The sequence below is a fragment of the Vicugna pacos genome, chromosome 9 (assembly GCF_048564905.1).
Source record: "Vicugna pacos chromosome 9, VicPac4, whole genome shotgun sequence".
Taxonomy (NCBI): domain Eukaryota; kingdom Metazoa; phylum Chordata; class Mammalia; order Artiodactyla; family Camelidae; genus Vicugna; species Vicugna pacos.
This window is the reverse complement of record NC_132995.1, coordinates 44,416,570-44,520,733: the sequence shown is the minus strand read 5'-3', so window position 1 is coordinate 44,520,733 and position 104,164 is coordinate 44,416,570. Positions and strand designations below refer to the sequence as shown.

At 37.6% G+C, this 104,164-nt stretch overlaps 2 protein-coding genes and 2 non-coding genes across 11 annotated transcripts; 2 read left to right on the top strand and 2 right to left on the bottom strand.

Annotated features, from left to right (window-relative positions):
* Positions 1–3,387: 3,387 nt before the first annotated feature.
* AP1G1 (adaptor related protein complex 1 subunit gamma 1) lies at positions 3,388–92,798 on the bottom strand. 6 transcript variants are annotated; one of them, XM_072967682.1, is made up of 27 exons: positions 92,517–92,798; positions 87,864–87,928; positions 86,707–86,955; positions 85,898–85,981; positions 57,983–58,186; positions 46,210–46,334; positions 42,102–42,243; positions 40,282–40,378; positions 38,713–38,789; positions 35,469–35,564; positions 34,923–35,003; positions 34,623–34,721; positions 33,789–33,844; positions 32,603–32,716; positions 30,139–30,279; positions 29,371–29,425; positions 27,663–27,716; positions 26,303–26,425; positions 26,044–26,133; positions 25,152–25,279; positions 24,209–24,313; positions 23,395–23,536; positions 23,060–23,186; positions 18,989–19,096; positions 18,712–18,872; positions 8,809–8,907; positions 3,388–7,566 (listed from the first exon to the last, which is right to left on the bottom strand). In XM_072967682.1, the coding sequence occupies exons 5-27, from the start codon at positions 58,181–58,183 to the stop codon at positions 7,465–7,467; spliced, it is 2,523 nt and encodes an 840-aa protein (XP_072823783.1). In that variant the 5' UTR covers positions 58,184–58,186; positions 85,898–85,981; positions 86,707–86,955; positions 87,864–87,928; positions 92,517–92,798; the 3' UTR covers positions 3,388–7,464. The 6 variants fall into 6 exon arrangements, with proteins under 6 accessions (XP_072823783.1, XP_072823782.1, XP_072823784.1 ...); XM_072967681.1 differs by lacking the exon at positions 87,864–87,928; XM_072967683.1 differs by lacking the exon at positions 87,864–87,928 and having other exon boundaries at positions 86,707–86,950.
* On the top strand, positions 25,722–25,794 carry TRNAV-AAC (transfer RNA valine (anticodon AAC)). The gene has a single exon. It is a non-coding gene; the product is annotated as a tRNA-Val (tRNA).
* On the bottom strand, positions 32,230–32,315 carry LOC116281976 (small nucleolar RNA SNORD71). Its single transcript, XR_004191450.1, has one exon. It is a non-coding gene; the product is annotated as a small nucleolar RNA SNORD71 (small nucleolar RNA).
* Positions 92,799–92,871: 73 nt separating the features above from the next.
* ATXN1L (ataxin 1 like) lies at positions 92,872–103,674 on the top strand. 3 transcript variants are annotated; one of them, XM_006199707.4, is made up of 3 exons: positions 92,872–93,005; positions 94,960–95,027; positions 96,244–103,674. In XM_006199707.4, the coding sequence occupies exon 3, from the start codon at positions 96,364–96,366 to the stop codon at positions 98,428–98,430; it is 2,067 nt and encodes a 688-aa protein (XP_006199769.1). In that variant the 5' UTR covers positions 92,872–93,005; positions 94,960–95,027; positions 96,244–96,363; the 3' UTR covers positions 98,431–103,674. The 3 variants fall into 3 exon arrangements, with proteins under 3 accessions (XP_006199769.1, XP_015091005.1, XP_072823766.1); XM_015235519.3 differs by having other exon boundaries at positions 96,241–103,674; XM_072967665.1 differs by lacking the exons at positions 92,872–93,005; positions 94,960–95,027 and adding an exon at positions 95,038–95,237 and having other exon boundaries at positions 96,241–103,674.
* Positions 103,675–104,164: the final 490 nt, after the last annotated feature.

The window sequence follows — 104,164 nt, the reverse complement described above, 5'->3', positions numbered from 1 at the left end:
TGGGTTAGGGGCAAGGGGGGCATCTGCACCTGTTAGTAGTGACTGGAGGACGCTGTCCTCCTCAGAGGGTGGCTCTTGTAACTTACCTCTCCCAGACGTTTCCTCTCTACTTCAAAACTGGCCTGTCACCCTCACTTGCAAAGCCACTGAACGAATTGTTGAGAATACTCAGAGTAGCCAGGTCCTTTCTCTTCCTTATTAGAGATGCTCACGACCTTCTTCAGCAAATTCGACCCCACCTCGTGTACGAAATGTCAACTCGCCTCCAAGCCACGTATTAATTCCCTTTCTCCTCATGTTGTAGAATTATCAGAACTCTGTTCTCTGCTTCAAGCAGTAATGTGGTCTGTGAGCCATTTTATTATCTGCAAGGCTAGTTAAGAAAATCTTTAAAGTTAATTATTTTCTTTGAGTTCCTGCAGTGATAATTTTGTGGCCGACCAATTGACCACATTTGGAGTCAGACAGCCTGATACCAAATTTCAGCTCTACCTCTTATTAGATCTATACCGTTGTGCAAGTTACTTGATCTAAGTAAGCCTTTGGTTCTTAGCTGTGAAATAGAAATTAGTATCTAAGAGTTATTATGAAGATGTTGCGAATACATACAAAGTGCTTACTTAACACATAGTAGTGATTCATAGTAGACATTATAACTCTGAATTTCCAAATTTAAGATACACTCAATTCTTCAGAGTCCTCTTCTTGTTAATTCCACTCTAAATTTTCCGAAGAAACATTCTAGACCTCTGGATTTTTAGGTCTACCCCTCTTACACAGGTGTTGAATCTTCAAGCAACTGGTAAAGAATTAAGTAGAAAAAAAACAAGAATTTCTTGCTCTTTGAATAATTGGTATAAATGGTATCACCTATTATCCATTGCTTCAGCTTGCCTAGTCCAGACCGACTATACATTAAGACTATTTTAACTATAGGTTTAGTGTAAGAGTTTGAGATCTAACAGTGCAGTCTGTGCCTCTCTCTACTATATATATATCCATTTATATACTTTAAATTCCAAGACAAAGTTTGACTCTTACAAAGACTCTGTGTACAAATTATTTCTTCTCTGAAAGTTTGGTCACTGCTTTCTCCCTTCACATGACTTACTTTGTATATACCAAATTCCAATCTCTAGTAATCTTCATTTCTTTGCCTGATTTTAATGAATTAAAAAATGCATTGTCTGTGTGAGTCTGGTGTAAGGTGAAAAAAGCTTTTAGGTTGTCTACCTCCTGGGCTTTCCTTATATCCTGAAATTACTTTCAAGAAAGCTACTCAAAGTACTTGGATTCCCATTTCATTGCTTCCTGGGTAACTTCTCCCAGCGAGAACACTGGTATGTAAGGGATAGGCACCAATATGGAGACAGACGTGGACTAGACCAAGGGCAGACAGGCAGTGGAAAGAATGAAAATATGGTTCAGAATTAAGTGTTCTTAAAAGCCTGTTCCTTGAGGTTTTACATATTACCTGTTCCAGATCTCATGAGCAAAAGCTCTTTATTAATTTATCCCCTGAAGGGGAAGAATCTTGTCCCAGGACCATTATTTGAGTTCATGCTGGGGATTAGCAGAGGTAGTGGATAGGTTTGTTTTTTTGTTTTTTAGTTAATGGTAAAGTGACCTAACGTATCAATTCAGAATATAAGCATATGCTAAAACTTATGTATTTACTACTTGTTCAACAAGAGGACTTGTCCTCTTTTAAAAGGAGAAAAGCTACAAGCCCATGTGTTACAGTGGGTAATTTATGATGCAGCCTCTCTCTTTAGGTCTCCATGGTTTAAGATCCAATTCAGTAAGTGGTGACAACCAGTTGATTCTCAGTTTTCAAATCATGTACTGCCATTAACATTTTATACTGTTTCAAAGGTCACATATTCATGTTTTCCCCCAGTTCAAGGCAGTGTGCATTATGGATGCCAAGGGTTATGTAACCACAATTTCTGGAAATGGTAAACAGCTGAGACTAACCCTAAAAATAAATTCCTCTGGGATTTTTTGTGCAAAAATCCATCTGCCCTCACCGCAGGTTCATCATTACAAAAATCACTGTTTGGATCAAGACAAGAGACAGAGAAGTCATTAGACTCACTACTCTCTGTATTCTTCCTACAAAGCAGCTGTATATACCTCTCCTTCTCCACCTGGAAGGACACACACTGTGGGGGAGGGACATACACACACACACACACACACACACACGTCTGGAGAAGCGCGCGCACACACACACACATCTGGAGAAGCGCGCGCGCGCGCGCGCGCACACGTCTGGAGAAGCAGAGTTCCTGTCTATCAGCTTTTGGTAGAGGAGCCATTACAGTTTACTATGTTGACTTATTTACAGCTAGTTCCCAGTCCTTCAATGATCACCAAGTCACCTTTAGGCCTAAATCCTTTATTGCTACCATAGACTGAGCAGATGGATATTCCTTTTTTTAGTTCCAAATAAACAGGCTGTATTTACCTGGCTTCCAGGTTTGAAGGAATTTTTTTCCTTGAACACTTTTATAGTTTTTGAGTATGAGGAAAATTGAACTAGGGAAGGAAATAGGATGGAAAACACTTAAAAGTGGTAAAAATTAATTTGGTCCTTCTGGATAGAAGTTCAAATTTGAACACTATTCATTGCATTGTTAAGCAAATGTCTGGAGTCTATTACTGGCTAACCTTTTCTATGGTAGCCTTTATATTTTCATCTCATTACATGTAGATGAAGGTGTCAACTAAATTTAATATTAGAAACAAAGATGAATTTTAACTAAGCTGCATATAAAGAAAGATTATAGAAATGTTACTTATCAGATAGCAACAAAGGGCACTTCTGCATAAACCAGATAATTGCCAAGGCCTACACCCCTCTCCTTCTCAATTAGGGGACTATCACACTCTCCCGCTTCTCAATCAAGCGATTGTCAGGGATCATCTGAGTAAAAGAACACATAAAGCTTCCAACTTCCAACCACGCTCACTTCTATGGAAGAGTTCATATAAAATAGATCATAAAATAGAATTTATTTTGGCTGGTCAAGCCTCCCTCTTCCCAGTCACAAATGAACTTCAACAATTCACAAGTAGAAGCTTGTAATAAAGGCCCATGACCACCCCTAATATAAACTTCATCTTGACATGATTTCTTTGCCTTGTTTGAAAATTCACCCACGTGGAGAAGATCAGCATGGAAACAATCACTAGGTAAAATTTCCAATTGCACTTTTAAGTGTCTGTAACTGCAAGTTTTTAAAAAATGTGTTCAAATTCCTCTCCTAGTGAGATTTCTGTGTAAAAGGATTATTAACAGGTCAGGAAGTTTAGCTCAAAGCTCTGGAATAAGAATTCATCCAAGGCTTCTCTAATCCACTTGTAAGAAGTGAGGAAGCAAAATTTAAATCATTAAGTATTGACTTTTTATTATTAGTCACTGTTCATAATTTGTTTCAACCAAAAGACAATACACACAGCAGAATTCTAATGCATCCCATGTAAATGTTTACATCCATTTTATTCTTCACTCGCCTCTAAGACTTATCATTTAATTTTAAATTTTTTTTACATCTCAAAAATATGTCTGCAATAATTAGAACTTCATTAGCTGTCCCACTTGGAAACAGCCTTTTAATATTTTTACAGTAAAGGTGTGATGGGGCTTAATGAAAATGTAACTTACAACATCATGAAAGAAAAGGGACTGTACAGGGACACAGGGAGTTCACAAAGGAAAGAGTTCAGAAGCTCTTTCCCATGAGGCCCCCAAATGGAAAACAAAAACTAAACACACAAAGCACAACAGCAGGTTCCAAAAACAAAAACAAAAAAAAACAAAAACAAAAAAAACCCTCCAACGCTCCATGTTGAAGCCAGAATCAGCCTTGTGGAAGTTCATGAAGCAACTGTGCAAAAGCTGCTTCAGCCTTTTCTTCTGTCTAAGTGTTCCAGGTCCTGAAAACCTGTAGATGGGACCCACTCACTGCTATTGCTTGAAAAAGTTATTCGCTTCCAGTTCTACAAGCAGCCCCACCCTCCTGAGCCACAGCTGGTCAACAAGTGTTCTAAACTTCAGGACTTTCTGAGCAATTCTCTCTTCAGTGATCCTCCCCATTCCCAAACACTTGAGTACACAGACATGTACCGCCTCTGTCTACCAAGCACTAAAGTTCATAAATATCCACTTTTTGCCCTATAGCTCTCTGTTTAGGACAATGTGGATAAAGTACATTCACTAGGAAAAAATATACACAAACTTTCCTTCCCCTAGTTCCCAAGGCCCAAATATTTCCCAATGCAGAAGATAATGAAGTTGAACTTCAACAACAGTTATCCCCTAACTTCCAACTTCTTCTAGAACATGAAAATGGAAAGCATGTTATATAGTAGATGGAAATACTCAAACCTGTTAGTGCTGGACAGTTTTCTTATATGAATGTGACAAACAAGGGGTGCGGACCACAGCTTCAACTCAATGAGAAGGAAGAATCCCCTCCCAAATGTTATACTGAGGAATGTTTCTTTAAGTGAAAAAGACCTTAAAATAAACAGATGATCACTATACACAGCATGAAACATTCCACGACTGTCCAAATCACCTCAAGGTAACAGCACCGGAGCATTGTGGGGGAAGCTTCTCGGGAAGAGCACACTTCCTACAATTTTTTGAGATTACTTAGATGAATTGTCCCTTAGGATTACTGTGGGGGTGGGGAAGGAGTATAGGATACAAACTACTGGAAGGGGGGAAAAATGAGGTAAAACTGCACGTGAAATTGTCAAAGTAAGTGTGCGTAGGCTCACTGCTTATCACCCTGGAGTTATTAAAACAGCCCTGGAAATCATCCTTTCCTCACAATGGCTCTTAAGCTGTAAATCTATCCAAATTTGCTCTCCCTTGAATGGTTATACTAGGGAAAGAAATTAGTGAAATGTGCAAGTATTCATAGAAATTAAGAGAATTCTCCTTTGGCAGCAAGGCCAAGTGAGAGAGAACAAATTGTGATCCTAGAAACTAAGGCACGCTGAAACTTTCAAAGAGCCAATCACTGGAAACAGACTTCACAACCATCAGTAAGTATCGTAGGCAGTTATCTGGCCGCTAGTCCTTGAACATGGTGCTCAGGTTCTCTCTCTGGAATCATTTCATATTCTACACAGCACCCTTTGTGTTAAGGCCATGATTTTTACTCTGTCTAGACAAAGCTGTGGATGATCACATAACTACCTCAAAACACCTTCACCCAAGGAGACGCTTTGTTCCTAGAGTAGACCCTTGCCAGCCCCATTAGCTAGCACTGTCTTATAGCATGGTCTTCAGAATTCTGACATTCAACTCAGTTCAACAAGAAACTTGAGCTGATTAACTATAAATGTAAGGGAGAAAATAAGCCTCAGCCACAAAGAGGAATGTTAGACAAATTCTATTCAAGAAATCCACCAATATTATGTTAACCCTATCATGTTTCACAGCATTAAGTATCCATCCAATGAAATCAGTCTGCAAAGAAATCTTAAAGGCTATTTTTCATTGCACAGGCAGAGCAGTTGTCTGAAACATACACTAGTCCACACTGTCTTTACTGAACACTATGCACAAGATAATATCCTGTTCCTGATTTAGTCAACCATTTACCTGGTAGAGTAAGTTTTAGTAAATCTTGTTCTTACACACCAAAATAAGACCAGAAAGATTCCCCTTTGGAGCCTTTAGTTCAACTCCAGGTTGTAAAACTTTAGGAATAGTCTAGCATCTGATACAGAGCTAGATTTGACAAGACACTGAAGATTTTAAGTCAAGGCTTGGTGAAATAGACGGGGGAAAAAATAGATATCTGAACCCGGGTTTAAGACCAAAGCCAAAGTAGTCCTTATACTGTACTCAATACAGTAATGATTACAAATATTTTAAGCAAGGTGGGCCTGACTTTTCCTTTCTTTAATGTATCAGACAGGCACCTGTGCACCTGAAAGTACACAGTACATTCAACATGTGCCACAGGAGTCACCTTACCTCCTTCCAGCAACTTAGCGTTAAGGTTTGATAATGGTGGGGTCCTTTCTAAAAGTACTGGGCTCTCACTAGTTTAAGAAGCTCCAGACCTCAAGTCTTTATGCAGATATTCATGAGACTGGCTTCTTTCAAGACACCAATTTCTCAGACTTAAGAAAGGATATTCCTACCCTATGGTGTCCATAAGACTTCCTCTGACATGGGGGCAAGGAAGCTACAAGGCTTCATTCCAACACCATAAAGTACAATATAGGAAAGATTTCTTTAACCGTGTGGTCTTTATTTCAGTGCCAGTGTTACAGATACAACACAAATGATCCAGTTAGAAGAAGGAATTCAAACGGAATGCCAAGGTCCAAGCCAGGCTCAGGAAATAAAAAGGGAGGTTTGAAGTAATGGAGAAGATAACTCCAATATGCTCTAGAGTGAGTCTGATACTCTTCCTATAGGCAAAGATGCTTTTGTCAAGGAGTCTGTACTCTAAAATTGGCAAACTCCTCTCTCCACCCATTTATCACAGTTCATCAGGCAAGTTATGGGTTTACGAGAAACTTTAAAATCTGTTGTGGGAACAGGGGCATTAATAACTATTAATATATCTTTTAGAAGTTGTCCACTTTGCACTTTAAGGGGAATCAATTTTGAAAATCACAGAGAGTATTCATGACTACAGCTAAAGAATGGAGAGAAAGGGGAGCTGGAAGAGCCTTGGAAGTTTCTATTACAAATAGAGCACCATATCCTTCATGCCAAATCTCAACAAAAGCTCTTTTTAACTGCATCTGTCCAGTGTTTACAAATAACCTCTCAAGGTCTGACCAGTTCTTGGTAACAAACATACATACACGTGTGTGTCTGTGTGTATACAGCAATGCACAGAAAAGGCTACCAGGAGCCTTATGCCTCTTTCAAACATTGGGGGAACCAGTAGAAAAAGGCAGGGCTCCCTCATGTCCACCATTACATTTCCATTCTGAAGCCAGATGTAAAAAGCGCCTGAAGATGGTAACCCAGCTAGTGAGGAATAAATACCCCACCTTGCCCAGTCCACAGAGAAACACAGTAGAAAGAAGGGGCAACTCTTTGCTGCAGAGACAGAGTGAGTGTTTTCTTGTCATGGATTCCAGTCCTCTCCTCCAGACCAGCTGCTTATTTCTTCAGGGGCCCAGGGAATGTCGATTCTGGCTATAAACGTGGGAGGGGTGGAGAAGTGCGGAAAAAGGAGACGAGGAGGAAGAGTGCAAAGTAGCCTCCAGAAGCAGCCGGCCTCAACAGCGGAGGAGAGGAGATTAGTCTTTAACAATGCTTCAAGGTCGGCAATAACTTTAGGAAAATCCTCCTCAACAGTTCTCTTCAGCTCCTCATGCCCACGGTACAGTTGGGGGGGACTTGCCAGCGATCACAACCTCCTTCCCAGAGTTCCTTTGATTGAGTGGGGTAAGAATGAGAATGGTGCTGGACCCTCACTGCCAGGACTGAGGGGGAAAGTTGTTCACCTCTGCTAGATCTTGCATTGCTGAGCCCTTGTGATTATATGTAAGCTTGATCCGCATTCGCAGCTGTTGCTGTGAAGAGAATAAAACATTCCATACTGAAATAAAACCTCTAGAATCTGTACAGTTCACAAAAAGACTTTTAATCTTAGAGAAAACAAACCATTTTAAAGCAAAACTGTCTCTTAAAAAATGACACACAAACAACAACAAAAACCACCTAGTACTCAAGCTATCAGCCAGCATCATGCAGTCAAGAAGAGAAAACGCATCTTCAGAACACACTGTTGGCTTCAATCCTCCCACCCCATTAATAGGACATAACCACCCCAGAGCATTTTCATAGTAACATTTGCTGAGTGCTTTTCACAAAGATTCAACCCTTGTATCCAATTTCCTAGAAAAATGAGGTTAATATACTCATCTTATGCTCTATATTCAGAGATACTGGTTGCTTTGTCTGTGAAACCTATAGTAAATGTAAGCATTAACTTGTTTGGTTCCCAAGACATTAAAAAAAAAAGTTAACCTATGATAACAGCAGTAATTTTAAGAGAACTTCATTTTAAGTACTTTTTACTTTATGTGGCAGATTTCAAATATTAACGCACTAAAAAAATTTTTACTCTATGTATCAGGCTGTCAAAGGAATTTGTACCTGTGCTATAGATAGATATCCAAAATACAGTGACTAGCAGAGGAGAAGCAAAGTGTTCTAAGAGGAGGAAATCATACTGGTATTTATGAGACACTACTAAAAATCTTTCAAGGTGAAGAAATTCTCTGAACCATTTTCAAAAACTGCTGAAAACTAGTCAATTGATTACTATCAAGTGGAGTCAATTTACTTCTTTGAGAAGATATAATAAAAATATAGCTTAATTTCAGTCGCTAAAAGCTATTATGTCTCCACTTTTGGTATGGACTTCATTAAAAATGTCTCCACTTTAGGTACGGACTTAATAACTCCAGGGGTAAATGTGGGTATTTGGTTCAACAAATGCTCTTAATCCCAGACTTTAACTTGTGTTAAAGATTAAAATATATACGCTTTCTCCCTCCCGCTCCAGAAAAAACTAGACCTTTAGCCCTCTAAATAGAGAAATCTTTAAAGCTGTATTTTAATAAGATGGCACTAAACCATTTAGTGTGTCTGGGCTCCATTTATTATCTACAAAAGAACAAGGAGTTAGACCAGACATTTTTAATAGATTTCTGCTACAAGTCAGGAAAACCTACAGACACAGAACACATTTTATTTCAGGAAATATGCTTATACCTTTCTCAGGTAATGTCTTTAAATGTGCTACTCACCTTCTGTGGGTTCAGAACTTTAATGACTTGTGTGATGGTCCCCGTATTAAATGCTGGGACAATGCTGCTGCTTGGAGACAGAAGCTGCAGCTGGAATGTCTAGTGGGAACAAAGGGTATTCTTCAGAAAAAGTAATACACTTAATGCTATGTCAGAGATGTCAATAAAAAAAGTCAGATACCCAGAGGATTAACAATTAACAGAGTTACCTACTACTAAATTCTGTTTGCTTTCCAGATATCAGCAATTCATGGCAAGTGGGCTATCACTTCATGGTATTTATAAAACCCTACTGTTTCTAGCAATGCACTACTCTCCTTTCTGGCAGAAGGAACTTTAGCCTACCACTTACCTTGGACTGGCAACTACACTTAATAGTAATTGATCAACTATGCAGGTTTAAAAAAAGGGGGGGGGTTGCCTATGGTTAAAAACAAGTAGAAAGAAATGAAAAGCTTTCTAAAAATAGTAAACCAGCATACCAGTCACCAACTACAGGCCTTTATGCTTTTGTGTATTTGGATGGCTGGGATCAAAGGCTTGAATCTTTGTTCTCTAAAGCCTATATAATCTGCAGTATGTCAGGGGTTACTTCTACATGACAGAGGTGAAGGAAAAGCTGGAAAGAACCAGCTTGTTAATATATATGTGGAACACATCAGGGTATCTACTCTGGGGACACAAAGCCCTCACAGAAAAATTATCTGCAGAATTAGCCTGTACAGTAAAAGACCTGGAAAAGCCAAACACCGTAATTTGCTGAAGGCTGGTGGATTTGTTTACAGGAAAGAGAGATAAAAGCGCTATGAGCAAGATAGGTAAGTCACAGTTAGCACAATATAGTATGAATACAGCTACTCTACATAGTAGAATTAAAAAAAGAGTATCTCCTGAAAGTTTAGTCTTCTAAAATATTAAGAGACAGAAAAAGAGAAGGGGATGGAGAGAGAAAAGAGAGAAGAGCAAGGGGGACCGAGGTGGGCAGGGTGAGGAAAGGAGGGAGGGAGGTCTGTTGGTCTACCTAGTTTTCTCTAAGGCCAAAAATCACAAGAGTAGAGATATAATCTCAATGCACAGCCTTATTACATTGGGACTTATTCATAATTCTATTGTCAAAATAAATTATGTAAGCTAAAATATCACTCATTTACATTTATTTCATTAAATGTAAGATGCCATCAACTGTAAATCACACCATTAGTTTATACACCACTGAGAAAGAAAATAGGCTGCCAATTAAACTATGACAAGGGTATCAGTTTTAAAATGCACCTCAAGACTTCCGGGCAAGATGGCGGAGTAGAAGGACGCCTGTAAGCCACCCTCTCCCACAAATACACCAAGACCCACATCTACAGACCCACTCAACCAACCAGAGCACCTGCGGAACTCCAACAGATCATCGCCCTCTTCAAAAGATAAAAACGCCAAAAATCTGGTAAGAGAAAAGGAAACAAGAAAGAACAAAAGGCAAAGCAGCGCGGGACGGGTCCCGCGGGGAGGGAGCGGCAAAGGAGGACTGGCGCTCGCTCGCTGGGTCTCCCCTCTCCAACTGAGAGGCCAGCGGGACGGAGGGGGAGCCTCCGAGGCTCGGATCTGTACAGAGCAGCCCTTGTCTGACAGAACTAAGTTAAACGGGCACAGAGCGTCCCCCCGACACCCAGCCTGAGACGCGGGCCGGCAGCAGCGGGCAGGGCCAGGCTGCATAATCTGGGCGGAGGACGGGGGCGGCTGCACGGAGGAAACTCCGGGGGACTGCAAGGGGCTGGGCGCCGGGGCTGTGGGTGTACAGGACAGAACAACCTGGGCCCTCCATAAAACAGCAAGGTTGATGTACTCTCGGGGGAAGGGTGCATACCCCCATCTCTGAAAACCCGCGGAAACTTCTCAGGGGAAGAGGGGCGGGGCCCAGGCAGAGCCGCCATATTCCCCGGCGCTTAACACCCAGGCGGGGGCAGAGACGAAACCTGCGTCCGCACCGAAGGGCTTAGCAGCCTCAAGGGCCAGACTGAGACGGGCCTACAGCCCTGGGCAGATAGGACCCTTCCATTCTGGTACCCCAGAGAACTTGCTCCACAAAGACAAACAAGCAGCTGGGTCTTGGCTCGGAGCAGGGACGAGGCTGCCCCTGGATCTTCCCCGAGCCCACCCGCGGAGCGCGACCAGGGCGGACCGCCGACCGGGGCGGAGCGCGACCGGGGCGGAGCGCGACCGGGGCGGAGCAGCGGCGCAGAGCGCAGCCGCACAGAGCAGCACAGAGCAGCGGAGCTACCGGCGGCGCAGGCAGGGGGAGAGCGGCCCCCCGCCTGTCGGGCAGGAACACAACCCCTGACCGAGGTGCTGGGAAGGGGCACGACCCGTCCTCCTGCCTGGCCAGTCTGCAACATCTGTCTGCGGCATCCAGAGGGGCAGTGACCCGCCCGCCTGCAGCAGAGGAGAGCTGCATCTGACCCCGTGATAGGAGGAGGCGCGATCTGCTTGCCGACAGGTGCTGGGAGCAGCACAGAAGAGGGCGCCAACGGAGGGCCTATGAAAACAAGCTGAGCTTCCAAAACAGGACGAAGACAGAAGGACATCACATTAAAAGCACACACACTCCAGGAGAACACCGACAACCCCCCCCCTTTTTTTTTTTTTTTGGTTTTTGTTTTGCTTTGTTTTTTTGTTTTCTGTTTTTGTTTCTGTTTTGTTTTGTTTTAATCTGTTTTTACCTGTTCTATTTTCAATTACTCTTTTAATTTTTACTTCTTAATTCATTTCTATTTCTCTTGGGTTTTGATGTCCTGTTATTGATTAGACACAGGCTTCAAACACATATATTCATCTCCCCACCCCCCCTTTTTTTTTAAGGTTTTAAAAGGACTTCTCCACCCGATTAATACTCTGCTTCAACCCACTCTTCTATTATTCATTATACATTGTTTTCAAACCCTCTTTCTCCCTTCTTTTAAAAATCTTTTTCTCTCTCTTATTCTTTTCTCTTTTTTTTCTTTTTCCTTTTTTTTTCCTAAGTTCTATTCCTAAATAGGCATTAGATAGATAAAATCCTTAAGATCCAAAATAGACAACTGATACTTCATAAACCACAGTGCCAGAGAGGTATGAGCAAGATGAAGAAGCAGAGAAACCTTTCCCAATTAAAAGAACAAGAGGAATCCCCTGAAAGAAAGCTCAATGAAATAGACATCGATAGCCTACTAGATCAAGATTTCAAAAAAGGAGTGATCAAATTGCTGAAGGAATTAAAAGAGATAATGCTTAGAGAAATAAAATATGTCAAAAATGAAATTGAAGCTATAAAGAAGAGCCAAGCAAAATGGGAAAACTCAATGACAGAGATGAGGAATGATCTAACAGCTGTGCAAAGCCGACTAGTTAATGCAGAGGAACGAATTAGTGACCTAGAAGACAGGGCAACAGAAAGCACCCATTCAGAAGAACTACAAGATAAGCAAATAAAAAATAATGATAATAGCATAAGGGACCTATGGGATAATATAAAGCGTCCCAATCTTCGCATAATAGGGGTCCCAGAAGGGGAAGAAGGATCAAAGGGGATTGAAAAGGTTTTTGAAGAAATCATGACTGAAAACTTCCCAAACTTAAAGAAGGAATCAGATATCCAAGTACAGGAAGCTCAGAGGGTCCCAAACAGGAAGAACCCAAATAGACCCACACCAAGACATATCATAATCAAGATGGCCAGAGTCAAGGATAAAGAAATGATTCTAAAGGCAGCAAGAGAAAAGCAAAGAGTGAACTACAAGGGAACACCCATAAGGCTCTCAGCTGATTTCTCTACACAAACACTACAGGCCAGAAGGGAGTGGCAAGATATATTCAAAGCCCTGAATGAAAAAAAGATGCAGCCTAGGATACTTTACCCAGCAAGGCTATCCTTTAGGATAGAAGGAGAAATAAAGAGTTTCACAGACAAAAAAAAGCTGCAGGAGTTTAGCAACACTAAACCCATGCTAAAAGAAATATTGAAAGGGCTATTCTAAATAGAAAAGCAGCAGGATGCTACAGAAATGAGAAACGTACAACTGGAAAGGTGATAACTCATGAATTACAAATAAAGAAAACACGAAATTACAAAAGAAGACATACAAATCACTGAGAGTGGGAGAGGGAGGCAGGGAAATATAGAATTTTTTTTCTTTCTTTTTTTAAATTTTTTTAACAGTAGGATGGGTTTGAGATCATGTTATTATCAGTTTATTAAAAACGGGTATAGGTTAATAGATTTACAAAAAAAGGGTAACCACAAGTCAAAAATTTACAAGGGAGTCACAAAAATTAAATTAAATCCATGATAATACAAAGGAAAATTACCAAACCACAAAAGGAAGAAGAAAGGAACAAAGAGGATATACCAATTCAACTGCAAAGATAAGTTCAAAATGGCAATAAACACACATCTATCATTAATTACTGTAAATGTTAATGGACTAAATGCTCCAGTCAAAAGACACAGAGTGGCAGACTGGATAATAAAGCAAGAACCTTCAATATGCTGCATACAAGAGACCCACTTTAGGGAGAAGGACACATATAGATTGAGAGTGAAAGGATGGAAAAGGATATTCCATGCAAATGGAAAAGCCAAAAAAGCAGGTGTTGCAGTACTGATTTCGGACAAAATAGACTTTAAAACAAAGGCCATAAAGAAAGATAAAGAGGGACATTTTATAATGATTAAAGGAATGATACAAGATGAAGACATTACACTCGTTAATATATATGCACCCAATATAGGAGCACCTAAGTACATACAAGAATTACTAACAGAGATAAAGGGGGATATTGATGGGAATACAATCATAGTTGGAGATTTTAACACTGCATTAGCATCACTAGACAGATCTTCCAGACAGAAAATAAACAAGGCAACAGAGAAATTAAATACTACAATAGAAAAACTAGATTTGGTGGATATTTTCAGAGCTTTACACCCCCAAAAAATAGAATATACATTCTTTTCAAGTGCACATGGAACATTTTCCAGGATCGATCATGTACTTGGACACAAAAGAAACCTCAACAAATTTAAGAAGATAGAAATTATCTCAAGCATCTTTACTGACCACAATGCCATGAAACTGGAAATCAACAACAGAGAAACAAAGGAGAAAAAAAAGAAAAGCATGGAGATTAAACAATATGTTATTGAAAAAACAATGGATCAATGAGGAAATCAAAGCTGAAATTAAAAAATACCTTGAGACAAATGATAATGAAAGCACAACCACTCAAAACCTATGGGACACAGCAAAGGCAGTGCTAAGAGGGAAGTTTATTGCGATACAGGCCTTTCTCAAAAAAGAAGAACAATCGCAAATAAACAAGTTAACCCACCACCTAAATCAATTAGAAAAAGAAGAACAAAAAGCCCCAAAAAGCAGCAGAAGGAAGGAAATAATAAAGATCAGAGGGGAATTAAATACAATAGAGATTAACAAGACCATAGAAAAAATCAACCAAACCAAAAGTTGGTTTTTTGAAAAAGTAAATAAAATCGACAAACCTCTGGCCAAACTCACGAAGAAGAAAAAAGAGAGAGCACAAATTAGCAAAATAAGAAAGGAAAATGGAGAAATTACAACAAACAAAATAGAAATACAGAATATCATACGAGAATATTATGAAAAACTCTATGGAACCAAACTGGATAACCTAGAGGAGATGGACAAGTTTCTGGAAACATACTGTCCACCAAAACTGAATCAAGAAGAAACTGAACACTTGAACAACCCGATCACTAGAAAGGAAATAGAAATAGCAATTAAAAACCTCCCTACAAATAAAAGTCCAGGACCGGACGGCTTCACCGGGGAATTCTACCAAACATACAAAGAAGAACTCATACCAGTCCTTCTCAAACTCTTCCAGACAATTGAAAAGGAGGGAATACTCCCAAACTCTTTCTATGAAGCCACCATCACCCTGATACCAAAACCAGGCAAAGACACTACAAAAAAAGAGAATTATAGGCCAATATCACTGATGAACATAGACGCCAAAATCCTCACCAAAATTTTAGCAAATAGAATCCAACAACACATAAAAAAGATTATACATCATGACCAAGTGGGGTTCATCCCAGGGACACAAGGCTGGTTCAACATACGCAAATCAATCAATGTAATCCATCACATCAACAAGAGAAAGGACAAAAACCACATGATCATCTCAATCGATGCAGAAAAAGCATTTGATAAAATTCAACACCCATTTATGATAAAAACTCTCGCCAAAGTGGGTATAGAGGGAACCTATCTCAACATAATAAAAGCTATATATGACAAACCTATAGCCAGCATAGTTCTCAACGGTGAAAAACTCAAAAGCTTCCCACTAAAATCTGGGACAAGACAAGGATGCCCACTATCACCACTCCTATTCAATATAGTCCTGGAAGTCCTAGCCACAGCAATCAGGCAAGAGAAAGAAATAAAAGGGATCCAAATTGGAAAAGAAGAGGTAAAAGTGTCATTATATGCTGACGACATGTTACTATATATAGAAAACCCTAAAAGGTCCACAAAAAAGCTACTAGAGCTGATCGAAGAATTCAGCAAGGTAGCAGGTTACAAAATTAATGTTCAAAAATCAGTTGCCTTTCTTTACACTAACGATAAATCAACAGAAAAAGAAAGTAAAGAAACAATCCCCTTTAAAATAGCACCCAAAGTAATAAAATATCTGGGAATAAATCTAACCAAGGAGGTGAAAGAATTATACACAGAAAACTATAAACCATTGATGAAGGAAATTAAAGAAGACTTTAAAAAATGGAAAGATATTCCATGCTCTTGGATTGGAAGAATCAATATTGTTAAAATGGTCACACTGCCCAAGGCAATCTACAGATTTAATGCAATCCCCATCCAATTACCCAGGACATATTTCACAGAACTAGAACAAATCATAATAAAATTTATATGGAACCATCAAAGACCTAGAATTGCTAAAGCATTACTGAAGAGAAAGAATGAGGCTGGAGGAATAACTCTCCCAGACTTCAGACAATACTATAGAGCTACAGTCATCAAGACAGCATGGTATTGGTACCAAAACAGACATATAGACCAATGGAACAGAATAGAGAGCCCAGAAATGAACCCACAAACTTTTGGTCAACTATCTTTGACAAAGGAGGCAAGAATATACAATGGAATAAAGACAGTCTCTTCAGTAAATGGTGTTGGGAAAACTGGACAGCAGCATGTAAAACAATGAAGCTAGAACACACCCTTACACCATATACAAAAATCAACTCAAAATGGATTAAAGACTTAAACATAAGACAAGATACAATAAACCTCCTAGAGGAAAACATAGGCAAAACATTATCTGACATACATTTAAAAAATGTTCTCCTAGAAGAAATAAAAGCAAGAATAAACAAATGGGACCTAATGAAACTTACAAGCTTCTGCAGAGCAAAGGAAACCAGAGATAAAACAAGAAGAAAACCTACGGAATGGGAGAAAATTTCTGCAAGTGAAACCGACAAAGGCTTGATCTCCAAAATATATAAGCAGCTCATACGACTCAATAAGAAAAAAATAAACAACCCAATCCAAAAATGGGCAGAAGACCTAAACAAGCAATTCGCCAAGGAAGACATACAAATGATCAAAAAACACATGAAAAAATGCTCAATATCACTAATTATCAGAGAAATGCAAATCAAAACTACAATGAGGTATCACCTCACACCAGTCAGAATGGCCGTCATTCAAAAATCCAAAAATGACAAATGCTGGAGAGGCTGTGGAGAAAGGGGAACCTTCCTACACTGCTGGTGGGAATGCAGTTTGGTGCAGCCACTATGGAAAACAGTGTGGAGATTCCTCAAAAGACTAGGAATAGACTTACCATATGACCCAGGAATCCCACTCCTGGGCTTGTACCCAGAAGGAAATCTACTTCAGGATGACACCTGCACCCCAATGTTCATAGCAGCACTATTTACAATAGCCAAAACATGGAAACAACCTAAATGTCCATCAACAGGTGACTGGATAAAGAAGATGTGGTATATTTACACAATGGAATACTACTCAGCCATAAAAACCGACAACATAATGCCATTTGCAGCAACATGGATGCTCCTAGAGAATGTCATTCTAAGTGAAGTAAGCCAGAAAGAGAAAGAAAAATACCATATGAGATCGCTCATATGTGGAATCTAAAAAACAAAAACAAAGCATAAATACAGGACAGAAATAGACTCATGGACAGAGAATACAGACTTGTGGTTACCGGGGGGGGGGGGGGGGGCGGGGTAGAGGGTGGGAAGGGATAGACTGGGATTTCAAAATTGTAGAACAGATAAACAAGATTACACTGTATAGCACAGGGAAATATACACAAAATGTTATGATAAATCACAGAGAAAAAAATGTGACAATGAGTGTGTATATGTCCATGTATGACTGAAAAATTGTACTGAACACTGGAATTTGACACAACACTGTAAAATGATTATGAATCAATAAAAATGTAAAAAAATAAATAAATAAATAAAATGCACCTCAATTTCAGAGATAATAAAAAGTAAAAACAGTAGTAGTAGAATCTATGAAATATGGTATCTTGAAGTTCAAGACACATCATGGTACACAAACAGGCACTGTATAGGACAGCACCAAGAACAAGGCCATGCTTTAAAGCAGGGACAGTACGTTGCTGTAACAGCAGCCTAAAGTAGTAAGTATAAAATCCTAAGTGGTAGCAGCTAACATTTACTAAGCACTGAACACACAGAAAATGCTTAAAACAGTACCTGGCACATAAAACTCATTTACTCCTCAAAGGAACCCTATGAAGTAAATATCATGATGACACCCTTCCTTTGCAAATGAAGAAACTGAGGCATAGAGATTAAGTAACTTGCTTAATGTCATATAACTGGTATTGAAACCATTACGTTCTATTGCTTATAAAACATCTACATTATTTTGACTCCTAAAATATGCAAGTAAAGAAGATTGCAAAGTCAACAGCAACCACAAATAAAAGGTCTTTATGAAATTGTGTTGTCTGAATATTGTATTTCACATGTCACTTCAAAGATTACTTACCTTAACCTATCCCAGGGGTTGACAAAATATGGCCCATGGGCCAAGAATGACTCGACAACTGTTTTTTTGCAAGTGTTCTACTGGAACAGAGCCACACCCTTATCTATACATCGCCCATTGCAGCTTCGGCACTATGATAGGATATAGCCTAAAATACTTACTATCTCGTCTTTTAGAGAAGAATTCTGCCCACTTCTCATTCTAAATTTTTCTTTTTCAAAACCTTTCATCATTCAAAGATAGAAATAAACACTTCTTAAACTAAGATTTAATATAAACAAAACACCAGTTTATAAAAATAAGCTGTCATTGTATCAATAGTAAACTAGATGTTAGTGAAGGAGGAATGTTTCTCTCACTTATATTACCAAGAGACAAAAAGTTTTCATTCTGATCCAATGACTAGAAGAGAATACCAAACACATAAAGTCCTTTATCTAGATTTAACTTTAAGTCCGTGTTAGAATTTGTGTTTTTTTGGTCTTTACTCAACCCCAACCTATCCTCAATGCCCTGAGCATTAATTAACAAACCACCTTGTAGAATTCCGCTCTCATTAACTACTATTAGAATGTCCTCCTTTTATCCTACAATACTAACTGTAAGAATATTTATCAACAAGTAAAAAGTATTCACTAAAAATGATTTGCTTCAATGAACCATGAAAACTGTTACATTATTTGCTCTTTGAGTTAAATCTGCAGATTTAGTTTAATCTCTAAACATTAAAATTTCTCTCTTACTAAGCGCATAAAAAATAATCAGCCAATCTTTAATCAAAGGATAAATGCCAAGAAGACAATTACAGTACCTTTGGTACTGCAGCCTGGAAAACAAAGTCTGTCATGTCCAGCTCTGTGCTGTTGGAGGCCTGTATCGTTATCACTGTGACACTGGGGTTGGTGTTTGATCGTTCAAAGGTGAATTCTATCTTCAAGCCATTCTTACTGTATGCTGTGATGGAGGGGATGCCTGGGAAAGCACAGGAAAATCAGTCTAACTGTAGTCAGCCTAATGCTTGCAAAATGATCACTTCCTTTCTTCAAAACTACCTCATGTTGCTCTAATGATAACACCAGTAAACGTACCTGTAGCGATGTCATTGAAGAGAGGCTGTGATGAAAGCCCATCCAACAAGAAGGGGGGCTGGGATATTTGTGGGACTGAGGCAGGGACAGGAGCAGCAGATGGAGCACCTAAATGAAACATCCCAAACTTCAGTCAACCCTAGCCAGCATGACAAAGCTCACTAAGAAAATACAGGAGAAAATTACCACTATCTCAAATTAAGGGATGGATGCCTTAAACAAGATACAGAAAGCATAAACCATAAAAGGAAAGAACTAAAAACTCAAGTACTTTAAAATGAGTAACTTCTTTTATTTTCTTCTAACTTTTTTTAAAGGCGGGGGAGGTAATTAGGTTTGTTTGTTTGTTTGTTTATTTAATGGAGGTACTGGGAATTGAACCCAGGACCTCATGAATCCTAGGCATACACTCTACCACTGAGCTATACCCTTTACCCTTAAAATGAGTAACTTCTGTTCATTAAAAAAATACAATAAAAAACAGACTAAAGTCAGGAGAAAATGTTTGCTACAAAATAACAGATGGATGAGTATCTAGAACTGTATCTCCTACAAATCAATAAAGAAAAATGATAACCCAATTTAAAAGTGGTAAGAGATGAACAAGCAATTCACAGAAGGAACCTGAATGAAAAAGTAATCTTACAAAGAGATGCTCACTCTTACAAGTAATGACTGGAATTTAAAACCACAGTGAATGGGGGAGGGTATAGCTCAGTGGTAGAGTGCATGCCTAGCAAGCACGAAGTCCTGGGTTCAATCCCCAGTACCTCCATCAAAAGAAAAAAAGTAAATAAATTAAAACCTAAAAAAAAATACTAAAAACCAGTGAGATATGATTTCATATCCCCCACAATGATAAACATTTCAATGTCTGGTAATACCAGCTACTGGTAAGAATATAGAGCAATGAGGACTTCTAATCTCTGCTCCAGGGATGTAAACTGGTACAACCAAACTAGAGAACAATCTGGCAATAATAGAGTTGAGCCACCATAGGATATTTAGCAGCACCACTGGCATCTTCTCCAAATATTTCCCCCAAAATATCTCCAGACACTGCCAAACTTTGGTGGGCAAAATCTCCCCTACTTGAGAATCACTGCCTTTCTTAGGAATGCTTTTGATTAATTCTTGCTTATGTACACAGGGAGATAAGTAAAAAAAGTATGCATAGCAAGATAATTTCTAACAATGAAATTCTAGAAGCAATCAAAATGTCCATCATTAAGATAACAGGTAAGTAAACTGTGGAACACTGACAAAATAAAATACTATACATATGCAACAGTAAAAATGTGAATCCACCAGAAATACATTTTACATAAATTATTCACAAATACAAGATTTAGCAAAAAAGCAAGGTGCAGAAGTACACATTTTGTCAGATACCAGTTCTGAGAAGGTTAAAAAATGGTAAAATATTACTACCCTCTGTGACATTCTAGAAATGCACAAGAGTAGTAAACACCAAAGCTAACACTGCTTTAGGACAGACAGTAGTTACTTCTGGGATCAAGAGGGAGGAGATGGGGGGAAGTATACAGGCAATGTCAACTTTCTTAACAGTATTTGTTTTATAAGCTAAGTAGATCAAGGCATTTATTGAATTCTATTTTATTTGAAAATAAATTTTCAAATTTTATTGAATTCGTTAAATATTTTAATATATTTTTACAAACACACACACCCTGGGAGAGGTAGTAAGGAATGGGGGAAAGAAATCACCAGATTACCATTTTTATTTGATCTTTCCAAATAAGAAAAGTTAAGGGGGGCAAGTGATGAAGTATTGTGAACTGAGAGAAACCAAAATTCTAAGAAGCAGCATAGGAAAATTCAGGAGGAAGATGGAAATGCATTTTATGTTTAAATAGATTTCAAACTACTTATGAAATTAACTGAAATTATACCATTTAAAAAAGCATTAAAGTGAAATAAAGGCTGGATTAGCTTTCAAAAAATACTCAAGTATACTAGAAAAAACTGACATACTAAAAATTAGCAAGGTAGAAATATATATGGCTAAGCAAAGCATAAGGAGTGAAAACAAATGTAAGCACCACAGAATGTGCAGTCAAGCAAATTACCAATGAAGAATACAAAGAAATACTCATAGAGTTATCTTAGTTTATAAATCGAATCTAGTCATTTTCCCACAATTTCTGTTTTCAAAAAAACTTTAGAAATGTGTTTCCATGGAAAATCACAGACTAACTGAGACATATGGGCAACATACGGATCCCTAAGCCCCTCAAATTTTAGCTTTTTCCTCCTAAAGGTACAATAGACAGTTTTGGGAGACAGAAGAAACTCACTGCTCCAGTTCCTCTAAAAGCACACACTAAATTTATTTCCTAATTTATACTGATGTAAATGAGTGTACATTAAGATATAACTGTAATGATGGCTTAAAGAGTCTAGAATTCAATTTTTTTTTTTTTACTTAAAAATGTAAGAAAATGGGAAAGCGTGTTTAAAACACATTATAAGGAAAGGCAAATCTAGGCTTTTTAACATTTTATCATGTCACTTTTTCATGTAACACTAGAAAAACAAGAAAGTCAAGAGCAAAAAACAAAACATTAAGTCCTCATGATACGTAAGTTAAAGGATACAAAAGGAATATGCAAAAAGGAAATCCATGTGTAATGCAAATATGCATAAACATAAAACATTCCCTGTGATTGAAAAAATAGGAATTAACAAAATAATAGAACCTATCTTTCACCTGTTAGGGCTTTTTAACAATGATAATATATACTATTTATGACTATACAGTGAAACTCATGGCCACATACATTGAGGAAAAGATAAGTAACACCAAGTGTTTACTATGTGTCATGCATGCACTGAAGTCACCATCCCTCAAAAATACCCTATGAGAAGTATTTATCATCCTTTTAAAAACAGATTCAAAAAGATTAAGCCTAACTTAACTTAGCCTAAGAATGTAAACCCAAAATAAATTTGGACAAATTTATGTAATAATGATATTTGTTAAGGCATTAGTTATAATGAGAAAAATATGGAAACAAACAAAAAAGCCTAATAGTAAGGAACTGAGTAAATAATGGTGCAAACTTCTTAATGAAATATTAGGCAATTGTGAAGATTATGTACTAACATGGAAATGCTAATATGTCAGTAAGTAGTGCATATCCTCTTCACACTATGTTTTAACTATGAGGTTGTTTTTGCTTTTCCAAATATCCAGGATAGCTCTGGCATCTCAGGATTTGAAATTGATTCTTTGTAAATGACTCTAAGTACATGACAAGTAACGTTTTGAAATTTTGTTAAGACACAAACACAAACCGTAAGTTTTGGGAGGCTGCGATGTTAGGAAAAAAATCATTTAGCCTGTGATCGCCAGTCTACAGGACCATTAAACATCCTTAACCTATGGCTATCTTCTACTTAAGGTCATGCATGCTATCACTCTCTGTTACACTTTAAAAGAAGACACTTAAGATACAATGATACTCCTGGACTCTTCTTCAACTCTTATGTTCACAATATTTCTGAACACATTAATTACAAATGTCTACTACATATAAGTATAGATAAGAAAAGATATTCCCAGATGAAAAATTATGTTTGAATACTGGAATCCTGGAGGATGATTTTCTCCTTCCACTGCTCTAATAAAAGGAAGAGAGAGGGAGAGGGAAGGTGGAAAACAGGTGAACATCTCTCCACTCTCCACAAAAGGCCATAGCTTTTGAAAACTAACCATAAGCAGAAAGAAAACTAGAAAAAGTGATGTCTTAGGACACTAACTAAAAGCAGAAGTGACTTGGGATCTATTTATTTTCTAGCCTGAGACAGTCCTTTCTATCTTATAATGCTATGAGTAATTTATTCTCCCCAAATTAAAAACTGGACTTGAAGGAATCCCTATGAATTATATCTAGAGCATTAGTATGGCAGCTTATGTGAGATTCTTATTTTTCACTTAGCCTCTCCCATCTTCAACTGTTCCATATGCTAGAAAGTCTATGTTCAGTGTAATTTTTCCATAAGGCCTTATCCCTAGTCAAGCACTAAATAACTGTAGTCTGTCCTCACCTGTAAGGTTGATGTCTCCCAGCAAATCAAGAAGTTCTCCACCAGCAGAAGCTGGTTTGCTTGTAGGTGCAGTTGGAATAACAGGTGTTATGTCATTTCCACCCAACAAATCCAATAAGTCATTGGCCTAAACAAGGAAATAGTATCTCAGTTATTAGTCTAATCTATATCTAATGCAAAGCCCTTAGAACACTTAAAAACAAGAAAGAGACAAACAAAAATACAAAGAAGAGAGCCACCAATCAATCCAGCAACACTGAAGAAAATCAGCTAAGAGATAGGTTCTAAGGAACTATATGGTTTTGAGGATCCCCAGTAAGTGAGTAACAAGCTACCTGGCTGGTGGGCTGTGGCCCAGAGGGTGGTGGTTTGGTCTCTAAAGGAGCTGGTTCTGTCTCTCCATTTGTCTGCACAATCTCAGTAGGGCCATTTGTGGTCACTTTTTCCATGACAGGCATTCTCTCAAGCAGGGCAGACCTGGAAGAATCTGAAGTGGTTAAATTCTAGGCAGTTAACCTAGATTCCCTACCCAAAACAATTTCTGTAACTATACTGAAGCCAAAAATGGAGACATCTCTCCCCTCCCCATTTCCCAACACATACACTAAAATAGAAGCTGGATTACAAGAATACATGACCTAAATTCTTGGCGGGATTAAGGGCAGGCAAGAAACCTTGAATGGACAAACTGTCCACCTAAATTCGGAGAGACTGGGACTTTTCAGTGACACAGAAGTTGGAATGAAAGAAAGGTAAATAAGTAGGTATTAGCAGTCTCCAATTAAGAAGATACTACGTAACAGAAGGTAAAAAAAAAGATGACACACCAAAATGTTAATAGTAATTATAGTTGAACGAGTTTCTCTTGAGGAAAAACAACTCCCACTTCTTCAACAAATAAAATGGAAAATGAAGAAAACTTTCCATACCAAAATAAAGAGAAGGAGAAATGAAAGAACACAGTTCACTTATTTCTTTAGAGGTTAGGCAGAATAGAAGATGGACAGAACATGAAGCAGCCAAACAATTAGAACTAAACAGGGTTGTGAAGTCCAGCCAATAAAGCATGAGGAATGACTCTCCTTATGGGTTATTATGACAATTTGGGATGTTAAAAGGCACAGGCATTGCTTAGTTTCTTTTACTTACCTCATATGGTCATATTTCTTAAAAAGTGCATTATATTCTACTGCCCTCTGCTGGAGCTCCACATCAATGCTGCTTCCATAGATGGAAACCACTTTCTTAATTCGGCTTTGGGATAAAATGACAAACAAACTCAAATACCCAAAAGAAAGTTCTCTCTCAAGCAGAGAAAATAATGCTTAAAACAGAGCCTCCTCATTAAAATTTTGAAATGCTCATTGTTTCTTAATGTACATAAGTTTTCAAAAACAAAACACCGTTCCTTTATCTTCGGTCATCAGACATACAGCTCAAGGCCATCAATTACCATTGTACTTATTCTAATTGTAATGCTAGATTTTGTCTGTTAAATATCCCATATATTAAAATTTGTGAGGTAAAAGTACTAATAATTAATCTGCTATAAAAGAATAAATTTACAGCGCTCATTCTCTTAATAATTTTAGTATCATTTTTCATGAGGCCTTACATTAAAGACTAAAGCAGAAAGTCTAAGAGAACTAAGTTTGTCTTAAATGTGCTTGGCTAGGAAACTGCTCCAAGAATTAATTGACTTCCATTCAAAATAGTATTTTAAAAAAAGCAAAATTTAAAGATTTAAACACCAAAACCTTTCTTCCTATTTAGACATTTCAAAATACCATAATAAACCAGAATGCTTATATGAGAAAGTAACTACTTTAAAAAAAAAAGTCATCAAAAATCTAATTCTAAAACACTACCTTTTACCTTCAAAAGTCAATGGTGGGGTAGGAGAATGAGAGGGAGCAAAGTATAGGCAAAATAAGGATTAACCATGAATTGATGATTGTTTCTGTGGAGTAATAGGTATATGTAATTCATTTTACTATTCTCTCTACTTTTGCCTTTGCTTGAAATGTCCCATAATAAGAAGTTTTTAAAATTACAAAACAACATGTTCACCCTACTTTTTCTCCATACTCACTTTACAGTACAGGTGAATCGAGTAGAAAGCTTCATAATGGCAGTGAGGGCATAACCTCGTGTCACAGAGGTGGACATATTAGAGATTAAGACACTTTCCAAAATATCCAACACTTCATCCTCTGTTACCTGGGGAGAAAAAAAAAAGGCAATGTAAGATGAATTTTAACAGTAGATATCTAAATCCAGTATCAAGTCACAGGATGCCATCAGAAAGACAATCCTACCACCATTATCAAAGCTTCCAACACAATCTGTGCTTTGCCAGGGTAACTGTCTTAAGTTAACCCATCAACCACAAGCAGGTAGGAGGGAGATAAAAAAGAGTGGAAAATATCTATTAGGGGCTAAGAGGAATTTTATAACTTCAAGTGGCAGAAGTAGAGGAAGAAAGGAAAATGATACATAAAGTTCAACTGTTATTGCCACAACTTCTCTGAAATCTAGTCCTCTAATGAGCAAATGGAAACATGGATACACCTCTCATTACTTCTTGTCAACAGAGGGTAAGAGAAACAATGTAAGTCAGTCTGAAGGGATGGGGAGTGGTTATTACAGATGGTTCTAGAGGGGAGGGTATAGCTCAGTGGTAGAGTGCATGCCTAACATGCACGGGATCCTGGGTTCAATCCCCAGTACCTCCATTAAAAGAATAAATAAATAAGTAAAACTAATTATGACCCCCTACAGAAAGGAAGGAAGAAAGAAAGAGAGAGAAAGGAGGTTCTAATATCTCACAACAGCCCAAAAAGTTTCAACTCAAAAACTGACAGGTTACTCTATGTAATTCTGGAATTATTTCTTTAAAAGGTTTTTCAAGGAATCAACTTCAACTCATTAAACACCAAAAACACTATTTCCCCCCTTCCTTAACCCAGAGTGACAAAGGCTACCTGAATAGGCTCTTCCTCTTCACACTGACCAGATACAAGAAGATCTCCATATTCACCTATACACCAGGCAGCTACTTGTACCAAAGGTTGCTGTCAAAAGAAAACCACTGTTTGTCAAAGATTTCAATCCCTGAAAGGATGAATGCAACTCACAGGTCATCTAGTCATAAAGGTCAAAACTGGCACATCTAGAGTGACAATAATAAGAGCTTATCAGGAAAATAAAGGACAATTTCCCCACTACAGTAAAAGTACTTACTTGAGAATAATCACCAAGAATTGCTTTGTACAAGCGCTGGACAGTATAGGCATGCATCTCCACACTATTGGTTATTAACTGGATCAAGTTGGGAACTGCATCATCACGAACATAGCTTCCTGCCTAAAAGGAAATGTAGACAGTTACCCCTAGAAACATACAGTAATGATAAGAAACGTTAGCTAGTAACATAGTTGTTCAAAGGAGACTACTACAAAACACCCTCAAAGATAAGGCTGTTTCCAATTCTTATGTTCCTAAGCAGCTCAAACTTCAAAGTCTTACTTATTTAAGTGAATATTTGAAGTTCTTAAATTTCATAAAAAATAAAATAATACTCTTTCTCCAAAGTAAGAATAAAAAAATAAAGGTTTAAAATTTCAAGAAAGGCCTTTTCTACTCAAAACAGGTCAGATCTACCACTGCAAAAATTTAAGAAGTAAATTCACTGGGAACTTAATTACAACAACCTCTCCCTTCTCGCAACACTCCAACATAGGTGTAAATGGTATGTTAGCTCTAGTAGGCACAATATTCTGGAGGATGGAGAAAGGAGTGTACGTGAACAGTTCAAACAGCTTGTCAAATAAGGTAAGATGGAAATAAATAGCAACTTTTTAAAAACCTGAGTTTATTTAAAATATCACACTGTCCTTTAAAAACTAGAGTTTAAAAATATTATAGAACCAACAATTAGTCCCAGGAATGGGAAGTATTTCATATTTTAATTATCCACATTTTTTAAAAACTTGATCTCTTTAATGTCCTTTTGACTAGTGGAATCTGAGATTTATAACCACAGAAACAAAGTAAAGCTATTTAACCTATGAGGAAATTAAATTTTGACCTTGTCAGAGCATTATGATAACCAGGCTGCACAGGACACACAAACAGTGGAACCTGTGCCTCCTATCAGCCCACCTTAGTCAATCTCCCATTACTGGACAGAAGAGTTGATCTGATTTACAAGACTGAGACCAAGACTAACCATATGTACTTTGCAAAGAGCAAAAAAAGGAAAAAAAATCCCATGTGACTGGGATACCCACTCCTGTTAAGAAACACGAAGACAGAGGGAAAAGCTTAGGGAAATAGTCAAAAAGGAAAGGTGAGAAACTAAAAAGCAGGAAAGCAGGTAATTAGTGGTATGACTTGGATATTTATATTCTTACCTAATGGGAAAAAGCATAGTGCTTTAAACAAGATAAAGTATCAACATGATCTAACTGACATTTGTAGACCACTTCATTCAACAACACAACAGACATTCTTTTCAAGCTCACATAGAATACTGCTTGTGTTTGGACACTCCTAGTTGTTTACAGTTTTCCTATGTTGTAAATAAGATTAAGACACGCACCTTTGTATACACACTTTTGTACAACTGTCCTTTTATTTTTTCCAAGAGAAAGTCCTAAAAACAGAACTATAAATTAAAAGGTATAAACTAAGACCTTTGTTTAGTCTGCAAACTATATTCTGGAAAAATAGCTCCATTTAAACCCACATAAAGTAAAAAGTACTGCATGTTTCTCTATTTTGTAATTAGCACTAGGAATTAGATTTAAAAATATGACAAGTGAAAAGTGACACCTCGTTTTCACTTTATTTACTATCTTTTTAATAGTAAGGGTATTCTTCAATGTTAACTAGCCATTTCTTCTTCTTCTGTGAAATGCCTGTTCAAATTTTTCTATTAGAGTGTTTGATTTTCCCTATTAATTGTAAATTATTTATATGTTAGAAGTACTTACATGCTGTCATGTGCTGCAATGTTTTTCCCCTAATTGTCATTTGCCATTTAACTCTGTAGATTTTTTTTTCCTTCTGCTATACATGTTTTGAATTTAATGTGGTCAAATTTGTCAATGTTTTTTGCTTCTGGTGACATAATTAGACATAGATAATTATGTTTTCTTTATATGCCACTCTATCTTCATTTTTATTCTTAAATCTCTAATCCCTGTCTATTAACTGAATGGTAAGTGAAGAAGCTCCAGAACTCTGGAAGGCTACCAAAGAAAGAATATAAAAACAGAATTTAAAAACCAGAATAAATTTAGTCATTCAAAACTTCCCAATGATTTCCTGATCTCTAATTAGAAGAACAATGTTACTTGAAAGTAAAAAACAAAAACAAAAACAAATAAACCTGAAAAATGGAATGTCTAAATTTCAATTTTTGGCCTGTCACCCACAGTGCTATGAATGCATGTAATTATCTTGACGCTTCTGAGCCTCATTCCTCAAAACTTATAGTTAAGAGGGGAAGAGAGTGGGAAGGGATAAATTGGCAGTTCGAGATATACAAATACAAATCACTATATATAAAATACTATATATAAAACAACAAGTTTATACTGTATACACAGGGACCCATATTCAATATCTCGCAGTAACCTAAAATGAAAAAGAATATGAAAAAGGATTTATGTATGTGAAGAGATATATTTATGTATGTACGTATATATGCCTGAAACGTTATGTTGCACACCAAAAATTGACACAACATTGTAAACTGACCATACTTCAACAAAAGAAAAGAAAACTTTCCAATAATACCATATTCAAAATAAAACCCAAACTCCTGTGAGGCCTTATATAACCTAGTCCCTGCATCAAGCCTACCATTTTCTGCCTCTCTCTACTGGCTTCGCTGGCCTTCTTGTTGCTCTCCACGCAGGTCAAGCTTGTTGCTACCTTAGGACTTTGCAACACTTGCTGTTCCCCCTGATCTGAATACTCTTCCCCCATATCTTTGCATGGCTCCTCATTTCACCAAGTTCTCTACTCAAATGTTACCTCCTCGGAGTGACCTGCCCTGACTACTCTAGGATACCTGGCCCATTGCCCCATCTCCTATCCTCCTTTGCCATCATTATAGTCCCTTATGCTGCTTTAGTATTGTTCATAGCATTTTCTCCTGCCTTACAGGATAGTACATATTTCCCCATGACTTTCTTATCAACCCCACTGGAACATAAGCTTCATGAGAACGAGGGCTTTGTCTGCCTCATTAACAGACACATTCAGCAGTTAATACACGATGACTTAAAAAAACTACTTACCGTTGTCAGAACACGCATAATTGTGTCTATATGCCACCGTTTGGAAGGTGCATACCTGAGAAAATAATGGCAGCAGGTGAAAAAACTGGAACCCGTAAACCAAGCTCTGCTCAGAGACTTTCAAAAATCCTGTCCTACAGTCTTTTTCAGGTTTACTGGTTAAGTACTTATATATGGATATATTTCACTTTCAAAACTAGCAGCATCTCATTTCAAAGGGTAATGAAATGGTACATAGTCAAATTCAGATGTTTCACATAATAAATACAATATGAGTTGCTGAGTTGAGAACTGCAAACTCAGAAAAATAACCCATAGTCAGGATAGGAGAGGAGAGAGAAGATAGGGAAATAAAGGGACTGTTCCCAGACCCAGGCAACACCAGGACTAGAAACTTTTTCCCTTAAATTCACAGTAGAAGAAATAATCATACAACCAAAATCTTGAGGTGTTTCTCCCTAAAAGTTTAATAGACCCACAATTCAGATGCTTTAACTTTCTACTCTCTTCATTAAAAAAGTGTCATAGAAGAGAGGTTAAAAACTAGATCAAGAAGGAGATCTTATAAAAGGGAGATTTTTTTTGGTTTTAGCATAATGCTTAACATAAAGACTGACTAGAATGGCCTTCTCAAAGCTCATTTCTAATGGGAAGTATGAAACAAACGTTACATGTTTAAACATATTTATAACATTTTCCCCATGTTTTAAAGATGCTCTCAAAAAAGTTCCAAGCTTTTTAATCAATAAATGTAAAATTTAATCTTACTTTTCAGCAGCAAGGAAGATTCCAGATGCACAGTCTGCTTTAAATTCTGGCTCACATGAATCCAGAAAATAAAGTAATTCCTTCATCATTCCTCGGATATTATTCCCATTTACCAGGGCAAAACTTAATTCCATTGCACGCCTTACAGGACGGGGGAGGGAAAAAAAAGTTATGATATATAGAGTGGGAATGAAGCAAATACCCAGATATGTTGTCTCTGAACACCAAGCACTAGTGGATGTATTGATGTCCTTGCATGATCTTCTAATCCCAATCTTTGCACACAAGATAACCAAAGTTATCAGTTATTTGAATCTTCATTCAATACTTTTCTTCAAAAACCCTCAAGAGATACACTACTAACAACCAAAAATGCAGTTTGGGGTCAACAGTCTATTCTATGAAGCTGCAATTTAGAATACTTAAAAGGCTCAAAAAGAGAGGCAAGAAACTTATTATCCAATGATAATACCTCTCTGCATCATTCCTTTAAAATGTGATATAAAGTCACCATACTCTTCTATATCCACTTCAGTCCAAAGATCATGTAACATAGTTCACATCAAAAGGTATATAGGAAATCAGAATAAAAACAAACATTCAGAGCTAAGTGAAATAAATCAGACAGAGAAAGACAAATACAGTATGGTATTATTCATATGTGGAAGTTAAAAAAGCTAAATGCACAGAAACAGAGACTAGAATGGTGGTAACTAGAGTCTTGGGGTGGGAGAAATGGGAAGATGTGAGTCAAAGAGCACAAACTTCCACCTATAAGATGAATAAGTTCTGGAGATCTAATATACAAGCATGATGACTACACTTGTATTATATACTTTAAGTTGCTAAGAGAGTTGATCTTAAACACTCTCACTACAAAAAAGAAATAATTATGTGGTATGATGCAGGTGTTAACTAATGCTATGGTAACAATCATTCTGCACTATAGATAAGTGTACATCTTAAACTTACACAATTATATTTCAATAAAGGCTGGAAAAAAAACTGAAAGGGAATTAAGGGCCATGAAAAGGAAAAAAGGGTATGTGCTATGAGAAAACAGGAGTTTCTATAGCTGCCTATCAAATTTGGCAAATTTGACACATTTAACATATAAAACTTGTAAGATTACTATATACATCTTTTTATATTTGGTCAATAATGTCAAACGTGCATACAAACTGACTTTCAAAAATACCAACTCAATAAGTAAAAAATACTTTCATCTTAGTTAATCTATAAGGAACAAAAATTCAATCCTTACAGAAATGCAGTAATAGCTAATTCTTATTAGTGCTTAAGTACTTTACATTTCCAGTTAATCCTGCATAACCTTTGAAGTGGGTGCTCTTATAACCATATTTTACACATGGGACAATTTAGGCATAGAAAGGCTAAGTAACCAGACCAAGTTTATTAAGGGCAGGATTTGAAATGAGGCCTTCTGGCTCCAGAGTCTAAGTTTCTACTATGATATAACCTGTCAAAGGTTTTACTTTTGAAATGCAAAGCCCAGCAATGAGCCATGAGAAACAATACAACAGAAGTCAGGAAAAGTCTGATTTCTATTCCCAGGTCTGCCATGTACAAGGGTTAAGGTTTAGCATAAGTCATTTGATTCCTTTGGGACTGTACTGTAACTAATCTGTTATTGATAATAGAAGTAACTGCCTTGTTTCTCTTACTGGCTTGCTCTGAGAACCAACCAAAAGGGTACTTATAAATCCTTGCAAAGCACTATGTGAAAGTTGTTACTGAGTCTAGGTCTTATCTGTAGCTTGCCAAAGCACTTAGCACCTGTTCTCTGTAAATAAAAGGAACTCAATTATCGATAAATGTTTGTTAAGTGAATGGTTTCAGAGATCATTTCAAATTTAACTTTTTCTGGATTTGAACATACAACCAAAAGTTAACTGAGGCCAACTATAATTAAGTTTTACAAACACCTACAGTTATTCTAAAAAGAGAAATGGTAGAGTTACTCTATCTGCTCTTTGAAGGTGCTATGTGCTGCCAGAGTCATTACTAGATGCACTGTTCTAAGAAACACGGCCACCTCCAGTATCTTGGGGCATAAGTACTGTGAGAAAACGTGTGCTGTCAGCAATTTGAGTTTCAGCATTGTGATAAAACACTCAGCCGATGGATCACTCTGTATTTTCATCCTCCAACACACAGAACACAGTACCTCTGTTAAGTAAACATTTGCCAGCTTATCTGTACCTGTTTTATTTATCAAAGAACCAAGGACAGCTTCGGTGTGCACTTAAGCATTCCTTATTGGCCTCCTTCAATGACCTAAACTTCTCCCTGTCAGTCCTTCCTTAAACAGGATTTATTCTGCAGTGTTCATCTGTGAAAATAATGACTAAATACGTAAATGTCAAGATTCTCCCTCTCAAAACTATATAAATTTATCAGACGGAGTGCAGGGGGCATTGCAGAACTTTCAATAATCTTTTACCGTTTTATTGAGACATCCAAATCTTTTAGACAGTCCACAATTGTGCTTCTGTGTCTCTGTACTGCATTATGATCTGTCTGCACAGTCTTCAACAAAGATGTCAAAGCTACATATCTGAATGAAACAAAGTCGAAGAAGAACAGAATTAAAATATAAAATTCAGGATAGTTCTCAGCTTAATGACAAAGAAGATGTCCAATAACTAAGGAAAAGCATATATTTTTAAATATTTAAAAGACAAGACAGAGATAGTGAGTAAAATCAAAACACTTTAAAGGCATAAAAAACAGTATAATCTACAGCAGTGGTGACCAGAAGCCTTGGATTTAGATTTGCATTCATGGTCAAGTCCATTTAAATTTCTAAAAGTGATAAACTCAATTCTTTCAAACCCTTTCAAATAGTACAACAAAATAAGCATACTTTTTTATGTCTTTTCAGGCTGCCTGAGCCCCAAAATGTAAGAGGAAATGATTTCAATTTTACCATTTATATTTTCTCTGCTTTTGTTTGATACCAGTAGCAAAACTGCCCCTAAAAAAATACAAGTTTAAGATCCAAGTATTTTCTTCTGGAGAAGATAATTCAGTGTAACATAATGATTATTTCCACATTTTTTCAAGTTTAACACAATAAGATTAAAAGATAATACTGTTAAGTTCATCTACTTAAAAAAAAAAAAAAACCTAGCTGGAGTTCACACACATGTTCCAGGTTTGCAACTGAAATGCTATCTTTTTCTTTTTAATTTAGAGCAGGTGTCAGCAAACTACAGCCTACCTACAAAACCCAGCTCTCTACTGTCTGGTTATGTAAACTAATCTTTATTGGAATACAGCCACACTCATCATTTACACAGTCTATGGTTGCTTTTACACCAAGAGGCAGAGTTGAGTAGTTGCCAGAAACTCTAAGACCCATGAAGTCTAAAATACTGACCATATGGTCCCTTATAGAAAAAGTTTGCTGACTACTAATGCTAACAATATAAATAGGACTAAAAATTAAGTCATGAGGTAAATCCTCACATTCTTATCAAAACAGTTTTAAGATTAGACTAAAAATAAAAATCCTGAGCTGAAGTTCTAGATATGTCACTCAATACATGTGTGATCTTGAGCAAAATCACTCTTAAAAACAATGAGTTTATAATACCAAGATACAAGATATTTTTCAGTTGACTTACCTAATGTTCTTGTCATTGTTCAATAAGAAACGACCCAGGATATTTATGGCTAGGACCTATAGAGAAATAACATGTTAAAAATTTAGGAAAATTAAATATCTATATTGTTTAAGGATCATTTCCTGGCCTCTGATGGGTAAAAACTATATAGAAGTGGTAGTTGGTACCTCTATAGATTGCTAGTAAAAAAAAAATTTTTTTTCTGAAGGTAAACTCATAACCATATTCTATTTCAACAGTAATTGCTGAAAGGTTGTTTTAAAGTGATTATATATTGTTAGTAGAAAAATAATACTGGTACAGCCTCATTGGAGGAAAATCTGGCAATAATTATAAACACTTAAAATGAAAATATATCCTCTACTTAAACAATTTCACTTCTAGGAATTTAGTTGACAAATATACTTGTATATATGTACAAAAATCTGCTGCAACATTATCTGTAATCACAAATGATAGGAGACATCTAAGTGTCCATTAATAATAGCAAACTTGCTAATTGTACTGAACATATATGATGTCTTGTCTTGTTTGAAGTGATGAGCCCAACTCAAATCATGGTTCTAATAAAAGCTTATTCAGAAATATATCCTTCACTCAACATTATTTATATATCTAACTATACCTAAGATCTTCCAAATTTCATTATAATCAATATGAAGCCTTCAGTGGAGGAAGCAATACTTCAGATACCGAAAATACAGTATATATGTATGTATACATTCTGCATCATTCTTTCTTAAATTTTATTTCCAAATGGAATTCATTTGCAAAATCCAAGTCAATTATTTTAAATAAAATGTTTAGAGAGAAGAAAAGATTAAAATGACTTACTCGCAGTCCACTCTCTGACTTAATATCCATGATAGTCAAAACCGTTTCATAAAGAATAGCATTTCCTACATTTTTACTAGTCTCCGTATTAGTGGCAACCTGAAAAGACACAAAGGGTGTTACATAAATGATAAAACAATGTTCCCTCCAAAATATCTGGAGGTAACAAGAGACATTTTATGATTGATTACAACCACCAATGAGGAAACAAATAAAAACTGCTCCATATAACCACAATCATTCTACTCTCTGCTGTACTAAAATGAACACTTACTATAGTGCAAGCTTTGGTCTACTCACCTGTGCTAATATATCATTCATAGCTTCACTTGAGTCATCATCATTTCGTCCTAAAATTCTTAATAACCGCAAAATTCGTACCTAATGTACAAAATATGACAAATGTCAACAAATTCTGTCTGGCACATAGGAATTTTGCTTGGTATGAAATTCAAATAACTTAAATGAAGTCTTAGATCCCATTAGAAATGGTCAAAATTCAAACAGAAGAATTTTAAACATTATCTTTAGAGAAGTTATATATGGTTCTATGTCTCAATGAAGTTACTAGACAACAACCCACACTTCAATATCCCACAGCCAAAGGATAGCAACACCTCCAGAGCTGTATAATGCTAAAATAAGTTTCTATGCAGTATATGATTCTGACTATTACAACTACAATTTTATCCTATTAATCAAATATAGAATTGCATCACTATACATTTATTAATGCAATTAGTTTAATCAATTAATTACCACAACTCTACCCAATACAAACATAAGAGGAAGGAAACAATTTATTTCAAAATATATCATACATGCAAACTTTTCTTTCATCCTCACCTGCAAAAAGGGGTCACTGATACCAGAAACATCATGTTCTGGTGAATATCCGGACATGATGAGGTTCTTTAGAATACGAACTAATTGGGGCACGAGCTGCAGGGAAGAAAGATGCATCAAAAAACAGTGAACATCAAAGAATTTCTCATGAATAGGCAGGTAATTTGGCTTAGAAAAAGGGTGCAAGGGTCTGAGTCCAAGCAAATTCTACTGACACAATATACTAGTACATTGTTGATGTTTGCTAAATATAACTTAGGAGTATTTTGGCCAAGAACTCAAGAAGGAATATGTATGTTATTTGAATTAAAAGCAAACCAGACATTTTTACTACAGAGTTATATATGCAAAGATACCACAAATAACAGTAGGTAAGAAAGCCTATGAGAACCAAGTAAAACAGATGTCTATGGGGCATTCCTACTTCCACAGAACTTGACATTCTTAGGTGGCAAAACATGTTCAGTTTTTATCCATGTTTTATCCAAAACATGTAGATACAAAATGTTATCACACCCAAAATACTGGTGATTTTATTAAAATTATAGTTTTAAAACAAACTATCTCAAATAGAGAAAAAATTCTCTCCTCTTAAGACATAACTAGTCATATCATTCTCTAACAAACAACAAAGAATACAAAAGCCTCCAACACTGATCAATGGAAAAGACATATGAAAAATTGTATCTTTCACCGTAGGAAGATTGCCAGGCCATTAATAATCTCTTTTCCCTACACTTAATGCATATAACACAATTTTTGGTAAAATTTAATTTCAGCACCTAATTATACAGTTGTTGCTTGTCTTATTTTAACTGAGGAAATTATACACTCCTTATGGTCAGAATTCCCTTCTTCTCCTTCCTTTACTCTCCCGATTAGAGTCACAACACATAGTCGAGGCAATTTTATTAACAAGCAGAACTTAAAGACGCTTTAAATATTGTCATTCATTTCATTCTGCTGATTAATCATTTAATTTTTAAAACTTATTTCAAAATGTTTGCCACAATAGGAACTTCTCCAGTCTCCAACTACAAACTCACTTTAGCTTTATAAACAACTCTAATCACCTAAAATTAAAAAAAGAAGTGTCCAAAGCAAACTGAAACACATCTCCTTTGGAGGCAATCAGAACAGTCCCAACTTTGTTGCAACCCAATTACTTTTTTCTCATCGTACTGGGACTCTGTCCCCTCCCCACTCTCCAGTTCTAAAAGGAGATCAAGACTGAAATAAAAGCCAAGCTGTGCCCAAGGTATGCACTCAAAACATTCACAACATTAAGTCTACTGCCAAATACAAAACAACAGAACCTGTGTGAATTTAAATAAGTTTGGCCACAACACTTCAGAACTAAGGGATTCCTAAGAACTAAGGGATTCCTAAATCACTTAAACAAAAATCTGATTTGGACAACTCCAAGATTAAAACAAATCTAAGTTATAAAGACCTGGAAATTCTAAACAGAATCCTCATTAAATCTGTCAACTGTGGGCAGATTCGTATTAGAGGTCAGAGTAATATAACAGTATAAACTGCATTAAAAATGTAATAAAACCTGGATAATCTAGTTACCAAGCTCTACACAAAAAGTAGCTTGCCTTGTATACTTCCCAATGGTCTACTTTTTTGTACTACATGTATGTATCTTTAATAATTTTTAAAAATCTGGTTTCTTTCTTGGAGAAGTCTTTCTTCAGCTACTAAATTCAGAAATTGTTTTATTTACTGCCAAAAAGACCAGCACACCACATAAGATCACCCTGCGACAAAAAGTACAAATGTCTAAGTGTTCAGCATACAAACTCTTGGAATCCAGTTTTATCTTTCAGACAAAAATGCAAGTTACTACAACTGGTGACAAGACAAACAAAGTAAGATGACAAAGGGAAAGGCTGCAGCCATGAAAATCAGTTGATGCCCGCCCACTCTACCTCAAAAAACTTATAATATTCCAAAACTTCAAGGCAAGATCGAGTGCAAGTTAGGGGCAAATAAAAGCTCTAAGTCTGAATGGAAAGCTCAGAAGTACACATAGCGTTCTTTAAAGGAGGTTACGCACACGTGGCTCTAAAACATCTACTTCAAAAAGAAGCAGTGTTCGGTGTCAAGGCTCCAAACTGATCTGGAATTGCCATCACCAGTGTCACTGGGAAACTGCTCTAAGTTTCTCAAGGAAAGGCAGAGAAGGAGGCTTACAAATCAGGAAAGGCTGCAACTGAAATCCAAGGCTGACTTTGGAGTCAGGAGTTTAAGTGACAAGACAAAAACTGGACTAGGGAGTTAGCCAAAAATGCTAGGACAAATAACTCATAGTATTAAGCACAGCTTCAGCATTAGTATATTTTTTAAAAGCCACATTTGTGGATGGATACACAAAAGCTACTAAAGACCTAATGCCAGCATGCACCATCTAAAAGAGGGTTAATTCTTACCTTTTCATTCTAACATACAGCAGGATTCCAAACAGACAACAGGAACAAAACATACAAAGCAAGCATTAGGGACAGATACGGGCCTCATACTATTTTATAATAATTTAATCAAGACACGAACATCTAAGGGTGGGGGGAGAGCCCCAAAATAGAGCTGCTATTAGAGCTTCATCAGGTCTAAAGTACAAAGTAAGCCCATTTATGGAGCAATCAGCACCCTATAAAAGGAATTAAATGCATGTAATTACCCAAAGAATAGTCTTTCTCTGAGTTCTCCTTACTAGTGCCTTCTAAAAGTAAGTGGAGAAAATTTTTGTTTTAGAATGCTATAAGGGAGGGAGGGACTTAATAAAGCTAGAGACTTCCATCACCAGAGTCACCACAGCCTAAAATGAATAATGGTGGACCCTGGGTTGGGTAAAAGTAATGTCAAATTTCAGTTTGCAGGTTTCACCTTTGAAAAAAGGGAAATTACCTGCCTTAAACACACACACACACACAATTCCTGTTTGTAATCTGACCTCAGGTTACATTTCTTAAGTTCACTGTGAAAACAGCAGACAAAGCACATGAGAGATTGGTATGTCTGCCAGCAATGAGAGAAGACTTCTATCATGAAAGGGAAAACACTGTACTACTGCCAGTCTTATATGACTAACTCTGGCTTCCAGCCCTACCACACAGCAGAGCTGGTTAAGTCCTTTACTCAGCTACATAGCCTCCTTTCAAGAGAAAATTCATAAGTGAATTTTTCAGGAAAATCATTTTCAATCAAAAAAGGCTCAGATGTACAGAATGGCACCTACCTTTCTGAAATGCGCAAGCATGTCTGGGCTTCGCTCACACATTTCTGTGAGGAGGACTACAGATGTGTGAAGGACACCTGAAAGAAAAGAGGCAATGAAAACTAAAAATGAGGCTATATTATTCAAATTCATAGAACAGGGCTTTGAGTTCTGAAGGTCAATTCCAAAAGGGTAACTGCTACTTTTATTTTTTAATCTCTCAAAGAATCTAAGCATTGAGGTGAATACAAAGAAGGTATTAATAGACGCCTACTGATTTAACACTGGTAGTCAGTCAAATCCAAATATTCTAAACAGTTACGTGACCAAAATAACTGTTAAAAAACGGTAACTAATATACGCCTTTGAGAATATCCACAAAGACATGCTCAGAGTCAATATAAACTGGGCATTATCTGCTCCATACTTAATAAGCTCTTAGATGAGTTTTGATAGATATTTCAGGAGGCAAAAATCTTATTAAGATTTTAAATTTCCAGATACAATATATCAAAATATATCAAAAGGTAATTGTGAATGACAAAGTGAATTTGCTTGTTCAAGAGTGAGTGAAGAGGACACTACTGAATTCATCTACAAAACAGAAACAGATTTGCAGATATAGTAAACAATCTTATAGTTAATGGGGGAAAAGGGGTGGGAAGGGATAAATTTGGGAGTTCGACATTTGCAAATGTTAGCCACTATATATAAAAAGGGATTAAAATTTCTTCTGTATAGCACAGGGAACTATATATTCAATATTTTGCAATACCCTTTAATGAAAAAGAAATATGAAAACAAACATATGTATGTATATGCATGATTGGGACATTGTGTTGTACACTGGAAATTGACACATTATAACTGACTATATAATTCAATTTTTTTAAAAAAGTGAGTGAAAAGAATCTCACAGTAGTTTTCACTAAACAATAAATAAGTGCTCTAAACATTCACTTGTTCAACAAGTACATTTTGAGGCTTCTAGGCACAGGACTGCATTAATCAAATTAAATACACATTATCATTTTCTCTCTTAGCATTTAGGACACATGAATTTTCTTCACTCAGAACTTGTTTCACTGACTTTAAAATAAGAATAAAATGTTCATGAAAGAACAGCTACATTCCATTTAATTCCTCTCAAATTTTATATAAATACATCTGAGCACACCTTACAAATTCCTATTACAAGTAACCTAAAAGGAGTTACACAAATCTTACAGTACTGTAGCAGGCAATAAAAACATAACTTTTCCTTCTAATATAAAAAAGGTTTTACACATGAAAATCAAGGCTAGGATCATTTCTAATTACAATGAATATTTACTTAATATAATACTTTTAATGTAGTAAAAGAAGGCCAAAAATGAAAAATAAGTTTCCTGTAAAGGAATCAATCTCTAATTATAAAAGTAGGATATTAGAGTAGAAGAGAGATTCAACCCATTGGCCCTTCCTGGAAAAAGTCCCAAGCACAGTAAAAAGGCAAGTCCACTGCATGAGACAGAAGGTCAACACTGCCTGAAGCCTTTTCTCTCCTCCCTTCTACCTCAGTACTTCATGGATGCATCCAAATCACATTACCATGGTTCTTTTCATTCAATAAATTTTTTGTTGCTGGTAAAAACATCTCCATAAGTTCAGGAACCTTCCTGATGACATGAACAGCACACAGTGCTGCCTATAAAAAACATAAAAAAGACAAGATTTATTTCAATTAAGTGAGGGCAGCCAATCTTAAAAACAACAAAATTTTATCAACTAGTTCATCTACATGAAAAAAGAAAGGAGTTAGACATCAGATTTATTATTTATTATTATCAGATTTATTATTTATTAACTGGTTAGGGCTTTCCAATTTATTGTATTGCATTAATGAGAACTTCTAGTTCACCTGTCTCTTCGGTCATATACTGCCAAATAAGTGGACAAAAACTTTCTAGTCTAGGCCATGGTTAACATGAATTTATCAAATATGTTAAACATAACTTATGTGGAGTTTTGCTAAGTAAAACATTTTCGTCCGTGATTATCATTCTTCTTAATAAGAAGTCCAAAAGGTTTTACAGAAAAATTATGCAACTGAAAGATATATACCACAGATGCTTTAAATCTGCTGTTACTTTTAATAATACCATACTTTCCCCACTTCATTCTCTGACATTAAGAAAATCACCTGAAAGATACTTCGCTAGTATCTTACTTATTTAGCTAGTCTCTAATGAAGAAAAGATGGTCTTAGCTTGTTCACAGAAAAGAAAGGGACATTCAAAGACTGATTTAGGTTACCCGCCCAAAGGAACCATAACTACTATTTGTTGGAGGAATATCATGAAAGTTTAGATACATTAACAAGAAAAGATTTTAGCTAATTCTTCTCATGCTACAGTTGGGGAAAACAGTTTTTCCCCCTAACCTGCAGGGTTATTTTATTTAATGAAATAATTAACTTTCTGAACAAGAGCAGCCCACACACTCTTTAAAAGAAAGAACTGGCTTCAGCCTGTAGCTATCACTAACAGTGTGTGATCCTAGAAAACAGCCTACTAGCCCTTTCAACAGCCCTGTTTCACACCATTAATACAAAGGCACAATAAATGCCAAGTGGACGGTATTATGTATTCACTTCTTAGAGTTCTAAATTTTATACCCTTTGTTTATGAAGGTTTTAGGATTCAAGCACAATAAAATAACAAAATGTTTATATCAACACATAAAAACAGATAAGAGAATAAGATCACTGTCTTCCATTACTATTCAATTTAGATACACCAATTTTAGAAAGTATGTTCTAAATCATTCCCTAATAATTATCTAGGTCCCAACGGAACTGCACTTCCAAGATCCAAAGGCACTAATACAAAGACATGGGCACTAAAAAAAAATTCGGAAAGATCTGTTCATTATCACTTTGTTCAATATTGTTTAGAATCAGGTAATTTAGGAAGTAATTAGGTATGCCATCTAGGACCCAGTAACATTTGTTTATAAATCACATTTCCTTGAAAAATGAGGAATTAAGAGAATTAAAGTGTTCACAATTACTTATAAATTGGAGAGTTAAACAGCAATTTAAAAAATCACCTCCAAAATTAGTATAAAAACAGATTTTGGCAGGAGGGTATAGCTCAGTGGTAGAGTGCATGCTTAGCATGCACGAGGTCCTCGGTTCAATCCCCAGTACCTCTGTTAAATAAATAAACCTAATCACACCTCCCCTCACCAAAAAAAGAGATTTTGATTTATAAACAGTTGGTTCATATATAATCATTTAACATACATTTACTGCACAGAGAAAAGATAAGTTACATTATCATTAGAGATTTCAAAAATGAACAATTTGCCTTCTCATCTCCATAAAGTCCCTAATTCAATCGCAGACATCTGATTTCACTGAAAGTTACCTTTTTTCTTAAGTAAGAGTTGGAGGTTTTTAGGAGTTTCTCTACCTCTCCTGCAAGATCTCTGCACATCTCTGAGGAGCCCATGCAGCCAAGGGTACACAGTGCCAGCCCCTGTACATATTGCGTGCTATGATTTAGATCACTACAAAAGAAAAAAGAAGGTAGACATGAAAACGCCCTGCCCGGTGCTCCCATAAAGAAGCTTCACAATCTAATGAGGTAGCTCTGAATGATTCATGGTCACTTCAATAAGGAAAATAACAGGATTAGTTTTGAAAAAGTGTTTATTCTCACTTTATTACAAATTATAATACAATAAACTGACTGACAGTCTATCCTACATGCTTGCAACTCAATGTTTCCAAATACCAAAGCAACAGAAACTGGACAGCATGCTATTGGTTGGATGTCAAAAGACAACTCTCTTTAGAAAACTCAGTAAACCACTGAAAGTAAAAACTAGCAATGACAGAAATATGAAGCACAACTGTACCTTTAAAAGACCTATAATATGCACTACTACTAACCACCCATTAATCAAAACCTTAAAAAAAATCAGAAAATACAAGCTCTACTGCTAGAGCATTTAAGATGACTTAAACATCTTAACAGAAACACTCAAAAATCTTTGATCTTATGGTATAGTATTAACTTTGATGTTATATTAACTTACGTTTTTATTCATTCAAAAGAAGAAAAACAGTAACTAAAAAACAGCTAATTAAACTAGCTTTAACAAACTAAGCTAAATGTTTACAGTGAGGCTTATTATCTAGGGATACAGATACACAAAATTTATTTCTAACAGGCACTGATTACTCACAAAATTATTTCTAAACCAGCCAGAAAGTACACTTTCAGAAAAGCTGAAATATTAAAAGCTTGAACCAGTAAATTCATCTGTATATTATAATCAACTCTTACTATTCAGAAGCTGAATTATTATTTGAGTTATGTTACTTCTACAAGTTTTAAGAGCATTTTAGACTGCTTTAGTTCAGTGGTTCTCAAACTGTGCTTAATGAATCTCTGGAAGTTCACAACATTGTATTAGGGAGTCCATGAGATACAAACTATTTTCACAGTACTAACTCACTGTTTGTCAGCTTTATCACTATTTGCACTGATGGTACAAAGGCAGTGATGGAGAAAACCCACACTAGCACATTAGCACAAATCAGAGCAGTGGCACCAAATTGTACTAGGAGTCACTGAATTCACTGCCACACACTTAAAGTGAAAGAAGGAAGTGAGGGAGGGTGGAAGGGAATTTCATTTAATACTGTCCATGACAAAGTAGTAAAATGATTGGTTTTACCATATCTTGACTCTTGAGGGCATATTTTTTAATATTGTGTGATGAAATGGAAAGTATGCATAAAGTACTTCTGATGCATACTGAAGTGGCAATCTCAGAGAAAAGCACTTGTGTATTTGTTTTACTTGCAAGCTAAACTATGAACTAGCTGCTTTTAAAATAAACATCATTTTTATTTGAAAAATAACTGACAGACAACTATAATTATTAAGATACAGGTTTTTGACAGACATTTTCTAGAAGAAGAGCCAAGTAAGCCTATCACTTCAAGAGCAACAAGTGGCAATATGTGTTGCCAATGATAAAATCCAAGCTTTGAAGTGAAAATTAGAATTTTGGAATATTCGCATTGCCATCATGAACCTTAGGCAAGATGTTTAAATAACATGCATGGGTAAAAGATCCATTCAAAGAGTAAGACAGATTAATCGGTTTTAATATAACAAAGTACCAAACTTCACTGATAAGGTTTCTGACTCCACGTTATAACTAACCCTTAAGAAACTACCACCTGTGGCGTTTTGGTATAGTACACAGAAGACTGCCCATAATTATGTGAATGGCTGTTAAAGTCTTCTTACTTTTTCTAACTACATTATCTGTGAAAGGCTAGACTTTCTTCACAGACTTCAATAAAAACATAATATAAGAAGCTGAATGCAGAAGCAAATATGTCTTAATGTCTTCCATTGAGCTAGACATTAAAGAGGTTTTTTTTGATGTAAAATAATGCCATTCTTCTCACTGAATTGTTTTGTTTTGTTTTTTGTTCTGGAAAACAGTATATTTTTCATTAAAAATTTTATTTATGTTAACATGTAAAAGGTTCATTAATGGTAATTTTAAATGAATAAATGGTTTTAGTCTTCCCTATAAAACAAAGAAAGGAACAGAAGGTAAAGTGTAAATCAGTCGGGTTTGCTACTTTCCACCAATGTGCATATTTAAGACAAGAATTACTGGTAAAACAAAACTTAACTATGGCTTTACCAGTTAGGGTCCTACTTCCTAAGAATATTTAGTTGGCTTTTCATTCATTTTTCAATGATTAAGAATATTTGTATAATGTAAGCTCTTAAAATATCATATACAATTTTTAAAGATTTAATTCCAAGATATAAAATCTTAGGGTTCTTCTAGGCCAATGAACAACAAGATAAACATTTGTTATTAAACATAAAAACTGCTGGTACACTATTAATACCCTATAACACAAACAAAATTTAAAAAAACCACAAATAAACAAAAAATTCCATTCATTAACAGATTTTAAAAAAAACAAAACTGAAAACAAACAAACAAAAAAACCTGAATGATCCGAAGTCCTTTAATGGAGCTTACACTGAAGTGCCAGATCAATTCCCAACTATTAGTAGTTCTCTTCTAAATTCACTTAGGGCTTGATTGGGTCTCATTAAAATTAAACACAAATATTTCTTCTTTGCCTACATACCTCATTTTTCAATTTTTATCAAATTACAAACCTATGCTTGAGTTTGGTATTAACTCTCTAGTATAAACTTTCTGCTAGACAGAACTGCCAAATTATCAGCATGTGACTGAAGGCTTGAGTAATAAGGGCAGCAGAGCATACAAGAACAAAAGTCAAACTCTCAGAGGCCCGTCCAGAGTAAATGTACAAAACCACACTCAACATCTAGAATGTAACCTCCATGACACCACGGATTTCTGTCCAGTTTTGTTCATTCTCCATCCCCAGAGCTTCCAACAGCTCCTGACATAGAATACGCATACAATAAATAATTGTTGAATAAATCAATCAACAGTATTTTCATTATCAACATTTATTTCAAGGCCAAAGAAACCAAGATTCTCCCAAATTAAGTCAGAGACTCAGTGTGTTTACATGATACTCTCTATAGTTACAACCAAATCATAATTCTCATTTTGGAATTTTTCATCATCCATCAGGAAATTTCCAATAAGAACACTATTTAACCACAGCAAAATATCACAGTTCAATGTCTACAAATCTGATCACCTATATCTCCCTGCTGCTTCTTTCTGTCAAATACAGAAATACTATAAGTGAAAAAGAAATCTAAAAAAGGAAATTAAACTGACAAACCAAAACCAAATCAAAACAAATCAAAAAGTACCTTTAACCAATAAGGCCACCAAAACTCCCATAACTTTCTAACAGAAATTCATTATAAGAGGGATGCTGAGAAGAACTGTTAATGCCCTACTTGCAGGTCCTCTTACTCCTCCTGAACAGCAAGTATTCCTCAGTTTCTAAGGTAAATACAAAACTGGACTAGTAGATCAGTGAAGTACCTGTTAGAGAAAAAAGGACTTAAAAAAATTCACAGGGCTAAATATAATTCCACACAGCTGAAATCAGGGATTAGACTGTTGACAAACAAGACCTCTCCTTTTCACCTTTAAATGGATTTGTTCAGAATATACACTGGTAATTACTAAACAAATACAATGGTTCACTATTCATGGTATTCAAAAAACATATAAGGAAACTCAGATTTACCAATGCTTTTTCCATAATATGAAAACTCAAATGCTTATTTCACTGCTAAATTGTTCCTATGACTCAAGATGTACAGCAATACCTTCATTTAGTTAAACTAACCCCTACCAAAGTTTTAATCCTGTGCTTAGCCTCTTTACATATAAGCTACAGAATCAAAAGTAATTCAAATATATTCTAGACAGCAAATACAAAAAACAACAAATAAAAGCTTTTGATGTCATATTATAAAAAAGATCTAAAGGTACAAACTAGATATTAGAAGAAAGAAAGGTAAGACTTACTTCTTGATACAGTTGGTCATGAGAAGATGGACATCTTGTCTTTCATCTAACAGCAGCATTGCCCCTAAATACCCAATGCGTTTGTCTGTGAATTTTTGAGAGGCAATAAGCTTGAGGCACTCCAACTATAAATTTTTTTAAAAGGAAAAGAAAAAAGAAATTAAAAATCTGCTACCACAATCAGGAAAGCAATGTTTTTAACCCACAGTCAATGGATAACTAAAGTAAATAGATATAACCTGTATCATCAAACCACCTAAATAAAAGGCAAAGATTTTAAAATCTTTTGCTATCTTGATAGTAGTAATCAAGTTCTGGAATGGATCATCTTGTCAACAGTCCTATGGTATTTGCCACCCAAGTATTCTGTGATGTTTATGTTAGATATACAGATTCATATAAACATAAACTACTAAAGTATTAGAATAAGATATTAATAAACTCTATTCCTAAATTACCTCCCAGGTTATGTTAAATGAGCACAGAAGTTATGTGTATATTTAAGGTCCAGTTCCTATTTTGAATATCAAAAACTCAATAACTGAAAATATACCAAAGTGCCAAACACAGTCCTAAACATCAGGAATGTACAATTGAAGAGAAGACAGACAATAACCAACATCAACAGAATGTGGAAAGTGCTACATTTAGGGCTTGAACCAAGTACAATGAGGAAGTGAGGTTTTAGGAATCAAATACAGAAGGAAACAAACAAACGAAAAAAGCCAGAGGAAAACTCAGTAGTGAAATTAAACTAAAGTGTTTTATATGATTTCTTCTTTACATAATTCTTCTTTACACAATCCTCAAAGCTTAAGAGTCCCTGCAGTTTTTTGTTTTTTTTTAACAATAGCCAAGACATGGAAACAACCCAAGTGCCCATCAACAGACGACTGATTTAAGAAGATGCAGGTATGCAAGGCAATAGAAATAAAAGCAAAAATAAATAAATAGGACCGAATTAAACTTAAAAGCTTTTGCACAGCGAAGGAAACCATAAACAAAACAAAAAGACAACCTACAGAATGTAAGAAAATATTTGCAAACAATGCAAATGAGAAAGGCTTAACTTCCAGAATATACAAACAGCTCATACAACTCAGTAACAAAAAAACCAAACAACCCAATCAAAAATGGGCAGAAGACCTAAACAGACATTTCTCCAATGAAGACATACAGATGGCCAACAGGCACATGAAATGATGTTCAATATTGCTAATCACTGAAGAAATGCAAATCAAAACTACAACGAAGTATCACCTCACACCGGTCAGAATGGCCATCTTTAAAAAGTCCACAAACAATAAATGCTGGAGAGGGTGTGGAGAAAAAGGAACCCTCTCACACAGTTGGTAGGAATGTAATTTGGTGTAGCCACTATGGAAAACAGTATGGAGATTCCTTAAATACTAAAAACAGAGTTACCGTACGATCCAGCAGTCCTACTTCTGGGCATATATCCAGTGAACACTCTAATTTGAAAAGATACATGCACCCTGAGGTTCATAGCAGCACTATTTACAACAGCCAAGATATAGCAGCAACCTAAAAGTCCATCAACAGATGACTGGATAAAGAAGTGGTATTATACAATGGAATATGACTCAGCCATAAAAAAAGAATGAAATAATGCCATCTGTAGCAACATGGATAGACCTAGAGATTATTATACTAAGTGATGTAAGTCAGACTGAGAAAGACAAATATATGATATCACTTATATGTGGAATCTAAAAAAAAAAATGACACAAATGAACTTATTTATAAAACAGAAACAGACTCACAGACATAGAAAACAAACTTATGGTTACCAAGGGAAAGCGGACAGGGATAAAATAGGAGTTGAGAATTAGCAGATACAAACTACTATACATAAAATAGATAAACAACAAAGTCCTACTGTATATATAGCACAGGGAACTATATTCAATAGCTTGAAATAACCTGTAACAAAAAAAAAGAATATGAACAAGTATATATATGTATAACTGAATTAATATGCTGTACACCAGAAACTAACACACATTGTAAATCAACTGTACTTCAATAAAAAATAAAGTCCTTGTAGTTAAACAGTTTGTCTCTCTACTTAGCCTTTCTTGAACATCATAATCACTTTAATATACTTTATTATTTTACATCTTGACTAACATGGAAGAGGCCAAATAGTCCCTCCAGGGCAGTGGATTTCAAAGGGTGTACACATGTTGGACTTCTCAAGAGTTTTTCAAACTATGCTCCCATTTAGAATCACTACATTCCAAGGAAAGGGGCTCAAACACAGACCAGTGTACACAGGAATGCAAGATCATGTGAGACTACTTCCCATATAAATTTGCCTATGAGTTTGAAAGTCAAACTGAGGAAGGTAAAAGAGTTTACAAATAAAATTGTTTCGAGCTATTTAAAAATTGCTCTCTCAATGTACCTACAACACCTAAAGGTTGTGAGATGACTATTCTATCATGAGAAAGTCAAAGAAGCATCCAAGGGAGAATAACCAGGATCCAGAGGAAAACTAAAATGCCTCTCAGATCGACAAAGATTATGTAACAATCCTTCCCTTCCTTCTACACATTTAATTTAAATTTCAAAAAAAATTTTCTCAAATACAAGATGATTATAGTCATTCTTGCAATGTCAGCAGAAAAAGTACAGCTGAGGTGAATAAGAAAATCAGGAGTTAGAATGTTATTAGAAAGATCTTCTAGTATTCCTATTTAATCATTCTATAAATAAATATTTTAGCAGTGAAAAGACAATGTTCTAAGAATCAGGTATCACTAAAATTTTATCATCCTTATTGAATCATGCTCCTAGCAAACACCAAGCATTACACAGATAAACTACCCAAAATTTTTTTAGTAAGATGAACTAGTGACAAGGACATACTCTTAGGCATTACTATTACTTCATATTTTTAGAGGTCAAGTTTTAAGATAGTCACATTAAAGTTATCAGTTATTGGTGAGTATAATTTGTTGTTTTTTTGCAACAGTTGTTAAAACTTACCTAAAAACTAAATAGCAAAAACAAAAGCTAAAAGTAAAGAGACAGATACTAAATTAATTCTTTTTTAATATTTCCCAAAGTACAGTGGTTTTGTTTCTAGGCTGAGCATTTTTTGGGGGGGGGGCAACAAACTTGAGGGGAAATACAAGACTGTATGACTGGAAATGCATCTGAAATATATCCTCCAGTGAAGGATTAACTAACTCTGATCAAACATTAGTTACACTTACATAGCAGTGGCCAGCAATAGTGCTCAGAATGTACCATGTGTCATCATTCAGAGTTTTATCAAAGTTTTCAAATGTTTAAAAAGATGATCGGAGGGAAGTACAATGGGGTGTGCATAAATGTGAGGAGCAGGCAACCATTTTTGAGCAGCAATCACTAAAAACACAACTCAACACTTACATGAGTTACAGAAGAGAAACATGGAACCAATTAAATGTATTCACTCCTTAGATAACAACCTTCAAATTCATCTCAGTACTACTCCTCACTTAAACTACTTGAAAACTTGCTAACCCACAAACTTAGCTTTAAATCCACCATGAACAGTCCACTATCAAGTAACAGAAAACTTTTGCTTTTTTCCCGAACTCTGCAGGCCAAATTTGGGAAAAATATCTGCAACTCATTTCACAGATATGAAATCCTATACAACAGGATTCTACAAATTGATTTTTAAGAAGACCAACCACCAATGTAAAAATGGACAAAGAATATGAATAGACAGTTCAAAGAAAACAAAAATAATTCAAACATGAAATGAAGTTCAATCTCCTCCTAGAACAAATGCAAACCCAACTAGGTAAATTTATTTTAAAAAAATCATTGAACTGTACACCTGAAAAGGGTGGATTATACGATATGCAAAATATGCCTCAATGAAGTTATTAAAAAAGAAAAAGAAATGCAAATCAAAACCATACTGATACACTTTTTAACCTATTATGTTAGCAAAGATAAAGTGTTATAACGGTGGGGGGACATTAGTAATGGGAGTATAAACTAGCACAAGATGTAGTGAGAAAGATTTGATCTACCTAAATTACAAATGCACATACCCTTTGACTCAACAAAACCACTTTTAGGAATTTACATTGCATTTATATTCACACATGAGCAAAATAATGGAAAACATTCAATTGTAGTATTATTTTAAACAGTAAGATTGAAAGTAAATGTCCATTAATAAAACATCAGTTTAATAAATTATGATTCATACATATAATGGAATTCTACCCTGGATACACTATCATGAGCATATCAATAAAGCTGGAAAAAAGAACAATGAGGAAGCTCTTTATATACTGGTATGGGCTAATCTTCAAGACAGATTAATAACTGGACAATGCAAACAGTATGTTGTAATATATTTTGGGAAGTGGCGAGAATATATATATATATATACACATTGCCTGAAGATGTATAAAATGCCTCTGGAAGGACAGCCAAGAAATGGACACCATAAGCTGCTTATAAGGAGGGAAACTACGTGATTCGAAGAAGAGTTTTTTTTAATCTATTAAATTTTGCATCAGTGAACTGTTATTTATCTCAAAGATAAATAATATTGAGCTAGGAGGGGAAAAACTGCAGAATAAAGGGAATTTATATCTAAATTGAGGTTAGAAAAGTTAATACAATAATATTATTAAAATGGAAAAAACTGAAATCATTTGTTCCCCCTTCAAACTGAACAACATATATACCAAAAAACAACAAAACAGCATTTGAGTCTTGGAATCATTTCATGAAAAAGACTCTGAAAATTTTAAGACTAGAATCTTATGAAATATAACTCGGTAAATGGAAACAGTCTTTTTAAGATAACTTAAATTCAGAATACACAATTACTGTGCTATTCTACGTACCTGTGATGCTGCAGGGGTTTGTTAAGAAATACATTTCTTCTTTATTTCTAATCCCCCTGATGGCTATGCCTTTTTCTGCTAACAGTTATTTTGTATTCTTCACCTACTATCAATTTTTCCCTTAGCAACACTCTTAATATACTTGCTTATCCACAGCAACCTTCTCCCTGTCCCCTCACCTATCATCCCAAAGAGCAGACTGTGGTAACTCTTCGCTACTCACTGATTTTTTTATATTTACTTTCCAAGTGGTTTGAGACAGTGTGGTTTTGCTTTAATTTAGCAAGCTACTACTGTGTAACAACGCGATGTGTTCGTCATTCTCACTGATACATAGAAGGGGACGTAAAAGAAAAACAACATTTGGGTATTTATCATAAAGTATGATATATATACTGTGACAGTTATACACAAGCTACTGTGAAAACAAATTAGGAAGAGCACCGAATTCAGGTTAGAAACAGCAACAGAACATCAGAGAAAGGTTCCTATCTCTTCATGTAACACATAGTGGAATAGAAAGAAACCAATCAGTTAGAAGCTATACCTCTCTAATCACGGTTCTAGCTAAGAGAACAAAGCAAGTTGGCATTTCAACAACTTGGGCCTAGTTTCCTCATCACTAAGGTAACTGAGCCACATCATGGGAGACAGAGCTCTAACAGCTGTCCTGCACTCCCTGCCTACGAGGCAATAGTCACTAATTCTCTCCAGCTGATCCCTGAAGCAGCCTTAGAATTTTTCACAACAGAAGCATTCTAGACAGACATAAGCAACAAGCCTCAGGGACTAAAATTATCAGCCCCTTTTAGAACAAATACAGCGCCTTAAAAAGCGATTCCCTAACCTAACCAAAATCACCTGGGAGAGTTCTAGAAAGCATAAGTCACCTCCAGGATATTCTGATGAAGTAGATTTGAGGGAATGCCTGACAATTTAAATTTTTACATATTTTTTCTAGATGACTTTTACTGTTTCAGTTTCCTTTCAATTTCAAAGCATTTTTTAAAAAGAAAACTTTACCAAGTTTCTGGCCTTGTTATATTTTTCCAAAGCAAGTACAAGCACTGCCTTCCCCCCCACCCAAACATTGCCTTTTATCAACATTTAATTTGGTTGCCCTTTCGAAAAAAGCTGTACCCATTTTGCTAGCTTTTAGAATTTCCCAAAAAGGTCAAATGCACATATACATTTACTTTTAAATTTAACATTTGAGCTTTATGATGTGAACAATCACCCTGATGAAAAGATGCAATTAAAATATTATAAACATTAATGGATCCGCAACTGATTGGTTAGGTCTTTTAAAAAGTTACTTTTGGCAGGGCATGGGGTATATGGATCAGTGGTAGAGTGGGTGCTCAGTATGCAGGAGGTCCTGAGTTCAATCTCCAGTACCTCCCCTGACTCTCCACCAAAAAAGTTACTTTTGTTTCATTTTAATATTCAGAAATAACTTTCTAGTTTATACACATACACATTTTTGAAGAGGAAGATTGTAATTGCTTTACTACTATGTAGCCCGGCAACATAAAATCTATATAGACAGGAACCTGTTTTTCATTCTTTGGCAGAGGGAAAAAAGATTAACATTCCTATTGCACCCCATTTTTTTTTCCTCTTGAGGAAATTTATTATGAAATATTTCACTCAAAAATTCACAAAAATCACGTAACACTCATTTGACCCATGAACAAGCTTTACCAAATGGTAACATTTTGCCCTGTTTATTTTATTTAAAAATTTTTAATATTACTAATTCAATTGAATCCTTCTGCATACTCTGCCTCAACCCCATTTCCCTCTCTCCATCCCAGGAATAACCCAAACTCAAAATTCCTATTCATCATTGCCATGTTTTATGTCCTTAACTACACATGTAGAGACAACAGTTTAAACTTTATATATAAAGTTATCATATTGTGTTCCTGTTCTTTTCACATAACATCATTTGAGTATTACATCCAGACAAGAAGCTCTAATTAAGTCATATTCATTGCTATATAGAATCCCACATATGAATATACTACAACTTACCTACTCTTTTTGTGGACAGATTCTCTCCAATATTTTTCTATTAGAAACAATACTGCAGTGAACAATTATCCGTGTCTCTTTTTTTAAACAGACAAGGAGGCTTGATCAGATTCAGATTTATCACTTTCTATTTTCTTTTGATTTAGCAAATATACTTCATAGATGGTGGTATGAACTTTCATCAGGAGACATGTAATTATTTCTGGTGGTCGTCTCTCTTGTGACATCAGCAGCATTGATGATCATCTGGGGTTGCAAAATGGCAATACTCTATTTCCTCCACTGTTCATCTGTTACCTGAACTACTCCTCTAAGAAGCAAGTTCTTTATACATAGCACTGGATTATCTATAGTTCCTTCACGAGGAACTTGGCAATAATTTCTTTAGAAGGAACTACTAGTAATGAAAGGCAGGATAAATGTTTCTTTCTTTCCTTTTATTTGCCAGTTTTCAAATTAATGAGTCAGTCCCCTAGTATCCTTCAAAGATGACCAATGAAGTTTAAAAAATTTTATGATGAACTCACCGATATAAACTTACTCGGTATGTTTCAATTACAATTACAATTACAATTACAATTACTCTTCTTTTATTTAATCTCCAACTTTCTCATCTTGAGGCACGACAGCCTCTTCTGGTGGCTACTGAATCCTTTTAATAGGACCTCTGTAGTCCTTATAGATTTGACACAGTACAACAGCCCAAACTTATTTTGTGCATTTCCTGCCCCCCAATTTGGGATCAGCCATCTTTCCAAAGGACCTGACCCTTTTAGAGTAAAACTGTATTTGGAGACCACAATTTGAGCTTAAGGGTACTCAAGACCAGGGTGCTTACTATCACCACTTCTTTACAATATTGTACTATATGCACAGTGTAGTAAGGAAATAAGAAAGTGTTTAAGGATGGAAAAGGAAGGGAACTGCCATTATTTGCAGTACTATTAGTATATATTAGTAGTATAGTATTGACTATATGGAAATAATAGAGCTTACAGGGACTCACAGAACCAAGATCAGAAATGCTGTTAGGCAGATAAATAGACAAAAGTCAATTATATTTCTATATACCTACAACATACTCATCGACATTTTTAAAGAATGCTATTTACAACAGGAACAAGAGCTCCAATGAATCTATGCATAAATTTCACCAAGGATGTGTAAGACCTTATGGAGAACATTGTAAAACTTCAGAGAACCGAAGGAAGTAGACTGCTATATTGATGGAGGGGAAGACTACTGTAGACAGGTAGTTGGGTACAGCAGGCCAAGCTGGAAATGAGAAGAAACAGAGAACACATGCCCAGCCTGGAGAAGATTCCCAGGCTACTACTGCGATGCGAAAATGTGGCTCCAGTGTTGCCAAATCCTGACTTTCTAAGAGAAACTAAAAATCCAGATTTCTATGAGAAGTTCTTTAATTTTTATACGTTGGCAGCAAAATCAAAACCATTTTAAGCACGGTGCAAGGCAAACAAAACACATCTGTGGAAGAATATGGTCCCTGAGCCACCATTTTCTACCCTTGCAATCTACCCACTTCTTCAGATTCTCAACTTTATTTCTGGGTTGTGCTTAAACCAGACACTTGAAAGGTTACAAACTCTATAGGAAATCTATCACTGCTTTTGTTGTAAAAATGTTGAGGATACTGTCTCTTCCATTACTAAGCGACTCCTAAACAAAAGACCCATGAAAGAAGATCTCTTTTAGAGTTCAATGCTTTTAAAAAAAATTTTGCTTGCTGTCCCTGAGGAAATGGTAAAATCGGTAATGTCTGACAGTTCTTTATGTACAAAACATAATCATTTAACACTTTTAATTTAATTAATCTTCAGAATGACCCTATAAAGTATTAGGATCATCCCCATTTTACAGCCAAGGAAACAGAGACAAGAAAGATTAAAGATCTTGCTCAAAAATATACAGATAGTGAAGTTAACAAGGCCAGAATTCACATCCAGGCGGTCTGGTTCCTGCAGCTGTGCTCTTAAATTCTAGTAATAACAACCACATAACAATGTTTTTATTTTTCTTGCTTGAGCTGCCTCATCAACAGCGACTACACTGACTTTATGTTCTGAATTCTTCCTTCTCTTACCTCTTACTGTCTACTATTCTTTTTCTCTTTAAATAGATGCTGGTAGCTTATGCCATCTCAAATCCTTTATAACAACAAGGCAGAGCTAAAATAATTGAACAATTAATTAACTTAACTTAATGCAAATAGCTATTTACAGATTTAAACTAAACCCAAAGAATGAATAGGTTTCAGAGTTATACAAGATTGAATTTAATCCCCTCCCTAGTATTTACTAGCTGAGTGAATTTAAACAAGTTACTTAAACTCTGAATTTCAGTTCCCTCATCTATACCATAAGGATACTATCTACTTTATTGGTTTTATTGTAAAATTTAAATAAGACTTTTAAAATTTGGCTACTAGAAATTTTTAAATTACACATCTGATTCACATTTCTATTGGACAGCATCATACTAGATACTGCAGCAAAAAATAAAAAGAAACAGGTGAAATTAGTTTTAATAATACATTTTATTTAACCCAATATATCTAAAATATTATCATTTCAACAATATAATCAACATAAAAATTATTAGTCAGCTATTTTATGTCTTTCTTTTGTACTGAGGCTTCTAAATACAGTATGTATTTTACACTTACCGCACATCTCAATTTACATACTACATATCCACCAGAAATATTTGAACTGTATTTAGCTTTCATAAAGTTTACAGTTGATAAAATAGATTCACATACCCATGTTGTTTAAAACATATTCAAAAGTTTTCCAATAACCCCATCAAGTAACCCCCACCAAAATTTATTTTCCTTTAATATTCGCCTCAGTTGAACTAGCCACATTTCCAAAGGCTAATGACTACAAAGCTACTGGCTATCAAAATGAACAGTGCAGGTCTAACAAATAGAATGCAATGAAAGGGTGGCTGTTTTTACACATAATTAAATGAAAACAGCACTGCAATTCATATATGCAGGTGAGAGAATCCAGATACAAACCTTTTTGTGGGTCCTTATAAAGGAAATTCCAGTGGGCAGGGTACCAAATTACTGATATGGATAGGGCCATAACTTATTCAAATAGAGGAAATAGAATAAGGGCCTTAAAATTAGGATTTCTATTCCCACTCAGAAAAAACTATTTTTTAATATCAAAATTTTAGTACAGTTTCCTTCAGTAGTTAACACTTTCCACCTAAGAGTTAAACATTTTATCTAATTAAGTTCCAAAACACCCCAAAAATGCCACCTAGACAGACCTGGAAAGCCTATCTTCTTTAAACATGTCATAGAAATAAATCTTAAAAATAAATACAGAGAAAGAAAGCTCTTTTACAAAATGAAATATCACCAAAGTCTTAAACCTATTCTATGATTTTAAATTCAAGAGTTTAGAAGGCTGGGGAGCAGGCTGGGAGAGGGCCGGCAGGGAGAATGAATGAATGAATGAATGAATGAAGAGTTTGTTTTTAAAGAACTCCCTTGGGAGTATGTAAATCTGCTGTTTCCACAATGTTAACAGGAGTAATAACTGAGTGGAAGGATTAAGAGTCTTCTCCCTACTTGACTATCTTACCTACTGTGCCTGCTTAAAATCAACCAAGAGACTACATGAACATTTATTTGCTTTTACTAAGTATGTCACGCACTATTTAGATAACCACCAGGATCAATTCTTGATATGCTAAAGGCATACAGCATGTTTACTTACAGGAGACAGCTGATGTTTTTCCCTGCCTAGTATCTGGTCTTTCTTTCTCTGATATTAACATCTCAATTTTTCCTTTGGGGAATTAATGCTCTCAATCATGTATTTCTAGAGAGGCTGATCTCATTTCCAACCACAAAAAGAGAATAAAAGTAACTTAAGTCAGCCTAGTAAGATACAATCCCATTACTTTTTTGTTTCAACTCAGAGGTGGAGGAATTTTCTTCCACTGAAATTACTAAGCTGAATAGAAGATAAACTGATGGCGATTTTTCCTGATAAATATATCAAAACATTAACATCTCTGAATAATGTAAATATGGGTGGTATTTTTTCTCTTTGTACCTAGTATCATACATTCTTTCTTTTAATTTTGCAGTCTTTTTCTTAACAAGACTACTTAGCATACAATTCTTAAGTGAAATAAAATCTAATAGCATTAATAAGAATTAAAAAACCCACTATACCCTTCTCTGTGACTTAATCTCCCTTAACATGTATAAACATGAAAAGAAGCCCTTATCAGCGAGAATATCATGCCCAGACTGGCTATATCAAATAATATGTGATATGGAGTAAAGCAAGAGGCAGACCTGCACAGTGGCTCTACTTATCAAGGAATGAGGTAATTAGGACAAAATCCTTATATGCCATTACTTGGCAACCACCTAATTCCTTTTACTTAAAAACATGTCATGAGTGTTCTTCCTTACAATATCATGCACTAAGAAAATAATTAAGAAAACATTTAGCAAACTTTTCTTAAATATATACTTATTATAGTCCAGGCTCTCTGACAGAACAATCACAATCTACAACTGGTTAATCCTGGTCAATCTTTAAACTTACTGCCACCTTCAAAACGTATTATAACCCACATAATGAGAGATTCCCAATGGAAAGGAAAACTGATGGCAATATCATGGCTTCCCACGTCTGCAGCTTGCTCTCTCAGTTCTACCCTCAGTTCCACAATAATCAGACTACAAGGGTATCAAAAGTGTCCTGTTCTCCCTGACAGGAAAAGATTGACAGTCCTTGACTTACTGATACTCAAACAAGAGTACCCTTGCTAGATATGGTCTCAGCCCAGCCTACCTGTCCAAAGTGAGCAGGGTAGCCCAGCATGTGCATATATAGTAATTTTGCCACATTCCGACACCGGTATGTATTGTCTTCTTCTCTAAAAGATGACCGGATTGCAGCACATTCTTTCTGGATCATTTCTCGTTCTTCGGCTTGGGTTCGGGCTGTCCGGATGGTCCGGATCAGCTCCCGCAATCTGATGGGGGCTGGCATCCTCTGGATATGGAAAGACATTAAATAAAGATGTTCATATTTTTCACTACCAAAACTATTCATATAACTTCCCACAAACATTTCTGATTTTTAAGAGTTCAGGACTTGCTAAGCCCAGTAATACTTCAGCAAAACTATTACATACAAACCCCTCAATTCAGTAAACTTCTGAAAAGAATATAAATTAAAATATTAGGTATTAACTAAAGCAAAATAAGACACAGAATACACCAATGATGTAAAGCCTAACGCTAATATCAAAATATTTCAGTAACTAACTCAACCCAAATCTTTAGTCAGTCCTTAAAGTAATTAAAGAAAAGCCTATGCCTAACCTTAAAAAAGATATTTTCTGCTCAACTGTTGTTAAACTCAACATAGCTCAAAAAAGTATGAGATGAATACTGAATAAGATCACAATCAAAGCTCCTCAAGAGAATGAGAGATCAGGAGAAAAGACCAACTATCAGATTTAAACAACTTCCCAAGAAACATAATCATCTCAGTACCTGGTGGCACTTTTTGAAAACGTGATGAGGAAAAAAATAATAAACCAATCTCAGAAGATAAAACTGTCGACTGAAAAAGTTGCATAACTTAAAAGTTGAGAATTAGGTTTCACTTAGGGCATTACTGAGAATTATAGCCTCTCAACACTCTGAGGATGGTTCCTGAGGAGCCAGGATGTATAGAAATTTTTGCTGGGGGTAAAAACATGCAAACATCAAAAGATTACTCTTTTTAAACACGTGCGCGCGCGCACACACACACACACACACACAGAAAACCCAGACATCTTAAGTTAATGATTTCAGCACTTTTCTATGTATGGGAAAAATTCAAGTGTCTGGGCTCACTGAAATTATTCCTTTGCAATGCACCTTAACTATCTAGGGCCAGTACCCTATTTTTCTCCATCTTGAACTCCCCTCAGGACACACGACTGGTGCAGTTGCATATGCTTGATGGCGAGCAACATTCTTTGTTTACTGAAACGGCAAGCAACATTTTTTCTGTCCACATAGGCATGGATTGAAAAAAAAAGTTTATTTACATAGTAAAGAGTTTAGAGTATTTCAGAATACATTCCAAGATCAAAATTAAACAAAAAGTTCTGGTTCCAGTGAAGATGGAAGTAAACACACTCTATGGAGACTCCTGCCTCTCTCAACCTCTGAATGCAACTATAAATTCTGGACAAAATGCATGCCACAGCTACCTGAGGACTCTGAAAAGTAAATACCAGTGAGCAGATTGGAGAAAGAGAGCAGAACTTGAAGTTTGGTCAAACTGGCAAGAAGTTATCATTTTCCTCCAGTGTTGCCCAGCCTAGACCCAAGGGCCGCCCAAAACCAAGTGCTCACTGTGTACAGAAAAGAAGCTCTAACAAAAAGCCTCTCTTTCTGGTCCAAGGAGCAGTAAAAGGAAGATAAAGGACAATGGAGGAAATTCTCTTTTGTTTTGTTTTTTCCTTCCCTCCACCCTTGCCCATAGACAGGTGGCTGCAATGGTGGTGGCTGTAGAAGAACAGCAATGGAAGTAACAGCCAAGCAGGTACCTAAAAACTGGGGAAGAGGAACTCTTCTCGCTGACCAGAGGAGCTGTGATCCTAAGAGAATGGAGTAAATCACTTCCTGTTCTTGTACTGCTTGATAAAACAGTGCATTCATCCAGAAAATACAATAATCCTAACTGTAAACATACATGACAATAGTGCTAAAAAATATATGAGGCAAAAATTTATAGATACGAAAGGAAAAATAAACAACTCCCCAGTTAAAGCTAGAGACTTCAACCTGCCCTCTAAGTAAATGACAAAACTACAGAGTATCAGCAAAGATATAAAAGACTTGAATGTCATCATCAACTAACTGAATCTAACCAACATTTATAGAACACTCCAACCAACAACAGCAGAATACACATTCTTCTCAACTGCAGAACATTCACCAAGATAGACCATGTCCTGGGCCATTAAAAAAAGTTAACAACAACAAAAAAAACTTAACAAATTTAAATATATAGAAATCATACAAAGTATGGTCTCTGACTACAATGGAATTAAACTAGAAATCAGTAACAGAAAACTAACTAGAAAACTTTCTATGTACTTGTAAATTAAATAATGCATTCCAATAATCCATGGGTGAAAAAGGAAATATCAACGGAAATTAATAAATATATTGAAACTGAACAAAAGCATAGAAACATCAAAATTTGAGGTACATACACAAAAGCACTGCTTAGTAGACAATGTATAGCATTAAATGCTTGTATTAGAACAGAAGAGACATCTCAACAATCTAACAATCTAAGCTTCTACCTTAGGAAACTTAGAAATTAGAAAAATAAACCAAAAAGAACTAGAAAAAAGCAAATAATAAAAAATACAAATCAATTAAGAACAACAAAAAAAGGTACATCAAGTCAATGAAACCAAAAGGTGGTTCTTTGAAAAGACCGATAAAATTGATAAACCTCTGGCCAGACGATGAGAGAAACAACACAAATTACAAACATTAAGAATGAAAGAATGAAAGAGAGGATAGCACCATAAACATTAAAAGGATAATTAGGTAATACTATGAACAATGGGGTGCACATCACAACTGGACATTCATACCAAAAAAAGCTGAACCTCACACCTTATTAACTTAAAATGGATCATAGACCTAAGTGTAAAATATACAACTATACAACTTTTAGAAGAAGATGTAGGAGAAAACCTTCATGATCTGGGGTTAGGCAAAGAGTTCTTGGACATTATACCAAAGATACAACCCATAAAAGAAAAAAATGATAAAACCGGACAAAAAGTACAAACTTTTATGCTACAAAAAACACTATTAAGAAAATGAAAAAACAAGTTACAGACTGGGATATTTGCGAACCATGTATCAAAAAAGGACTTGTATAAAGAGAATAAAAGGAACTCTCAAAACACAACAGTTATACACCAGAAACTAACATATTGTAACTGACTATACTTCATTTTAAAAAAATTTTTTTAATTAAAAAAAAAAGTTAAAACAGGCCAACTCATTCTAAGTGAAGTAAGCCAGAAAGAGACAGAAAAATACCATATGAGATCGCTCATATGTGGAATCTAAAAAACAAAAACAAAAACAAACAAACAAACAAAAACAAAGCATAAATACAGGACAGAAATAGACTCACAGATAGAGAATACAGACTTGTGGTTACCAGGGGGGTGGAGGGTGGGAAGGGATAGACTGGGATTTCAAAATTGTAGAATAGATAAACAAGATTACACTGTATATAGCACAGGGAAATATACACAAAATGTTATGATAACTCACAGAGAAAAAAAATGTGACAATGAGTGTGTATATGTCCATGAATGACTGAAAAATTGTGCTGAACACTGGAATTTGACACAACATTGTAAAATGATTATAAATCAATAAAAAATGTTAAAAAAAAAAAACAGGCCAACTCAATTTTTTTAAAGGCAAAAGACTAAAATGGATACTTCACCAAAAAGGTATAAGGATAATAAACAGGCACATTTAAAAGATGCTCAAGTATATACAGTATTAGAAATGCAAATTAAAACCACAATAAGATACTGCTACACACCCAACAGAATGGCTAAAGTACCAAATGCTGAGCAGGAGGCAGAGCAACTGGAACTCTTATACACTGCTAGTGGGGATACAAAATGGTACTACCACTCTGGAAAAGTTTGGCAGTTTCTTACGAACTTAAAACATACACTTATCATATGACCAGGCAATCAACCCCACATCCAGGAATTTATTGTAGAAAAATGAAAACTTTTGTTCACACAAAAACCCATACATGAATGTTGATAGCAGCTCTGTTCATAATTGCCAAAAACTGGAGATAAAATGTGGTAAATCCATAAAATGGAACACTATGTAGCAATAAAAAAGGAACAAACTATTGCTACATGGCATAACACAGAGAGCTCTAAGGCATTATGCCCAGTGAAAGAAAACTGTCTCAAAAGATTACATATTGAATGATTCCATTTATACGAAATTCTTAAGAAGACAAAACTAGTGATGGAGAACAGAACAATGGTTGCCAGAGGTTAAGGCTGGGGGGACTAAAAAGGGAAAGGATGAAGTTTTTCTGAGATGATAGAACTCTATGCTACTTGTGGTGGTTATTACATAAATCTGTACATATGATAAAATTCACAGAACTGTACACCCTCAAAAAGGTCAATTTTACTGTATGTTAACTTAAAAACTAGAGTTTTAAAGAAGTAAACAAAAAAGCCTTCAATTAAAACAATTCAGACCTATTTGAAATCACTATAGTAATACACACGTGGGATAGTAAATGGACGAAGGGAAAAGTTACTAACTGTTCCAACCTGCTTTAAGGCACATTTAACCACTAGTGAAACAAAACTCTTCAGCCTATAAAAGATAACACCAAACCCTTATTTAAGGAATGGCTGAAGTCAGGCCTCACCTGAAAGATGAAGACATTTTCTTCGCCAATAAACAAGGGATGAGACCTATGGTGGAAAAAGGAACTAAAAAGGGCTCTACTTATCTGAACTATAAAGGCAACAAGTTGTCTAGAAAGGAGTTCCTGAGTGGCAGGTTGAAAGGTAGTGCCTTCACAACACAGACAGCTCAGAAAAGTTGCCTGTTAAGTTATGTTCCTTTTGGACTTCTGAACAAGTGAACTGAGACTGAAAGAGACAATAATGCTTTAAACACGTGGAGAGAGACAATGAAAAATCTTTGAGACATATATTTCTCTTTATTTCTACCACAGATATGTAAGAAAGCCTATTCTAAAAATTCTAGCCATTTCATATCCTGCAGAGGAGAAAAACAAAAATTTTATGTCTATTTTGGTCAAAGCACTGAAAGGAAGAAGGCACACTATACAAACTATGCACTGAAGTAGTAGCAACTGAAGTAAAAGAATTATGTGGGTGAAAAAACTACTGGGGTATATAGAATTGGGCTTAGTAAGCTAGTCCTGGCTCCTCCCCAAGTCCTCCTACATTAATAAACCTTGAAGATTATGGTTTTATATTTTGAGTACAATTTTGAATGACAAGTCAAAGTTCTTAAATCTTCCAAATACATACTCTTAAAAACATATTAAATATTCCTCAGACACAATTTCTAAAAAGAAAAGAACACATTTAAAAGAAACAGTAGAGTCAAAACAATAAAAGGAAGATCCTAATAATCAACCATGTCAGTCAAGCTGCCTAGAGCAAGTTGCCTGACTTCTCCAACACTCTGTTCCATCAACTGAAAAATAAGGTACAGAATCAGCTATAAAAATCTTTGAGGAAAAAAACTGATTACCATAATATTCTATTTTCAGTTTGTTAATTTTAAAAGTATCATTTGCCATAAATCAAACGTAGCCCCTTCCTTTGACAGCTTTTATAGTCAATTAAATCTGTACAAGGAAAAAAATAAACCAAACTGCAATAAGGAGCAAATGCATCATACACTATACTTAACTGAAATATAGCCATTAAGTTTGAGAATCTTAAATTCAGAAACCAGCAGAATCAAGGTCTTTAACCAGAAAATAAAACAAAACAAAACAAAACAAAAACAGTTCTGGTCTAGACTAGTTTTAAAACAGAGAATACTGTATCGTAAGTTATGTCAACATAACCATCATTTAAATCTACTTTAAAATGTAAAAGGAAGAATGTAAAAAATATGGAATCGGAAGTTAGCTTCATGCACCTCTTCTTTTTCCTCCAATTCAATTAGCCACACTACCCTGTAGATGACCTAAGTAATAGGGAAACATGTTATACAAGAAAATGTCAATCACTCATTCAACAAATATTTGCTGAGCCTTCTCCATGCTAAGCATTGCAAAAGGTGCTGGGGACTGGCAAGGACATGGTCTCTGTCCTTAAGAAATCAAAATCTACTGAGGGCAACAGATTTTTAAATTCCAGCCATATAATAAAAAGATACAAAAAAAATAAATAAATAAATAAATAAAAAGATACAGAAACTGTTGATCAATGACAGAACAGAAAATTATGTTTATGGTAAGCCAAATTTTGTCATGGCCAAACTAAGTCAATGTATTTAGAAATTTTTTCTTTTGTGAAATTAAGTGATTTCTGGATCAGCCCAACAAATCCAAAATCTCATATAGAAAGAGATCTGTAGCACAGTACCAGTGCACAATTACTCATCTAAAACCCTTAGGGGAGAACTAAGAATTTTCTGAATTTTAGAAAAGTAAATACAGCACATAAACTATATGTCATAATTTGCCTACCATGTCTGCAGCAGTTCATTATCAAATAATATTTCTGCAGTAACACATAAGAACAGTCACATCTAATGAGAGAAATAAATATTACAAAAGCCTCATGTCTGGTCAGGTCAGATTTTAACACCAAAAGAATTATGAAGAACTCGTGTTTTTATTTGGGGGATTTCAGATAAGGGATTGTGTACCCTTCTCCTTATCCAATGACCCTTATCATTGTTTAAAATGATAACCCTGGGGTAAAATTACCTAGGTTTGAATCCCAGTTCTACCACATATTAGCTCTGTGTGTGTGTGTCCTTGTGTAACTAGCTTAACCTCTCAGAGGTTCAGTTTCCTCATCTGTAAAATAAGGAAAGTACCTACTTCAATGGACAGTTAAAAGAATTAAATCAGAATGCACATAAATTTCTTAGCAAAGTATCTGGCACATAGTAAGCACTAAACAAATGTTGGCCATAATGTTGGCTATATGAACAAATTATACTTGCATTAATTTTGGGCAAAAACAAGCTGCAGAAAGATATAGAGTATTAATATTTATAAAGGTTTAAAACACATGAAAGTATCTGTTCTTTAGAGATACTACAAAACGCAGTAAGAGAATAAGAACGTGCATGTGAAAGATAACAATCAAATCCAACACAGTGGCACATCTGGGAGGGAAGGGAATGATCAGGGACAGTGATACACAGGAAGCTTCAGCTATGTTGGTGATGTTTTATTTCTTAGACTACACAGTGGTAGGTAAGTGAATGTTTATTATTATTACTTTCCATATGTTTTATATCTAAAATATTTCATATTAAAAATTAGACTCAAATACATGCAGTGAATGTTGTGGAGTATATAACCTTTTTGCTTTTATTACAATATTGAGGATTTCCTTATTTTTTGAAAGTTTTTATTTGCTTTTCAAAATATTCAAAGACCACAAGATTCCTTAAAAAACAACGGCTTAAACACCTATCATAAATAATAACACTCTATCCTTTTAAAAAAAATTGGTATGAATATTTTAAGGAATAGTAAGACTTAGCTATCTAGAACATAGCTGAGAATCCAAAACACATTTTTATAATCTTGTATAGCCAACAGAAAGCATCACATTAACATACATATACACAAAACATCTACTTTACTCTATTTGCATGTTCTTATTCAGCTTGTTCCAGAACAGAACAAATTAGAAAACTGGCAGGGAAAGTGAAAAGGGTGAGAGGAGAAAGAAGTTGTTTTAGGAAAGGACACTTAAACGGTAGTTAAAATGTCACCTAACAGGAAAGGAAGAAACAAAAATGGTCATAAAACAAAGAAAAAAGACCTATATAAAAGAAACAAACATTCAAAAGCATAGTAGCAAGACTAATAAATTCTAGGTATGTGCTATAAGAACACTGTGCCAATATACTACACTGTACAACTGAAATCTGTGAAGAGGATAGATCTTGTATTCTTACCACAATTTAAAAATTAAAGTTTATGTCCTTACTTCAGGGATTTCTATCCTATTAAAAAAATTTTAATGATTAATCAAAAAGGAAAAGATCAAATGACTGGTAAATCTCTGCCTTTGACTTCCACAATAATTATCTTAATTTACAATTTAAAAAAAATCCAAAATTATTTATCTCACGCACATAGCATAAAAAAGTCTGAGGTTACTTAGAGCGCTAGCAAAAAGCATTCAACTCTCCCTAAAATCCTAAGAGTATTAACAAGTTACAAACGGTACCATAATTAGTTTTCATGATAAGACCTTGGCTCATCAAGAAATGGTTCAGTAAGATCAACATTTAACATGTAACGTAAAAAATAGAAAAAACTGAACATAAAATTATATCCTAACCATCAAACTATATACATTAAATATATGCAATTTCTGGTATATTTTACCTCAATAAAGTTGTTTTTTAAAAATAAAGATAACAATTACACAAAAATAAAATTAAATATCATCTGTGGAATAACCAATTTCTAAAAATTATATAGTTCAGATACTGCTTGCTCTTATTAACGCCCTAACCCATCAAATACCGAGAAAGGTATGTTAAAGTCTATGACTATGGCTGTGTTTCTATTAATTTCTCCTTTTATACCTAACCACTTACATGTAGTATGTCAGTGGTTTTAGTCAATACCTAAGTGTCCATATGTTTTATGTTTACATGCTTGTTATCAAACTAAAATGTCCCTCTCTCTGCCATCTTTTTTCAAACTAATAATAAAAAAAAAAACACTTATTAGGACAAGAATGGAAAGGGAAAACAGAAAACTTAAAACGTCTGACTTGTTAAGGTACAGGGCTGTGGCTAAATGTATTCTATTTCATCAATGGTTATTTGATAAATAATGGTGAAAATATAGAGGAAAAAAAGAAAATGTGAAATTCATTTTGAAAAAATTTCTATCCAAAATGGTTAAACAAAATTAGGTTTCGGAACTTAAACTAGAGTACATACCCAAAGCAGTCAAAATTATAAATGCTTCTCATAGGAAGAAAATTTTCAACAGTAGAAGAGTCAGGGGGAAAAAAAAAAAAAAGACTGCATATGTTACAATTTTATAAATAAATTTTATCCCTGAAATGGAGAAAATGGTTATTTTCCAAAATTTCTATAAATCCCTTGGGGGATAAAGATTTTCCTCATACATCAATACCACCCCCAAGCCACGACTATTTTTTTTCTTTAAAATACTTATTTTTCCCACTCAATTATAAGCTCCCTAAAGCCTGATCCCTGTTTGTTTTATTTATCCTTGTAGTCCCCTTGCCTAAAAGAGTAGGAACTCAATAAATATTGTATTTACTGAATTCTAAAGGCTAGAACAGTCTTATCTAAAGAAAATATACTTGTCCTTTCCAAAGCATACAAAATAAAGTGCACCGGCTGCTCACTAACAGCTATGGGAAAGGCATCAGGACTCAACCCAGTCCTCTATTCTACTCAGTTAATGTTCTCCCTTACTCCTGTGCTCACACATCCTGGCTGTGAGCTCTGAGCTGACAGCCAACAGTCAAAAACATATAATGAAAAAGCTGGGGCTTCTCCTCCTATGCGATCCTTTGAGGTCTAAATCTAAAAAGAAATCCTAAATTAAGAGCAATTTTCCAATATTAAGATTATCTCCCTTTCTATCCACACATTATACTTGAAATCTTTCTTGCTAAACAATAAGAAATTAGATTTCAGTTAACTTTTACCACTAACTACTGTGTAACATCCAGTCATAGATTTGTAAGTATGGATGAGAATGCTAAAGGGACCTAAGTTAACACTGAGTAAAACCTTCCAAAAGAAATTACTATGCTTTCTCTCTCACACTCTCCATACTTTCATGTTTTGCTCCACACAGAATCCCTACTTTAGATTTTCATCTCATATGTATACCTGAATTGCTTTAATGCACATAAAACTTACAAAATACTATGACCAAAATAGTAAGAAAGCTTGATATAAGGGACTTAAGAAACTTAAACCAAACTGATCAGCAGTATTATGCTTGCTTCAATCAGACTTTCACTTTCTAATACATCTTATAGATACTACCTGTCATTAATCTGACTTAGCTGAGTTTTTTCACTGTGTCTTTGTGCTTTTCTTTCTTTTGGGGGAAGGGGACAGGGAGGAGGAGGCAGCGCATGTCTATTTCTTCTGTATGAAGAAATGTGTTCATAGAAGAGAAATGCTCTACAGAGTGAAGAAAAAGGGGAGACCAGTGCTACTACCTCATTGTTTGAACAAGAGAGATTAAATCTGGGGATAAGTATTTTGGTCACTGGAGAAGCAAACACCACTGTGGGACAAGGACAGTTCTTTCATCAAGTTTCACCATGGCCTAGAATGATGAAACCCTCAAGACCATCCAACTTTATATGCTCTGGTTTCAGGTTCACAATGCAACTTTCTGATTATTAATCACCTTCTCAAGTACCTTGCCTCCCAAATACCTCCATACAAGGAACAGAGTGCCCTGGAAAGTAGATACAGGTAATTCAGTAGAAAAGCATAGCCCCTTGTGAATTACAACACTGTTCTTCCACCTTACACATCAGTGCATTTGATTAGGATGAATCATCCCTAGGTGAAATACTAAAATGGAATTTCTGGATTTTCAAGGCTAAGGCTGTGAAATGTGTGAGCACATTAAGATACCATCACACCCTGTCTAGGCAATCAGGTGGCATCCCTTTAAGAGGCCTTAAGCTCAATTCTCCCTAATATGCCACAGTATTACAGGAATCTTCTTTTATGCTTAATTATCTATAACCAAAATTCAGCAAAACTTGAGATTTTAAAAACAGATGTATGTAAATGTAAATGTCTACTGAACAATTCAATCGCATTAAGACATATGAAAAACAATAAAGGCCAAACAAACAATAGATGAACATGATCAACATCTAGTTTGACAGTAAAAAGCAAAGTTTTACTCTCCCAACCTTAATATTAGCAAAAATATCCTAGAGTCCTCAACTATCAAAAATTGTCACAAAATTCTTCAAATAAAATCTTAATTGTTTAAAAAATATGCCCCAAAGGATATAATAAATGCTAAAGGGGATTATCTGTGCCTTGTATGAATACAGATGCCTTTTTAACCTCTGTGTATTTTCTGATATCTTTCAAATAATGAACATATATAATCTAACAAACAATTCTTGTTTTGAGGATTCAAATACAGTAACAAAAACCACAGAGTGAGTAAATAAAGCAAAACTGCAACTTTCAAAATAATATGGCATTCATCCTAAAAGGACAGAGTCACAGTTATCTAAGGGCACTTTTCTACAGGATTAGAAAGTTATGAGAAAGTGATTTAATACTAAGGTAATAAATTTTTGCTAGCATATTCTTCACAAATCCAAGTTCTGTTAATTTGGGACAGCAAGAAGGGAACAGAAGGGGTTGGGGGTGGGGGCATTGGTTCATAGGGAATTAAAGATTCATTTTTAACCTATGTTTCTGACATTAGTTAGAAATGAGGGAAAAGTCCCAATGACAAGTATCAAAAACTATAAAATATTTGGAATAAATTTAGCAAGAAAGATATATGAACTAGATAAAGATAACTATTAAATATATAAAGCCTTTACTGAAGGACTTAAAACTAAAACAAGACCTCAATAAATGGAAATTCATCGTAAAATTATCACCACTGAAAAACATCAGGCCTCCCAAAATTAATATACGAACATAGTGCAATTTCAAGCACTGAACTTTTTTGAGGTTTTCTGAAATCAATACAATTATCTTCAACCAATACAGATGTAAGAATAAATGTTTAAGAATAGTCAAGAAAATGAAAAAGTACAATGACAAGAGTTTTTCTTAGCAGAGTATAACTTTCTATAGGCTATAATACTCAAAGCAGTAAAATAATGGTACAGGAAGAGTAAAACGGAACATCCAGAAATAGAGCAAACATATATGGGAACTTAACATATGATAAGGTAGCATTTAATTCATTGAGGAAATGATGGTTTACTTAGTCCAGACATAGCTGACCCTCAACAAAGGAAAACCCTAAGACCCCTACTTCACACCATATAAAAGTTAACTCCAGATTAATAAATACATGTGTCTTAGGACAAAAAATTAATATACTATAAGATGTTCCCATAAGATAATGAGAAAAACAACTTAAAAGAAAAATGAAACAAGAACATGAACAGACAATTCTCAGTAAAGGAAGTCCAGATGGCAAAAAAAAAAAAAAGAAAAAAATCAAAAGAAGGTAGTTTCAGCAATGGTCAGGGAAATTAAACTTAAGACAAAACTGAGAAACCATTCCATTTCTCAACTAGCAAACCACCAAAAATTAAGTAATTACATCCAATGATGTGATGTTATGGAGAACCCACTGCTAGTGGAGGTGGAAATTATGACAACCTGTTTAAAGAGTAATCTGGCAATAATAAAATTTAAAATATAATTCCTTTAACTCAGAAATCTCACCTTGAAAACATCAGCCTGTAGAAACAAAAGAATGAGCAAATAAGGTGACATATACAGGATGTTTACTGTAGCACTGTTTGTGGTGGCAAAATCTAGAAACAGCCTAAATGTCCACAGAAAAACAACTGAATAAATTATGAACAGTATATCCATACTTGAGACATAACAGGGATATTTAAAAGAACAAGATAGAATTATATTTACTGACCATGATGTCTTAAGAAAAGCTTGTTACATAGTAATATAAAAAGTATGATCTACCTTTTGTAAAAACAAAGAACCCCCATATATGTACATTTATGTTGTATATACATTACGTGACCAAGCATGGAGAGAAATATTGAAGTATACCCATAACCTGGTAAAATGGTTGGGAAGTAATAATGAAAGGGTTAGGGAAATGAATAGCTTTTTTAGAACTATGTCTTAAGATTTTTTTCACTTACTACAATGGACATTTATTACTTTGCAAATTAAATAGATTTAAGAACTTTCTTCTTTCTTTTATAAATTGAAGTATAGTTGATTTACAATGTTTTAATTTCTGGTGTACAGCATAGTGATTCATTTAAACATATACATTACTTTTCATGTACTTTTTCATTATAAGCCATTACAAGGCGTTGAATACAGTTCCCTGTGCTATATAGGACAACCTTGTTGTTTATCTACTTTATATACAGTAGTTAGTATCTACAAATCCCGAAATCTCAATTTATCCCTCCCCACCCTCCTTCCCCCCACCCCATAACCATAAATCTGTTTTCTATGTCTGTAAGTCTGTCTCTGTTTTGTAAGTAAGTTCTTTTGTGTCCTTTTTCAAAACCTTAAAAAAAAATCCTCAACACTATTAGATTATTCAAACACAAGGGAGAAGTCAGTAACAAAGCATTGAACTATTAACATATTTCCATTTTGAGGGAAAAGATCGAAGTTCTCAACTTACTATTAGTTTTCCCCAGTATAATGAATTACATAACAGGTATTCAAAAGAAAGAAAAAGATGGCAGGAATAGATTTCTTTGCTGTCACTTGAAGCTTTTACATAAGAAAGAGTCTGAGTAGATTACACACAAAAAAGGATAATATCAGTTTTGGAATTAAACATCTAAATATTTTCAAAAACAAAGATAAGGTTTACTGTATGTTTTCTAAACCTGAAAATAAACTTCACTGACATCAGTGGTAGCAATCACAAGTAAATGACCTGCAGCAGATTCCTGTAACTCACTCAGGACCCTAATTATTTTTGGCTTGACCAACTACCATATATCTGAGTACCTGAACAATTTTTCCAAAGTTCCCAATTTTTCCATGTCCATTCACATCATCTATTCCGCAGAGAAGCTACTAAACCACTGTGCCATGTACTAAGGATGTCATAAATTAGATAGTTCTTGTTCTCTGGAAGTCCAAAGAAAAGTAAACAATTCAACAAGTACTGAAAAAAGTACTACACTTCTTTGCCTGGGGTAGAGAGGAAGGAAGAATAGGTTCATTAGGTGGATGGGAGAAAGGAAAGCATTCCAGGTATAAGCAGAACAGGTACAGCGAGAATGAAAGAACATGGAGTATTCAAGGAATAGCAAATAGTTCAGTATGTGTAAATAAAAATACAACCAAATGCTAGTAGAACCAAATTGTAAGCTATTTCTTCTTTCTATATTCTTAAATAATCAACACCATTTATTAAGCTTTCATCATGTAAAGTTTCTAAAGAAAATACAGAGTCCATTCCTTCACTGATAGAAATATACATTTTAAAAAATCACATTATTGAGTACAATCAGAAAAAGGGGCTCCTTCTTCTCTACAATAGTTTTCCTTCAATAATCATACCAAAAAAAAAACCCTAATTATCTACAAAGATTGAATGAACTCTTACACAGTGTGTCTATTATTTTCAGCTAGTTTCCTTATTCATCTCAAACCAGTATTTTCACATTTTTTAAAATTTATTTTTTATTTAGCTTATTTTGGGGGGAGGTAATTAGGTTTATTCACTTACTTGTTTATTTTAATGGAGGTACTGGAGATTGAACCCAGGATCTTATGCATGCTAAGCATGCAGTCTACCACTGAGCTATATCCTCTTCCCCTCATCACAGTTTAAAAGTATCATGGTTTCAAAAATTTCAAGAAGTTGGAAGGAAATCAACTCTTCTGTGCAGACTTTAAAAAGGAATAAAAAAAAAAAGTAACTTCCTTTCCTTTTCTTCAGCTTGAAACTGAACAATTTCCCAATTATGAGGTTTAGTAAATAGCTTCACTAAATTTAGCTGTAAAAACACTAATGGAACTCCTTTTACTCCGAGTTGTACAACTGTGTGATCATTTATAAAGGTTAGATCTTATAACCAAATAGTGTACATTATCTATGCTATGACTGTCTTAATTTTAACCCAAAGGCTCATAAGGAGGGGAGTGCAAGTATTTCTCAGGTCCAAAGCTCTAAGTTCATGTCTTTTTCACATTTGCTCTTCCCAAGAATCCAAAACATTAACCTCAAAGCCAGACAATCTAAAAGCCTGGGATGCTCAGCATAACACAAATACAATCAGCTATAAGAAGAAAGCTGGAGTGAGCAAAGCAACTGCATATCAGGTTACACTGTGACTGCTGCACTGTAATAACAGAGAAAGGAGGGCAAAAACTACCTGCCTTTAAGATGTCTTTAATTATTAATAAAGTACAAAGGTCACGTATGTTTTCTCCATCTTTTAAAAAAACAATGATTTTTTCTTTCCTTCTAAACCTGTTTTTCATGACATTTATAACTCATTAATTTTCTCTCTCCAGTGGTCTGAGTAAGCCAAAACAAAACCAAAAAAAGGGGCAAAACCTCCAGGCACCTAGTGAAAAGGCATTTCTCTTCTTAATCATATTATCCCAAGCCTTGCCCTTTTCTACAAAAGTGTTAGTTAATACTGTAATACTGACTCAACAAGTTTGGCAAGTGTGGGAAGTCCCCCCCCCCCCCACTTCTGGACCCTTCAAACTTTGACAAGAGATTGTCTAGTAACCAGAACTCCTGGCAAAAGAAAAAAAAGTGTATTGTGTTACTTCTTCAATGAAGAAAAACCTTACACATACTTTCAAAGTAGAAATGGCACATTTATTGAAATAAAATTTCCTATACAAAAAGCCTAATGAAAAAAATCCTAATACTTTTTGACAAAGATGATTTTCAAAACTTACGAGCTAAGAAATATAAGAGCTTAGATAAATCTACATGTTCTCTTAATTTTAAAATTGCTTGCTACTTTAAATACCATCCTGCATTAAAGAAACTGAATAAAAGTAACAAAAGGATAAAAGAAAATCAAAATGAAGAACTGAAAACAATTCATACATCAAAGAAAGACTAAGTTACCAGCACAGAAAACAGCTAAACGAGTCGCTGCAGTTTGAAGAAAGATAAGTTTTAGATTTTCTGAAGCTAAATCTAAATAAGAATTTTCAAGTTTTGATATCAATTAAATCCTGTTGTATACAGAAAAATTTTAAATCCTCAGCAAATGCATATAAGGGGATTAAGCATTTTGAAAATCTGTTTTGGTATGTAGTTTCCCAATTCAATTTTTTTAATTAAAAATAATCTTTTGGAAAATGCTCATTCAACTTTTTCAACCTGCACAATTTTTACAAATCACACACCCACAAAAAAACAAACCCTTGGGCTTTTGTTTTTATACACCACTGATTTCAAGTCTATTTTTTAAAATAGTGGGATGAAATACCACCAAGGCATTGCTGACAATTTTCGTTACTATACAGTTTCACTCTCAAATTCACCTTCAAATCTAGAACTGCTGTCAGTGAAACAGATAAAAGAACAAGCAACTGTTCCCAAAAAATTAACTTAAGTTTCCTAAACAATGTGAATTTCAAGTATAAACCTAACCACCGCAGACAAAGTAGACACTCAAATATGTGCTGCTGAATCAACGGTGCACTACAATAAACAGCAGTTTGTTTATCATTTGTAAGGCAAAAGGACATTTTCTCCAATTGAATGCAAACCGCCTAAGAATGAATGACATTTAAATACCATTACATTATACCATGAAATGAGTAAATAACACCTATCTGAACAGCTCCTTTAATACCCTGTCTTAAAAGTGTAACTCATAAATAGAACATTTCAGCAGTAATTTCAAGGGGATACTTAGTAAATGAGCGAGGATTCCACAGATGTTCTGTGTATGACAGTTCTTCAAAAAAGACGACTCCTTAACTTCAGAATAAACACACAAATAGTAACTAATATATTTCTGAAAAGTCTCCTTAAAACGAGTAACAAGAACACTGACTATTTACAATAAAAATATTCAATATTCTACTGAGACATCATATGACTAGTACAGGAATTTATCCACCTAATAACCTGATGATAAGAATAATGCACTCTCACGTGGATTAGAAGTATTAAAAGATTTGATCCAGTTCAAGATAGAAATATAAGCATCAGCAGCCACTAGGCTACAATCTCAAATAAGTTATTTTTCTTTTGCAGTTGTAAAAATTCAGGCTGAGGTGAAATAGAGATGATTCAATCACACTCATTGAACTTGAAATGTAGGAAATAATCAGTAAACTATTGTGAAATGCTTTTAATTCAAGCATGCTACATTGCAAACACACGGTAAGAATTTTTTAAACTAAAAATTAAGGTGTATACAGTCTGATAAGTTTTATGGGGAACAGTTAAAATGATCATTTAAAATCCAACTATCCCCAGATTTGACTTTCAATACAAGAAGTCAATCCAACTATTTTTTATAACCAGTCAACAAAGATCTTTACTGTACAAACCACCTGAAATTTAAGATCACTGAAAAATCTTCATTCACTCCACTCTTCTGTTAACTAATCGCTAGAGCAGCCAAAAAAGTTACTTTCCTTTCAATGTCAGATTAAGATGCTTCTTCACAGATTTCCATGAGCAGGCATATGTATCATCAAGAAAAATACATGTGTCAAAAAGTACCCCAAAGCTGTGTTCAGCACAGGAAGGGAATCTACAAACGAGAAAACATTTGACAGCCTGTCCCTACCACCTCCCTCGACCCCACAAAAGCCATTTAATCAGCTTCATAAACATTTACTGCTTAAGTACACTGAGCGAACGCTTCGACGGCTCTCTTAGAATAAACCCCAACAGGGAAATACAACCAACCGTCCCGACTCCGTCAAACAGGAAAATTAGGAGAATTATTAGAAATTGACGCCTGCAGTATCAGGAGTTTGAGGAAAAGGTAAGCAGTGCATTCGCAGATGAATTTAAGGAAAAATAGAAAAAAGAAAGACCCGAAAAATTGGGAAAGAAGTTGGTCGGAAGGTTAGAGGCGAGGCCGATGTCCAGTTCTGAGAGAACGGCAATGCAGGTGCAGACAGCAATTCTCTGAGCATCTGGAAATGCTGAAGAGAGTTCTACAAAAGACCTGACCCGGCTATAAGATACAAGATACGTGGCACAGAGAAGACACGCGGGGGTGGGGGTGGGGGTGGGACCCGGGACCCGCCCCGCTAACCCCAGGCTCCCTGAATGAGCCCTCAAAGGAAGAAGCTGCCTGAAAAAGTCAATGGGTCCCAGAAGGCCCGCACTGGCGGGCAACGCCACAGCACGGAACGCAGCCGCGCGCGGAGCCTCCGCGTCCAAGGCCTCGGGGTCGACCCTCAAGGAGTCTGAGCAGCACCTGGGGCTCAGGGCCCCTTCTGGCCCAGCCTCTGTCCTCTCTTCTCACCCCTCAAGGCCTGGAACCGGACCCCGGCGATTGACAGGAAGCTTCCGGCCGCGCGCTCCCAGCACGCGCGGGGCAAAAGAAGCAATATGTTCTTAGCGCTGCGAGTGACACTCACCGGCCCGAAACCTCGACTGAAACCAGCAGCTCCGGGGGCGGCGGCAGCAGTGGCAGCAGGAACCGAACATCCAAAATGGCGGCTCCCTCGGCCTCACCACCGCTACTGCAGGCGGAGGGATCTTTAGGATAGAGGGAGCTTTTAACTAACTTAGCACACTATCGCAGAAACTTCGGCCCGTTTCACTCTGCTTGTCGATCCCGCGTCCCCTGACTGCAACTTCTCGTGCCTCCCCTCTCGTACTATCCAAGTACTCGGACCCCGCCGAGGACTATTTGCCAAGGAGGAGGTGACTGCTCCTGGCAGAGCGACGCAAAGCGTAGTAAGGGTCGGGGCTGTCACTGATGACGCGAGACGCAGCTGCCGAGTCACCGCTGCGAAGAGTCTGAGCGAGAAAGATCCGGTCGACCCCGGAGCCCACCGACATTGGTTCCGCTTGGGGTTGGGGTGGCGGTGGGGCTGGGTTACCAGGAAGTGGCGGGGCCACCTGAAAAGGGTGGGGCTAACAAGGTAGCGAAGGAAGTGGGAGAGACGAAGCAGGTGGGGGCGGAGAATGCTGAGCCTGGCTGAGCCCGTCTCGATCCTCTAGAACCCCACCATTCTTCTTATCACCATTGAGACCTTAGCTTTCTCTTTAGGTTAACTTCAGGAACATGCTCCAAATGGTCTTGGATTTTTATGGTATCTTTTCAACGTATTTTGTAAAAATAAAAAGAGAGGATAACACAAAAGGATAGATTCCAAGTTCAGTATCGCCTCTCAACCTCCTGCATTGAACAAGACATTTAAACTCAGTGGGCCTGAAGTTCCTCATACGTAGAGAAGATTTGGACTAGTGATTGCTAAAATCCTTCCAGAGTAGGCTTTCTGTGACTTTATTTACTAATTACCTAAGCCAAAGACAGTCCAACCTGGCTTGATAAATAATTTCTAACATCTGACACGAATGTTTTCCATGTCAATGTAAAGAGGGCCATGATAAAGGAAAAATTAGCCTGTTTAAAGGAAAAATTTGACCTACCGTTCTTTGGGTAGAATGGCAATAAAGTATAGCCGAAAGTGAATAAAACAAAGCATCTAGCTGGATGACAAAGAGAACTAATCACACATCTTAAGTTTAGGACCTGCCATGGACAGGAGGTTGCACTTTTTCTTTAGCCATTTTCATGCAGGGATTTCAAGAGATTTTACAAAAATTGCGTTGAGTAGACCTGCATGTACTATCTTGTTCTTGAACTACTGGGTCATGCTAAGTAGCTGGAAAGAAAAAAGGCAAGGGCATAATAATAGTAATTACCATTTTAGTATTAAATACTGATATCACATTGTTTATAAAAGCATCTTAATATGTATAATCTAATATCACCTTTGCGACAACCACCTGAGTCAGACTAGACAAACATAAGTAAACTTAGTTGTTCAAGTAAGGAGACTGAGGCTCAATGATCCTCCCTTTCCCGTCTTCCACTGAGGTTCTTCTATATGGTGCAAACTTGCAAATTAGAAAAGGTATATACAACCCTCCTTCCCACACACTAAGGGTTTGGGGGCAGAATGCTTATGGAATTTAGTCGCCTCATACCCCCTCCATGCATAACTGTACAGTGCAGCCCTGGCTCACGGGCAAGTAAAGAGTAGTGTAAAACTAGAACATCAGAATAATGCCATTACACAGGTTCCTCTGAGTTATACCTATGCATGAACACATGGTAAAGTACATTGTGGGGTTCCCATAAAAGTAGGGAGTTTGCAGGTTGCAGAGCAGTTAACTAAAGTATTATGTTTGCAAGTCACAAAAATTTGCTTAGAAGACGACTTTAAATGTTTACGACTGCAAACCACAAGAGAAAAGTTAAACTATCTTCTTAAAAAAGGAGCTTCTATTCTACCATGTGAAGTAGCAGAACATTAAAGAGAAAATGACAGACATTATAGAATGTAAATCCCCTTCATATATTTTTTTATCTATATATATCTTTATAATTACCAAACACCTTTCCTAATGCAACTGGAAATTAAAAACAATTGACTCAATATACGCATGATCATCATTATCCTGGGATCTTTGGTTTCTGTGGCTAGGTAAAATTTGGGAAGACTTATTCCCCATCTTTTCAAATGTAATCTCTAATTTCAGATAAAGAAATTACAGCACATCAATAAAGTGGAATACTTTGCTGCCAGTAAAAATAAAGCTATGGGGGGGTATAGCTCAAGTGGTAGAGTACATGCTTAGCATACATGAGGTCCTGGTTCAATCCCCAGTACCTCCTCCAAATAGAAATAAATAAATAAACCTAATTATCCCCCTCATAAAACAAACAAACCAAAAATGAAGCTATAGCTCTCTATCTTTATTAGCAGGGTATGGAAGATTTTAAAAACATATCACAACCAGTAACTTCATTTAAAAAATTAAAATTAAAAAAAGTATCACAAAATTGTATTATAAAATGAGCTTGTAAAAAATGTATATACACTTAGAAAAAAGTTGGATGAAACTAAAATGTAAAAATAATTACCTTTGGATGGTGGGATTATAGAAGACTTTCTTTATTATATTTTATTTTTGCAATAAACATATTGTACTTTTATTTAGGGAAAAAAGACTCTTATATTTGGGGTGAAGGGGGAAAGTCCTTAACAAGATAATATGATTTTATGGATCCAAATGCCAAAGGCGATTTTTGTTTTTAAAACAGCAGCAGCCTGAAACAATTAAATAAACTTCTAGGAAGAGATAATGGTTGGGAGAAAAGATTATTATTTTTGTGGTTTTGTTTATTATTGATAACTTGTATGCTTCAATTTAACAAATTATAGTAACAACAACAACAACAACAAAACGAACCTGAAGAGGCATCAGCCAGGAGTCAGAATCCCCCAGAGGGATCAAATGTGTGTAAACACTTTGAAAAGTATCAAGTGTCTCGAGACACCTCACAATTGAACTAAAGCATTTATTGACTGCCCAATACAAGTAGCAGTAGTGTGTTGTGTCTTACAATTTACAAAAATATTTTCAAATTATATTGATTCATTTTTTCCCTCACCCACCATGAGCTTGTGAACCATGAAGGCATTATACATAGTGGTTAAAAGTGTTAGTTTCTGGCACTAGACTGCCTGGGTTTAAACTTGCTCTTCCTTTCTTTGTTCTGTGGCCTACAGCAAGTTATCTAACATCTCTGAGCATTTCTGAACCTCAGTGTACCCACCTGTAAAATGGAATCAATAGCTTCATTGTCGTAAGACTGATGTACTCATTAAATGAGCTGATACATTTAAAGTACTTAGAAACAGCAGCTGGCATAGAGCAAGGACTTAATCAATATTAGCTCTCTTTAAGATAAATATTATCATACCTATTTGAGATATGAGGAAACAGAAGCTCAGGGAAATCAAATAATTTGTTGTGTCATACAGCAGAGACCAGATTCAAATCTAGATTTGCCAACTTTGGATATATTTTTCAGTCCGTACAGTAATCATTCAATGAATGTGCTGCCTGAGTCTTTCCACTACACCACATTGCCGTGGGTGCACAGAATTTGTAATAGACATTTCAAAAGAGACAGTCCTTACCCTCCAGATATTTATAATCTCCTTGAGGAAAACCGGAGTTTTTTTATTCCATAAAAATATCAGTGATATTATTACTAAGCAGAAAAGTCCTAGTTCCCAAAAAAGCAGAAAAATGAGAGGTCATTGGGTGCCAGAGCAGTGAAAGAAGGCTTTTGGAAGACATGGCATGTCAGTTGGAAGGTGTGGTACTAGAAGGGGACCCTCTCTCTCTTGGACTTAGATGCAGCAGGGTTTTTAAATGACTCAGTATCAGTAGCTGAAGCCATATGACCTTTACAGCAGATGGGGAAAGCTTTCTCTACAGATAAGTGGTCAGCTTCTTTCACAAGGAATTCTTGCTTCTCCATGTGCCAGAGACCTCAGCCTAGAAAGAAGACTGAAGAGAGGACGCAACCTTGTAGAAATACAGTGACGTGAGTCAAACAGGCAGCGCCACTGGTCTGTTTTGGTATCGTTTGAGTCACTGGAATCTATAAATAAGCCTGCAAGTCGCAGTGAAATTAGTCCCTCTGTTGTTTATGTAATATTTTCACAAAAAGCATTTTTACAACTCTTTTAAGGGTGGTCCCTAATCACAATTTATCCTGGCCTGAGAAAAGATTTTAGGAATCAATCCTATAGTTATGACAAAAGCCAGAAATGATGTAAAAATTAGTATTCCAACAGCCAACTCCATACACTCTTTGACCTCCTACCAAAAGCATTAGGAAATCTGCTGTATGTTCCTTCAAAGTAAAGACCAAAGCCTGGAGAATACAAGGCTCAGCCAAGCTTCCTTTTAGCTTTTTAGAGATTTTTTTAAGGGGAGGGGGAGTGGGAAGGTGGGGGTTTGAAAGCCGTCAAAAGATACAAATTTCCAGTTATAAGATGAATCAGTACTAGAGATGTTATGTACAATATGATAATAAAAGTTGTTAAGAGAATAATCCTAACAGTTCTCATCACAAGAAAAAAATTAATTTTGTATCTATATGAGGATGGATGTTCACTAAACTTACTGTGATCATCACTTCATGACGTATGTAAATCAAATCCTTACACTGTATACCTTAATCTTATACAGTACTTATGTCAATTATAACCCAATAGTTTGGTGCAGCCATTGTTGAAAACAGTACCAAGAAAAATGGTTTTGTTTTCCCTTAGGTGCATAGCCCCATCCCTGTTCCTCTAAAATCAGTTAGTTCTACAAGTTGCTTTAACATTAGCCTGTGAAGTCCAAGAAGTGTTAGGACATCCACAGTAACTGGGGCAGCCAGTTCCTGGTACCAAGTTCAGAGAATGCCAGACTCCTCAGCCAAGCCACTCACACATGCCAGAGGACAATCATGGACTCACACAGGTGCCAGGGTGAGGCACCTTATCTGGAGAGATTGACAGAGAACCATAAACTTTAAGAGATGGAACGAGTTGTAAGTTGAAAAACTGTGAACCCACACAAAGGTGGCCATATTAAAATTTGTGCCAGGAGCCCTGATTGCCAAACGGTCAGTCCAGGACTAAGGAGTTATGTGATTTTCATCAACATTTGAAGTCTCCGGTTAAGACCTTGAAAATCAACTTCCTCAGAACTGTACGGGTCAATGGATAGGGTCCCATGAAGTTTTACAACAGGAAATCAGGCAGTATAAAGTTATCAAAACCAATATTGGCTCTTGGAGATTCTGGCTTTGGAGAAGTTTGGGGGTTGAGTCCTGCACCTGTTCATTTCTAAATGTAATTAAAAGTCACAGCAGAACCCCCTCCAGAAAAAAAAAATACCAGCCTCAAAGAAAGTAGGCTACAATTGCTTCTGAGAGTGCAGCATGTAAGATGTTTGGAAAACTGGACAATTCCCCTATTATGCAAATGGTGGTGGTGGTTACATTTGGTTGGCAATCTTCTTCAAGGGCAATCTGGACTTTTTAAAAGGGCACAATTTTTCAAAGCATGTGCCAGGATAAACTAGTGTGGTAGTGGTTTGAAAACATGTTTTGTGTTTGTCAAGAGGTTGATCAAAGACTACAGTCCTATTTTCTCATGAATTCATCATAAAAACATGTCAACTATCAGCTAAATGTTTGCAAATATGCCCTGGTCTTAAAAAAGACTTCACAAAGATCATTTTATCATTCAAAAGGCCCATTTAGAAATATATTCTAGCACTACTTGTCCCATTCCAGATTCAGTTTCCCTAATCAGCCTGACCTGTCTCTCAGGAGGAAAGGATGAGAAATAAGGGGCTGGAGATGGCACAGGTGAAGGCCCTGGTGCTAACACTGGCGATGCCACAATTGGATCACCAGTTCCTGCTCCAGTTTCACCTCCACTGCCAAGAGCACCTTTCTTGACATCCTTGGCAAATCCCATACTGACCAGGTCGGCTGGGGCTTCATCTTGAAGCCAAGAATCACATTGGCTGCTCAATTTATTACACGTTTGTTTGTTGCATACCTACTACTCGCCAATCACTCTCAGAACCCTGGGGTAAGAAACAAGAGAGCAAGGAGGCATGGTTTCCACCCTTATGAAGCTTAGAGTCTAGTGTAAGTCAATGACAGTTACAGAAACTTCAGGCTTTCTGGCCCACATACTTCTTTCTCTGTTTCAGTGACTATGTTTTGAGTGCTTATGAGGTCAGACACTGCGATGCACTGGCGATTAGGCCTAAATATCCATAGATATGTCTGCAAGAAAGCTTATCATACTGTAGCAGTAGGAAACTTTGGATTTATTTGTTCATTTGACAAAATTTATTGACCTAAACTTAATGTAAATCAGGCACAGTGCAGGGGGTGCCACAGTGAACAAAACAGACAAAAGTCCCTGTACTCGTGGAGCTGGTATTGCAGTGGGAGAGACAGGTAGGAAACAAGATTGCTAAGATCGCTAAGAGTGTTAGAGATTAGAGCAACAGAGAAAAAATATAAAGCAGAGAAAAGGAAAGAGAAGGTAGCTGGGAACGGCCTCTCAGGGAAGAGAACACTCAAGGACAGACCTGAAGGAAGTGAGGGAGGGACCAGGCAGACAGCTAGAGAACAGAGTCCCGGAAGTACAAAGGTCCTGAGGTGGAAACCAGTGTGTGTTTGAAGAAGCGTGGGGAGGCCACTGTGGCTGAAGCAGAGTAAACAAAAGGAAAGCAGAGGGAATGAGGCCAGGGAGAAGAGGTGAGAGTTGGTGTGGGCGGCCTCCTCAGTCATAGGAAAGCCATCCCTTATCATTCTAAGTGAAACAAAAAGCCATTGGATAGTTTTAAAAGCAGAGGTGGTAATGATCTGACCTAGGTACTAACCAGGTCACTGCTACACTGAACATCAGTTACTGGGGAAGAGGAGGAGAAAAAGGAAAACCAGTGAGGAGGGTATTGCAGTCACGCAGGCCAGAGATTACTGTAGGTTAGATCAGGTATTGTCAGCGTTCTACTGACTTGGATTCTTGGGCTCTTTAATTAATAGAAATTGATAAGCAGCCAGCCAAGAAATTAAGGCAAGGCTTTATTGGGACTGGTGTTGCAGCACAAAAGAATGAAAACAAGTAACAGGTTCCCTTGCTCCCTGAGGGAGGTGGGGTGTGTGTGTGTGTGTGGTTCCTTAATTGGGGTGAGGGTAGGGGCTGATCTGTGGGTCAAGCCAGAGGTCGTCTGCCCATCCCCTTGTTGATGCATGTGCAGGGATCACACGCAATACCCTGCTTTTCCCCCCAACACCCCAGAAGTAGCAGTTGGGTTTTGATCTTGTTGTATCTTGTTGCTCATAATTTGTCCCAACTATGCATGCACAAGTTACTGTTAGTCTCTTATATGTTTTTGCTCAAGGAGACATTTGCCCAGGTGCAATGAAGGGTGCCCAGGGCCCAGGGCCCAGCCTGTCTCAAGTGGAGATGGTGAGAAGTGGCAGAATTCTGGAAGGTAGAGTAACCAGGATTTGGTGATTATCAGTTGGGCTAGGGGTTGAGAGAAAGGAAGAGTGAAGGAAGATATCAAGATTTTTCCCTAGCATAGAATTACCATTAACTATAGAATGAGTAGATTCTTGGAAGGGGTGAGGGTACTTTTGGACATGTTAACATTTGAGATGCCTCTGAAACATCCAAGTGAAGATATCAAGAAGCCAGATGAGTACATCAGCCTGGAGTCCTTAGCCATGTCATTAGCTAAGCCTGACATAAAGATGGGATGGAAACCCACGATGTTAGATGAAATCACCTAGGGAATAGGGAAGAAGAAGAGGTCCAGAAACTGAGCCCTTGGGCACATCTCTGGTGGCATTTTATGTGGCTTTTACTTCTTCATAGTCCTTTTCTATATTGTCTAAATTTTTACAATGTGTTATTTTTCAACAAACCCTACAATTCTTTGGAAGAGAAAAAAAAAAGTCAAAGAGTCCCTTTCAGGAAACCATGAGGAGCAAAGCATCAGAAAAGACATGTGTGCTCCCTAACCACAATCCAATACGGTACATGCTACCAATTCAAAGGCATTAGGGAGAAATTTCTCTTGCCCTGAATCAGTTCATGACCTCCTTTTGGAAGCTTAATCCATCCTCTGTGATAACAATGATAAGGATGAAAAGCAAAACTTGATTATGTTTGCTATGTGCCAGGCATTGCATTTAAGTTCCTTATATGTATTAGCTCACTTCATCACCTCAAGAAACTTATGAGATTTGTTAATAACTCTTATTAGCCTCCTTCTTACAGTCCAGAGAGTTGAGACTTTTAGAAGGTAAGTCATTTGCCTGAAGTCTCACAGTTAATAAATGGTGGAGCTAGGATCTGAACGTGGGTTGTTTCACTACTGAACTTACACTCTGAACCAAGGCTAAATGATAGTGCCTTGTGCTTTTATTCCAAGAGCTCTTTATTAAAATGCAAAACAACCCCAGGATAAAGCTGCAATCTTAAGAACTAAAAATGTTTTATACATTTCTAGGTATAACACTTTAGGTACCAACATCTTTGCTTTCCACTCTATTGTTAACAACTTAAAGGGGTCATCAGACAGCAGAAGTCAAGCTCTGCTAGGAAAAATATGTGAGTTGAGAAAAGGTGCAAATGTCACTTGTTTATAATCCTGCCAGAGCTACTCTGAAAGTCATATTCCTAAAAAAACAAACAAACAAAAAAAAACCTTTTGGTGCACAGTAAAAAATCTCAGCTTTATGTCAATTCTCCCTTCTTAAAAGTACTCACAGAAAGCCTGCTTTGGATTAAATGGCACACTACAGTTTTTAGCAATTTCTATCAGGTACTGTTCCACTAGAATCTGGGGTTCACATTCAATTTACACATTAGCTGCAAAATAAGGAACATAACAAGTTTGGTCATACACATACCTACAGAATAAAAAACAAAAAGAGTTTAAGAGGCCTTTCACTTTTGAATAATTGTTCTTCATTTTTCTAGTCTCTGTTATGTAAGATGTATCATTTTTAAAAGATGTATAATTTAGCAACAACAAGGAAGGGCCCAGCTTATATCTTAAGACAGCCCTATCCTGGAGTGAAGGAACCAAGTAGAATAAGAGGAAGAAAATACACATAAGAAAAAATATTTTTAATCAGGAATTCTGATTTTATGATAAGTGTTTTGAATTATGTCAGAGATAATAGTCAACATATTCAGCAAGGCACTATCCAATCAGAATGGACACCCTGAATGATAACATCCACCAGCCTGAAACAACTACTGAGGCCACATTCCTGTGTCCCAGCTGAATGTCAGTCCTGAATTATGTATGTGGTGATGATGTAAGATGTTCAAAAGTTGAAACTTCTAAGTTGGATTAACTGTCTTCATAAAACTAGGCCAGTTACATTTAGCAAAATGTATGCTTTCTTCAGAAAGAGATCAGCTCAGTTTTCTTGACTCAAGCTTTTTGATAAAGATCTGAGTTCTCTAGTCCAAAATCTTTATTCAAAGTTGCTCTGCCTCCAATGCAAAACTTACTTCTAAACATCTTTCAGTCTGCAGAAAATTATATGTTCTGAGTTTGCTCATACTTGCTTTTCCCGGACTTCTTAGTTTAGGAAAAAATGTGTGTCTCTGGAAATGGTACTACCTGAGAGATGATAGTTCCAATCTCACTGGTTTGACACAGCTGACCATCTTCTCAGAGGTACTTTTCACCCAGCTGATTAGATACCTGCAGCAAACCATCACCAAGGAAGAAAGAAAGGCAAAAATTCATCAAGTCACAGCAACTTTGCTTTAGATGAAGAACCACCAAAGCAGCAAAAATCACTTTCATGTTACCTCACTGGTAACACTAGTGATACCCTCACCTACAGTCGTGGCACAGGCAGTTAAAATCAGTCAAATATAACTATTTTCTACTCAGACACCTCTGACTGGAGGTGAGGAGCTACCCAGATTAGATATAAATTCATCCAGACCAGAATCCAGTTCCCTGAAGAAAACATAAAATTATGAAACTCAGGGCTTTATGTTTCCCTCTTTTCCCATGGACAGTATTCAAAACATAATATTAAATAATTCCTTAAAAAACACTTAAGTTAGAGTATAAAACTATATGTACACATATGTATATATAAAGATACATACACACACATAGATACATAGAGACATATATATATATAGGCTGAAAGGAATATACCAAAATTCTTATCTCCAGATTTGGTGATTATGGATTTTTTGTCTCTGTTTCCAACTTTTCTACAAATCTATACTGTATTTTTACAGCTCGGGGGGGAAAAGACAACTATTTGGTTTTAAAAAGGGCCTTTGGACTGACATATTCTTATCAAGCAGGGCGAATTCTCTCTATTAAGTAGAGAGAGAGTTTGTTGTGGCCTGGATCAAGCTAACCCATTGACACAGTCCCAACAAGTTAGAGCCCACCAGCCTCACCACTAGTGGCAGGGATGTCTTATTGCTCCTTTGAGTCTGACAAATGATGCCAGTTCAGCAGGTCTCACTTTGTGGCCTGGATCAAGCTAACCCGAGCCAGCAGCAGGTCACAGCACAGCTCCAGGATCTCCACAGCCTCCACGAGGTAGTCTTCTCAGATAATTTGCTCCACTCGGACCCAAGCTCGTTCATCTTTCCCAGCAGCCAGATGGTCAGTCACCTCCTTCCTTGTTTTCTGGGCCTGCTGGACTGCCACACAAAGAACACATATAGAATGACTAGCAGGCAAAGAGGAGTTTGTTGAATAAAAAGGTGCACATTACCAGATAGTATGAGATAATGCTTTTATAAAAACAAACAAACAAACACTTGTGATATAGCATATATGCATAAAGTTACCAGTGTTTCCAACTAGGTTGGTCGTTCTCAAAGTGTCATCCCTAGATCAGCAACAGCAGCAGCATCTGGGAACTTGCTAGAAATGCAGATTCTTGGGCCCACCCCAGAAATACTAAATCAGAAACTGGAAGTGGAGCCCAATGATCTGTGTTTGAACAAGGCCTCCAGATTCTGACGACTGTTACAATGGGTTACTGCTCTGGCGGGGTCCTTCAACAAGTGATCTTTATTTTATCCTTTCAGCTTACCTTTGTGTTCTAAAATGTTCCATAGTGAATATTTATTATTTTTGTAACAAGGAGATTAGTTATTTAAAAAAAGAGAGTGCATGTCATGGTTTGCATTGAAAAAATGTTTTCATATATACAGTTCCATTTGATGTGATTAACATCTGTGTGAGATTTGTATGTCATTTGAATTTTACAGCTGAGGAAATAGAGATTTTGAGAGGTTATCTGGCTTGCTCATATTCACATGATTAGAAGTAACTGGTTAAATTGGAACTCAAGGTCAAATCTTCAGGCTGCAAATTCCTATGCTTTTCCCCACATTATGCCATGGAATGAACAAGTAGAATCATGCTGGAGATGTAACCAATGTAACCTGTGGCAGGCTAATCCACTGCAATAAGGAAAGTCTTACTCCCTTGAGTTCTCAACTGATGACTGAACCTGGGGAAATAGGCTTTTCACAAGTCAGGAAAACCTGAGCCTCCAAATTATGTCTGTCCGACACCATACCCTAAAAGCAATGCTCACCTTCTGATCATGAATAGAGTTGCTGTGTCCTTGCAAAAAATCTTGACATGAGGCTGAATTTGAATCTGAAATAAACGCAAAGCTCAGTGCTTGGAAGGTTGCTTAGCTAAGTCCAAAGTAGAAAAATGGTCTTTGTACATCTGAAAAGGTTTGAGTAGATAAGAGTTCTCTATTTTGGTGGCAAGAAGTCCAGTAATTTGGACTTAACATTACATTTTAGTGTTTGTATAGTTTGTGTTACAAATAGAACCCTGGAGTGATAGAAGGTCAAGATTATTATATTCCTTTCAAAAGGAGTATTTTTAGGAAAGCCAGGCCTCGTTTGCTTTATTTATCTCAAACCACTCAGGCAGTCCACGGTTAAATTTCTTCATTTGTAAGAAGAGGATAAAATTTATCTGAATAATATGTATCACTGATTGTCAGGATCAAATAAAACAACATGTGGGCATGCAGTTTAAAATTCACAAATTCTGTATACGCCATCAATGTCATTCTCTTTGTTCCTGGTGATAATAACGGGTTTCCCTAAATTTCATTTATTTTGGTTCCTTAGGTCTCTATTATCTAACTAATGCCCAAGCACCCTCTGCAAGATTTGGCTAAAGAATGCCCCAAAGTCAGTTTGGAAGTTTGAACAACATCTGCCTCTCTACGACTGTAATCTAGTTGATTATAATTATTCAATACTAAATACTGCTATTTACGGAACACTCAGAAAATTGCATTTAGATGCAATATTAATATCACTGGAACTCTCCTCGTCGTCAGCGATCATGTTTCTCAGCTTATTGAGAGGTTAATAGCCCATGTGACTCACTGGAATAAGGAAAGAGCAAAAGGCAACATAAAATAAGTTAGACTTCAAGAAAGAAGACCGCATGCATCAGCTACTACTCCTACTCCTTGGTGTAACACTACTTGAGCTGTTGATTGATTGAAGAAATAGGATTTTGTGTGTGTGTTTGAAAAAAGCTAAGGCAGCTCTCCCAGAAAAATTTGCCCAGGAGCTCAAACTTAATACCTACTGCACATCTGGAAAGGTTTGACTAAATTTCTCTATTTTGGTGATGAGAAGTCCAGTAATCTGGACTTAACATTACATTTTAAATCTTTGGAAACTTTTTTCCTAATTAAACTGTTTATTTTGAGGTGATTACAGATTCACATGCAGTTTGTAAAAAGTAATAAAGCAGCACCCAGGGTACCCTTTACTCAGTTTTCTCTGATGGTAAAATCTTGCAAAATCAAGATATTGCTATTGACACAGGCAAGATACAGAACAGTGTTTGGAAACTTTTAAATGATTTGATCACTATAATAATCATTCCCAAGTTGCCACAAGTTACAAACATTTCCTTAAATTCCAGAGTTGCTCAGTTAGGTCTTAAGAGATATGTCACCTCAGGTGGGTGGGGGGTGGTAGGTGGCATGGAAGAATGCACAGTGACCTGAGAAGCAGCTTGCTGTACTGTCTGGAGCGTTGACTCACTTTTCTTTTTTTTCTGGGAATTTTAGGTGATTGAAGACCATTACAAGCTGACACGAAGGGGATCAGCTTTGAAGGCAGAGCTGAGTATGATTTTACAAAGGGCACAGAGACTCACAAATCACCTTGCTGAGCAAGTTTCTCAGCCAAAGAGAGAGTTATCTAAGGCTCTAATTTTTCCACATCCACTTTATTCATTCAACAAACCCTGTGTAAGGAATTCCTGGCTGCTCAGTACTGGCCTGAAGGCACTTGCTTCTCTGTGGACCAATTCCCCAGATATGACTCTTTCAATTCAAGTAAGGGTTAGATTTTCTTCAGTTTATTCTAATTGTCAGTGTTTTTACTGCAACTTTTGAGAGTTCTGCAGGAAGTCTCTGACAAAAATGAAAGCCTTTGGCAAGTGTCTGAGGAAGTAGACAATAGAGGGAGATTCCCCTCCCTCAAGGACATATTAGTCACTTACGGAGAAATAATATGACCTCTTTCTAAATAAAATATTAATTTGAAAGGGGAATCTCCATTGGAATCTGGAGAGGTTGTGTAACATTAAAAGCAAATGGAAGTAAGAACGGGAATGGTTCAGAGAAGTAAATAAAACAGAAGCTCGAAAATTGCACATTCCTACATTTGGACATCTAGAAAAGCTTTTGAAAAATAATCTAATACCAGGTACCAACACATCTGTAGGGAAAGCTAAATAAGCTGTTTCTATAATTTCAATGTATCCTTGAGATTAGTTGTTGTTGTTTCTAGTATTGGATATGGAGATAAAAGTTCCTTCCCCAGAATGACACCTTGACATGCGGAAGCATACAAGCAGGAAGACATGGCAATATAGGAAAAGCCACCTACTCCTCTGGTTATGACACACATGCTTTCCCAACTTATCAGTACTTCTCTGTGGTTTGATCCCTTAATGTCAGAAAGAGTTGGGATGGTTGTCTGAATTTACTCTGCCTGAACTACAGGTCTAGAAAAATCACCAACCAGGAACTAAGTAAACACTGAGAGCTGTTTTGAAACTCCTGCCTGCTTTTAGGGAGAGTAACCAGTGTGGCATGGTTTTTCCTTGTAATATATTTCCTACTAACAGAGTAGTTCAAGCACTCTCATCACAGAAATTCAATCTACACATATCAAAGGCATTTAATAGGAATCCATGGAAAGGGAACAGATGGCAGTTTAACTTTTCAGTCCCCAAATAACCCATACCTTAAAAATTCTCTTTTCATTTCATCAGTCCTTAAAACTCTGCAGGAATTTAAGAAAAACTCAGTGAAAGAAAACGAAGGGTTTTCAGATAAGATTGAAAACAGATAACTAACAAATAGACAAAATAGAGGAGAGTAGAAATGAGGAAATGGGAGGAAAAGAGTTAGCAAGGAAAGTCTCCCAGTTTGGGATATTTTTGTGAAATTTCATTCAACAACTATCTATTAAGCCAGTCACAATATTTAGAACTCTGGGCTTACTTGATATAAATAACTTAAATAGAGCATTATGCAGATTCCAGAGACTAATACAGATTTTTAGAGAAATGAGGAAACTTTTGGTTATTTCAGTGTCTTAAATCTAAAAACTCTATTAGTCTACTTATCACTAACATTCTTGTCAAACTGTCACTACTGGGTTTCCTACCGTCAATATGTACCACTAAAGAAATGAGGATTGCTTGGGGTAAAGAGTTCTGGAAAAGGATACAGCAGATATGACCCACCGTTTTGGGACAGCAGCACCAAACCAGGAAATCACCTGTTTCACCAATCAGAACATCCTTTTAAAAAAAAATTAGACACGCCTTTGCACCACATTATTATGTTAATGACTGGTAGCCAAAAAACTGTTTGCAGCTACTAGGGTTGGCTCTTTCAACTTTGCCTGAAAATCAGGTCTCTGGGTGCATATCTTGATCTGGGAGAAATGGACTATCCTTGAATACACTTGGATAGTCCAAAGGTCTCTATCTTGGCAGTTTTAATGCCAGTTGAGTGACCTAAGCAACAAACTAGAAAACATTCTGCTAGTTAGCATTAAAATGGAATCACTGAGCGACCACAGGACTTCCTTCTTGGCCAAACTGAAAGCGAAGACAACCGTCACGAATCATATTAATATTCACAAAGCAAAGCCCTCTCTTGATTTAGATGGTTACAAATCAGTAGTGTTTTCCTATGTTTTACCCACTGGTGCAAGGTGTGTGTGAGAGTATGTGTGCGTGTGTGTGTGGTGTTCAATAATTTTGATAATTCTTTATGTCCATCTGGGGAGAAAAATCAAAGTTGAGATCTAAGGTTTCCCTAGAAAGAATCTTAGCAATCATATACTTTATTTGTATTTTAACTTACTCATTTTAATGTTTCTAAGGTAACATTCTCATAAAAAATCCAAACAATAGCATAAGTCCCTTCTGTTCCTTTTGGCCATCACCCGATTCCACCTTCTTTTCCTGAGATAACCAATGTTAACTAGTTGTCACATAGCTTTCCACTCTTTTTCTGTACAAATACATAAATACATGCAACTATAACATTATATGTTTTTTACCATTAAACACGTGATCTCACACTGTACGTATTTGCTTTTCTTTTTTTCACTTAAAATGTTTTGAGAGCTCTTCGATCTACATTTTACATCCATCCCTTCATCTGGTTCAAGCTCCTCATTTTGCAGAAATGGAAACCCAAGTCTAAAGTAGTAAAATGATTTTCCAAAGGCTGGAGAGCTAGAGCCCAGCCAGAAGTACTTTCAAAATCAAACAAAAATCAATTACTATGTATTGGACAAAATCTGCACAAACTGAAAAGGGAAAAACCCACTCTCTCCAACAGTTCATTTTTCTCAGTTTAGTTTTGTATGCAGGAAGTTTTAACATAGACAAAAGCACAAATTCAACTGGTGTTCATTTTTTCCACTTAATCAGATATTCATATTACTATAAAGTCGACTAGGTAATTGGCAATGGTCAAGCCCTATTCCCACTAAACTAAGCTGCTTCACCATTGTACTAAACACCTTCCTCTCATTCCTCACAGGCTTTCAAGTCGCTAGCTTCACCTGACCCTAGATTCTGGGTCCGCCCATTCTCACCCCACTCTGAGCCATTTCTCAACTCTTAAAAAGCCCCCATCTCCACCCTGGGTCTCTAGAGGGAATCTCCTTACGCTCCGTGGCCGGGGTCGCCTCTGGGTTCCCCGAGGTTCCCAAGAGGAAGCTTCGTAAGTGAGGCCCCGAAGTCCAGGAAAAGAGGGTCGCTGATGGCCACGCGTCAGGGCTCTGTTTGGGTACCCCCAGAATTTACTGGAGAGATTGCAGGGTCATTGTGGGGTCAGGGTGAGGGGCTGGGCCCAGCCCTATTCACGTGACCGGCCCCAGAGGGAAGAGTTCGTTTTCCCACCACAGGGGGCGCTGTGGGCGACCGGCGGGTAGCCAGCCCCTCCCCATCTTGGGTACTCCTGGGCGTAGCTATTCGGCCCCGGCCATGACGTAATCTCCCCGCGCCGGGGGTGGTACGCGCTTGACGCCATCTTCGGGCGCCCGGCTTGGGGGGCGCTGGGTGTGGGGCGGCTCCGGGGCCGGGGATGGCGGCGCCCGCGGTTGCGGCGGCTCCGGGACGAGCGGGAGGAGCCCGGAGAGCGACGTGAGATGGGCCGGTGAGTGTCGCCGGGATTGGGGGCCGCCGAGTCAGACTCACTGAAGCCAAGCAGGCCTGGGCTCCGAGCTCTGGAGGAAGTGGCCCCCCGGAGCCCGTTGCTCCGCTGAACGAGGGAGCGAAAGAGGCCGCGCCTAGACCCTCTATCTCTTCTCACCGGCTTGGCCCAGAGAGTGTCCTCAGGCTCCTTCGCCCCCGCGGCTGTGTCCTCGCGGGCCGGGGTGTCCGACTCCCCCGGGCGGGAAAGGGCCCCCAAACAAGGAAGCATCGCCTGCGGGGCCTCGCTCATGCCCCTCTGCTTGAAAGATCGACCTCCTACTCTCTAAACGAGGAATTCCCAATTTCGGGCCCTACTCCTGTTGGGGCAAGGATTGCGGGGTCACGGAAAGCCATTACCCCTAGTCTCTTCTAAGCTCCTCTTTCTGGCGGGCGCACCTCTCGCCCTCAGCGCATTCGGGACTCCAGCTGGGTTCAACCTCTTGATCCCGGGCTCTGATGGCAGCGCTAGCAGCTCTCCGGAATGGTAACCGTTCTCTGTTAGCGCGGTTGGGGTCACAAACTGCTTCTTCTCCTGGAGAAATCCTCATTGAGCCCCTCCAGAGGGCGAGGTTAAGATTTCCGAAATGTGTTTTGCGTTGTAGGAACCTAGTGCACAGGTTTGGCTCTTTGTTGTCATTCCCGCAGACCTTTTGCCTCTTTCAGTCCTTTTATTAGCCTGTGATTGGCTAACCTCTCAGTGACCTAGACTCAGTTTTTCTTTAATGTTTTAGTTGCAAGGAGCAAGGATCATTCTGGGATTGAAGATGTGACCCCAGTTACTGTTGGGAGTGAGGGAGAAAGCTAACTGCTTTTCAGTTACTGGAACTGCTGGCAAAGAAGGGATGCAAAACTTGTGCCCACTCTGTAAATCTGTGTTTATGGGACCAAGAATTTGGCTTTCCACCTTGTTTTTCTGTCTTGTCACTTTTTTTTTGTACATTCACACCTTGCTGATCTTGAGAGAAACAATATTTTTATTTGGTTTGAGGCTTGCAGTGTTCTAGAGGACTTATACACCACAGTGGGTAGTTTCTCCCAGCATTGGTCAGTGCAACTTTTTGTTTCCAGAGGTTAAGGCTCTGTTCTGTGCCAAATGTTCCTGGTGTGTGTAGATTCAGATATTGACAGTTTAGCATGAGTTTTGTTTTTCCATTGGTAGCTTTGTAAGGACAAAGTAGTGCTTTCAGTTTCTGTCACACCTGATTTAGCACATGATACAGAGCTGCCACTTAGAAGATTTTACACACACACACACACACACAGGAGCCTGTTTTTGTTGTTGTTGTTTTTTCCCTTGGAAGTCTGTTAATAAGGCTTCCGCTTGAGTGACTCCCCCTTGACCTCTTTTTCTGCCCCAGAAACAAATAATCGTTCTTTTTCCTCTAGTGCCGCTTTTCTCATTTAAGTAACCTCCACATCTGTGTTTTAATCAGTCCTGAATAAAAGTGAAACCTGTAAGGTTGATTTTTCGTGCTTCTCTGTTCACATGGGGACAGTGTTGAGTCTTCATTTTTATTTGTGCATTTACCTGAAATTGGGATTGGAAGTAAATTTAGTCTTTGGGGAATAGGTAAAGGTAGAGAATGAAGAATGCGATGTAAGGAAAACAATGAAGTTTGACACATAAAGAATTTTTCCAGACACAACATTGTAAACCGACTATACTTCAATAAAAATATATTTAAAAAAAATTTTTTTCCTGAGATGTATTCCTACAAATTAGAGCTTAAGATACGGCTTTTTCTCTGTTCAGCTGCCTGGGTACCCTGGATAAATGTGCTGTTATTTCTGGAGAACAGGATGAGGGAGGGACTCCTGGATTTCAATGTCTTTGTGGTTTTGGAATTACCTTTTTTGATTATCCTGGGGAAGGACAGAAGCTAGGCTTCTGCTTACTGTATTCCTATTCCTTCTAGGCTCCCAAACCAGTGGGGAGGACACTGCTTCTTAATACAGCTGCTCAGAAGCACCACCGGAAGCTCAGGTAATAAAGGCATTTTGGATACCTCGTTGCAGAAAAATATCTGAAATTCAACCCTGGAAAAACAGAAGAGTGTAATAGCATAGAAATCTCTTTTCAGATCCAAAGAACTGAAGCCTGATTGGAAGAAATAGGTGACATATTTCATATTCACTGAAGTGTTCAGACCAAAAAGATACTTTATGACAATGGATAAAAGCAAATGGATGAAAGGTGACAGTGAAGGAAAGGGGACAGAGAACTTTCTTATGAATCATACAGACTAAGATGGCAGTAAACAGGTTTGTTTGGAGGAGTGGAATGAGAATTTTAAGAAGTAGTACCTAGAGCAGACCTACAATGGAAAAGGAGCCACTGGCAAAGAAAAACACAAAGGAGAAAAGAAAGGGAATGAGTGAAGAAGGCAAATTGAAGGTGATCAGTGAGAAAAAAGAAGTCTTGCCAGACTAGCGAACACAAAGTTTATGTGAGGTCGGAAGAGTTTTGTTGCTCTTTGAGGAGGAGGAGAAACAAATAAATTGTAGAAAACGCTAATATAGTCACTCTCCCCTAGTGCCCAAGTTTCAATGTAGTATTTCATGGGGCGAAGAAGATACTAATTTTCGTAATATGTTTAGGGAACAAGGTTTATAAAAACAAGACAAGCAGACCTCAGGACCTATTGACACCTGGGTCCTTGAGGTAGTGGTGATGGGAGGCAAAGGAGTTTAGCTAGGCCTGGGGTGGGGAGGATGGGGATAGGTGAGATCATAACCCAAATTAGGCTGGGGAAGAGAATCAAGGATGAGGTCATACGTTCAGGAAAGAAGATAACACAGTAGTCCGGTACAAAAGAAAAAATTAGGAAAAGGAGCTAGCAGCAAAGACTATGTGTTCAAATCCCCCTTGGGGAGAAGGCTTAGAATAGTTAAGCTTCCCATCACTGGCACAACTAATCATGAAACTGTTGGTCTTTTGGGGGTTGTAGGATCCACAGGTTATTTATGAATTGTTGAGTGCTTGTCCTTGTAGCTCTTTGTGGTTTCCGTGATTCATTCTTTCATGTCCTAGGCTGGATAAGTGAGAGGTAGCATCCTTGTCTGCCCCTTTCTCATTCCTCTTTTTGTCCCAGCATTCCCATTTGTTACATCTTCCTCCAGGGGCACAGTTTCTTACTCTTTCCTTTGACTTGGTTTATCCCTAGGTTACTTTTCTTTGCCTCTGATTTGTTCCCTAGCAGATGTGGGCGCCCCAGCCAGCAGCAGAGAGGGGTGCAGGGGAGCCACAAAGAAGCCCCTTCTGATGCCCCAAGGAGCAAGCCAACCCCTTCCAGGAGGCTCCAGGAACACCACAAAGCAATATGAAACCTGTTCATGAGAGGAGTCAGGAATGCCTTCCACCAAAGAAACGAGACCTCCCCGTGACCAGCGAGGATATGGGGAGAACTACCAGCTGCTCAACTAACCACACACCCTCCAGTGATGCCTCTGAATGGTCCCGTGGGGTTGTGGTGGCCGGGCAGAGCCAGTCAGGAGCCAGAGTCAGCCTGGGGGGTGATGGAGCTGAGGCCATCACTGGTCTGACAGTGGACCAGTATGGCATGTTGTATAAGGTGGCTGTGCCACCTGCCACCTTCTCCCCAACTGGCCTCCCATCTGTGGTGAACATGAGCCCCTTGGCCCCCACATTTAATGTAGCGTCTTCACTGATTCAACATCCAGGAATCCACTATCCCCCAATCCACTATGCTCAGCTCCCGTCCACTTCTCTGCAGTTTATTGGGTCTCCTTATAGCCTTCCCTATGCTATGCCACCTAATTTCCTACCGAGTCCCCTCCTTTCTCCTTCTGCCAACCTCGCCACCTCTCACCTTCCACACTTTGTGCCATATGCCTCGCTCCTGGCAGAAGGAGCCACTCCTCCCCCCCAGGCTTCCTCCCCGGCGCATTCATTCAACAAAGCCCCCTCTGCCACTTCCCCACCTGGGCAGTTGCCGCATCACTCGAGTACTCAGCCACTGGACCTTGCTCCAGGCCGGATGCCCATATATTATCAGATGTCCAGGCTTCCTGCTGGGTACACCTTGCATGAAACCCCAACAGCAGGTGCCAGCCCAGTTCTTACTCCTCAGGAGGGCCAGTCTGCTCTGGAGGCAGCTTCTGCCAATGGACAGAGACAGCGAGAGCGAAATTTAGTAAGACGGGAAAGTGAAGCCCTTGACTCCTCCAACAGCAAGGGTGAAGGCCAGGGACTGGTGCCAGTGGTAGAATGTGTGGTGGATGGACAGTTATTTTCAGGTTCTCAGTCTGCGCGGGTGGAGGTGGCAGTGCCAGCACATCGAGGGACCCCAGACACCGACCTCGAGGTCCAGCGGGTGGTTGGCGCTTTAGCTTCTCAGGACTATCATGTGGTGGCAGCTCAGAGAAAGGATGAGTCCAGCCCCCTCAACCTGTCCCATCATAACCCCGACCATCAGGGTGAAGGGCGAGGGTCAGCCAGGAACCCAGCAGAGATGGCTGAGAAAAATCAGGCCCGAGGGTTTTACCCTCAGTCCCATCAGGAACCCGTGAAACATAGACCTTTACCCAAAGCAATGGTTGTAGCCAATGGCAACCTGGTGCCCACTGGAACTGACCCAGGCCTGCTGCCCATGGGCTCGGAGATCCTGGTGGCATCAAGTTTGGACATGCAGGCCAGAGCCACCTTCCCAGACAAGGAGTCAACGCCACCCCCCATTACCTCCTCCCACTTGCCCTCCCATTTCATGAAAGGCGCCATCATCCAGCTGGCTACAGGGGAGCTGAAGCGGGTGGAGGACCTCCAGACCCAGGATTTTGTGCGCAGTGCCGAAGTGAGCGGGGGGCTGAAGATTGACTCTAGCACAGTCGTGGACATTCAGGAGAGCCAGTGGCCTGGATTTGTCATGCTGCATTTTGTGGTTGGTGAGCAGCAGAGCAAAGTGAGCATCGAGGTGCCCCCCGAGCACCCCTTCTTTGTATATGGCCAGGGTTGGTCCTCCTGCAGCCCTGGACGGACTGCACAGCTCTTCTCTCTGCCCTGCCATCGGCTACAGGTGGGAGATGTCTGCATCTCTATCAGTTTACAGAGCTTGAACAGTAACTCAGTTTCTCAGGCCAGCTGTGCTCCCCCAGGCCAGCTGGGTCCTCCCCAAGAAAGGCCTGAGAGGACAGTCTTGGGACCCCGAGAGCAATGTGACAGTGATGGGAAAAGCCAACCGTCAGGAGAGGGCTCCCGAATGGTAGAGCCCTCACAGCCGGAGCCTGGTGCTCAGGCCTGCTGGCCAGCCCCGAGCTTCCAAAGATACAGCATGCAAGGGGAGGAGGCACGGGCTGCGCTGCTCCGTCCCTCTTTCATTTCACAGGAGGTAAAGCTGTCCATCGAAGGGCGTTCCAATGCGGGAAAATGAACCTCTCCCAGACCCAGACTGGGGATTACCCCAGAGCTGGGCCTCACCGTGACCAGGCAGAGGATTTGCACATGCCGAGCAGGGAATGGCTCTCTTGGCAGTGAGGCTGGGGGGAAGAGGAGGCACGAAGGTAGCCTCCCAAGGCAGGGTCTGTTGCCTATTACCCCATGGCATCCTTTCAGGACAGCCCCAAAGGATGCTGTGACGGGCAGCAGCAGGCCTGGGCCAAGGAAGGAAGAGGTTGCATGCAGGATAAGAAACATTCCAAATATCTGGGCCTCCCTGTTCTTTCCTCCCCATCCCCAGCTCCTGCAAGGGGAGAGTCAGGCTTTGGGAGCAGGTGGCAGAGGGAGGGAGCAAAGAAAGAGCCAAAAATGATGATCCACAGCTTATAGTAGCAGTTCAACTGTCTGAAGTTTTTTCTTTCCTTTTTGTGATGGGAGGGCAGGAGGCCCCATGGTTGGAAATAAGAGGGTTCTCACCCAGAACTCTTCTTTTGAGAGCTGTGCACTTTAAAGGGTGATTTTGTTACAGATGTTTGTGGCTGGGTTTGTGGGGGACTCTGCTTCATCCTCTGCTTCAGCCCTTTCCTGTCTCTCCCTACCGTTCCTCCCACAAGGCTTCTAGCACCAGAATAGAGCAGCCCCTCCAGGGTTCAGAGTGAAGTATTGCCTTGGCAGGGGCCCAGTTGGGGAACTATGGAAGAAAAATCCAATGGCCAGGCTGACCGGGCTCTAGGCAGGGCTTCTGCAAAGGTAGCTGACCTAACAGCTCCTCCTACTCAGCATGCCAGACCCATGTTGAAATTATGTGAATCTCTAGTTGGTAATGGTGACTTTTGAAAGAACCAGTGGACCCTTTTCCCCAGGTCCCTACAGCCCCTCCTCTGTCTTGTCTATGTTGTGCCTAAGTGCCTGCGCTGCCCCCACCCTTCTGCTGCCCTAACCTCTCTGCATGGTGTCTTGACCTGGGCCTAATTTGTAGCTGTGCTGCCTCTCCCCTTCTGCAAAACTAGTTTTGTCCACTCTGACCAAGACCTATAGTTTTTGGTGTGTAGGGGGCTCTCTGGTCTCCCTTTCAGTTATATTCTCTATTTTTAAAAACTCAGAATCATGTCCCCTCTTCTTCTGCAGCTGAACTGCTTGGTGGAGCAAGAAGGGAGCTATACCCTGAGTCAGGGCAAGTCCAGCTGAATGGGCATTGCCCATCCTTCATTTTTACACAGTCCCTTTCCCAGCATTCCGGCTTCTCTAAGCTGTCCCCTCCCACAGCCAGCTCTGAGGTTCTGGGATAGTCTTGATAATGTTTCAATACCTGAAAAGTCTAGATTTCATTGCATGGTGGAGTATTTCTCTGTAGAGTATTTTCAATCTTAGTTGCATTTGCCCCCCTGTGTCTTAAGCCCACTTCTCCTTCACAGCTTTTAGCATCAGCTGGGACTGTGGGATTCCACTGGGTATTGAGAATGAGGCTCCCCCATCAGCTTTCAGGTGGGTGGGTGGGTTTTTTGTTTGTTTTTCGGGGGTCTTTAGACTCTTGAAGCAACTCAGGGTATTGTCCACTCAGCTCTCTGGTAAGGCTTCTCCCAGGGTATAACCCTGGCATTTCCTTTCGAGATGGACTGGCCAAGGCCTGTCATCACGAGTCCCAAACCTCTGAGATCTGATCTCTTCTCTGTCAAAGACTCTGCAAGTCTTGTGACCTCTCGCTCTTTCACTTCCTCCCCAGCTGCCAAATGGGGATAAATAATCTTACCTACCTCCTGGGGGGAGGGGGAGTTCTGAGAATGGAGTCATTCTTAGTGTTCAGGTGCTAAAGGTTGTTCTCCTGGGGGAACAAAATGACTGAGACTGGCTTGTTTGCTACAAGCCCTGCACTCCACTGTTCCATTCCTTGAGAACAGCTACCTGTCAGCGTTGAAAGGCCTGTCCAAAGGAAGCTGCTGACCTGACCACCAGTACTTAAGTCTCTGGTTCACCTCAGAACCAAACAGCAGCCCTGTCTGGTGAACACTCAGCCGTGTATGCATTTGGGATTATGTCCTCTCCCTTCTCTGTCCCCATTCTCTCTGAATGCTGCTTTCTCTGGCTTATTTCCTACAGTGGGGGCCTGTGGGGCTGAGTCTTGAGGAATCCTCTCAGATGATGGCCCTGGGAGAAAGCCTCATTTCTGGCTTTTCTGTAAACAACTCATTCCTAGTTTCTCCTACACGGGTTTCTCAGAAACATCCTTCCTCGTTAGGAAGGCTCATCAACTAAATTTGGTGACAGGCACACAGTAGGCACTCAAGAAATACCCACCAAGGATACTAACTGAGCTTCCTCCTTATGGGAGCAAACCTATATCTAACCAGATACAGGCCAAGTAGTTTAAATCAAATAACCCTCCACTTCCCAGCCTGATAAGTCCCACTTAATCCTGGAAAGAGAAAATCTTGTGCACCTTGGCAAATTGGGCCCTGAACTTACTGCTGCTGTTCCTCTTCTGTCTCTTGCTGGTGAAGCAATTCCAGAAGCTCCCCTAATACTGTGCCATGCATATGTATTATGTTAATACTTGATTTTGCTGAGCTGCAGGGGTGTCTGGTAAAGTATGGTCTCCTAGGGAAAGAAGCTCTGTGCTTGAAATCTTGGTCAGAGCTATGGCATTTCCCTTACCTTTTCCCTCTGGTTCAGTCTTTTCTTCCAGGCATAAGGAATGAGAGTATGTGTCCATTCTTCCTTACAAAGATTTCATAAGTTTTATTATAAGAGACCTAAGAGCGGTTTTGAGAGGGTAAGCATTTGGTGAGAAGCATTTAGGGAATGGACAATTGAAGAAGGCCAATTCCAGTGGTAGGACAGTCCCAAGTTTAGGGATAGAAAGGAAGACTGCTGAGTCTCGCACTAAACAGAAATGACTGTACCAATTTGGGAGTAGGGGAACCGTGTGAAGGACAGGTAATACATCCGAATCTTGGATTACCATTCCTATCAAGACTAGTGTGCACAAAGGAGGCGGGGGTGGTGTGGCGGTGGGGAAGGGGAAACTGGGAGTTCAGAGCTGGGCACTTGTACCCAAGGGGAGGGGCCTCAGTGGATCTGTACTGACCCTTCTACACTCTTGGTCCCAGGTGGTCGGAACGCCAAGGGCTTTGGTCTGTGCTGCTTTGCCACGGCTGCTGTCTGCTCTCTGTCTTGCCTGCTGCCCTTTGTAGCTCCCTGTCTTTCTATGTCTTTGGCCATATAGATGAAATCCAGGCTTTCTGTCCATTCTTACATGTGCAAGTGTTACATTATAGCTAAGTAGTGTTGAGTAGGGATAGTATGAAATGCTGCTGGTGGGCTGGTGAATCCAAAGGGATATGGCTTCAGTGCTTGTTGGGAGCCCTTTGGCTCCAAATATCTGACTCTCTTGAGAGAGAGACAAGCAGGTCCTATTAGTGGGTGTTTTCTGTGCGTTAACTTCTTTCCTTTGTGATATTTTGTATCCTGATTTAAAAACTGAATGATGGGGAACCAGGTTAGGGCCTGTGTCAGCATCCCAGGGAAGTTCATATGGCTCCAGTTACATGGATTCTGGGGTTGGGAGAGGGTTTGAAGTTTGAAATAGCCCCTCAAGTAGGGTTTAACTTTATTTTCACCCCTGGGCATCATAGAAGATGCACAGGGTGGTGGTATGATTTAAACCTGTAACAAGCAGGCATGTTGAAGAGTTGAGTGATCACACTGGAGATAAAGGGTGAACATGGGTTGACTGGGAAAGGGCCTGGGTCCATCGGAGTAAAGATAACCTGATTGATTGAATTGGCCATGGGAGATTAGGTCACAGTCTTAAAAACAAAGTAAATAGGGCAGAGGCCAAGTTTTAGGGAGACTTCATGGCCTCCTAGGGCTAAGTTTACTAAATCACACTGAAGCTACAATACTTTCCAGATGGGAAAAAGTGTACACTACAGTCGAAGAGCTAAACCATGCTAGGTTGGATGTTGACCAGGAACCTATTAGCCCTTAGCTGGGAAGCCTTCACCCTCCAGCTTCCTGGGATAGGGAAGGCCTCCCACATTATGCAATAATAAAATAAGCATCTGGGTCTTTGCAGCTGTCAGTGCTCTTTCAACTCTAGGATCCATCTTTGGGCCAGAAGCCTGATTTGGGCTTAGGATGACTCTGGCCCTTGAGATGCTAGAGTCGACTGCACTCTCTCCTTACCTGCAGACTATGCACAGTGCCTGGGGCGGAAGGAGGAGAGGTGGTGTGGTTTGCCCTGCTGAGCCTCCCCAGCAGGAACAGTAGTAATAAATGCACTTTTCACACTAAGATTTCTTTATTAGTTCTCCTGTTAAGTCTAGATCCTTCCCTGGTAGGTTGCAAACTCAAGTCTGTGTGATCCCCAAGCCATTCAACTGCAAATGCCCAGCAGTGAAGATGGTCTCAAATTGGGTTCCTGTCTGCAGTGTGTGTGGCAGCAGCCCATGTGCCTTTACCTGTTGTCAAACTTGCAAGCATTTATTTCTGTCTTTATGACTGTCATGGGGACTGAGGTTCTTGAGAGAGAGAGAGAGAGAATGGGCGCGAGCGAGCTGATGACAGTGGTTTTACACCCACTCCCCGGACAGGGAGTTTGCACGTAGTTGTGAGATGTGAGTGGTTAGTGTATCGCTGGTGTTGCTGAAGGCAGGGTTCATCCCTCATTTGCTTGACAGTCACATTCAAGAGAAGCTTGTGTTGGGGAAGAGGCTGTACTCGTGGCAAACTTGAAGTATTAAAAATAAAGCTGTCCCCTACAACCTTCCTAGTCACACACAGGATCCCTGTAGCCAAAACAGTATATGTTCCAGCTGCAGAGAGCAGACTGCTCTCAGCTTGCACAGCACCTTAGGGGAGGGAAGAATCTATGGATAGGGAATGGGGTGGAGAAAGGAGGTTGGGAATGTTGTCATCCAGGTGGCTTTAGGGTCCTGAGGAGTAGAGAAGGACGGCACTGGGGAGGTCTGATGGATGGATCTGATTTGTGTAGGAGTTCCCTGTAGATAAAATTATTGATCCCCCAACTACTATCCCCAGTATGTAATGGCTAAATTAATATGTAATCAACTGCATTGTATCTAAAGCCTTAGAACTAGTCAGGTGCTCCCCCCACCCAGTACCATTTCTTACCCTCTAATCCTACCTGATCTTTAACAAAGCATTAATAATTCTAAGGATAATCTCTATTTTGTTGTGCTTTTTTGTAACTGTTTTAAATAAATCAATTTGTACTGTATATTTGTACTTTTGTGAGATCCTTTTTGCTGTTTTACCATTTTAAGTCTCTGTACTTGGCTACACATACAGATTGTATTTTTTATTGTTAATGCTCTTCTTATGGATACCTGCATTTAACTTGTGGACTATGTAAACACAGTATATATCATTATCTATATATCTATATATCTATCTATATAAACTACTAGCTTTTCCTTTTGGTGTTTGCGCCTTCTTCCTATCCCAGCCTCAGATGGTGGCCATTGGGTGGGGGATAGAAGCCCTGTGTGGCAGAGCTTGTAACAGAGAGCAGATGGTGCCCGTCTTCGTGAGGTGGGCTGGGGGCAGATTGCGCGAGCTAGTCCTGAAGCACGGTCTGCACATTGTTTGTGTGTATTTCAGAGGCCCAGGAGTCATCCCGTAGACTTAGATACTATACTACCACATTTAGTCACAAGAACACGTAGATGTCCTTGCTGCTAGGTTTTCTCAAATTCTTTTCTCAGGAA

Coding starts and splice junctions, on each gene's coding strand:
- AP1G1 (XM_072967682.1), bottom strand. CDS start 58,183: ATGCCAGCCCCCATCAGATTGCGGGAGCTGATCCGGACCATCCGGACA. Junction 35,004..35,468: donor TCAGTGACCCCTTTTTGCAG/GTGAGGATGAAA, acceptor TTTGTACATTAG/GTACGAATTTTGCGGTTATT. Junction 8,908..18,711: donor TCCAGGCTGCAGTACCAAAG/GTACTGTAATTG, acceptor TGTTCCCACTAG/ACATTCCAGCTGCAGCTTCT.
- ATXN1L (XM_006199707.4), top strand. CDS start 96,364: ATGAAACCTGTTCATGAGAGGAGTCAGGAATGCCTTCCACCAAAGAAA.